Here is a 144179-nt window from a genome sequence, read left to right on the forward strand (position 1 = left end):
AATGACAATAAAAGATATATTATATTATTATTATTATCTAAGCAGAGTATTGCTACATCATTTGCTGCATCAAGACTATCAGTCATAGTCATACAGTGCTTAAACAGACCTTTTATCCCAACTCATCTTGGCTAGTCCCATTTGCCCAAGTTTAGCCCATATCACTTGAGGTAGCAGAAACAGACAGCATGACTCCACTTTCTTATCCATGTACCTGTGCAAAGTATCTTAAATATTTTGTTGCTTTTGCCTCAAATATTTTACCCTTTCCTCTGGCAGCTTATTTCATGTATCCACTACTCTCCATGTGCAAAGGTTGGCCCTCAGATTCCTATCCAATATTTCTTCTCATACCTTAAACCTATGCCTTCCAGTTCTTGATTCACCAAGCCAGGGAATAGACTGCATATGCCCCTCATGGCTTTATACACCTTTATACGGTCACCCATATCTCCCACTCTCCAAGATATAAACTAGTCTGCCCAACTTCTCCCCATAACTCAATCCTCTGAGTCATGGCAGTATCCTCGTAAATCATTCCTGCATTCATTCCAGTTTAATGGTATCTTTCCTGTAGCGGAGTTGACCAAAACTGAACACAATACTGCGCGTGCAGCCTCCTGTACAATTACAACGCAGCATCCCGATTTCTGATGAAAGGTCTCGACACGAAACATCACCTATTAGTAATCTCCAGAGATGCTGCCTGACCTGCTGAGTTACTCCAGCATTTTGTATCCCAACTTGTATACTCAGTGCCCTAACTGATGAAGAACAGCATGCCAAAAGTTTTCTTTACCATTGTGTCTACCTGTGACAGAATGCTGAAGAAAGTTCCAGTGAACTATGTACTTATAATTTGTACCTGTACTTGGCACTTGCAATGCTCCCCCCCACCCCCTTTCTGAGCCAGGTTGCTACCAGGGTCTGAAAAAGGGTCATGACCCAAAACGTCACCTATTCCTTTTCTCCAGAGATGCTGTCTGACCCGCTGAGTTGCTCCAGCTTTTTGTGTCTATCCTTGCTATCTGATTGCTACACTAAGTAAAGCTGGATTCATCTAAAACCCTTTCTCGATATCCTAATTTGTACAGAGTCCCAGTCACCAAACACCTCTCTACATACTAACCTACGTTGGATCCCAATAGACAAAGTTTCAATCTCAAAATTCTCAGTCTCTTTCAAAATTCCACTAAAGTCTGGTCACTAGAATAGAATAGAATGCCTTTTATTGTCATTCAAACAGACAAGGTTTGAACAAAATTTCATTCCTACAGTCATGACATTACAAAAAAAAACAAGACACACAATTTACACAAACATCCATCACAGAGAATTTCCAACACCTCCTCACTGTGATGGAAGGCTTAATGGAAGTCTTAACTCTTCCCTTGTTCTTCTCCCGCGGTCCAGCAGTACATCTAACGGGACAAAAAAATTTTAAAAGACAGACGGACTGCAGTCGAGCCGCTGCCGTTAGGCGCCACCACACTCCAACTCCAGCCCTATGAAGCTTATTGACTTCTGGATTCTTGCCGTTCCCTGATCTCAATGGTTGGGGACTAGTGTCAACTGTGGCCAAAACGTCACCCATTCCTTCTCTCCAGAGTTGCTGCCTGTCCCGCTGAGTTACTCCAGCATTTTGTGTCTATCCACAGAACTTCAAACATTGAAGGCAGTGACCTTGTAAAGTTAGTGATTTCACTTCAATTTTACTTCGAACTCTCCCCAACACAACACGAATCTAAATTGGAATGTTTATTCTATGTCGTGGGTCTAATCAGGTTGAGGAATCTAGGTGAATCCGTTACAGATATTACCTGGCTGAGTGACGATCCCACTCTGCTGCCAGATGGCAGGAGATATTTTTGACAAGATTAAACACTTGTAAATGCACATTAGCTACCGTGTGGACTAGTTTCAAATAGGTTAACCTACACGAAACTTGCAAGGTGACTCTGTGACATTGCCGGTAGAGAAATTCTGCACAAAATATCTGCTCTCAATCTGCCAGAGTACAGAAATATTAAATCAAAGAAAAATAGAACAAGTATTGAACGAGGAAGACATAAGTGGAGATTTGTCATTGTGACATTTAATATTGTGTAGAAATACAACAGTGCTTTATTGTAGTATATTGTGTGAAAAAATATATTGGAGGAAACAATGACACCTGCAAACTAAGGCAAGGAGTTCGGGATATTAGGGAAGTTAACAGCAAAGGCTATGTTAGAAATTATTTTCTTCAACGCTCATTGCTCACGAGGGATGATTTCTTCCATTTACGACCTTTTTTCAGAAGGATGCAAACATGAATCTGTGGATAGACACAAAATGCTGGAGTAACTCAGCGGGACATGCAGCATCTCTGGAGAGAAGGAATAGGTGATGTTTTGGCCTGCAACATTTCGACCTGAAACATCACCCATTCCTTCCCTCCAGAGATGCCGCCTGAGTTACTCCAGCATTTTGTGTCTATCTTCGATTTAAACCGGCATCTGCAGTTCATTCCTGCACATGAATGTGTGGAATTCTTTGCCATAGAAGACTGTGGCGGCCAAGTGCCCACCTCTGCTCCCAGTGTCAGAAGGAAATGGGAAGAGAGATGAGAATTCTTACACAGATCTTGGGTAAGAACATGCCTATGGTTGCTGAGTATGGGGCAGTTTTATTTTTTTAACTTTCGTAATCATTTTATAATATTACAAAAACTCTGCAATTTTCAAAAACTTGTTTTTAGCTTTTTGGAAGCGCCTGTATGCTGAACTAGCACACACCCTCACCATCAAAGTACTGATTCTCTGCTTCATCCACTTTCCCACAGCCTCCCATATACTCTTAATCCTGGAGTGCAGTCCACTTTTGTTACTATCCTTATAATCCTTTTGATTAAAATTATATTGATCCCAGATTTAAAATAGGCATCAAAATCCTAAGAAATCGGCTAAAGTTAGCATGTATTCAAGCCTCACTCTCTGTTTAACAAAATGGTATTGAATGTTTTAAAATCAACTCCACCATACTCACTAGTATTGCTCTCCAAATGGATTGTTAATAACTCATTGAAAAACCTGTTAATTGATGGACATAAAAGTATACACAACACTGAGTCTTGATTGATTTAATGATTGACTGAAGGATCCAGCATGGAATCAGGCCATTTGGCCCATCGGGTCCATACCAACCGTCGATCGATCATCTGTTCACACCAGTTCTATGTGATCCCACTTTCTCATCCACTCCCTACACACTGAGGCCAATTGATAGAAACTAATTAACCTACAAACCGGCACGTCTTTGGGATGTGGGAGGAGATCAGAACACCCGGCGAGAACCCACATGGTCACAGGGAGAACGTGCAAACGCCGCACAAACAGCACCCAATGTCAGGATCGAACCCGGGTCTCTGGCATCATTAGGCAGCAACTTTACCAGCTGCGCCCCTGTGTCTTGATGTCTTATTTAACAACAAGGAAGATCAGAATTGGGAATAGGGAATTTAATTCTTCAAGTCTCCTTTGCAGTTACAAAAAAGTGTTGATGCTGAAATTTTGAGCAAAAACAAAGTGCTGGAGAAACAGATAACATCTGTCGAGGAATAAGGAATAAAAGTCATTTTAGGCCGAACCCTTGTTCAGACTGATTGCAGTAGTAGGGAGAAAACTGGAAAAGGAAGGTGGGGATAGAATAAAGAAGGAACTGCTGATGCCTGTTTAAACTGAAGAAAGACACAAACAGCTGGAGTAACTCAGCGAGACAGGCAGCATCTTCAGAGAAATGGGTGACGTTTCAGGTCGAGACCCTTCTTCAGACTCAAGAGGGGTCTCGATCCGAAACGTCACCCATTCCTTCTCTCCAAAGATGCTGCCTGTCCCGCTGAGTTACTCCAGCATTTTGTGTCTATCCTCGCAAGTGATAGATGGATACAGGTGTGGGGTGGGGGGGGAGGACAGATGGGCGGCAAAGGCTAAAGGTGAAAAGGAGGAAAAAGTGTGTCAGATATGGAAAGAAGAGAAGTGATGCCCCTCTCCCACTTAGGAAACCTGAACAGAAACCTCTGGAGACTTTGTGCCCCACCCAAGGTTTCCGTGTGGTTCCCGGAGGTTTTTGTTAGTCTCCCTACCTGCTTCCACTACCTGCAACCTCCGGCAACCACCTGCAACCTCCGGGAACCGCACGGAAACCTTGGGTGGGGTGCAAAGTCTCTGGAGGTTTCCGTTCAGGTTTCCTAAGTGGGACAGGGGCATAACATTTAAAGCCAGAGGGAGATGTGGGTGGAAGGGATAGAGGGGAGGGGACAAAAGGAAAAGGCGGGGATGGGAGATTCCTCTCACTTACTTCAAGTTAAAGATGTAGCCATGGGCGATCACATGGGCCCCAGCCATGCCTACCTTTTTGTTAGTAATGTTGAACATGTATTAGTTTAGCTTTTGTTTAGTTTAGAGAAACAGGCCCTTCGGCCCACCGAGTCCGCACCAACCAGCAATCCCCGCTTACTAACATTATCCTATCACACTCGGAACAATTTTACATTTTGTACCAAACCAATTAACCTACTTAACGTGTACGTCTTTGGAGTGTGGGAGGAAACCGAAGATCTTGGAGAAAACCCACGCATGTCATGAGGAGAATGTAATGTACAAACTCTGTACAGACGGATCCAGGATCGAACCTGGGTCTCTGGCGCTGTAAGGCAGTAGCTCTACTGCTGCGCCACTGTGTTCCAAACGTATCCCAGCATCAGTTCCCAACTATTTCCCTGCTCTATCGACCATCAACCAAAACATTACATTTCCAAATAATGTTGCCTCTTATTGGACCTTGAGCAGAACACAAAGTGCTGGAGTAACTCGACAGGTCAGGCAGCATCTGTAAAAGAAATGAGTGGGTGATGTTTCAGGCCAGGACCTTGTCACTGACTTGAAATGGCACATCCATTTACTCCACAGATGCTGCCTGACCTGCTGAGTTACTCCAGCACTTTGTGTTTTGCTCAAGATTGCAGCATCTGCAGTTCCTTGTGTCCCCAGGTTATTGGACCCATAAGTGTTTGCCCCCTTGTTCTGGACTCTCCAGATATGGAAGTAGACTCTCTCTGTCTCTCGAACCCTTTTTTTTTATCAGTTGGAACAAGGTAATGGGAGGGGATTGAAGCCAAGTCTGTACGACCTGCCCTTGCGGTGGTGTATCATTCAGGTGAATGTGCGGTGTTTTTCCTGAGGTGTGGTGCCCAGAAGCAGAACAAATCATTGACTAATGCGATCAAGTGGCCTGAAATAAACAGAAATGATACTACTTCCTTTCACTGTCCTTTCAAGTGAAGTGGAATTAATTTACTGCAGGAGGCAGTCAGGCTGAAACCAGCAGCAAACTGTGTCTGGTTACTGGAGTAAGGTTTCATCTGGTGTGGGCTAAACAATGGTGACTGCACGTTTACAGATGTGTTTCTTAACCCACAGTACAGAAAGGCAGACCCTCCATGTGGCAGGGTCCATGCATAAAAAGTTTACTTATTTGCCTTCATTTGTTGGTTTATTGTGTTTACATGAATGTCAGTGATTGCTGAAACTACCTAGAATAACTCATTTCAGCCCAAAGCAACAATAAAGTTCTCCAAAGATAGACACTAGACACTAGACACAAGGCCCGCATCTCTGGAAAAAATGAACAGGTGACATTTTGTGTCGAGACCCTTCTTCTCGACCTGAAACATCACCCATTCCATCTCTTCAGAGATGCTGTTTGGCCCGCTGAGTGTCTCCAGCTTTTTGTGTCTATCTTCGGTTTAAACCACCATCTGCAGTTCCTTCCTACACAAATAAAGTTCTCCACTTGAGTCTCAACTATACTCTCAGTGATTCCTGCCCCAGGTTTTCCTCAGCTCTGTTTCCAACGTGTATATTCGAGTCAAGGAGATGAATTTGTTGGTGCCTCTCTGCTCAGCTGAATCCTTTGCTCCAGCCTATGGTCTGATGCCAGAGCTTCCTTTGAAAAGATTCTTACAGCCACACTTGCCAAGTGGCTGCCCTGGGAGAGGCAAGTCCCTATTCTGCATCCCCTAAACCCGGCCTACAGCTACTGAGGAAGACAGACGTTAAACTGGGAAGGGCAACGACGAGCATGTGTAGTAGAGATAATACGAAGGGAGAGAACAAGGGGTGACAAGTGATGCAGGTGCATAATAATAAAGTGTTAAAGATTAAACAGTCATTTTAGATTACAATTCATATTAATTTTATTTTTCTCAGCATCCAAGTCAACTGGCAAGAATACAATTATTTATATTTGACTGCAGAATGGTGGGTTGAGTATCAGAATGTTGGGCATCATTTAATGTCTGTTTGTTTAGAGATACAACATGGAAACAGGCACGTCACCCCACCGACTCCGCGCCAACCAACGATCACCGTACACTATTTCTATCCTACATACTGGGGGCAATTTACAGAAGCCAATTAACCTGCAGACCAGCATGTATTTGGAATGTGGGGGGAAACCGGAGCACCCGGAGAAAACCCACGAGGGAACATACAAACTCCATACAGACAGCACCCATGGTCAGGATCGAACCCGGGTCTCTGGTGCTGTAAGGCAGCGACTCCACCTGTGCGCCACCGTGTCACCCTAATGTTACAGGAATTTTTCTCTTCAGTCTATTTGATGCTTTTAACTTCCATGATAATCCGGGGGGAAAAAATGCTCAATACCCTACGGTGCCAACCCTGAAAGCTCAATGACCAGTTGCGCTGAACAGAGGGAGAGCTGTCGTTTATCCCACAAATTGTCATCCTCAGGGAATCCCAAAGCCTTTTGCAGATGGTGAATTCCCTGTAAAGTGGAGTCAGTGATGTGATGTATTATCCATTGTTCAGCAGCATTTGTTCCCCCAAAACTATAGTGAGGAGAAATTAGTAATGATGGTGATGGGCGCTGATCCTTGCTCTTCTACGAATAATGCGCTAGGATCTCTTACTTTAAAGCCAGGTAATTTAATAGCGCAGGTGCAGCACTCCCTCAACATTTCACTTCTAAAGACAAGATTATAATAACATCTTAGCTTCAAAATCAGAGAAGCTTATTTTCAGCAGTATATCAGTTATACAGCACAAGCACAGGCCCTTTGGCCCACAATGTCCATGCTGACCTATTTGCCCATCTACATCATTCCCATTTGCCCCCCTTACCAGGATGACCCCTGTAACTCAAACCCAGTGCTGCCGACAGGCAAAACTTATGGCCAAGTTTTTACTCTAAAATCTTTACAAAGTGTCAGACTTTAAGGGTACAAGATTCAGATTCAGATTCAGATTCAATTTTAATTGTCATTGTCAGTGTACAGTACAGAGACAACGAAATGCATTTTCGTTGCGCCTCAAGATGCGCCTCAATCATGGTGACACGTGCACGGACTCAGTGTGGTGTGCTATATTACGTACTTAGCCCAATGTACCAGGGGATTGTGACTGAACTGTATGCAAAAAGAGAATTTCACCGTACTTTGGTACAAGTAACAATAAAGTGCCGTTTAACCATCGAACATTAGGACCGTAACATTCTTTGCATTGCTTATTTAAGTGCCTATCATAACGCCTTTGAATCATAGAGATAGTATCTGATTCCACCACCTCCTCTAACAGTGAGTTTCAGATATCAACACACTGAGATCTCCTTTAAACTTTCTTATGCTCACTTATATCCTATGCTCATAACTTCATAAGTGATAGAAGCAGAATTAGGCCATTCGGCCCATCAAGTCTACGCCATTCAGTCATGGCTGATCTACCACTCCCTCCTAACCCCATGCTCCTGCCTTCTTCCCATAACTTCTGACACTCGTACTAATCAAGAATCTTCCTATCTCTGCCTTAAAAATATCATTGTGACAATGAATCCCACAGATTCACCACCCTCTGACTAAAGGTCTAGCTTTTTCAAGTCTGAAGAAGGGTTTCGGCCCGAATCGTTGCCTATTTCCTTTGCTCCATAGATGCTGCACCCGCTGTATTTCTCCAGCAGTTTTGTCTACCTTCGATTTTCAGACATCTGCAGTTCCTTCTTGAATAATGTTCTGTATTTATGCTTACAATATCCTGTTGTGCTGCAGCAAGCAAGAATTTCATTGTTCCATAGATGCTGCCTCACCCGCTGCGTTTCTCCAGCATATTTGTCTACCATAGCTTTTATAAATCCGTGCCATGTCTACCCTATTTACCCTATCTATTCCTGTCATCATTTTATTTACCTCTTTCAGGTCACCCCTTGACCTTCTGCACCACAGGGATGATAAACTCAGCCTATTCAACCTATCACTATAACTATAGTTCTCTAACCCAGGCAACGTCCCAGTGAATGTCCTGTACACTCTACCCAGTGTAACCTTACCTTTATTACAGTGTGGTGGCCCAATGTGCCCACGTCGAGCTTTGTAGCATTGCAGCACCATATCCCAACTTTTAACCCCCGATCTATGCAGAAGCTTGCAATACACCACCATCACTGCCTTATCGATCTGCCATTGTCACTTTCTGCAAACTATGATTTGAGCCCCGAGCGCCCTCTGCATATTAAACATTCCTTAGCACTCTATCATTTGCTGCATATCTGACTTCCCAAAAGGCATCTCCTCACGCTTGTTGAAAATAAATTCACCTGGCATAAATTCTGCTCAGCTGAAGGCTCTAGACACCCTTCCTAATTATCCATAATACCATCAACTTTCATGTAATCTACAAACTTACTAATCACACCACCTACATTCACACAAACTCTTATTTTATCAGAAAGAATAAGGGCCCAGGCTCCAATCCCCACAGTACATAACTGGTTACATCCTTACTCTCTATTACTCTCTATCACCAGGCCAGTTTGAGGCCTTCAGAAGGGTCACGACTTGAAACGTTGCCTATTCCTTCTCTCCAGAGATGCTGCCTGACCTGCTGAGTTACTCCAGCATTTTGTGTCTGTCTTTGGGTCTAATTAACCAGTTCACCTGGATCCTAATGCCCCTGTCCCAGTTAGGAAACCTGAACAGAAACCTCTGGAGACTTTGCGCCCCACCCAAGGTTTCCGTGCGGTTCCCGGAGGTTTTTGTCAGTCTCCCTACCTGCTTCCACTACCTTCAACCTCCGGCAACCACCTGCAACCTCCGGGAACCACACGGAAACCTTGGGTGGGGCGCAAAGTCTCCGGAGGTTTCCGTTCAGGTTTCCTAAGTGGGACAGGGGCATAAGTGCCTTTACCTGCTGCACCCACATACCATATGGACCTCGTCAAATGTGTTACTCAAATGCTATTTGGACATGTACATAGCTATGACAAGTTTTGAGCGATATGGGTCAAACACAACAAAATGAGACTAGTGTAGTAATGGGACAGTTTGCTTTTTTACACTGGATTCCAGCATCTGCAGTCTCCCGTGTGCGCTCAATAGACAATAGACAATAGGTGCAGGAGTAGGCCATTCGGCCCTTCGAGCCAGCACCGCCATTCAATGTGATCATGGCTGATCATCCCCAATCAGTACCCCGTTTCTGCCTTGTCCCCATATCCCCTGACTCCGCTATCTTTAAGAGCCCTATCTAGCTTAGTTAGCAGTTGGTCGTTTCATGGGCAAACTGCTGTTTCAGGCAAAACAGTCCCCACACTGATGAAGGGTCTCGACCCAAAGCATCGCCCATTCCTTCTCTCCAGAGATGCTGCCTGTCCCGCTGAGTTACTCCAGCATTTTGTTTCTATCCCCAGTGATCTCGCTGATTGACAATTTGAAGAAGGGTCTCACCCCCAAACGTCACCCGTTCCTTCTCTCCTGACATGCTCCCTGTCCCGCTGAGTTGCTGCAGCATTTAGTGCCTATCCCCTGCCCACTTGTTGGCACCACTGTATTGCCCTTCAATGAGCTCCAAGGTCGAATCCACAGATGCCTCCACTCTGGCAACTCACCATTATACAATCTGCACTTTCCAGTTTGTTAAAGTCGATTTCCCAGTCCTCAAACCTTCATTAATGGCTGCCTGATTTAAAACTTGTTGCTCTCTGTTCCTGAACTCCCCCAAGATCTGTTTTATAAATCTTCTTCGGGCACCTGGCACTGAACAACCTAGTTAATTGCAAGAAGAGAAACATTGGCAGTGAGTAGCTGGAACGTAAACACAAGGAAAAGGGAAGCTGGAGGATAATTAAACTTCGCAATTCCCACGCACATCCAAGCAAAAAAACAAAGTGCCGAAGGAACTCAGCGGGGCAGACAGTATCTGTGGAGGGAAAGAATAGACAATATTTCAGTTCAGGACCCTTCTTCAGACTGAAGAAAGGTCCCAACCCAAAACTTTTTTGGTACACAAAAATGCTGGAGACACTCAGCGGGTGCAGCAGCATCTGTGGAGCGAAGGAAATAGGCAACGTTTCGGGTCGAGACCCTTCTTCTGTCAGCGGAAAGTCAATACATGATCACATCAGTCTGAAGAAGGATTTTGAGCCGAAACTTTGCCTATTTCCTTCGCTCCACAGATGCTGCCTCACCCGCTGAGTTTCTCCAGCATTTTTGCCTACCTTCGATTTTCCAGAATCTGCAGTTCCTAATTAACCAAAACGTTTTTTGTCTATCTATTTCCTCCCCAGATGTTGCATGATCCATTATGTTATAGACTCATAGAGTCATAGAGTGATACAGTGTGGAAACAGGCCCTTCAGCCCAACTTGCCGACACCGGCCAACATGTCCCTGCTACACTAGTCCTACCTGCCTGCTTTTGGTCCATATCCCTCCAAACCTGTCCTATCCATATACCTGTCTGACTGTTTCTTAAATATTGGGATAATCCCAGCCTCGACTACCTCCTCTGGCAGCTTGTTCCATACACCCACCACCCTTTGTGTGAAAAAGGTACCCCTCGGATTCCTATTAAATCTTTTTACCCTTCACCATGAACATATGTCCTCTGGTCCTCGATTCCCCTACTCTGCTGGGCAAGAGATTCTGTGCATCTACCTGATCTATTCCTCTCATGTTTTTATACACCTCCATAAGATCACCCCTCATCCTCCTGTGCTCCAAGGAATAGAGACCCAGCCTACTCAACCTCTCCCTATAACTCAGAACCTCTAGTCCTGGCAACATCCCCGTAAATCTTCTCTGAACCCTTTCAATGTTCCTCCAGCATTTCGGTTCTTGCTCAAGTTTCTAGATGCAGTTCCATGTTTTGGCGTTGCAGAAAGAGAACAAGATATTTGTGTTTTTTTAACACAGATATCCTGTCTCTTTCTGCAACGCCAATTATGTAAGTCTTGGCCTTTGCATTCCATCTGTGAGCCTGAAATGGTGCCTGTTTTATTTTAGTCATGGCCGACCAATATCAAAATGCTGTGGAGGCTGAACATCTGAAATTAAAACAGAATAGTGGTGGCACGATGGCGCTGTGGTAGAGTTGCTGCCTCACAGCGCCAGAGACCCGGGCTCGATCCTGACTACGGGTGCTGTCTGTACGGAGTTTTACGTTCTCCCCGTGAACACATGGGTTTCCTTCAAGAACTTCAGTTTCCTCCCACACTCCAAAGACGTACAGGTTTGTAGTTTAATTGGCTTGGTTTTAATGTAAAAACTGTCTCCAGTGTAGCATAGTATTAATGTGTGGGGATCACAGGTCGGCGTGGACTGTTTCCGTGCTGTATCTCTAAACAAAACTAAAAATTAAATTAAAAATGCTCAAAATTCTTGTAAGTTGTGGAGAAGCAGAGTTAAGTCATCATATGTTCATGTTTGGGGCATTTTGCTCTGCTGGCCCACTGCTTCCTTGTTTTGTGTGGACAAGACATGTATGGGAAGATTGACTGTTGGAAATGTACCCATAACTGAACCGCCCATAATGTTGGGCTCCTTCTTTCTTCGCTTTATTGTAATATTCAGGATACTCCAGATTCCAGAGAGCACATCTTCCCCAGGCTAATTTACCTTGCAATTTATACATGCTTCTTCCAATTCAGTTTAACAAGGTCACTCACAACACAGTGTGTAGGAAGGAATTGCAGTTGCTGGTTTAAACCGAAGATAGACCAAAATGCTGGAGTAACTCAGCTGGTCAGGCACCATCTCTGGATTGAAGGAATGGGTGATGTTTCGGGTCGAGTCTGAATAAGGGTCTCGACCCGGAACGTCACACATTCCTTCTCTCCGGGGATGCTGCCTGTCCCGCTGAGTTAAGGGCCTGTCCCACTTTCATGACCTAAATCACGACCTCTACCGAGTTTGCCCTTGACTCATACTCGCAGCCTGGTCGTCACGAGGTCGTAGGGGGTCGTGAAGCTAGTCGTAGGTACTGGTGGCATCAAGTAGGTCGGGGCGTTTTTCTAGCCTGATGAAAAATGTCCACGAGTAAAAAAGGTCGTGAATTAGGTCGTGAAAGTGGGACAGGCCCTTAACTCCAGCATTTTGTGTCTATCTTCACTCACAACACAGTCCTAGCTATGTCAATGAGATCCATGCAGATCTGGTTTGTTTATTACCTAGTATCATCATGCAGTCCATGAGCTCCCAAAATCTTGGCATTTCAACTCTCTGACCTCTCTATCCTTATCTGTAGCAGATACAGAACACACTGGTTATTTACCTGAGCTATTCCCAAACTCTCAGGTTCTGCCTCCAAAAAGCAGCAGGAAATAGATACATGGGAGCACCGCCACTTGCAGATTCCCCACCAGCTTATGCACCAACTTGACTGGAAATATAATTAATTCCATCATCATTGCTCCCTCTTCCAGGTGGAAATCTCAACGCAATAACATTGTTACTTCAGCGGAAGGGAATCGAGATGGACAATAAATGCCGGCCATGACAATATGCCCTACACCCTGGAAATGAACAAACTGTTAATTTTTAGTTCTGGTAATACTTAGTGACATTTTTTCCAAATTATATTGGCAGTTCCAACATCACTGTTCATCACAAAATGCTGGAGTAACTCACCGGGACAGGCAGCATCTCTGGAGAGAAGGAATGGGTGACGTTTCGGGTTGAGACCCTTCTTCAGACTTCTTCATCTTTCGTGTCCATCTTTCATGTTTCAAATGTTGACATCGTCCGTCCTGAAAAGGACGCAAGCTTCCGGCGACAATCAGTGGGAGCCATCACTTGTTGCAATAGATGATGGTGGCAGCAGAAGTAGTTCAGGATATTTCCGGTTTCCAGCCCCGCGACGTGGACGCTTCTGCTATGGGGTCTTCTTCAGACTGAGAGTCAGATGAGAGGGAGTCCAGAGAAATATGGAAGGGTGAGGTGTGAAAATAAGATATCAAAGGAGACAAAGTTTAAAGAGAATGTATAGATCATTGTTAGCTAGGGGAAGGTGTCAATGATCTATTCTACATTTCCCTTGAACCATTTCCGCTTTGATGTCTCGCTTTCACACCTAACATTTCCTTATCGCTGTGTTTCCCTCTCCCCTGACTCTCTGTCTGAAGAAGGGTCTCGAGCTGAAACATCACCCATTCTTTCCCTCCAGAGATGCTGCCCGTAAACCAACATCTGTAGATCCTTCCTCCACAGCACTATTCGTCATTTTGGGAATTCCATGTAAAGATCAAAGTCCCTTTGGTGCTATCAGCTCTGTTGTTATCTTGTCAACTATACTGTGATGTTGGACTCCTTGTGGACTCTGGGGAGAGAGCAGCAACTTTGAGGGAGTGAATCGTAGGTTTACAAGGTTAATTCCCGGGATGGCGGGACCGTCATATTCTGAGAGAATGGAGCAGCTGGGCTTGTACTCTCTGGAGTTTAGAAGGATGAGGGGGATCTTATTGAAACATATAAGATTGTTAAGGGTTTGGACATGCTAGAGGCAGGAAACATGTTCCCGATTTTGGGGGAGTCCAGAACTAGGGGCCACAGTTTAAGAATAAGGAGTAAGCCATTTAGAACGGAGACGAGGAAACATTTTTTCACACAGAGAGTGGTGAGTCTATGGAATTCTCTGCCTCAGAGGGCAGTGGAGGCTGGTTCTCTGGATACTTTTAAGAGAGAGCTAGATAGGGCTCTTAAAGATAGCGGAGTCAGGGGATATGGGGAGAAAGCAGGAACGGGGTACTGATTGGGGATGATCAGCCATGATCACATGGAATGGCGGTGCTGGCTCGAACGGCCGAATGGCCTACTCCTGCACCTGTTGTCTATTGTCTATTGGACATCTTAGCCCACACCTATGCAGCAAACCTACATTGAAAATCTGTATGGGATTGGCCCATGGGAGAGGAGCTCCTTCTGTATTGATTACAATAGTTGACAGGGACTGGGGTAAGTTTAGTTTAGTTTAGAGATACTGGCCCTTCACACCGACCAGCGATCCCCGCACATTAACACTACCTGACACACACTAGGGACAATTTACACGCACACCAAGCCAATTAACCTACACACCTGTACGTCTTTGGAGTGCGGGAGGAAACCGAAGATCTTGGAGAAAACCCATGAGGTCACAGGGAGAATGCACAAACTCCGTACAGACAGCACCCATAGTCGTGATCAAACCCGGGTCTCTGGCGCTGCAAGCACTGTAAGGCAGCAACTCTACCGCTGCGCCGCCGTGCCGCCCACGGCCCCCCTTAAGTATCTGAGAGCGTAATTATAAAATGATTACAATTCATTTTAGTATCCCCCCCCCCCTCTCCTCCCACAGGACTCCACAAGTTGCAGAAGACCCTTCAGCAATGTAGGCCTCACCTTCCCCTCCCCAAGCTGGCTCTACACTGCCTGAACTGTTCTCAGGCGCCAACAGTGAGGCTGGTTGTTCACCCACTGACTACAGATTCTGAGCAATGATCCTAGAATTTCTTCCCAGTGAAGTTGACTGTTTCCAACAATTGGAGTGTACATTGATCCCCCCCCCCCCCCCACCCCCTCCCTGAAGGTAGACACAAAAAGCTGGAGTAATTCAACGGGATAGCCAGCATCTCTGGCGAGAAGGAATAGGAAGGAAGGACCCATTCTCACCTGAGATGCTGCCTGTCCCGCTGAGTTACTCCAGCTTTTTGTGTCTATCTTCGGTGTAAACCAACATCTGCAGTTCCTTCCTGTACGTTTTCCCCCAGCCTCCTTACTCCTGCATATCAACAATGCTTGCCGAATATTCAACGTTTAGTCTGATAAACCCTTTGTAATATGAGTGTGCTTTTAACTATCCGTATCCCATATATCCTCAACGTCATCTGCCTTGGGTCTAACGTCTCACTTTCATCAAATGCTGGAGTAACTCAGCGGGACAGGCAGCAGCATCTCTGGAGTGAAGTAATGGTTGATGTTTCGGGTCGAGACCCTTCTTCAGTGTCTGACCCGAAACGTCTCCCATTCCTTCTCTCCAGAGATGCTGACTGAGTTACTCCAGCATTTTGCGTCTACCTTCGATTTAGTTCTTTCCTTGATCAGTTCTTTCCTACACATCTCACTTCATCTCCCTCTGTAGAAATTTAAACATAATTGTTAAAATGCTCCTTTCATTTCTTTCAAGTTCAGTCGCTTCTCTTCATCTCAAACTACTCCCATAATTTAGTTGACTCTCTTTAATCCAAATATATTTATAATGCCCTTGGTATGGTTCTTTATTTTTATTCCCAGTCTTTTATCACTGGCACTCAAATTCTTCTCAATCTCCCCGTTTCCTTACTTTCTGCATGTTTCTCACAGGGTTTAACCTGTGACTATTCCAACCCCAATTACCATAATCTCTTTATTAGGTCTCTTTTTGTCCCCTTTGGCCTCTCTTTATACCACCAGGGGGCGCCGCACGATGGCAGCCTCACCAACAGTCTGTCTGTCTTTTCGTCTATTTTTGTTATTTTCAGTGTGTTTTAATAGTTTGTGTTAATGTTCTCTGGTTTTTTTTAATGTGGGGGGTAGGGGAGGGGGTCAAGGGAAACTTTTTTTCAATTTCCTAAGGGCCTGTTCCACTTTCACGACTTAATTCAAAACCTCTGCAGAGTTTAAAGGACCTAAATAAAAAAATCAAGATCGTGGTAATCCACGAAATCCTACGACCTTCCACGACTATGTTCACGATCTCCTACGAACACCTACGAGTATGTCTACGAATTCCCACGACAATTTTGATGCCCTCCTTATGAGTAAAAAGTTGCAATTTCTTTCATCCCGACCATTTTTTTTACTCGTGGACATTTTTTATCGGGCTGGAAAAAACATCCCGACTTACCTACGGCTGGCATAACGAGCTGTTACGATATATCTACGAACTCCTACGACCTCCTACGGATTTGCTACGAACATTCTGCGAGTTTGAATCAAGGGGAAAACTCGGGAGAATTCGTGAATAACTTGTGAAAGTGGGACAGGCCCTTTACCTTGCCGGAGATGTGATTGTTTTCCGGATCATATCTCCTGTCACTCTGTGGCCTAACATCGTGGAGCTGGAGGCCTTGCTCGGGACTGACTTTGAGACCCACCGCGGGGGAGTCCAGAACCAGGGGCCACAGTTTAAAAATAAGGGGTAAGCCATTTAGAACGGAGATGAGGAAATACTTTTTCACAGAGAGTTGTGAGTCTGTGGAATTCCTTGCCTCAGAGGGCGGTGGAGGCTGGTTCTCTGGATACTTTCAAGAGAGAGCTAGATAAGGCTCTTGAAGATAGTGGAATCTGGGGATATGGGGAGAAGGCAGGAACGGGGTACTGATTGTGGATAATCAGCCATGATCACATTGAATGGCGATGCTGGATTGAAGGGCCAAATGGCCTACTCCTGCACCTATTGTCTATTGCAAATTACATTCCTCGTATATTGCAAAATATACTTGGCTAATAAAGTATGATTATGATTATGATGATTATGATTTTTCAGTGGAATCACTCCTTTGATATGGACTCTTTAATCCTGGTCAGAATATATTTGACCATTATCACACATAAACTGATAATATTCAATAGAAGATGCTGGAGTAACTCAGCGGGACAGGCAACATCTCTGGAGAGAAGGAATGGGTGATGTTTCGGGTCAAGACCCTTCTTCAGACTGCGAGTCAGGGGAGAGGGAGACACAGAGATAAGGAAGTGTAAGTGTGAGAACGAGACATCAAAGGCGATGAGGTTTCCGAAAAATGTAGGAATAGATCATTATTAGCTAGGAGAAGGTGACAACGAAGCACACAGAGATAAAATTTAATCAGGGGGATAGTCAGACTGGTCGGAGAATTAGGAAAGGGGAGGGATGGAGAGGGAGGGAAAGCAAGGGTTACTTGAAGTTAGAGGTCAATGTTCATACCACTGAGGTGTAAGCTTCCAAAGCAAAATATGAGGTGCTGTTCCTCCAATTTAGGCTGGGCCTCACTCTGACAAAGTGTCAGGCAGGCTGACAGTGTGAATATTCAAAATGTCACTGCTGTTCTCTATTTGAACTGATACTTCATTAAGACTGGGAACCTTACATGGCACTTGAAGGTGTTAATTACTTTCCTGGTGACACCATTCTATCATGGAGTTTATGGTCTCTCTTTCAGAAAGGCACAACTATCCATCGGTCTTTACCCACCCTTCACGTTGCCAAATCAAAGCTACATCAAATCAAACCCTTCCTTGGTTGGCGTGAAGCATACTCATAGCCCTGTCCCACGGTACGAGTTCATTCCAAGAGCTCTCTCCAGTTTAAAAAAAAATCAAACTCGTAGTAAGCACAGAGAATGAATGTAGCGGGCACGTCGGAGCACTGGGACGTCTTTTAGCGGCTTGTAACGCTAACGGCAGGTACTCGGGAAGACTCACTAACAGCAGGTAAGCACGGCTCGCCTGCAGTCCGTTTGTTTTTACTTTTTTGTGTTGTTTTTTTTCGTTTTGTCTAGTTAAGTTTTTGGTTTTTAGGTTGTGTTTATTTGGGGGGGGGGGTTGAAACGGAGCTTGCTGTCTCTCCCTTCGGGGGAATGCGACTTTTTTGTCGTATCCCCCTTCTCTGCCTCCGTCTGCGCTGAGGCCTAATGGCGGAGCTGGCGACCTCGAGACTCCGGAGGCAGAGCCAGTCAGGACTTGCCCTGGGCTCGCTCCCGTGACGGCGGTCCGGCTCTGGGCTGGAACGGCGCTCCCGTGAGGGGCTGTGACGCTCCCGTGAGGGCGGCCTGGCGCGGGGCTGAGACTCTCCCGTGAGGGGCTGTGGCGCTTCCGTCGGGGCGGCCCAGCCCGAGGGTGGAATGGCGCTCCCGTCGGAGCGGCCCAGCTCGAGGGTGGAATGGCGCTCCCGTCGGAGCGGCCCAGCTCGAGGGTGGAATGGTGCTCCCGTCGGAGCGGCCCAGCTCGAGGGAGGTACCGCGCTCCCGTCGGAGCGGCCCAGCTCGAGGGAGGTACCGCGCTCCCGTCGGAGCGGCCCAGCTCGAGGGAGGAACGGCACTCACATGAGGGCGATCCGGTTCGGGGCTGGAACGGTGCTCCAGTGGCTGGGACGGCGTTCTGGCGGCGGTGACCTGAGTCCGGGGTTCAGCCGCGGGCCAGCGGCTGCGTCCGCTGGACTGGAGGGTGGCAGCTTCGACCACCCCGGGCCGCGGTGTTTGAATCGGCCCGTTTGCGGGGTTCGGTGAGCCGCGGGACTGGTTGTACCATCGCCCGGTGGGGAATCGCCTCAGCGCAGAGGGAGAAGAGGAGGGAAGAGACTGCAGCCCTAAGATTTTTGCCTCCACCACAGTGAGGAGGTGTTTGGAGGACTCACTGTGGTGGATGTTAATTTGTGTTTGTTGTTGTTTATTATTGTATTATTGTATGTATGACTGCAGGCACGAAATTTCGTTCAGACCGTAAGGTCTGAATGACAATAAAGGTCATTCTATTCTATTCTAAGACTCGTGAAGATTTTTCAACATGTTGAAAAATGTCCACGAGAGCCCCGAATACCAACGAGTGGCCATTACCGTAAATCTCCGAGTTCGAATCAGGGCAAACTTGGGAGAACTCTTGGAATGAACTCGTACAGTGGGACAGGGCTTTGATTGTGGAATCACCTCCCGTCTCTCATTATTATAACTCTTCCCGTGACGGAACTCAGAAGATTGTGTCCATTTTTCGAGTAAGCTGACTCTTAGGTAGCTGACTGAATATAACCAGGACCTCATTGCTGGAGATAGACACAAAAAGATGAAGTAACTCAGCGGGTCAGACAGCATCTCTGGAGAAAAGGAATAGGTGACATTTCAGGTCGAGGCCTTTCTTCAGGCTGAGAGTTAGGGGAAAGGGAAAAGAGAGATGTGACGGTGATGTAGGAGATGCTGCCTGACCCATTGAGTTACTCCACCTTTTTGTGTCTATCTTCGGTCTACCACCCTCTACAGTTCCTTCCTACACAAACCTCATTGCTAGAGATGTTAATACAGCTACAGGTTAATTATTACCATGCGTACTGAAATACAGTGTGAAGATTTATTTTGCATTCTATCCATGTAGATCATAACACATATGAGTGCATCAGGTGGAACAAAAAAGGAAACCGAGTTCAGAATATCATGTTACAGGTACAAGGAAAGTACAGATGAAAAAGAAGTGTGAGTGCCGCAATGTGATTGATTGCAAGATCAGGGTTATATCGTTAGCATATACTATGTTTACATATTCTGTTGTGCTGCTGCAAGGAAGCATTCCATTGTTCTGTCTGGGACATATGACAATAAAACACTTGACTCTCGATACATAAGAGGTCTGTTCAAGAGTGTAATTAGAGGGGTGAAGAAGGTGTTGTTGAATCTCGTGGTACATGAATGTTGACCTCGGAAGGAACACTGACAATGATTGCTTATCCTTCTGGTGAAACAAAGGAATACTCATCCTATATTACAGAAAAGGTATTGTGTAGGAAGGAACTGCAGATGCTGGTTTACACCGAAGATAGACACAAAATGCTGGAGTAACTCAGCGGGACAGGCAGCAGCATCTCTGGATAGAAGGAATGGGAGACCTTTCTTCAGACTTGGTACATACATTACACTTAGAGACCTCAAAGGATAGCTAAGGGTCTGTCCCACTGTACGAGGTAAATCAAGAGTTCTCCCGGGTTTTCCCCTGATTCGAACTCGGAGAATGTCCGTAGCGGGTCCGTAGGAGTTCGTGGATGTCTCGTAGCGGCTCGTACGAGTAAAAAGTGACCATTTTTTTTAATCACGAGTATTTTTTTACTCGTGGACATTTTTCACAGTGTTGAAAAAAACGTCACGGGTTTACCGGATTTCCCGAGTACCTACCGTTACTCGTATGAGCCGCTACGAGACGTCTACGAACTCCTACGGACCCGCTACGGACATTCTCCAAGTTCGAATCAGGGGAAAACTCGGGAGAACTCTTGAATTACCTCGTAGAGTGGGACAGGCCCTTTACCGATATTGTAGCACTGAGTGCCAAAGAAAGGTTGCAGAAACTGGAGCTTCTTAACCTTGCTACTGCAAGAGCTGCAGTTTTGGGTCCAGCCGGCTCTTTGTTTAAGATGCAACAGGCTGGCTGAACAAATACGACCAGGATGCGAGTGAGACAGAAAGCATCCCCATGTAATCCCGTGTAGCTGTTCACTTTGATTATTTTATTCCAAAGTACTCCGAGGACTGATTTGATTGACAAGTTAGCAATTAATTAAGCGTGAAAGCACCAGTGGCTGCTTTCAAAGTGGAAGCTCTGTTTTAATTTGTGTGGATTGTGTTATTTCGAGTGCAATTAAGTAGATTGTGCAGCTGAGAGATGTTGATTTGTAGGAGACCGTCTGAATGGCAAGGCAGCAGAACATGTGCAATTTCACTTGACCTGCAGTTTAGCTGACTTTTAATTGCAATAATTATTTATTTTTCCAATTCTTTTTGTTTTAACGGAGCGTTTGGTGATCGGTGCTGTGCAGAACTCACTTCATTAGGTATTCCTTGAAATTTAGTACAAATTATTTGCAAGCAGACCCATTAAAGCTCAAAATGATTGAAACATTGTGGGGAGAAGGCAGAAGAATTCCAAAGTACTCCGAGGACTGATTTGATTGACAAATTAGGAGGGAGGGATAGATCAGCCATGATTGAATGGCGGAGTAGACTTGATGGGCCGAACGGCCTTATTCTAAATGAGTTTGGATGTGTAGGGTCAGGTGTTACATCTCCTGCGGTTGCAGGGGAATGTACCTGGGGAGAGGCTGAATTGCGTGGGAATTGATGATTGAACCAACAAGTTGCTGGTGGAGTGATCTCTGTGGAAGGCGGAAGGGGGGTGGGATGGGAAGGTGGGACATTTTAGGTGGCAGAAGTGTCTGGATGTAGATGCTGGTGGGGTGAAAGGTAAGGATAAGAGATTTGGGGGGGGGGGTGAGAGGAGTATTGTGGGACACAGAAGAAACATGGGGAGAAGACCTTTCCACAACACCAGAAGACATCTTGGACGTCCTGAAATATCTCGGGAGTAGATAAGGCGGAGTAGGAGAAAATGGGAGGGGGCTGGCATTTCATGGACGAGGCAGAGTGGGAGGAGGTGTAGTCAAGATAACTGTGAGAGTAACTGAGTTTATAGTAGATGTCAGTCGATAGTCTGTCCCCTGTGATGGAGTCAGAGATCAGGAATGGGGAGACAAGTGTCAGAGATAGTCCAGGTGCAATTGAAAGGAGAGTGGAAATCAATGGTAAAGTTGATGAAGTCAATGAGTTCTGCAAGGAACAGTCTCAATGCAGTTAGTCACAAAATACTGGAGTAACTCAGAGGGACAGGCAGCATCTCTGGAGAGAAGGAATGGGTGACGTTTTGGGTCAAGACCCATCTCCAGTCCCAACGCAGTCACCGATGTAGGGAAATGTGATTGATGTGGTAAATGTGAACTTCCAATAGGCCTCATAGTAGTCCTGTCAACAAGTCTGAAGGCCAGGGAATGAAAAAATATGTGGCAGCATAGACAGAAAATTGGCTGTAATGGAAAACAGAGAACAGTAGCGAAGAATTGTATTTTTGGTCTCAAGAGAAATGTGCAATAAAGTTCCCCTGAGCGATATTATGAGTAAAACTGCTTTTATTTATATTTATCAATAATTTTGACTTGGGTGTACAGTGCGCAATTTGCAGATAACTGAGGTGTGAAGATATTAATAGCCTTTGAGAGAGCTGGTAAAACGGCAAGATGGAAGGAAGATGATATTTAATGCTGAAAATTTAATGTATTGCATTCTGGTAGTGAGATTTAGATAGTAAGGCATTTGACAAGGTCCTGCATGGAAGGCTGGTCCAGAAGGTTCAGATACGCAGAATCCAAGGGCGAACTGGCTAATTGGATCTATAACTGGTTTGGTGATAGGAGTTGTAGTGGTGGAAAGATACTTTTCTGATTGGAGGTCCGGTGTACTACAGGGCATGGTGCTTCGACCCTTGATGTTTGTGATATATATTAACAATGCTAAGTACAAATAGTGAGTTTGCAGATGACATTGATGATGTTGTGGATGTTGTCTGAAGCCGCTGCAAGATTTAGATCAGAAGGAAAGTTGGGAGAGTGTGAAAAAATGGAATTCAAACCCAACAAGTGCTAGATGTTGCATTTTGGGAGGTCAAATATGGGTAGGACATCTGCAGTAAATGGTAGTGTACGCTGGGACCCTGGGGTATTAGGAGACATTTCTTTAGTCAGAGGGTGGTAAATCTGTGGCATTCTTTGCCACAGAAGACTGCGGAGGCCAAGTCAGAGGTATTTTTAAGGCAGAGATGGACAGATTCTTGATTAGTGCAGGTGTCAGGGGTTATGGGGAGAAGGCAGGAGAATGGGGTTAGGAGGGAGAGATAGATCAGCCATGATTGAATGGTGGAGTAAACTTGGGCCGAATGGCATAATTCTGCTCCTATCACTTATATCAAAGACATAGGTCCTTCCAAGTGAAACCAATGGTAGATTGGGGATTGAAGAAAGTGTATGGCATACTTGCATACTGCATAAGATAGACTATATAAAAGTTGAGAGGTTATGATTCAACTTTATAAAACACCAGTTAGACTGCACAGAGTATTGATTGCAATTCCACTCAGCACACTACAGCAAGGATACAGGTACGCTGCAGAGAGTATGGAGGAGATTCACCAGGATGTTGTTTCGATTGGAGAAATTGTTTTGCCTGGGGTTGTTTTCCTTGTAGCAAAGATAATTGAGTGGAGAGAGAGGTGAGGTGAGAGGAAGTAGTTTTAAAGGAGATTTGAGGGGAAAGCTATTTACACCGAGTGGTTGATATCTGTAACTCGCTGACAGAGGTGTTGGTGGCAGAGTTACTATCACTGCGTTTCGAGACAATTAAATAAGCTTGAAATAGATGGATATGGATCCAATGTAAGCAAATAGCCTTAAGGATAATGGGGAAAAAGTCAACATGGAGATTTTGGCCAAAGGTAGACACAGTATGCTGGAGTAACTCAGCGGGACAGGCAGCATCTCTGGATAGAAGGAATGGTCTCGGCCCGAAACGTCACCCATTCCTTCTCTCCAGAGATGCTGCCTGTCCTGCTAAGTTATTCCAGCAATTTGTGTCTATCTTCGGTGTAAACCAACGTCTGCAGTTCCTTCCTACACATTTCGTCAATGGATATGTTTCTGTGCTATTCTCCAAGAAAGTGAGGGGGTGATTTCAACAAGAGGGTATAATTCTAATGGGGATACAACAACAGAAAGATGGAGAGAAAGCCCTGGCCAAGCTGGCCATTCGCGAGTCACAGTGCCAGGCTGAAGAGGGCTCTGCCCGAGCCAGCTGCCTGCCCCTTTTCTGGGGTTACGTCCGCGCACTTCGGTGGTTTTAGAAAGGGACTACGAACTGTCCACAGGCGCCCTGGGGGATTTACGGGATCGTTGGGCACCGCAGGGTGTGGAATGCATCCTCAATAAGGATGGGGAAATTTAATATTTAAGAATATTTGCTTTATTTTTGTTTTATGGTGGTGGTTTTGCTTGTAGTTTTGTACTGTGTTTTTATAAATCTATATAAGTGTCATCTTGACCACTTCCTGTCTGCGCTGTATATTAATTTTAGAAAAAACGCTACAATATAGCGCTATGATTTTTGGCCATCTTTGTGTCCTCCTCTGCTGAGCAGGCCCCGAGGATTTTTCTCATCGATGAAAAATAAAAAAAGTTATGAGTGTTTAAAAAACCTTGAGATCCTCTTGCCTGTCAATCACCGCAATAAAAGTAACGCCCCTTCCGGGGTGGGGGGCAAGACTATATAACCCCGGTTGCCTGGACATGACTCAGTCACTCTGCAAGATTGCGAGGGAGATGCCACGACTCTCATTCTAAGCTGTGAATCAACTGAACTGTGAGTCTGCAATTTACTTGCAATTAATGATTTGTTAGCCCTTAATGAAAATGAAATGTTCTTTGGCCTGCCCTGTGCTTGAAACTGCAATGGCAATGGAAATGAAATGAAAATGCAATGAGCTGTTTGGCCTGCCCTTTGCTTGAAACTGCAGTGGCAATGGAAATGAAATGAAAATGCAATGAGCTGTTCGGCCTGCCCTGTGCTTGAAATTGAAATGGAAATGAAATGAAATGAGTTGTTTGGCCTGCCTGAAACCACTAATTTCGGCCTACAAGGCCCCTATTAGCCGAGAAACCAGTCCCTTTTGCCCAAAATGCCCGTATTAGCCCAGGAGGAGCATTTTGGCCCAAAAGGCCTGTGCTAGGCCAGGAAAAGTCCAGAAAAAATGCCTTCCACTGAGATTTCACTCTGATTTTTTTTTAAAGAGCCCCTTCAGCCCATCAGGCCTGTACTAGCTCAGGAGGAGTCCCTTCGGCCCATCAGTAAGTATCCCTCCCCTGCAAGTATTAAACCTCACCCCAGTATTTTTCTCCCTCCCTTCATTGGCTCCCTGTGAGAACCAGGCCAGGATAGACTTTCCTCCTTCATTGCTGTAAGTCTCTCACCTGTTTTGGGCAGAATTTCTGGCAGTTTACTGAGCTGCCAGCCCACCAGGCCTGAGTGACTGAGCTGCCAGCCCACCAGGCCTGAGTGACTGAGCTGCCAGCCCACCAGCCCTGAGTGACTGAGCTGCCAGCCCAAGAATCCATTTGGCCCACAATGTCCATACTAGCCCTCTGGAAACCAGTCCCTTCGGCACACAACACCCGTACTAGCGCTCCCGAAAGCCCCCCCACTGCCCACCAATATTGGAATTGGTGGAGAGGTGGAATATTGCATTGGGGGACCAGCCCCCCCGTGTGATCATGGGACCCAACGGGTCCCACTTAGCCTAGTAGTTGATTTAAATTACTCTTGGTTGAAAAAAAAGGGAGATGGAGGGAATGTTTTTTCATTGATCTCATTCATGGAGGAGTCAAGAACCATGGAATTGACAAGTGAAGGCGATTGCTTGAAAATGGCATGAGGGGAAATATTTTTAACAGCGAATGCTGAGGTGTCTGCGATGCACAACCTAATGTACCAGGCAGGCTACAAGTGGGAGCTGGATTAGTATCTGAAAGAAAAATGCTTACGGCTAAGGGGAGGGGTAAGGGAGTGGATCTGACTGTATTGACCTTGCATGCAGCTGGTATTGTCTCAATGTGCTGAGTGGCCACATTGTGAGCAGTAATCTGTCTGCAATTCTGCTACATACCTGTACTCTGGGCTAGTAAGAGAGAAGCAAGTCTGGCTTGTAACACGTGGCCTGATCAGGGTTTGGAAGTGAGCATTTCACGTCTAAAACATCGTTGGCATGAGGACAAGAGGAGGCTCTCCTCATTTGATGGACTTCACCTAAAAATCGGCGGCTAATCTCTTTTCATGACAGTACCCAGAGGGAATTATTTTAACAATACAAGGCACATATGTGTGAGTGTGTGTGTATATATATGCATACAGGCACACACACACACACATATATACACACACACACAATATATCTAACATAAAATAACACCCCTCCTTCACTAGATTTTAGACTTTAGAGATACAGGGCGGAAGCAGGCCATACGTCCTATCGAGTCTGTGCCGGCCAGCGATAACCCTCCACACTAGCACTATTCTAGACACTAGGGACTATTTACAATTTTACCGAAGCCAATTAACATACAAACTTGTACGTCTTTGGAGTGTGGGAGGAAATGGGAGCAGCCGAGGAAAACTCAAGCGCTCACAGGAATAACGTACAAACTCCGTACAGACAGCTCCCGTAGTCAGGATCGAAAACGAGTCTCTGGCACTGTACAACTGCGGCACTTTGCCATCCCATAGTAGTAGACAAATTACTTTTGTTGAGTTTAGTTTAGCGAAACAGCATGGGAACAGGCCCTTCAGCCCACCGAGTCTGCACTGACCATGATCTCTGCACATTAACACTACCCTACACACATTAGGGACAATTTAGCATTTATACCTGTTAACCGACATACCTGTACGTCCTTGGAGTGTTGGAGGAAACAGATCTCGGGGAAAACCCACGCAGGTCACGGGGATGACGTACAAACTCCGTCCAGACAAGCAGCCGTAGTCGGGATCGAACCCGGGTCTCTGGCGCTGTAAGGTCATATGTCTTCTATGGCAAAACCAATTTGGAGTCCAACCTGGCCACTGCATCAGGAACTTCTTACCCCATCTGTGGAAGAATCTCTGGTTTCCACATTGGCCTCATTGATCCACTAAGGCCCCATAAAACCTGAGTGGATGTAAGTCGTTCATGATCCCAAGTGAATCCCTATAAAGAATTGTGCCAGTTGTTTTCCGTGCATTTGTTATTACATTGTGAGAGCGGGACTGACTTGAATAAATTGGGACTCTGGGAGGAGGCATATTAAGACATAGTAAATTATTTTGTTCAATAAAGCACTTTATCTTACAAGCCATTCTCCACCATCTTAGACAGAAATAGTGAGAAACACTGGGCAGACATCCAACCCCATTTATTTCCACTCTCATTACTTGAATACTAAGCTGCATACTGACTCCAGGGTGAGGTCTATCAAGAGCTCCGTACACATTTAACATGATTTATTTTACCGTCATGGGCATCTCAATGAACCTGTCAAGCAGCAAGCGTGAAAAAAGTCAAGAGTGTTTAATTGTTGTTTTGTACCGAAACAGAACAATGACATTAGTACTTGAAACAGCATCACAGGAGTGTACGCACAGCACTCAATAGATCACATAATAAACTATTTTCATAAATTGAAAAAAAACAATATCAGTGTAAAACAAAACAAAAGTTCAAGGTCCCTAGTACAACAAAGGCAGTTTGAAGTTTGTAGTTGAGTTGGTGTTTGTACTGTTCAATAGTCTGATGGTTGTTGTCAAGAAGGTTTTCAGACTCTTATCTTCTTCCCTGCCCAGTCCATCACAGGAATGGAGGGATACTGATCGTGTGCATTCATTTGAGACCGAGATTAGATTATTTTGGCATCATGTTCAGTACAGAAATTGTGGGCCGAAGGGCCTGTTCTTGTGCTGTACTTTTCTATATTCTATGTTCTATGCTGTGGCATTCTAAACACACCAAAATACACCAACACTGAATTCTCCAGCTTCAGATAACTTGTTTTTTTCTTTCTGTTGTATCGGGACTGCTCATTTGTACGTACCATTTCTCTCTGATTTTGCTCTCATTTGTGTAGTCTGGCCTGCTCAGCACATGCCAGTACAGATAGTTCTGCTGTTTTGCTGACACTAATTGGATGTAATGTGAGTGATGAATTATTGAACACCATCTGCATTACCGAGGCCAAACTGGTTGCAACTCAATTTCGATCAGAAACAAGAAAACCACTCAAATCTTGCTTTGCAAATGGACATGCAAAAATAAAGTTGTCTTTTTCTAATGCACCTCAATCTGTGCGAATCGGTTAAAGCCCTGTCCCATGGTACGAGTTCATTCCAAGAGCTCTTCCGAGTTTAAAAAAAATCAAACTCGTGGTAAGCACGGAGAATGAATGTAGCGGGTACGTCGGAGCTCGGGGACATCTCTTAGCGTCTCGTAACGCTAACTGCAGGTAAGCACGGGAAGACTCGTGAAGATTTTCAACATGTTGAAAAATGTCCATGTGATCCCCGAGTACTGATGAGTGGCCATTACCGTAAATCTCCGAGTTCGAATCAGGGCAAACACGGGAGAGCTCTTGGAATGAACTTGTACCGTGGGGCAGGGGTTTAACACCATCTCCTCCTCACTGACCATCGACTCAGGTGTACCTGAGCCCGACTCTACCTACTCTCCCTACTCACCCTACTCTATATGTGACGACTGTGGGGCCAAGCATAGCTCCAGTGCCGTTTATGAAGTTGCCAACAATATCGCTGTGGTTGCCGAATCACGGATGCTAATGAGTCAGCATGCAGGAGAGAGATAGAAGACCTGGCTACATCAACAAGACCAAAGAAGGGTCTCGACACGAAACATCACCCATTCCTTCTCTGGAGATGCTGCCTGTCCCGCTGAGTTACTCTGGCATTTTGGAAGTCAGGAGACACCATGACAGTTTTTATTGGGGGAGTAGGTGGTGGAGAAAGTCAGCAACTTCCAATCCCTGGGCATTAACATCTTGGATGACCTGTGCTGGGCCGAGCGCACAGATGTACTGCGGCACGGTGGGGCAGCGGAGGAGTTGCTGCCTTACAGCACCAGAGACTCGGGTTCGACCCTGACTGTGGGCGCGGTCTGTATGGAGTTTGTACTTTCCCCACGTGACCAGCGTGGGGTTTCGCTGGGTGCGCCGGTTTCCTCCCACTCTCCAATGATGTACAGGTGTGTTGGCTAATTAGTGTGATACAAATTGTGGATAGGCCCTAGCGTATTGGATAGTGCTTCGTACGAGGTGATCGCTGGTTGGTGCAGACTCGGTAGGCCAAAGGACCTGTATCCATACTTGTATCTCTAAACTAAAATAATGTAATCATGATGAAGGTATACCAGCAATTCTACCGTCTTGGAAGTTTTATAGAGATTCAGGGTGACACCAAGTACTCTAACGAATTCTATAGGCATACTGTGGAAACTATTCTAATTGGTTGCATCATGGCCTGATACTACAATTCTAAAACCAAGGTACACAAGAGGCTGCAGAGAATGGTGGACTCAGCATGGTCCATCACAGGTACGGCCCTCCTCACCGTCAAAAGCTTCCACATCAGGCTCTGCCTCAAGAAGATGGCATTTAGCAACAAGGATCCCCCTCATCCTGGCCATGCCCTCTTCTCACCGCCACCATCGGGCATGAAATACAGAAGCCTAAGGTAATACACCACCAGGTTCAGCTTGTCTACAACTATCAGGTTCTTGAACAACCCACACACCCAAATCCTACATTGGCAACGGAACACCATGGACTACCTCTTGTACGATCATAGAGTCATAAAACCAGGCCCTTCGGCCCAATTCGTCCATGCCAACTAAGACTAGTCACAAATTTGTTTTTCTATCCTAATTGTGTTTAACGGTAATATCTTGTTTTATTATAGTCTTTTTTTCTTATAACTGTCTTCCAACATTTTTTAAACAAATACAAACAATCATTCTATTGATGTTTAAGAAGGAACTTCAGATGCTGGAAAATCGAAGGTAGACAAAAAAGCTGGAGAAACTCAGTGGGTGCAGCAGTATCAATGGAGCGAAGGAAATAGGCAACGTTTCGGGTCGAAACCCTTCTTCAGACTAATCATTCTATTGAAACTTGAGCAATGATCTTCTGTTAAACAATGTAACATACAGCCTTAAGTATTTTTTATAGCTGATTGCTATTGAAAATATCCTCAACACTGAAAAACGTGCAAGAAAAGTTTGGAACTTCCTAGCCCCTAACTCTTTTCCCACCCCACTAACACAATTGTTTATATCGCACCATTTTCTATAACGCAAAGTTTCATAGGAACACAACTGTAGCTTTATTTAGTTTAGTGATACAGTGCAGAAACAGGCCCTTCGAACCACCGAGCCCTCGCTGACCAGCGACCCCTGCACACTAGCACTACCCTACACACACTAGGGACAATTTACATTTATACCAAGCCAATTAACCTACAAACCTGTACGTATTTGGAGTGTGGGAGGAAACCGGAGCACCAGGAAAAAACCCACGCAGGTCATGGGGAGAACATACAAACTCCGTACAGACAGCATCCATAGTCAGAATCGAACCTGGTACCCTGGCGCTGTAAGGCAGCAACTCTACCGCTGCGCCACCCTGTCACTTTATATTAGAACTATCTGTAGGTCAGACTGTACACGTCACCCAGACCCCATCACTTTAATTGTTTATAATTTGTCCGTTGATTTCTCCCGTTCATTTTAATGGGGTAGCACTGTAGCAAAGTTCAGCAGTCAGCTGGAAGTTGATGCTGACCCTGGGACTACATGAGGAAGTACAGCAGCACAGCATAGTGTTCACCTGGTGTTGTTATCCACAGCTACCACTGGTTATGGCTTTATCTTCAGCCCTATTCAGACAGGCACAAAAATCTGAAGTAACTCAGCGGACCAGGCAGCATCCCTGGAGAGAAGGAATGGGTGACGTTTCTAGTCGAGACCCTTCCTCAGTCTGAGTTACTCCGCCTCTTTGTGTCTAAACCAAGCATTTGCAATTACCTCCTGCACCTATTCTGACAGACCTCAACAGAAGACCTGCTCCTATCTAATATTAAAATCCTGGGAACATTAAGATCAAACGTGGAGAAATTGGCAGTGTTGTGTTTTGAGATTTAAAAATCTTTCTCCTCTCATCATTTTTGGGGTTAAAATCCTCCCTCCTCCCCACCGAATCATCTGACCTTGTTTCACACATTCAATTTAATGAACTTATCCTTCAAATAATTGCAAGCAGACCAATTAATTAATCTGCAAGTGACCTTCTGTAATATTACCTTTAGGACTGGCACTTCCTGTAAACATGAGGCAGAGAATTGATATAATTCTGTCTCTGAAGAATTTGCTTCAAGATGTCCAGCTAACTTAGTTTCATACTTTGATTTATTAATGCTGAAGCGAAGGTGAGGTTGGTTATTGCTGAGACTCGTGTGGGACAGGATAATATTAGGATTCATTTAAGACATCACAAGAATATGAGTATAGGATATGAACAAATAAATGGTAATGCATACATCTGAGGCTTCTGCCATCTCTTTATTTGGATCAGGAATTGTGCCATTTAAAGTAAATGAATTAATAATACAAAAGCAGCCGGGGAGGAATTTGAGAAAAGTTTTGAGATTCTTTTGCTAAATTGGTTGTGCAATGCAATGCTTTCATAGATAAGTTAATGAAAGAATTTATCCTTTTGCCACTCACACAAACTGGAGGTGGCTATCATTTCTCATGTATTGCCTGCAATGATACTGCAAGCAAACAAAGTCACAATAATGTGCAAATTGTGCACCATCATGGACCTTCCTCACAGAGTAGATAAAGGAACAGTAACTCCCAACTCTGATTTTCTTCTCCTCATGTCGGTTCCCGCATTCAATGGGACCTGGCCCTAGATGATGCTTCTCCCATCAGAGTACCGTTTGGATGAGAACTCATGCTTGATCACAATGCTCCAACTAACAAAGATATAATTTCCTATTATGACACTAGAGAATACCATTGAGCATCCTCCAGCCCTGTGGTATGAATCCTGATCTCCTGGTTGCCCACAACTTTAACTCCCCTCCCATTCCCAATCAGACTTCTCCTCCATTGCCTCCTCCATTGTCAGAGTGAGGCCCAACACAAATTTTGCTTGAGTAGCTTACACTCCAGCGGTATAAACTTTGACTTCTCTAACTTCAAATAACTCTTGCTTTCCCTTTCTCTCCATCCCCTCCCCCTTCCCAGTTCTCCCACCAGTCTTACAGTCTCCATTCTATCTCTGTTCCGCCCACTCCCCTGACATCAGTCTGAAGAAGGGTCTCGACCCGAAACGTCACCCATTCCTTCTCTCCAGAGATGCTGCCTGTCCCGGTGAGTTACTCCAGCAATTTGTATCTGCGGTATGAATATTGATTTTTCTAACTGCAAGTAATCCATGCATCCCCTCTCTCTCCGTCCCTCCCCCACCCTAATCATTGCACGTTTCACTATCGTCCTGTTGAGTTTCATTGTCTTGGTGAGACCACACCTGGAGTATTGCGTAGAGTTTTGGTCTCCTAATCTGAGGAAAGACATTCTTGCCATAGAGGGAGTACAGAGAAGGTTCACCAGACTGATTCCTGGGATGGCAGGACTTTCATATGAAGAAAGACTGGATAGACTCGGCTTGTACTCGCTAGAATTTAGAAGATTGAGGGGGGATCTTATAGAAACTTACAAAATTCTTAAGGGGTTGGACAGGCTAGATGCAGGAAGATTGTTCCCGATGTTGGGGAAGTCCAGAACAAGGGGTCACAGTTTAAGGATAAGAGGAAGTCTTTTAGGACCGAGATGAGAAAAACGTTTTTCACACAGAGAGTTGTGAATCTGTGGAATTCTCTGCCACAGAAGGTAGTTGAGGCCAGTTAATTGGCTATATTTAAGAGGGAGTTAGATGTGGCCCTTGTGGCTAAAGGGATCAGGGGGTATGGAGAGAAGGCAGGTACAGGATACTGAGTTGGATGATCAGCCATGATCATATTGAATGGCGGTGCTGGCTCGAAGGGCCGAATGGCCTACTCCTGCACCTATTTTCTATGTTTCTATGTCTGTATAACTCGTTATCACCTGCCCCACAGCCAACAATGGATCGTTTCCTTAATCATCGTTACTTTTTTACATATCTTTAATTCATTTGTACTATAGCTCTCTTTATCATTGTCTATATCTCTTGGTTCCCTTTCCCCTGATTCTCAGTCTGAAGAAGGGTCTCGACCGGAAACGTCACCTATTCCTTTTCTCCAGAGATGCTGCCTGACCCGCTGAGTTACTCCAGCTTTTTTGCGTCCATTTCCAACTCTCTGCGCAATTCCAACAGTCCATTACCCCATTTATTCCCAGCAACCTATTCTCTCTCACCACCCAATGTACAAGTAACCACCCTCACTAGGAACATTTACAGAAACCAATTAATTTGCCAATATGTCTTTTGAAAGTAGAAGGAAGCTAGAGCACCACAGAGAATCGCATGCAGATTCGGAAGAACATGCAAACTCCACATGGACAGCACCAAAGGTTAGGATCAAATGATGGAGCTGTGAGGCAACAGGCTGATTCTGCACCACCGTGCTTCCACAATTTTGGACGAGAGCAAAGCCCAATAATACGTGACAAGGTCCAACAATTCTGGCAATGGGTAACTATTTGTTTGCTGAGCACTTTCAAACCGGTGAGGGCAACAAAGCTATGGGTCAGACCAAGAGGGGCGGAAGGTTTTATTGAAAACAAGCACATCTGAGGTAAAGTGGCCATCTTGTATCCCAATGAATGGGGAGGCAAAGATTGGAAGTTGGAAACAGTAATCTGAAGTAACTTCTAGTTTTTTCCCTTAAGTTAGGAGGGGGGTTGAAAGGGGATATTAAGGATGCTGGGTAGAATGCAATGGTTGAGGATGGCCTTGCCTGTGAAGGCAGCTTTGTTCCTTCAGTTTCCTTTAAACTCATGTGCCACACCGCATTTAATCAGTCATCGTATTAAATGCTTCCTCAGAGCAGTTTATCTTAATTTAGAGATACAGAGTGGAAATAATTTGTTAATTGTAGTCTCAAAAGCAGTCAGTGGAGGTTTCTAATTTTATTTTATTGCTGATGTAAGCATCCTGCTTCAGGAAGTAGTTGGCCGACCGAGTCCAAGCCAATTAACCTACACATACACCAAGCCAAATAACCTACAAACCTGTACGTCTTTGGAGTGTGGAAGGTAACCGAAGATCTCGGTGGAATGCATGTTTCCATGACTGGTAGTATGCATGAGGATGAGGGGACACTGAAGATAAAAGAGTGGAGTAACGCAGCAGGACAGGCAGCATCTCTGAAGTGATAGAGTGGGGGCTCTGCGAGTCGGCTGCCCTACCAGCAGCGTGTTCGTCATTTCTACTTTTTTTGTTTTTTTAATGTGTCCAAATATGTGTTTTAATGTCTCTTGGTGTGTCTTGTGCGGGGGGTGGTGAGGGGGAAAAGGGGGGACCCGCTTTCGGTCGCCTCCTCCACAGAGAGGCGACTTTTTCCATGTCGCCTCCCTCATGGCCTAACACCATGGATTGGTGTGGCCTTTCCTGGAGTCGGGCCCAGAGTTTCAAAAGCTGGTGCAGCATGGACATTTCATCGCGGAGCGGACGAGCCGGGATCGCCAGAAGGGAGTGCTCCGATCGCTGGCCCACGGACTGTTACAGCCTGAAGCCGCGGTCTGCGGAGCTTCTAGCCACGGGCGCGGCGTCCGAAGCCTAGTACCCCTCGCTGGGGACCCCTCCCTGGAGAAGAGATCCGACCCGCCGGCCTGTATCTTGAAGTCAACATCTTGAAGCCACGGTCTGCCGTAGAGAATCGCCAATTCGGGACTTACCGTCCCGACGAGAGGGCCTGTACATCTGGCCGCCCACAGCGGCGACTGCGGAGATTCATGGCCCCGACCACGGGGGAACAATGGAGGAGGACTGACTGTACTTTGTGCCTTCCACCACAGTGGTGGATGTTTGCGTAAAATTTTTATTGTGTATTGTGTGTTCTTTTTTCATTGTACTGCTGCTGGCAAAATTAATCTCACTGCACTTTATTGTGTATGTGATTGATTGATTGATTGGTTGATTGATTGATTGATTGATTGATTGATTGATTGATTGATTGATTGATTGATTGATTGATTGATTGATTGATTGATTGATTGATTGATTGATAAAGAATGGGTGACGTTTCGGGTCGAGACCCTTCTTCAGACAGAGTCATGGTAGTGGGAGTCTAGAGATATGGAAGAGTGAGGTGTGAAACGTGTCAGATCAAAGCAGACGCTGATCAAGGAAATGTAGAATGATTTATTGTGAGCTGAGGAGAAGGTGACAATATTTAATCAGGAGGACAGGAGAACTAATCGGAGAAATGGGATGGGGGTGGGACAGAGAGAGAGGGAAAGCAATGACTGATGCTGGTTCTCTTATTCTGTCAATGAATTGAGAGGATTTTGTGGAGATATCACATGGCAATTCTCCATGATTCTGTGGTTGATCATTTCTACAAGACCATGGAGATCATTATTCAGACTTGAGGCCGTGGATTTAAAAAAAATGTCACCTTCAATTAGTCTCAGGATGTATTGATATACTGGAGGGCGTGTAAGATGTTGTCATTAATATTTTCCTTCACTGAGGTTACATCAAATTGATCCACATTTTTCACAGTCTTGGGTGTCTTAATTATCAGAGAAGTTTTTATAGATAGCTGTACATAGACACATAGAAAATAGGTGCAGGAGTAGGCCATTCTGCCCTTCGAGCCAGCACCGCCATTCAATGTGATCATGGCTGCTCAAAACTCTTTTGAATGCATCCAGTGAATTGGCCTCCACTGCCTTCTGAGGCAGAGAATACCACAAATTCACAACCCTCTGGGTGAAAAAGTTTTTCCTCATCTCAGTTCTAAATGGCCTACCCCTTATTCTTAAACTGTGGCCCCTGGTTCTGGACTCCCCCAACATCGGGAACATGTTTCCTGCATCTAACGTGTTCAATCCCTTAATAATTTTATACGTTTCTGTGAGAAACCCTCTCATCCTTCTAAATTCCAGTGAATACAAGCCCAGTCATTCCATTCTTTCATATAACAGTCCCGCCATCCTGGGAATTAACCTCGTGAACCTCAATAGCACTCCCTCAATAGCAAGAATGTCCTTCCTCAAATTAGGAGACCAAAACTGCACCCAATACTCCAGGTGTGGTCTCTTTTGTGATGTTTAGTTTAGTTTAGAGATACAACAACGAAACAGGCCCTTTGGCTCACTGAGCCCGGGCCGATCAACAATTTTACTTCGGAGTCACTTGAGTGACTACGTGAAGAACCCGTCCAGCACGCATGCGCGACATGAGCGTTCACGCAGATGCAACAGCGACGAACGGGAGTACGGGCGCTCCCGCTACAAGCCTGAAAGAACGGGCCGTTAGGTAAGTACTTACCCACAGGTTCGATTTTACAACTTTGCTCCTCTTTGTTGCTCCAGGGGAAACTGGAGAGAGCAAAGCAGAACAGAGGGAAGCGGCCCCCGTTCGACTCCAGGGAAGGAGCGTTCCGTCAGTGGAGGGGGGAGAGGCGGCCACGGGACCGCACACGCTGCGGTCCACAGTCGGGGTACTGAGCCGATGCCCAGTCCGCTAACAGCTGTCTGACCAACAGCAGCAGACTGGAGGGAAATTCAAAAACCGGCCGGTAATCCCTGCATACTCCCGACAAGGAGACTCGCCGCCCGAGAACCGCAGATGCCGCCCGAAAACGGCAGGCAGCCTCTAGCAGCAAAGTCAGAACCAAACCTCGGGCTGGAGACAGACACGGAAGATGGAATCGGCACATCAAACTACCGCCCGAGAGCGACTCTGTGCCTTCCCCCATAATGGGAACCATTGTGGGGGGATGTTTTTATGTTAAAGCTATTTATTATTGTTATGTTTGTATTTATTTATGTGCTGCATTGGCAAAAGGAATTTCACTACATTTAGGTGTATGTGACAATAAATCAACCTTTGAACCTTTGAACCTTTGAGTAAGTGTCTGTTTTCCAGGCCTAGAGTAAGGTCATGGAGTAAAAACTCCAGCAAGACTTGCCTTGGGAGCAGGGGCAAGCTCGCCAAGGGAGCATAACACTCCCACTCCAGTGCTACAGCAATGGCCATCTCCCTCATCAGAGGGATCGATGGCGACCAGGTCTGGGCTGGTCAAGAAGAGGGGTCACTGGCTGAACAACATCGGGAGTATGCTTGAGGTACAGGATCAGGAAGAGCTGCTGGGTGTGAGATACCACTACGTGGCTACTCCACGAGCGAGATGGCTTTTTCAGTCCAAACTGACGGCCAGCTTACTAACTGTTCTTTCCAAAAAACCTCTCCAAGACAGGTAGTCATGAGGCGTTGGATTTCATCACGCCTCCCCTAAATTGCATTTACTCAAAGTACCCACCATTATTGGGGGGTACATTGAGCAGGGCATTTTAAAAACCCAAATATCTTAAATTGCATTTGATACCCCTGACATCGGCTATCATTTTTGCATGCTCATTCCAGAGGGGCAGGGTAGTATGGCAAAACACCTGACCCTACTGTTCAACACAGTATGCTCCGCAACTTCTCGAAGGAAGTCATAAAACCTGCCCTCAACCTAAAAAATTCACAGGACTGTGAGAACGCCGACCTCACAACCACAGATCCTGCTATCTGGCAAAGTTACCAAACCAAGCCTAAAAAACTGGACGAAGTGTCCAAGATATTCGGCATCAAGAGGGCAGGGCCTGAAATGAGCACCACACAAAACCAGTCAGCAGTACCTCCACGCGTCCACCAGTAGGCGTCTACTTAATGGTACTGGTGAAAGCTCGGGGCCCGCATGCCAACCCCCGTAAGCTTTTTCAGGCCAGGGTCCAGAGCGGGCCCCATGGAAAATGCGCCACCCCCCAACAACACCATCCCTACAGACAAGGAACCAGAAACCGAAGAAATGAACACACCACTAAACAACAGTGAAGGCAGATGAGTATGGTTTCAACCATCACATAAAAGGTGAAGGGTTTGTACTAACAGGGAGGGGAATCACACCTGGGTTTGGAAGCATGAAGAACTATCACACTTGGTAGTTATATACCAAAAGTATTCAAGGATAAAAATTGAATTAAGAAACTTACCACCAGTTCAGCATGCACTCCAAAGGGGTCTACCCTTCCACTAAAAATGAACATGAGGGACTAGCTAACCGGAGAAGATATACAAGGGGTCATAAAGAAGCCTAATATGAACCTTTGGTACCAAAAAAACCAAAGATGGTGAATATCGCACCATCATTGACTTAACCACTTGAATATTTTCACCAGGTATACACACTTTATGGAAACTTGTAACTGCTAACCATGGATTTCCTAGGATACTTTATGGTAGACATCGACTTAAAAGATGCATACTATTCAGTACCCATTCATAAAAGATTTTCGGAGATACCACAATTTACCTGGATGGGGTAACTATGGCAGTATAAATTATTGACAATGGCTAAATATGAGCCAAAACTGTTTCCAGATATTCAAACCAGCTCTGACACTATTAAGGCACATATCGTCATGGCATGTCTCTATGATATTAATGACAGACAAAACCATGGAAATAGCTAAATCAGCAGCATTAGCTACTAAAACCTATTTAGCCTGGGCTCTGTCATACAATCCAGATAAATCTACGTTGACACCATCCACAACTATTGACTATCTGGTATTCAATTAACTCTATCCACTCATCTATAACATTGCCATAAGGAGAGTCAGCGTATGGCACAACCTGTAACAATTAATGGTAACAATCAACCAACCATTCAACAAGTGGCTAGAGTAATTGGGAATTAGTAGTAGCATTACCAGCTACTTAACTTGAACTTTTCCATTAGAGCTAAGGTGCTAGTGTTTAAACAAAGTAACCCATACCCAGAACATGGTGGCAAATGGACTAATCTGGAGTCGTCATCACTATAGACACTGGGCATAAAACCTAGTTGGAAATATTGAGTACGTTCTATTGGTAAAAGCATATTGTTCAGTACTGCACCATTTTTGCATGTTCGTTTATAAATTAACAACATCACAGTGGTGGCATATACCAAACCATGGCAGGCAGTGACTATGGCAGGCAGTGACTAGTGGGGTACCGCAAGGCTCAGTGCTGGGACCCCAGCTATTTACAATATATATTAATGATCTGGATGAGGGAATTGAAGGCAATATCTCCAAGTTTGCGGATGACACTAAGCTGGGGAGCAGTGTTAGCTGTGAGGAGGATGCTAGGAGACTGCAAGGTGACTTGGATAAGCTGGGTGAGTGGGCAAATGTTTGGCAGATGCAGTATAATGTGGATAAATGTGAGGTTATCCATTTTGGTGGCAAAAACAGGAAAGCAGACTATTATCTAAATGGTGGCCGACTAGGAAAAGGGGAGATGCAGCAAGACCTGGGTGTCATGGTACACCAGTCATTGAAAGTAGGCACACAGGTGCAGCAGGCAGTGAAGAAAGCGAATGGTATGTTAGCTTTCATAGCAAAAGGATTTGAGTATAGGAGCAGGGAGGTTCTACTGCAATTGTACAGGGTCTTGGTGAGACCACACCTGGAGTATTGCATACAGTTTTGGTCTCCAAATCTGAGGAAGGACATTATTGCCATAGAGGGAGTGCAGAGAAGGTTCACCAGACTGATTCCTGGGATGTCAGGATTGTCTTATGAAGAAAGACTGGATAGACTTGGTTTATACTTGTCAAGTCAAACTGAAATGCAAGAAACTTGCGAGCAGAGAAATGCTACAATTGAAATCACAAGACAGTGATTAAAGTGGGCGGAACTCCAGCCTGCCGAGTTCTGCCTGGGGGTCAAAAGGGCACAGAGCACCAGAAGCCAGGGAAGGAGAGACAAGAAACTTGCGAGCAGTGAATCCAGCAGTAAATCAAAAAGACTGTCCGAAAAGACTGCCGCGAGAGCCAGAAAAGGCAAGCAGGACTGATTTTCTACAGACCCGATTGGCAGCCGGTAAGGACTGAACTCTAAATGGACTGAGTCGAAGACTGCAGCCCCAGAGACTCTGTTTAACCCTTCAAAAGCTGAGAAACTTGTCTGGCTAACGTGTTGATATTGGTGGTGTTTGTTATCCAAGTGACAGGGTTTTTCAGCTGTTAAAGACCAAAACTGATAAAGACCTAAACTGATAAAAACTAATCTGCCAAAATAAAAGAAGGAGAAAATAAAAGGTGGAAAAGAAGTGTTTGGTCTGAGTGAATCCAGTTCATCATTTCGGGGTAGATAAATCAAATCCCTTTCAAGCGGGGAAACTGCAAAAACATTAGAAGACTTAACAGTGAAAAACCACTGTGACCAGGAGATCTGGAAACAGTAGAAGACTTAACAGTGAAAAACCAGGCGGGGCCAGGATCTGGAAACCTGGAAAAGAGACAGTTAAGTCAAGATAAAACATGGCTGATGAAGTTGCTGGAAAGTCAGCTGAGCAGCTCAAGGTGGAGAGGACAACAGCAAAACGGGCATTCTCTCGTCTTGTTAACAGCATCATTAGGAACCATGAAGAAATGTCTGAAGAGGAGCTCAGGAACAATTTCAACAAACTCATGCAGGAGGCCGAAAAAGTCATGGAAGCCAATGACGATGTAGAGGCTGGACTCATTGCAGAGCTGGAGGCGGAGCTGGACGCAGATGAAGAAACTGTGTTAACTGAACAGCAAAATGCCGACCTGGCAAAGACTGCAAAGGAGTGTGAGTCGAAACTAAAAGAGGTCAAAGGGCTCATCCAGGACACTCTATGGGCAAACTTTGGAAATGTTGAGTTATCCACCTCACTACAGACAGCAGATGGTGCATGTGAACTTGCTGCTGCCACCGCACCATCAAATAGCAACCAAGAAGCATACGAATTCATGCTTAACCACCTGCAGAAACTGGTACAGACTGCAAAGGAGACGTACAGTCGGTGGAAACGTTGGGTCCCTCTGGATGAGCAAGAGAGCTTCCAGAAACACCTAAGAACACTCGAGCTTCTCGTCCCCAAGCTGGTTTCCAGGAAGGCTGACTTCATACAGGCAAGAATAAAGAAGGACGCTGAAGGATTAGCACAAGCGGCGAAAGCTTTCAATTATCCTTCACCAGCCATCAGACTGAGGCCCACGGCCCTTCCTAAGTTTACTGGAAACAAGCGTGACTTTTATAGATGGAGGAAGGATTGGGAAGCACTGCAAAAGCAAGGTGAACCCACTGGATCAAATGAGGTGAAGAAGGTTCAATTGCTGGACAGTCTGGAGGACAAAATTACAAGAGACCTCCGCCTCACAAGTTATAACACTGCAGATGATATCTTTCATGTCCTAGAGAACCGGTTTGGAAATCAAACAGCTATTGCTATTGAGATAGTGGAGGAGCTTCAGAGAATCCCACCTGTCAGAGGACATCAGCCACGTAAAATAGTGGAATTAATTCAAGCTGTGGAAAAGGCGCTTAATGACTTGAGCAATCTCGGAGACACAGGTGCCATTAAAAATCCACTAATGACAAAATCAATTGAAACAAAGCTTCCAGAAACCCTTAAGAAGGAATGGCTGGTTTATGTAGCTGACAAGAGGAATGGTGTGGCACCAGAGAAACGGTTTGACAGTCTCTTGTCATTTCTCAAAGAGCAGGAGAGCATATACGAACAGCTCGAGCAACTGAGGGACGAGGAGCCGAGTGGAAAGGAAACTCGGACTGAACCAAGACATGCCAGAACCAAGTCTACCAAGTCAGAAAATGACCACACAAGTTGTGTAGTCTGTGGTGACATAAAGCATAAAAGGAAGCTGTACTTCTGCAAGCAGTTTCGAGGGCTAAAGCTGACAGAGAAAAGAGCTGCAGTAAAGAAGTTGGGAGCATGCAAAAAGTGTCTTGAAGTCCATGATGATGGTTCATACTGCAAACCTGCATATCTGTGTAAAAATCAAATCTGCAAGGATGAACAGAATCCTGAGCATCATTTTTATCTGTGCCCCAATTATGAGATGAGGAAAAGCAGTGTGGATCAGAGAAGGAGTAAATTTGGTCCAGAGGAAGATAAAAGCAAGAAGAAATATACAGTGGACCAAGAGGAGTTTTTCAGCAAACTTCCACCAGAGTTGGCAAAACAATGCCGAGATGTGTTCTCCAACACTGCATCAAGAGCCTTCAACACTGCAAAGCATCAGCCAAGCCTCCTAAAGGAAGGTGGACTGCAAGAGCATCCAGTGATTATGATGCTTTTGGAGGTCATAGCAAATGCTGGACAAAAGGTTGGGACATTAATTGACTTGGCTTCAGATACCAACTACATAACTCACAAGGCTGCGAGTAGACTGAACCTTAGGAGTGAAGACATCACGCTTATCGTCCATGGAGTTGGGGGGATGAAGGTCCACGTAGAGACGATGCGCTACCTTCTAAAGAACCGAGTGAAGACTCCCAAGGGCACACTCAAGTCGCACCAGTTAGTTTGTTATGGATTGGACAGCATTGCAGATGTTCACAAACATGTGACACCACAGCAGCTGCAAAAGTTCTTTCCAGACGTCCCACTTGAGGAACTTGTGAGACCAAAAGAGATACATTTGCTCATAAGCCATAGAGAAGGTCAGCTAGCGCCTCAGAGGATTAGAACTGTTGGAGATCTCATTCTGTGGGATGGACCACTGGGAAAGACTGTTGGAGGTTGTCATCCTGAGCTGTTTGAGAAGCTTACCATGTCAGCCCACATGTCCAAAACACACTTCGCAAGATCAATGAGAGCAGCTGCTTTAAAGTATGAGGAGCTCACTGCCCCAGTCCCTGAGGAACTTTCACCAAACGGACAGGTCGCCGTCAAAGTCCAGAAGTCACGTACATCAACCGCCAATCGGGACTTCTTGGATTGGTGGAAGTGGGATAGCATTGGAGCAGCATGTGAGCCAAAGTGCGGGGGTTGCCGCTGTGGAAACTGCCAGCCAGGCGGAAAAGAAATGACTCTTGCTGAAGAGAGAGAGCTCGAAGTGGTATGGGAAGGCCTCACCTACGTAACAGGAGACCGTCACAGTAAAGACCCACATTGGCATGCTAGCTATCCTTGGTTGGAAGACCCAGCTTCTCTACCAAATAATAAAAGGACAGTGGAAGCCACATTTCTCAGGACGGAGAGGCAGCTATCCAGAGAACCTGAATGGAAAAGTGCCTACACAGCTCAGGTGCACGACATGGTGGACCGAAAGGCTGCAATCAAATTGTCCGAAGACATGATTGCAAACTGGAAGGGACCAGTGTGGTATGTGAGTCACCTTATTGCTCCAAACCCCCACTCTGTCACAACCCCAGTGAGACTAGTGTGGAACAGCAGCCAAAAGTGCAATGGTGTCAGCTTAAATGATTTGCTGATGAAAGGTCCAGACGTCCTCAACCAAATTCGCGCCGTCCTCCTCAGATTCAGAGGCGGAATCTATGCTGCTCTGGGAGACATAAAGAAGATGTATAACTCAGTCTGGTTGGAGGACCGTGAAGTACACTTACACAGATTCCTCTGGCGAGATTCCGAGGACGAGGAGCTGGGAGAGTATGCTACCACAAGAGTGAACATCGGAGACAAACCTGCGGGGTGCATTGCACAGTTGGCAATGCGTGAGACTGCTAATCTTCCTTCTTTTACCCACCTCAAGGATGAGCAGCAAGTACTCCAGAAAGACAGCTATGTTGACGACATCCTCACATCTCACAACAGCCTCGACCAGTTGAGAATCATCACAGCAAATGTGGAACGAATCCTAAAAGCTGGTGGGTTTGAGCTCAAGCCTTGGGTTCTGTCTGGCCAAAGTGGGAGGAAGGAGGACAGTGATGCTTTAAAGAAAAGCAAAACAAAAAGCATGATCCTACCAAACCAAATGCATGATGATGATAACAAGGCACTTGGTCTGGGCTACATTGTAGAAGAGGACATGCTCCACGTTATGGTGGGAATCAATTTCTCCAAGAGAAAGAAAAAGATGCAGCTTGGTCAAAGCCTTCTACAAGAGCAAATCAAAACTCAGACGCCAAATCCCCTAACAAGAAGAGAGCTTCTCAGCCAGGTAGCAGGGCTATATGACCCCATCGGCATAGTGGCTCCTGTTAAGCAAAAGGGAGCGATTCTAGTATGCAGAGCTTTCCAAGAAGCAAAAGAGGGAAGCTGTTCGGTCAGAGACACATGGAACATGGCACTCTCAGATGGACTCAGGGAGGATGCAATTAAGCTCTTTGAAGAGTACGAACAACTTGGAAAAGTCAAGTTCGTCAGGGCACTGACTCCCTCTTGCTCCGCAACTGAACCCTTGGGAATCACCTTTTCTGACAGAAGTGAGCACACCTACGGGGCAGTGATGTACGTGAGATGGGATTCAGACCATGGCCCAATTGTCAGACTTGTGGAATCCAAGGCCAAGTTAACTCCCTTGGACCACAGAGGAGACGCTGTTAAAGCAGAGATGTGTGGAGCAGTGTTCGCCTCACGTTTAAAGAAGTATTTGAGCTACACAGTCAAATTCAAGTGGAGAAGTGGTATCATCTTGTGGAAAGCCCTAAACAATCCAAAGTGGGAGGCCATCTCTTTGACAGGAGTCATTACAGTAAGAGAACGAGAAAATGCTCTAAAAGACATTTTTTGTGCTGCGCAATTGGGCACAACTTTCCCAAGCACCACAACAGATCGACTGGTAGCCTATAAAGACCAAGATTCTGGGCTGATGGTTTGTGGTGGCAGAGTGCAGAGCTTTGAAGAGGATAAAGTTGCTGTTCCCATCCTACCCGTTGATGCCTGGGTGTCCATGCTGCTAGCTCGGGAGGCTCACAGGGAGAGTCATGACGGAGTGGCTGGGACCTTGCTTAAAATGAGAAAAAAGGCTTGGGTCATAAAAGGAAGGAGAATTGCTCAAAAAGTTGTTGATCACTGCATAATCTGCAAGAAAGCAAAAGCAAAGAAATGTCAACAAGTAATGAGTGATCTGCCGCCTGAAAGAACTGAACCTGCTGCTCCTTTTGAGTTTACAACAGTAGACCTCTTTGGACCCTACCACGTACACGATGACGTCAAGAAGAGGGTAAAACTCAAAGTCTGGGGAGTTGTCTTACTTCCAGTAGAAGAACAAGACAAAAAGGCATCAGGTGACTAAGTTCAAACCCCCATTCAAAGTTTGACTTTAAAGCGTCGATCTCCCAAGTGGTTCCATTGGAAGATCGAGTGGGAGGTGTCAAGTCAAAATGAAATGCAAGAAACTTGCGAGCAGAGAAATGCTACAATTGAAATCACAAGACAGTGATTAAAGTGGGCGGAACTCCATCCTGCCGAGTTCTGCCTGGGGGTCAAAAGGGCACAGAGCACCAGAAGCCAGGGAAGGAGAGACAAGAAACTTGCGAGCAGTGAATCTAGCAGTAAATCAAAAAGACTGTCCGAAAAGACTGCCGCGAGAGCCAGAAAAGGCAAGCAGGACTGATTTTCTACAGACCCGATTGGCAGCCGGTAAGGACTGAACTCTAAATGGACTGAGTCGAAGACTGCAGCCCCAGAGACTCTGTTTAACCCTTCAAAAGCTGAGAAACTTATCTGGCTAACGTGTTGATATTGGTGGTGTTTGTTATCCAAGTGACAGGGTTTTTCAGCTGTTAAAGACCAAAACTGATAAAGACCTAAACTGATAAAAACTAATCTGCCAAAATAAAAGAAGGAGAAAATAAAAGGTGGAAAAGAAGTGTTTGGTCTGAGTGAATCCAGTTCATCATTTCGGGGTAGATAAATCAAATCCCTTTCAAGCGGGGAAACTGCAAAAACATTAGAAGACTTGACAATACTCTCTAGAATTTAGGAGATTGAGAGGGGATCTTATAGAAACTTATAAAATTCTTAAGGGGTTGGACAGGCTAGATGCAGGAAGATTGCTCCCGATGTTGGGGAAGTCCAGGACAAGGGGTCACAGGTTAAGGATAAGGGGGAAATCCTTTAAAACCGAGATGAGAAGAACTTTTTTCACACAGAGAGTGGTGAAACTCTGGAACTCTCTGCCACAGAGGGTAGTTGAGGCCAGTTCATTGGCTATATTTAAGAGGGAGTTAGATGTGGCCCTTGTGGCTAAAGGGATCAGGGGGTATGGAGAGAAGGCAGGTACGGGATACTGAGTTGGATGATCAGCCATGATCATATTGAATGGCGGTGCAAGCTCGAAGGGCCGAATGGCCTACTCCTGCACCTATTTTCTATGTTTCTATGTTTCTAAACCACTTGGACAGAATAAAATCGATATCATGTGACAATTTATTTAACAATTCGTAACCGTATGTCGTCAAACATATTTGACCATCAGCAACTTACCTACCAGGTGAGCTAAATGCCGTAAACAGACATATTAAACCAAAGTATTTGCTGAAATTACAAAGCAATTTGGAACACCAGATATCGATTTCCTTGTATTTCAATTGAATCACCACGTACCGATGCATGTCGCATGAAACCAAACTTTGAGGCAGCGGCAATGAATACATTCCCGCTGAACTGGGGGGGGGGGGGGGGGGATCTAATCTCTATGTTCTCCCCTTTTCTACCTCATCAGTCAGGTACTACGGCCTCATCAGTCGGGTACTACGCAAAATACAGATGGACTCTGCTTCAGGTATTTTGATAGTACCCGACTAACCTACACTGTCATGGTTCCCAGTGGTCCTCGACATAGTCATCAAAACCCTAATGATTTTCCCAGTAGCCCAGACTTATCAACTCACCCAGTTTCAGGCATAAGCCACCCATGCTACGATAAATTAAACTACTGGGTTGCAGATTTGAAAAGACCACTGCTGGGCCTGGGTTGCAGAATTGGAAAGACCACTGCTGGGCCTGGATTGTCAGACAGCACTATCGACACGATGACAGCATCCCATCGCATATCCACAAGGGAACATACTTGGCGAACATCAAGAAGTGGGAAGATACTGTTAAAATACAGGAACTACATATTCAATTACAACAAAATCTGTACTGGAGTTCCTGGCTGGTCTTCACCACAATGAAGGACTCAGCTACAGCACCATTAATACAGTCAGAAGTGCTCTGTCAGCCTACTTAACTCAGGCACCAGGACAACAGGCCATAGGGTACCACCCACTGGTGATCAAACTCTGGAGAGGCATATTCAACTCTAATCCCCCAGACCTAGGTACACCCAAATCTGGGATGTCAGTGTGATCCTGACGTACCTTAGGGGATGGTCACCTGCCAGGTCCCTCACCCTGGAACAGCCTACCCTGAAGACGGTCATGCTGATGACCTTGTCTCAGCACAAAGAGTCCAGTTCCTCCATCTACTACGATTGGACAATATGGTTATAACACCAGACCGTGTCACATTTCATTCAGGGGCTGGTCAAACAGAGCAGACCAGGGACATCAGGTCCAGTCATGGAATTCCGGGCATACCCACCTGAACCACGGTTATGTGTCATGACCCACTTATTGAACTACATCGACACAATAAGAAATCCCCGAGGGAGAGAAAAAGCCTTATGGGTCAGCCACAAGAAACCTCATGGTCGGGTGACGAGCCAAACTATCTCAAGTGGCTCAAGCAGGTACTGGGAGTTGCTGGAGTAAATACTAACGTGTACAAATCTTACTCCACCAGGGCAGCATCCACATCGGTGACTAAGAGGATGGACGTGCCTATGGACCACATCCTGGCTACAGCGGGGTGGTCTAGGGAGTATACGTTCCAAACTTTTATAACAAGCTGCTGGCAGAACCTGTATCGTTTGCAGAAAAAGTATTAGAATCTGTAAATATATAATTTAAGCCCGGGGGAGCATTTTGGTCTTGTTATTGTTAATAACACCATTATTGTTTTACAAACAGATTCATGGTTGATTACGATAACATACTTCCTCCCTCGAATGACCGGCAGCGAGTGAAGTATGAACTGTTACACGGTTTGAAATCACAGAGCTTTAAAATCTTCACGTAGTCACTCACGTTTCTCCGAAGTAAAATAGTAAGATTAAACGAGAACTTACTAGTTTGAAGTTTGATCTGTATTTTATGAGGAGTTACGATGAGGGATTACGTGCCCTCCGTTCCCACCCTCAATTATAGAGATCAACTGGTAACTTAGTTGTCCTTGTCTTTACTATGTTTATTTCAATTATTCTGTTGTTTCTGTGATTCCACACCGCTGCTTTGAAGTATGTCACGCCTGCGCACTGAGCGGGTTCTTCACGTAATCCCTCATCGTAACTCCTCATAAAATACTGATCAAACTTCAAACTGGTAAGTTCTCGTTTAATCTTACTATCATCCCATACACTGGCACTATCCTACACACTGGGGACAATTTCCAGAAGCCAATTAACATACAAACCTGTACATATTTGGTGTGTGGGAGGAAATCGGAGCACCCGGAGAAAAGGGAGAACATACAAACTCCATATGGACAGAACCCATAGTCAGGATCGAACCTGGGTCTCTGGTGCTGTAAGGCAGCAACTCTACCGCTGCACCACTGTTCCACCTTATGTGTATATTTGATGAAGCGTATTTGTCTTCCACATGTTTACTGTAAGCCCCATCCTCCCGCATACCTTAGTAAAGGAGATGACCACTCTGAGCTTGACCTCTGAGCGTGCACTTACAGAAGCATGATCTAGTACTGCAAGTTAAAGAATGTGGTTGAAGTCATCTTAACTGTGGAGTGGAGGAAACCATGGATGACCAGTTTCCCTTTCATCCCGTAGTTCAGCACCATTGCATCGGGTGGCTTAATGGGAATGGGATGCATTATTGCAGCAAGAAGGTTGTGTATGATTGTGTACGATGGCATGGCCTTGCTTGAGCACAATCTGCTGGAGGTTTGGAACTGCAGTTCACCCATCAGTTACAAACACAACTTACATATCACCGCGTAGCCAGTGCTGAATGCAATAAATCTATTAGAATAATAACAAAAACAAGAAGGATGCATGGGACAGGTATAGGCAGCTGGGATCAAGTGCATCCCTGGAGGAGTTTCGGGAGCTAAGGAGTAAACTGAAAAAGGAAATCAGAAGGGCAAAAAGGGGCCAGGAGATAGCTCTGGGAGGGGGGGGGGGTAGCATTAAGGACAATCCCAAAAGATTTTATAAATACATAAGGGGGAAAAGGGTAACTAGAGAGAGAGTGGGACCTCTCAGGAATCAAAGCGGTCACCTCTGTGTGGAGCCACAGGAGATGGGCAAGGTTCTAAATGAGTATTTCTCCTCTGTATTTACTGAGGAGAAAGACAGTAGGACGGAGGAAATTGGAGCAGTCAGGGTTACTGTTGAATAAGTACTAAAGGTACTGACATGTATGAAGGTAGACAAATCACTAGGGCCTGATCTGATATATCCGAGGACATTGCGGGAAACTAGAGAGGAAATTGCGGGAGTCATGGTTGAAATTTACGAGTCGTCCTTAAATACAGGAGAGGTGCCGGAAGAGTGGAGGGTGGCAAATGTTGTGCCTCTTTTCAAGAAGAGCTGCAGGGAAATTGCTGGGAACTATAGGCCAGTGAGCTTAACAGCTCTGGTTGGTAAGTTACTGGAGAATATTCTGAGGGACAGGTTGTACAGGCATTTGGATGGGCAAGGGCTGATTGGCGATAGTCAGCATGGTTTGGTACGTGGGATCATTAATCTGATTGATTATTTTGAAGACGTGACCAAAAAGGTTGATGAGGGCAGAGCTGTAGATGTTATGTACATGGACTTCAGTAAGGCGTTCAACAAGGTTCCACATGGTAGGCTGCTCTGGAAGGTTAGATCGCATGGGATCCAAGGAGAGATAGCTGAATGGATAGTAGATTGGTTCCATGGGAGGAAGCAGAGGGTGATGGTGGAAGGTTGTCTGTGTCAGATTGGAGGCCTGTGACTAGTGGTGTGCATCAGGGTTCGGTGCTGGGCCCGTTACTGTTTGTCATCTACATCAATGATTTGGATGAGAACATACAGGGCAAGATTTGCAAATTTGCTGATGATACAAAAGTTAGTGGTTTTGCAGATAGTGAAGATGGTTGTGAACAATTGCAGCAGGATCTGGATCGATTGGCCTCTCCCTCCCTCTCTCTCTCTCTCCCTCTCCCTCTCCCTCTCCCTCTCCCTCTCCCCTCCCCTCCCCTCCCTCTCCCTCTCCCTCTCCCTCTCCCTCTCCCTCTCCCTCTCCCTCTCCCTCTCCCTCTCCCTCTCCCTCCCCCGCTCCCTCTCCCCCTCCCCCTCTCTCTCTTTCTCCCTCTCCCTCCCTCTCTCCCTCTCCTTCGCTCCCTCTCCCCCTCTCCCTCTCCCTCTCCCCCCCTCCCTCTCCCCCTCTCCCTCTCCCTCTTACTGCCTCTCCCTCTTACTGCCTCTCTCTCTCCCTCTCTTTTCCCTCCTCTCTTTCTCCTCTCCCCCCTTCTCTCTCTATCTCTCTTCCCTCCTCTCTCTCTTAAATTCGCCTCTGCTCTAACTTTTCACTGTACCTCGGTACACGTGACAATAAGCACAACTGAACAGCCTCTCAGCATGATGGCCGTTGGAAGATTGTGCTGCCAGCTATGTTATCATTGCAAAGACTGTGACCTCCTCCTCTTCTGTATATTTTCTAACTCTGTATCTGTGTTTATTTGCCACCATTATGGTCTTGTGCTGACACTGGCATTTGGCATCAGTTCCAGACACTAATTCATGGTGACTGTCTATTTTTATGTATCAACAGCGCAATAGATATCATGCTGCAAAACGCCCCATCCATTTTCTCATTACAACTTGTTCTAATCTTGGATGTAATTCCAAAGCTGGAACATTTATAACTATGTCGGCTGTTATATTCTGCTGGCATTTTCACACTGAGAGAAAAGCCTTCAGAAGGTTAAACCACATAAAACCATCTAAATAGTTTGTTAATTGTAGCCTCAAAGGCAGTCGATGGAGGTTTCCAATTGTATTTTATTGCTGCTGTAAGCATCTTGCTTCAAGAAGTACCCATAGATGCAATCAATATATTACAATGTTGGGAAACAGAGAGAGAGGCAGAGAGGTTGTCTCATCAGTCTGAGGAAGGGTCTCGACCCGAAACGTCACCCATTCCTTCTCTCCAGAGATGCTGCTTGTCCGCTGATTTATTCCAGCATTTTGTGTCTATCTTCGGTTTAAACCAGCATCTGCAGTTCTTTCCGTAACATGGAGGGATATAGACATGGACAAATATAAAGACTCTGGCTTCTCTGAATCCAACTTTAAACAAGCTTTTGTGAGATTAATTTTGTCAGGACATAATCAGGGTAGTCCATTATTTTTTAATACCACAAAACCACATACAAAGAGACGGCCCTTACAAAGGAAATCACATCCGATAGCTCTGAAGAAGAAATGAAAAGGCTCTGATGAATCCCAGCAGGCTCTGTAAGCTGAAGAATTGAACTCAATTGTTGAAAGGATCATGAGTTTCAGGACAAATCACTGCTTGAGATAAGTGCGTTGCAGCAGTCCCCTTCCTGAAAGGCAGAGCGTAATTGGAAATTCCTTTGAGAAATGAAAGCATTGTACATATGTCTGTGAAAAATGATGGTGTCAGAATGAATATCTGTGTACTCAAAAATATATTGCCAATCCATACTGAGGAGAAAAGCATACTGTTACAGGGCAGGGGGGAATGGGAACATGTCCTTTATAGGTGTGACAATGCTGAGTGTCACAGGAGGGAGACTGGGCATGAGGGGAGTGACAGTGTTGAATGTGTTACTACTGCATTTCAACTAAATGGTCTAGACGGTTTTAAGTAGGAGCGAGATAGAGATATGAGGAAGCTGGCAATAATGTGATGTAGCAATTATAGTAATTGCATGAAGTCAGCTGGAAAGAAACGTGTGCAGTGCAAAAATTAACAAACACTATTTGGGGAGGAAGTCCTTAAATTGTGCTACAGATGTTTGAGTTGCTGCTTTGCAGCGCTGGAGACCCGAGTTCGATCCCGACTACGGATGCTGCCTGTACGGAGTTTTACATTCTCCCCCTGACCGAGAGGGAGAGAGAGAATTTGATAGTATGCTGCTAGTGGCTGGGCAGTTGGGAAGTTGAAAATTTAGTCCTAACTTGATTGGGAGGAAGTATTTTTCCCAAGGAAAGACATATAAGGAAGGAGATTTTGGAGAAGCAATGAAGATGTGACAGGTGACGGAAGGGATGACTTGACTTTTACTTCAGACAACAGGGGCAGCAAAGCCTAGTAAGTTGGCACAGTCAAGGAGTGAGTGGGGGGAGGGGGGTGGGGGGGGTCATATTGATTGAAAGATTAGGACAGACATGGGGATATTGGGCTCGGAGGAGAGGAAACATGAAACGTCATGTCTCAATCTGAAATAGAAAACCAGCGAAAATTCATCATTGAAGGAAAACCTGAAATTATACTTAGGCAGGAGATAGGGAATGAGAAAATACATCTGGGGATCCACAGTGTTTTAATTAGAAATTAATTCTGGACAATCATCATTAATTTGTTTCATAATTGAAACCATTTTTATTGAGTAAGAATGGAAATAAGTATTTTAATATCTATTCGGGTATAAAACCAAGTTTTTTTAATTGTTCATGATACATTTGGACCATTGAAGTAACTGCCCAGGGAAGGTTATGGATTTCCAAAGATATCCTTTTTCTCCAGAGATGCTGCCTGGTCTGCTGACTTAGTCCAGCACTTTGTATCTATCGTTGGTATGAACCAGCATCAGCATTTCTTTGTTTCTTCCAATGTTTAACACCCTGGTTCAGTTGAGTTCAACTGCCCACTTGGGTTTGGGAAAGATGAAGAGTAGTTGTCCTCATGCCATTGAATGAGCAGCACAACAGATGAACTGTGAGAGAGAAGACCTTCCCTTTGTCCAATTGTGCTCTTGTATTCCTGTAATGTCATACGGTCATAAATGATAGGAGCAGAAATAGGCCACTTTGCCCATCAAGTCTACTCCACCATTCAATCATGGCTGTTCTATCTCTCTCTCCCAACCCCATACTCCTGCCTTCTCCCCATAACCCCTGACACCATGCAATATGACCATACATCATTAATATTCACCAAAGATAGACACAAAAAGCTGGAGTAACTCAGCGGGACAGGCAGCATCTCTGGAGAGAAGGAATGGGTGACGTTTCGGGTCGAGACCCTTCTTCAGACTGGTTAGGGATAAGGAAAACAAGAGATATAGACGGTGATGTGGAGTGATAAAGAACAATGAATGAAAGATATGCAAAAAAGTAAAAATGATAAAGGAAACAGGCTGTTTGTAGGGTGAAAATGAGAAGCTGGTGCAACTTGGGTGGGGGAGGGATAGAGAGAGAGGGAATGCCAGGGGCTACGAAGTTAGGAAGTGTGTGTGTGTGTGTGTGTGTGTGTGTGTGTGTGTGTGTGTGTGTGTGTGTGTGTGTGTGTGTGTGTGTGTGTGTGTGTGTGTGTGTGTGTGTGTGTGTGTGTGTGTGTGTGTGTGTGTGTGTGTGTGTGTGTGTGTGTGTGTGTGTGTGTGTGTGTGTGTGTGTGTGTGAGTGATCTCAGTGACTGATCTGCCAGCCCAAGAATCCATTCAGCCCACAATGTCCATACTAGCCCTCTGGAAACCAGTCCCTTCGGCCCACAAAACCATGCTAGCGCTCCAGAAACCCCCACTCCCCACTGGCCAGCAATATTGGAATTGGTGGAGAGGTGGAATATTGCGTTGGGGGACCAGCTCTCCCACGTGAAGCTGGGACCCAACTGATCCCACTATCTATTTCTCACATTTCCCTTATACCTAACCAGTCTGAAGAAGTGTCTCAACCCGAAACGTCACCCATTCCTTCCCTCCAGAGACAATTAGGGACAATTGTGAATTTTGAAAGTATCGCCACAATCACGACCATCAATGTATGGCCATGTGTTCCGGACAGGCTGAGATGGTAAACTGAATGGTCCCCTGCACAAGTCAGGCAACCCCACACACAGTTTTCCACCATGTACCACACCCACGGTGTTCTTCACACCTCATGAGTCCCCCCCACAGGGAAAGTGGGATGCCCGGGGTAGACTTATACGCCTGGAACAAGAGGCATTTTGTTTTTCTGCCGGACAATAGGCATAATCCTTTCATTTCTCACATTTAAGTAATTCCTCCCGAGATCTAAAGCTGTTCGTGTAGTTAAGGGAGCACGGGAACTCCATCCCAGGTGGCCAAGCCTCATTCTGTGTTGCTTGTTGATCTAGAACTCCTGGGAGAATGTGCCATTCCTGTAGCAATCCAGTCTTCCAGAGTTTACAGCGCACAAAGTTTACAATCAGGCCAAAGAAATATACAGTACTTTAATCAACGTCAGCGTTTGATAAAGATCTGAAAACGTTTCCTAGATATGGTTGTGGTTTTTTTAACACATTTATCTCGCCTACATTTCTGCGACATAATGCCAGCATGATTTGGCCGGGAGGAGGAAGCAGTTAGAATACAACTCTGCAGGTGAAATTGTGCGGTGATATGTTGCTCTGGAGAAACCAACAGATCTGACAGGGAATTAGTGGGTTCTGCTAAAGGTCAGAATACAGGAGTTCCGACGTTTTTTTTTAAAATACAGCAAACCTCGATGGCAGCAGTCTGCAGAGTTTATAATGTAGTTTAGTCAGATCACATCTAATCCTTCAATAAATAGATCAGGGAAGATTGGCAACTTTCACCTTTAGACTGCTAAATCCCAGGGAATGCCAGATACACTTATCCTGCCACTTGCCATCTCACACAATGTATTACCCACAAATCAATGATGTTACAGTAAGAAAGCTGTACAAAATGTTGAGGAATGTTATAATAATAACTTTTGGGGGACGGCACGGTGGTGCAACAGTAGAGTTGCTGCCTTATGCCCCTGTTCCACTTAGGAAACCTGAACGGAAACCTCTGGAGACTTTGCGCCCCACCCAAGGTTTCTGCGCGGTTCCCGGAGGTTACCAGAGGTTTTTGTCAGTCTCCCTACCTGCTTCCACTACCTGCAACCTCCAGCAACCACCTGCAACCTCCTGGAACTGCACGGAAACCTTGGGTGGGGCGCAAAGTCTCCAGAGGTTTCCCTTCAGGTTTCCTAAGTGGGACAGGGGCACTACAGCGAATGCAGTGGCGGGGACCCAGGTTCGATCCCGACTGCGGATGCTGTCTGTACGGAGTTTGTACATTCTCCCCGTGACCTGCGTAGGTTTTCTCCGAGATCTTCGATTTCCTCCAGGTTAATTGCATTGGTAAATGTAAAAATTGTCCCTAGTGTGTGTAGGATAGTGTTAATATGCGGGGATCGCTGGTCGGCGTGGAGCCGGCGGGCCGAAGGGCCTGTTTCCGCGCTGTATCTCTAAACTAAACTAGACTAAACTAATAAACCAAAACTAAAATAATCATCCAAGGAATAGAATTTGAAAGAAAAGATTTTGGCTTTTTCTTCCTTCGCCTTTTGATTTTGTCTACTGCTTCTTTGCTACGATTTTGTATTTAAATGAAACGCAGTTTGTTCTGAATTAATTAAAGAACAATAGGAACAACGGCTTAGCTCTGAGCTGCCAGCACAGACACACTTATAGTTCGATGTGATTAAGAGCACAGACACGCTGGGGAAGAAAAGGGTGTTTCAAACATGTCCTCATCGGGCAGCCTCCAAGTAGTTACAATGTTGTTGTGATAGGTACCTGGTGTTAAGGCTAAGAACTAGACACAAAAAGCTGGAGAAACTCAGCAGGTCACGTTCACAAGTTATAGGAGTAGAATTAGGCCATTCGGCCCATCGAATCTACTACACCATTCAATCATGGCTGATCTCTGCCTCCTAATCCCATTTTCCTGCCTTCTCCCCATCACCCTTGACACCCATTCTAATCAAGAATGTATCTATCTCTGCCTTAAAAATACCCAGTGACTTGGCCTCCACAGCCCTCTGTGGCAATGAGTTCCACAGATGAACTACCCTCTGATTGAAGAAATTCCTCCTCACCGCCTTTCAAAAAGAGCGCCCTTTAATTCTGAGGCTATGACCTCTGGTCCTAGACTCTCCCACCAGTGGAAACGTCCTCTCCACATCCACTCTATCTATGCCTTTCATTATTCTGTAGGTTTCAATGAGGTTCCCCCTCAACCTTCTAAACTCCAGCGAGTAGAGGCCCAGTGCTGTCAAGTGCTATCCCCCTATTTCCTTGAATAATTCTTGTAAACCTCCTCTGTACCCTCTCCAGAGCCAGCACATCCTTCCTCAGATATGGGGCCCACATTTGCTTACAGTCAGACAGCATCTCTGGAGAAAAGGAATAGGTGACGTTTCTTCAGAAGGATCTCGACCTTCAGGTTTTATGCCTTTATGCTTTATCTTTAATCCTTCTTCACAAATTCTGCTTGAAAAAGCAATTCTGCTTGAAGATATCAACTCTTATTTCTTCATCCACAAATCCTGCCAGATTTGATGTGTACCTCCGACATTTTCTTGTTCAGATTTTTCCACGGGGCAGTGTCATGCAGTTCGCGACACATTGTGCAGTAAATCTCATCAACTTTCAGAATATTTTTGAATGAGATAGAAAACTTCATTGGGTCAAAGGAAAAAATCCCGTTGTGGTCTCGGAAGGATTAATTTCCAAATTAATTAATTCTACACAGTATAGAGAGAATCGCAAAAAAATATAATCATATTAATGATGAATTCAAAAAGATTTGTTAGACACAGAGGAGCATGGAAATAAAAAATCCTCACTGATTACCTGAATCATTTGTGTTGCTAAATCACTTCAGTGGCTGGAAAACCATCCTCTAAATCCATTCAATGCTTATTTAATTAATCTGAAAATATATACATACTGTTCATCAGCTGCAGCAGTGTCGATGAAGCCGCCATCTATCCTCAATGTCTCAGTGGTCAACTACGTTTCTGGAGCCATTCTCTTGTACGGCAGTCTCTGCCGTTCCTATATCAGGAAAGGGGGGGGAGAGAACAAAGGAGGACCCGGCGTGGGGGGGGGCGCCTTGAGGGGGGGTGAGTGGGGGGCGGGGGGCGCCTTGAGGGGGGGAGAGTGGGGGGGGGGAGGGAAGGGAGAACAAAGGAGGGCTCGGTGTGGGATACTTTGTAACTTTGCCTGTGCTCTTTATGTAGCAACTCTTTACATACCTTGGGTAATTTGCATACCGTGGGTAATTTTACTCTGATTCATCACATGTGACAATAAAGTATTCATTCATTCATTCATTCATTCATTCATTCTTTCATTCTTTCATTCAAATGGTGGGCCTGGAGCGTGCAAAGTTAGCTTGTCCCAAGTGTCTCTGAGCCCTCATAGCCAGCAGGGCATTCTGTTTCTACTTTCCCATGGCGACACCTTCCTGAGCCGTCAACCTCAAGACATCCTGACTCCTGCCTCTCAATGTCCTTGTAGTCATCTTAGAAAACGCAGTGAACTTGCACCCGAATCCTCAGCCCACAATTAAGCACCATGAAATGTAGAATTCCAAAAGTGGAAAATATCCAACAAACTGTTTGCTGGGAGGTCGGGTGAACACTTGGGAAGGTCTAAGAGATGTGGTATATAAGAGGCACAAGAGACTGCAGATGCTGTAATCTTGAGCGATAAACAAAGTGCTGGAAGAACTCAGTGGGATAGTACAATATTTGTGGAGGGAAATGGACAGACAATGTTTCGGGTCGGAACTCTTCTTCAGACTAACCTGAAATGTTGTCTATCCATTTCTTTCCACAAGGAAGGGGTTGTGTAGGGTATAAGGATGAGAAACAATTTGCCAGATTAGCCTGTCCCTGTCCCTGGCCCAGACCTGTTGCTCACTGGCCCCACCTGTGTGAATTTTGTCCAGATACAAATAGCTGAGCAAGCCGCCACCCGTCCCTATCTCACTCACACCCTCCTAACAAGGTGGCGTGGGTTTCAAGACATGATCATTCCTCAGGCAGCATACCCTGAGCTCCAGCTCTAGCAACGTTTGACAAAGGCTTCTGAACATTTTTAAACGTTACCAATTGCAGGAGCATTCAAAGATTATTCAAATCAATCTAAGCTTTCCAAAAGTGTATAAAATATTTAAAGTCATAATAGTAAGATTAAACGAGAACTTACCAGTTCGAAGTTTGATCTTTATTTTATGAGGAGTGACGTTGAGGGAATACATGAAGAACCCGCTAGTCCGCATGTGCGTCATTCTTCAAAGCAGCGGTGTGAATCACAGATACCTGTAATGACTTAAACATAGTAAGATTAGAGAAAAAGATACCAGTCAAGTTTATGATCCAGGGTGGGAGCGGAGGGCATGTATTCCCTCAACGTCACTCCTCATAAAATACAGATCAAACTTCGAACTGGTAAGTTCTCGTTTAATCTTACTATTTTACTTCGGAGTCACGTGAGGGACTCCATGAAGATTTCAAAGCTCTGTGATTCTTGCCGTGGACGAGTCCATGACACACATCTGCCTTGGTATAGGGGAGAAATATATTCGACATCCATACGGTATGTAGATGCAACAAACAAATTTGTTAACAAAAGAAATCATAAACCCCGTATATTCATGGGGACAAATTATATTACGGAACTTAAAATAGTTTTTGAAAAAGTTCCAGTTTCCTCCACTGGTTTATTATAAAATTTACGGAAAGTTCCTTCTGATAACCATCCTGCCGTCTTGAGGATCTGATCCAATGGAACATCCAACTTGTATTCTGCCGACGTAGCTGCAGCCCTGGTGGAGTGAGATTTAAAACAATTAGTTGCTTTAGTAAGTACTTGTTTTATCCATTTGGAAATGGTCTGTTTTGTTATTCGTTTATGAGGCTGTCTGTGGCTAAAGAGTAGTGCCTTTTTTGTGCCTCTGATGGTTTTGGTTTGTTTAATGTATTATTTTAGATGTGTTACCACACACAGTCGCTCATCTGCAGGGTAGTTATTGAAAATCACTTTTAGGCCTGCCGACCCCTGTCTGTTCTGTTTTACCAGTTCCTGGATGTAAAAATGTAAATTTTCCTGCGAACTGGTCATGTTATCCAGCCTCAATTTGTGTAGGGAGTGCGCCCTTTGTGCTGTGACCAATGCCATCAGCATGACCGTTTTTAAGGTCAAAGTCTGTAATGACAGGCTAGTGGCTGGAGTCCAGTTCCTTAGTAGATTCAGAACGATGCCAACGTCCCATATGTGGGAATATCTGGCCTTAGGAGGGTTAGCATTGAATATGCCCCTCATGAGCTTGGTTACCAAAGGGTGTGACCCCACAGGCTGTCGTTCCGTTTCTCTCCAGAGGTAGGTAGACAGGGCACTTTTGGCACAGTTGATGGCGCTGTACATAAGTCGTTCGTCATGGTGTAAATTTACCAGAAATTCCAATACCGGTTGAATGTTCGTAGGTTTGTGGATAATGTTCTGGTTGCAACACCTGTGCCATTTTCTGATATATACTAGGTATTGATTTTTTGTTGGGCTCCAGCGATCATGTTCATAGCTCTCGTTGTTAAGCCCAGGTGTAATAAAGGAGCTTTCAGACTCTACCAACCAAAACGTTAATGTGACGATGACAAGGATGACTTGTCCTAGTTGCTGGATTTACCAGTAGATCCGGTCTGTGTTGAATGGTGATGTGAGGTTCTAATATCATCTCCTGTACCACTGGGAACCATGGTTGGGTAGGCCAATCGGGTACTATTAAGATACCAGACGCAGAGTCTTGTCTTATCTTACTTAGTACCTGACTGATGAGGCAGAAGGGAGGGAATGCATTAAAGAACAATTTCCCCCAATGCAGCGAAACAGCATCTGTAGCTGCTGCCCCAGGATCTGGTTCCCATGATACATATTTTGGCACTTGGTGGTTAAGCCTGGATGCGAATAGATCGACATCTGGTGTTCCGTATCGTGCTGTAATTTCAGCAAATACTTTTTTGTCCAACATCCATTCGATGTTGTCATTGAATTTGCGTGACCTGGTGTCTGCCACTAAGTTTTGTCTACCTGGTAAGTAGGTAGCTGATATCCAAATTCCTCTGCGGATACACTATTGCCAGATCTTGTTTGCCAGATTGTCACATGATGTCGATTTGTTTCCACCCATGTGGTTGATGTATGCTACCACAATGGTGTTATCAATTTGTAATCTTACATGCTGGTGAGATAACCCTAAGCAATATGACTTAAGGCCGTGAAAAGCTCCCAACATTTCTAAGTAATTTATGCCCAAAGTGTGTAGCAATGATGACTCCTGTTCATTCCATCTCCCACCACAGCTGGTGATGGAATCCGTGGCACCCCATCCGAGAGCACTAGCATCCGTTTGTAGTGCGATAGACGGATTGCTGATAATGATTGGATTGGAACAATGCCTAATGTTTTCTTTCCACCATTGTAGATCTAATATGGCTTCTTTTGGTAGTTCCATAGGTCTATCAAAATGACCTCCATTGTTTTTTAGAGCTGTTATTTTTGCCCTTTGTAAATTCTGATAATATAAAGGTCCGAATTGTGCAGCTGGAAAAGCTGCTATTATCTTGCCAATCATTCTCGCCACCTGTCTAATAGATGGTTTTCTTGTGTCAATGATTTTGCTGCAATCCTCCTCGAGGGCTATTGCTTTGTCTTGTGGCAAAGTCACTGACATAAGAACTGAGTTAATGGTAAATCCCAAGAAATTCATTGTTGTGGAAGGTTTCAATTTAGATTTAATTGGATGGATAATGAATCCTAGGCTTTCAAATAATTGTATGGTGGCTGTTATTGTTAATTCTGCTTGTTTTACCCTTTTGCTCAATATAAGTATATCATCCAAATAAGCCATCACAATGTGTTTATGTTCCCGTAGGAAAGCTAAGGCTGGTTTTAATAATTTAGTAAATAACCTAGGTCCATTTGGTAGTGCTCTGTATTGCCAGAGTTGATCCATCCAATTAAATTTCAAATAACGTCTGTGGTCACCTGTTATGGGTACTGAATAGTAAGCATCTTTTAAATCAATGCTTGCCATATAGTAACCTTTGGAGATTAATAGTTTAGCAGTAGCAAAGGTTTCCATTTTGAAGTGAATATATTTTACAAAAACATTCAAATTACTCAAATCTATGATGATGCGGCAACCACCATCTTTCTTATGTTTAATAAAAATGTTGGACACGATTTCTAAAGGTTCGTGTTGGGTTTGTTCAATTATCCCTATTTTATGGAGTCTCTGCAGTTCAGCATGTGCTTTTGCTTTATCTTCGCCCTTAAGCCTGAACACTCTGTTCGGCACATGCTGGACTGGAGGATTACGTGGGTGTAAGAACTCTATCGTGTATCCCTGGATACTGCTTAGGATATAAGTATCTGATGTTAACTTATACCATGCATCCAGAAAAAAGTGTAATCTGCCACCAACACCCATGCTTTCGTTAATAAGTAAGGGACCAGACCCACCTACCTCTATGGTTACCAGTGGTCTTATTTCTTCCCTTGTCCCCGAGGACGTTGAGGCCCCGGTGTCTTGATTTGTGTTGTTGTAGATGGGTGCATCTTCCACGAGGGCCGGCCTGGGCCATGTCCTAAAAAAGACCGCTGTTGGATTGGTCTTGCCCTCGACTGTTCCCCGGAGTAGTCCTTGCGACCCATGAGTGCATAGGGGTGGTACTTCTGGGGGTGGCGTTTGGTTGCTTTTATGATTCCCAGGGCTTTGGATTCTTCGTCCAAATCTTTTACCTGTTTTGGTAGGTCCTCTCCAAACAGGTAAGTCTTTTCGGTGGTCGTTCCCGTTCTGCATAATCCTGCAAATTTTGGGTCTAGTACCGGCTGTATGCTCTTCTTTCTGATATAATTCAGTTCATATTGGGTATTGCAGAAGAGGGCATCTTTCTGGTGTTGATTCATATCTTCCTCATCCAGGGTTCGTGTGAATGCTGTTATCCCTGCGGTGAGGGTTTTAAGTACTTTTTGCAGTAAGACATCCCTTGTCCTGATGCTTGCTCCTACATGCTTCCAAATACATGCGTTCACGGTTGGGTCATTAAGGGATTTACCGTTTCCAGGTTGCAAGTAACGCCCCATGGTGTCAATTAGGGCTTGTCCCTGTAGCTGGTTCAGGGACATGTAATTAATACTTGCCGCTAACCTGGCTGGTAAATTATGCCCTGTGAGTTCTGGCTTCGCGAACTGAGCCACCATTTCAAGTAAGTTCCCACTCACCCCTTGCACTGAGTTTTCCATCAATTCCTGTTCAGGGTCAGTCCAAATCTGCCCCGCTATGCTGTCCTGGGAGGCAATAGACGCCGAATACAGCCCTGAATAAGGTACTGCAGAGGGGCTGAATGTCTGCCCAGTAGAGCCAGACCCCCTCTGGAGTATTGCCTCCATCAGCCGCTCCATTTTCGTCCAGTGCTCTCGGGCACCTGGCTCTTGCGGCTTGTCCTGGACCAGCTGCCGCTCCAACGCGGTACAGAGCTTTCGAGCGCTGACCGCTCGCGGTCGCTGGTCCCGCAGCTCAAACGCGTTCCAGTGATCTCGGTCACTGGTCGCTTGCTGCTCCTCCAATTCCTTCAGCCCCACAGGCCCTTGAGCGTAGGTGGCGTGGGGCTGTTCGAAATCCGAGTCGTCCGAAAGAAACGGCTCTGTCGGTATTACGTTTAGCCTTTCCACCCGCCGGTGGTGAGGCTAGCTCTGGCACAGGTGCTCCCGACAATGGAGACAGCCCTGCCATCTGCCGCCGCTGGCTGCCCGTTCCTGCACCGCTCTCCCCCGCCAGCTTTTTTGCAGCTTTGGTTCGTCTTCTATCCATCCTAGAGGTAAGAAAAACGTAGATCTCTTACCTGTCTTCGCTGGTTGTATACACCAGCCATTTAGGAGGAACGTCCTTCCTCCATCGAAATGACTCGTGCAATGCGTGTAGCGTAATGACGCGCAAGCGGACTAGCGGGTTCTTCATGGAGTCCCTCACGTGACTCCGAAGTAAAATTGTAATTAAATCATCGTAAGATCATAAGTGATAGGAGTCAAATTAGGCTATTCGGCCCATCAAGTCAATCGTGGCTAATCTTTCTCTCCTAACCCCATTCTCTTGCTTTCTCCCCATAACCTCTGACTACCGTAATCAAGAGTCTATCTATCTCTGCCTTAAATATATCCACTGACTTTGCCCCCACAGCATTCTGTAGCAAAGAATACCACAGATTTCTTCTCATCTCCTTCCTAAAAGAACGTCCTTTAATTCTGAGGCTATGACCTCTGGTCCAAGACTCTCCCACTAGTGGAAACATCCACTTACTGTAAGTTCTCACAAATCTGTTAAAACATTAAAATAAAATAAATCCCTTAGTTTTTAACCACTGGATTGGAATCTCAATCAAACAAACTGGTCACTAAGTGGATGCTGGACTTCTCTGGAGTAAAATCAAGGGCTGGATTTGAAGTGGATCCCATCCTTTACCTTGTTGTGACACACTGCTCCAACCACGAACTCTATGACATTGCACTGTGGCAGTAAGATGCCCCATAGCCTGACCCCTCTGCCTAACTCAATCTCCACAGCTCACAGTTTAAGAATAAAACTTGGCAAAACTTTTTCACCCAGAGAGTTGTGAATCTGTGGAATTCTCTGCCACAGAAGGCAGTGGAGGCCAGTTCACTGGATGTTTTCAAGAGAGAGTTAGATTTAGCTCTTTGGGCTAACGGAAACAAGAGATATGGAGAGAAAGCAGGAACAAGGTACTGATTCTGGATGAACTGCCTTGATCATATTGAATGGTGGTGCTAGCTCGAAGGGCCGAATGGCCTACTCCTGCACCTATTTTCTATGTTTCTATCTTTCACCACACGTGTGCAGAGACGTGCGATGTCCTACGCATGGGACAGCTGATCTTTGTCATTGTAGATTAGTTTAGTTTAGAAATACAGCACGGAAACAGGCCCTTCGGCTTACCGTGTCTGCGCCGACCAGCAATCCCCGCACATTAACACTTTCCTACACACTAGGGGCACGTTTACACACACACCAAGCCAATTAACCTACAAACCTGTACGTCTTTGGAGTGTGGGAAGAAACAGAAGATCTCGGAGAAAACCCACGTGGTCACGGGGTGAACGTATAAACTCCGTACAGACAGCACCCGTAGTCGGGATCGAACCCGGGTCATGGTGCTGCAAACACTGTAAGGCAGCAACTCTACCGCTGCACCACCTGTGGAAAACCACATGTCAATTAGCGCAACCCAAGCCTGTGCTTTCAATGGAAATGACAGCAAAATAAAAACACACCACTCTCTGTGCAAAATGGGGTTTCGTGCAGTTTGCTCTGGATTTCATTGAAATGGAACTTTACTGCATAACAAGCAAATGTTTGTAATCAGATTCATTCTGTGTTCATCATACAATATTTATAGCATTATTAAAAAAAGATGAGACTTTATCGTAGTGAAGATAATTACATTTCTGTAAAATAAGTCAACGCATGACCCTTGAGTTCCCGTAGACAATTATTTATAATGGAATCTTCTTGCTCCCTACCATAATGCCATATTGTGTTACAGTTGCAACATAATGATCAGCTATTCTTAACTGGAAGCTGCACGTGTGCTTTCCGGTTCTCAAGACCTGAAGTGGTTTGGCACGTTGAGAGTAAACCACAAGGGAGTGATCCTACATTTTCCTCATTAAATTTGGGCAATGTAGATGGAGGCTCATTGCCTCTGGCAACTGCTAACATTAGCATTTACTCTGAGAACCGAGACCCCCAAATCTGTGGATGGTCTACAAATGAGGGCTACGATGGTGGGTGGTGGAGATATGGGAGAGACGTGAAATCTGTCTAAATTAATCCCTTTGCTGGAAATTGGGATTTTATTTAGGTGGGTGAGTTACAATCCAAGGTAAGAGACAGTAACATGCTCGACAGGGCGTTTCCCAAAACCTTGTGATTTATGCCCACAGTAATATCAGAACCTTGCAAGAAACCAACCTCCCTTCCATTGACTCCATTTATACCTCACACTGCCTCGGTAAGGCCAGCAGAATAAGCAAGGACTAGTCGCACCCTAGCCACTCCCTCTTCTCCCCTCTCTCATCAAGCAAAAGGTATAGAAGTGTGAAAACGCACACCTCCAGATTCAGGAACAGTTTCTTCCCAGCTGTTATCAGGCAACTCAACCATCCTATCACAACCAGAGAGCAGTCTGGACTACTATCTACCTCATTTGGAGACCCTCGGACTATCTTTGATCAAACTTTACTGGCTCTATCTAGCACTAAACGTTATTCCCTTACCATGGTTCCGCCTGGTGGGCTGCTCTGGAAGGTTAGGTCGCATGGGATCCAACGAGAGGTAGCTGAATGGATAGCAAATTGACTCCATGGAAGGAAGCAGAGGTTGATGGTGGAAGGTTGCTTCTCAGACTGGAGGCCTGTGACTAGTGGTGTGCTTCAGGGTTCAGCGCTGGGCCCATTACTGTTTGTCATCTACATCAATGATTGGATGAGAACATACGGGGCAAGATTAGCAAGTTTGCTGATGATATGGAAGTTAGTGGTATTGCAGATAGTGAAGATGGTTGTGAAGGACAGTCTGGCAGAACAAGGGCAGGAGGGTGGTAGGAATCACAGACGGGGAGCAGTGAGAGAGGCCTCACAACTCCCGCCTCTTCAAAGTCAACAATCTTCAAAGACTGTGTTGCTGCGTGTGCCTGGGTTCAGGATATCTCATCTGAACTGCAGAAGCTTTTGGAGTGGGAAGGGAAAGATCCAGCCATCGTGCTACATCTTCTTGGTTTCTTGGTTCTCCAAAATATTCCAAATGGAATTTAAACTGGAGGTGGTGAAGGGAGGGCTTAAGCCAGAAAGGGTGATTGGGAAGAAAGAGCTACTTTAAATTTAGTTGCATCTGGTTGGGTAACAATAGTAGGGTGGAGATTATTCCATGCTTTAATTGTGCGGGGGAAGAACGAATTGCTGTACACATCTGTCTTTGTAGCTGGGATCACAAATTGGATCGAATGCCCTCGTCTGCTCCTAATTGGTTTGGGTTTGGTACATGTAGGTACCAATGACGTAGAGAACACAAGGGAAGAGGTTCTGCTCAGGGAAATTGAGCAAATTAAAAAGCAGAACTAAAAGTATAGAAAGGGTTAAGAGTTTAAGATCAGGCAACACAGGGACAAATTTGGGAAGAAGGGCAATGAATATAGAACTGAAGGTGTTATATTTGAATCCACACAAAACAAGACTGAGCTTAATACGTGGTTAGAAATTGGCAGGTACTACATTGTAGGCATCACAGTCGTGGGTGAAAGAGAATCAGAGCTGGGAGCAGAACATCCAAGGAACATCCTATCAAAAAGACAGGCAGGCGGGCAGAGGGGGTGGGGTGGCTCAATTGGTAAGGAATGAAATCCAACACTTAGCGAAAAATGATATAGGATCAGACGATGTGTAATCTTTGTGGGTAGAGTTAAGAAACTGCAAGGATAAAAAGATCCAGGTGTGAGATATACACAGGCCTCTGAATAGTAGCCAGGATTTTGGGTACAAATTACATTAGAAGGTAGAAAAGGCATGTAAGAAATGCTCCATTGATCATGGGGATTTCAATATGCATGGATTTGCTGCTGTGTAATGAACTCGATTATATTAGGGAGCTTAGAGTGAAGAAAACCCTAGCAGGTAGTGAGCATAATATCATACGCTGGGGGAACGAGGTGACCGTGGCTGACAAAGGAAGTCAAAGACAGTATCAAAGCAAAAGACAGCATGTAACATGACAAAGTTTAGCAGGAAGCTGGAGGATTGGGAAGCTTTTAAAAATCAACAGAAGGCAACAAAAAAATAGTAAGGAGATAAAAGATAAAATATGAAGGTTGGCTAGCGAATAATATAAAAGAGGATACCAAGAGTTTTTTCAGATATATAAGGCTTGAGTGGACATTGGATCCTTGGAAAATAATGCTGGAAAAGTAGTAATGGGGAACAAAGAAATGGTGGACAAACTGAATATATTTTTTTAGTCCATCTTCACAGCAGAAGACACCAGCAACCTGCCAGAAATGCAGAAGAGTCAGGGGGGCAGAATTGAGTGGAGACATTATTATTAAGGAGAAGCTGAAAGTTCTGAAGGTGGATACATTACCTGGACCAGATGGATTACATCCCAGGGTAGCTGCAGAGATTGTGGAGGCATTAATAGTCACCAGAGTCTGGAATGGTTCCAGAGGAGTGGAAAATCGCAAAAATGACTAGCGAGGTAAAAGAAAGGGAATTATAGGCCGGTTAGCCTGACTTCAGTGATTGGTAACATTTTAGAGTCCATTGTTAAGGATGAGGTTTCGGGGTACTTGGAAGTCAATGATAAAATAGGTCGAAGTCTGCATAGTTTTGTTAATTGGAGATCTTGTCTACCAAATTTGTTGGAATTCTTTGAGGAACGGTGGCGCAGTGGTAGAGCAACTGCCTTACAGCGCCAGACACCCGGGTTTGATCCTGACTACGGGTGCTGTCTGTGCGGAGTTTGTACGTTCTCCCCGTGACCGCGTGGCTTTTCTCTGAGATCTTCGGTTTCCTCTCACAAAGACGTACAGGTTTGTAGGTTGTTTAAGAAGGAACTGCAGATGCTGGAAAATCGAAGGTACACAAAAATGCTGGAGAAACTCAGCGGATGCAGCAGCATCTATGGAGCGAAGGAAATAGGCAATGTTTCGGGCCGAAACGTTGCCTATTTCCTTCGCTCCATAGATGCTGCTGCACCCACTGAGTTTCTCCAGCATTATTGTGTACCTCAGGTTTGTAGGTTGATTGGCTTGGTATAAATGTAAAAATCGTCCCAAGTGTGTGTAGAGTAGTGTTAATATACGGGTCGGTGTGGGCTCGATGGGCCGAACGGCCTGTTTCTGCGCTGTATCTCTAAACTATAAATTAAACTAAAAGTAACAAGCAGGATATTCAAAGGAGAGTCTGTGGATGTTGTATACCTGGATTTTCAGAAGACCTTTGATAATTTCAGAAGACCTTAGAGAAAAACATTTTTCACACAGAGAGTGGTGAATCTCTGGAACTCTCTGCCACAGAGGGTAGTTGAGGCCAGTTCATTGGCTATATTTAAGAGGGAGTTAGATGTGGCCCTTGTGGCTAAAGGGATCTGGTGGTATGGAGAGAAGGCAGGTACGGGATACTGAGTTGGATGATCAGCCATGATCATATTGAATGGCGGTGCAGGCTCAAAGGGCCGAATGGCCTACTCCTGCACCTATTTTCTATGTATCTATGTATCTATGTAAAATACTGCATATGAGGCTGCTAAACAAGGTAGGAACCCATGGTATTAGAGACCAGGTACTAGCATGGATAGATGATTGATTATCTGGCAGAAGGCAATGAGTGGGAATAAAGGATCAATATCAATAATGATCTGGGTGATGGAATTGATGGCTTTGTGGCTGCATTTGCAGAGGCTACGGAGATAGGTGCAGAGGCAGGTAGTGTTGAGCAAGCAGGGAGCCTGCAGAAGGACAAGGACAGGTTGGGAGAGTGTAAATACAGCACAGGAAAGTGTATGGTCAAGCACTTTGGAAGAAGGAATAATGACTTAGACGACTGTATTTTCTAAATGGTGAGAGGATTCAGTAATTGAAGGTGCAAAAGGACTTGGGAGTGCTGGTATAGGATTCTCTAAAGGTTAATTTGCACTCTGAATCAGCGGTAAGGAAGGCAAATGTAATGCTAGCGTTCATTTCGAGAGGACTAGAATATAACAGCAGGGTTGTGATGTTCAGGCTTTGTAAGGCACTGGTCAGATCATATTTGGGACTCCATATCTGAGGAAGGATGTGTTGGAATTGGATGAGGGAGGGATCTCACTGAAACCTACCAAATAATGAAAGGCCTACATAGAGCAGATGCAAGGAGGATGTTTTCAGTAGTGGGAGAGTCCAGGACCAGAGGGCACAAAAGGACGTACCTTTCGAATGGAGTTGAGGAGGAATTTCTTAGACAGAGGGTGGTGAAACAGTGGAACTCCTTCCAACAGATGGCTGAGGAGACCCAGTTATTGGGTATTTTTAATGCGGACATTGACAGGTTTTTGATTAGTAAGTGCATCCAAAGTTACGGGGAGAAGGGGATTGAGAGGGAAACAAAGATCAGCCATGATCAAATGGCAAAGCAGACTCGATGAGTCGAATGGCCTAATTCTGCTCCTCTGTTTTCTAATATTATTATCTTATGAAAAGTGGTAATTAGACAGTTTCAATTCTATTATGAATATTTATGAGCGTTAGGAATAATGTAATTAAATATGTTTGTTATGAAGTAACAGTTTAATTAAATCCAAAGCCTTGTGCAAATTGCATTTTGCCCCAGTTCTATTTTCCTGTTATTTCCATCTCTGGTCTATTTGTTTGAATTCCCTTTTTTAAGATGAAGGCAAAGATCAGAAGCAATCACAATAAAGGATTTGTACTCCATGTGACAGGTGAAATCGAGACTACATACACCTCCCAGGACTTTGATGTATTGGAAATTTCAATATGAAATATCACGAGTCAGGAACAGATTTTATTCACAACTGTAATATTGAATGTGACTTCCGGTGGCGCCATGCTGGACTAGCAGTCGCAACTTTTAGCTCCGCTACTGTAAAATCGCGATTTTTCGTGTTAAAATCGGGTCTGGAGGTCGGGACCGATTCAAAAACACATCGGAGCCCCGGGACGTCGCGCTGATGACGTCATCAGTAAGCGCTGTGATTTAAAACGGAAGATAAAGGATTTTAAATGAAAAAACCATCTTCAGCTCAGAGCCCTCAGAGAACAATCTCAAAACTGCTGAAAACACAGAAAACTGAAGAACAGACCTCTGAAGTGCATTCTGGAATGGCTACCAGGGCCAAGACTGAGTTGGCTACTAAGGAGAAAAATGAAATGGAGGAGATAAAGAACTCGGTAAGAGAACTGAGAAAGGATATTGAGGCTGGAAACTCAAAAATGATGGAAAATATTAATGTCAAATTGATGGAAAATATGTCGAACATTAATGCTGGTAATCAAAAAGTTATTGACTGCATTGGCATTATACAAAAACGAATTGAGGATGTGCATGAAGAGCTAATGGGGAGAATTAATAAAGGGGAAGAAGAATCTAAGAAGAAGTTTGAGGCTGTGCATGTAATTGTTTCTTCACAAGTAACTGCAATGAAAGACATTGTTGTTGATCAAATGGCTGAAGATATGCAGGGAATGAAGCTAGATCTAGACAGCCTCAAGAGTCAACTGGCGAAAGTCTCAGATAAATGTCTTGATCTCGAAGCACGGTCAAGACGCCAAAATTTACAAATACTGGGAATAACTGAAGGAGCAGAGGGAAATAACACCCGTGAGTTCACTGCCAACTTAATCAAAAAGGTACTCAATTTACCTGTGGAACCGGAAATTGAAGTGGCACATCGAATACCTAGATTTAAGCCAAGATCACAAGCAGATCCAGCCCACCCACAACAGATCATAGTCAAACTTCGGGACATTTCAGCACTTGAAGAACTGATGAAAAAATCAAATACGGAGTGAAGATGACGTTTGGAAACAACACTATCAAACTCCTCCGGGATTATCCCTATGAGATCGTGCAAAAGAGAAGAAAGTTCTCACAGACAAGACAGATTCTCCATGGAGTTAAAGATGTCAGATGTGGCGTTTTTTATCCGGCCAGGATGCGCATTACTTTCAAGGGAAAAGAGAAAACATTCACTAATTCGGACGCATCTTATAAATATGCCCAAGAGATTGTGGCAGAAACAGAAGATTAATCAAGGCAGCGGGACGATATGGACAATTTATTTCCTTTTATTACTTCACAGAGAACACCTGAAGATAAGGGAAGAAACACCATTCTCTAAAAGTTTAAAATGGAAGAGCATTTCCACGTGCGCCGGTCTAGACACCTTATCTCCTTTGGACGCTTTGGAATTCAATTCAAGGACATTCTTTGTTCAAAATGAAGGAAAGACTGATAAGCAACGCAGAGACGAACAGCAGAGCCGAACAGCAGAGCCGAATGTGGAAAACATCACAAGGACAAATGGCAGTTTAAGATCTTAAAACAGCTTTACAAAATATAGAGAATTAACAATAATTAACAATACTAATATAGAAATATAAATGGAAACTAACCTGAACTATATAAGGGGCAAAATGTAATAAGGTGCTAAAAAGACTGACCAGCGCGTATATAGAGATAACAAATTTTAGAATTAAAGTAGATATTACTGAATGTTTAAGTGTTATGTAGTTCGTGTGGGGAAGGGAGGAGACTCAGGCACCTGGCATAATTCCAGGAGCCTGTTTCTGGTTAACCCTTACAGCTAACAGCTTACTATTATCAAAAGTATAACTAATTATAAATAATTAGTAGATGAAAGTGTTAGATAAATAAATTTCATAGTAGCTGAACACAGATCTGATAAGTCTGAATGAAATATATATATATATATAAATATATATATAGTGTAACTGGGGGAAATATAATTGATTTTGAAATGGTATCGCCCTCCTAGGTTTAGAGTAATAAAAGGAGCGGAGCTAATTGTACAACATCAACTCCGGAAGTCGAATAGATGTCGAATCCCACAGACGCGTGGGACACGCACTACAGTGTCGAATACTTCAGACACTGTAATTTTACTTGTTCAATTTTTTTTTAAATCACAATATGTCACTACTATGTGTTTTTATTTCAAGGAAAATCGCAAAAGGGATCTACCAAAGAAGTTAGTAATATAGGAGGTATTGACAGGGTCTGAAGAAGGGTTTCGGCCCGAAACATCGCCTATTTCCTTCGCTCCATAGATGCTGCTGCACCCGCTGAGTTTCTCCAGCAATTTTGTGTACCTTCGATCTTCCAGCATCTGCAGTTCCCTCTTGAACAACAAGTTAGTAATATATACGCCCCCCAAATATCCAGAGTCCTGAGGTATGGACGCACCGTAATAAATAAGGGTATTAAAATCAGAGAAAATGCAAAATGATAAACAAAAGAAAATGGGAGGAATCACATTGTGTAGCTGGAATATAAGGGGTATTAATGAACCAATTAAAAGGGGCAAAATACTAGCTCAGTTGAAATCATATAACACGGACATTACTTTTCTACAAGAAACGCACCTTAAACATCAAGATCAGATGAGATTGAGGGCGAATTGGATAGGCCAAACATTTCACTCCTCATATACTTCGAAATCCAGAGGCACCGCAATCATTATTCGCAAAGGGATACCATTCAAATCAAAGAACATTATATCAGATAAGGAAGGGAGATATCTTATAGTTACAGGAGAGATCCATGCTACGCCAATCACCTTGGTAAACATATATGCGCCCAATTTTGATAATCATCAATTTTTTAATAAAATCCTGAATACAAACGCAGAATTTAACTACCAAAATGTTATAATTGGAGGAGACTTCAACTGTGTTTTAGATCCGTACTTAGATAAATCGATGCAAAAACAAAGAGGTAATATGAAATCTAAAACTAGTGATCTAAAATTAGAAGGAATGTCTACGAACAAATCGTTCTGGAGGTTTAACTCGCAAATTTTGAAAGACCCACAAGGGAGTATATATCTAAAAAAACAGATGGACCTATTTTTTGAGACAAACAATACACCAGATATATCGCCCACTTTATTATGGGAATCCTTCAAAGCATTTATTAGAGGAGTCATTATCTCGTATCAAGCTTTTCAAAACAAAAAGAATAAGAATGAACAAAGACAATTAGAAGAACAAATCAGATAACTAGATATAGATAATGCTAAAGATCCAACTATGGATAAACATAATAAAATTTTAATACTGAAATTTAAGCTAAATAAATTATTATCAGAGAAGGTTATAAGATTATTCCAAATTACAAAACAAGAACATTTCGTATTTGGGGATAAGCCCCATAAACTTTTGGCACGCCAACTGAAAAAACAGGAAAAAGATCATGCAATTTCAAAGATTAAATCAGATAGAAGGGAATTATTAACACTACCTAATGATATCAATAAAAGATTTGCTCAATTTTACAAGAATTTATACACATCAAAAATGCTAATAGACAATAATAAAGTTTCAGAATTTTTGGACAATTGTAACCTTCCAAAACTAGAACTGAAGGAACAAGAGGAACTGGGAGCACAAATTACATCTAAGGAAATAGAAGACACAATAAACACACTTAAGAATGGAAAAACACCAGGACCAGACGGATTCAGTAATGAATTTTATAAATGTTTTTACGACATAGTTACACCACGTCTACAGAAAATGTATATATACGCTTTTAAAGAACAAATCTTACCTGAAACACTAGCAGAATCAACGATCACATTAATACTTAAAAAAGATAAAGATATAGAAGAACCAGGCTCATATAGAGCTATTGCTTTGTTAAATACGGATCAAAAAATATTAGCGAAAACACTAGCTAGAAGACTAAGTCAATATGTTAGTAAATTAATAAATGAGGATCAAACGGGATTTATACCTAAGAGACATTCATTTAATAACCTGAGACGTCTGCTTAACATAATGCACTCTCACAAACCTCAAGAACAAGAGTTATCTATCATTTCATTGGACGCAGAAAAAGCGTTTGATCAAGTAGTATGGGATTATATGATTAAAGTATTGCAAAAATTTCAAATGGGAGAGAACTTCATCGCATGGATAAAATTATTATATAACAAACCCGCGGTTAGAATATTAACTAATAATATACTATCTACGAAATTCCAATTAACAAGGGGCAACAGACAAGGATGTTCATTATCACCGCTGTTATTCGCTCTGGTAATTGAACCTTTAGCTGAAAAAATTAGAACACACCCGGATATTTACGGTTATAATACAAAATATTCAAATAACAAAATATCCTTATATGCAGATGATGTATTACTGTATATCACAAAACCCCAAATCAGTATACCAAACATATTAAATCTAATTGAGGACTTTGGATCTTTCTCAGGATACAGAATAAACTGGAATAAAAGTGAAATTATGGCGATAAAACCGAAAGACTCAACACATCTCTTGAAATTCCCCTTTAAAATAGCCACAGAAAAATTAAAATATTTAGGAATTGAAATCACTAGAAACTATCACGCTATGTTTAATTCCAATTATAGCCCCTTACTTAAGAAACTAAATAATCTAATCAAATTCTGGAAAACGCTTCCGATGTCTTTAATAGGTCGAATAAATGCGATAAAAATGATCTTTTTACCACAAATCCTTTATTTATTTCAATTAATTCCAATATATCTTCCAAAAAAGTTTTTCAAAAAAATACTCAGGCATTACAAATGTTATATGGGATTATAAATCCCACAGAATACAAAGGGCACACCTTAGTAAACCAAAACAGATGGGTGGTCTAGCGCTCCCTAACTTTATGTACTATAATTGGGCAGTAAATATTAAAAATATGATTCACCTGCTGGACAACTCTGCCCAGCAGGTGGACTGGATTGTAATGGAGAGAGAGGACTGCTCTCCGTGTAATACAGGAGCGACTCTCCTCTCACCAATGAATCTGAATAACAAAAATTATAATAAAAATCCAATGATACATAGCACAATTAGAACTTGGAAACAAATAAAACAGAATCTAATATTAAGAAATCTATCTCTGTTAATGCCAATAGATAATAACCCGTCGTTTAAACCTTCAATTATAGATAAATCATTTACACAATGGGAAAGAATGGGAATCAAAACGCTCGGAGACTTGTATGAATTAGGAAAATTATTATCATTTCAACAATTACAACTGAAATATAATATGAAAAATAATCAATATTTTAAATATCTTCAAATCCGTGACTATCTGAAAAAATACACAAAAGACTATCATAACATGTCCCCAGACTTATTGGATGAAGCCATGAAGACAAAGGCTGAATCAGCAAATCTAATATCATACTTATACAACATTATTTTAAATATAGAAATACCTACAACCGATGGTATTAGAGGAGACTGGGAACAAGAACCAGCTATAAAAATTTCAAAAGAGAACTGGGATAAACACTTACTATATGTGCATAAATGCTCGATCAACGTACGACATACTCTAATTCAATACAAAACATTACATAGACTATATTATTCAAAAACTAAAATAAATAAACTTTTCCCCAATATCTCACCCATTTGTGATAAATGTCAGTCACAAGGAGCTACCATAGCGCACTCTTTTGTTTTTTGTATAAAAATCCAAAAATTCTGGAACGAAATATTTGAAATCTTCACAAAATTATTTAAAATCAAACTTGTACCAAAAGCAGAATGGATCATTTTTGGAATATCGGAAGGTAACCCCGAATTAAATGTGTTTCAAAAGAACTTACTTAATTACGGGCTAATGGGGAAAAAAGCTTATACTCAGATTTTGGAAAAATGCTCCAATTCCAACAATAAAAATGTGGATTTCAAACATGTTCGAAACACTACACTTGGAAGAGATGAGACTCCTCTTAGCAGGCAAAGCAGACCACTTCCAAAACACGTGGTCTGCATTTATGGAACCATTACAAGTATAAGGTGCAACAGTAGTTTAAAATATAAATGGTACCAGGATCTGGTAACGGGGGGTATACAATATATTTTTTTTTAAAACACGGTTGGTATATCCTTTTTTGCGGAGTTTTGTGTTACAATAGAGCGATTGTTTTTCCTTTTTTTTTTCTTTTCTTTCTAGGGTCTTATTTCCTTTCTTTACTTCCTTCTCTAACTTCTTCCCGAAGGGGCTTTCTTTTCCCAACACTTTCCTACACCTTCACGATTCTTGCTCACTTTCCTTACTTCTTTTATTTCTATCTTTTTTAAAGCTCGAAAAACGAAGTGGTACAACAAATGTAATAAGATATATGTGATGTGTATTATTGTAATTTACTGTACTTCTAATAAAAAACAAATAAATAAATAAATAAATAAAAGTGATATTGAATGTATCTATCTTTCTAAATGGAAAATATTTACTGTGCAAAGTTTTAAGGGCGATATTTCCTGGATGATCACGAACCATAACCAACAAAAGGCAACACGTAAAGACAACATTGGTATTGATTGTGTAATTTATTCTATGTTTAGATTCACAGAAGAATAAAAATGATCTTATGTAATTGCAGAAGCAGCAAGAAAGTGGACATTAATCAATGCACAAGATGTTTAAGTCTCACTTGTGTTGCATTGCCATGAAATGCGAATGTCTGGAAGGTAAACTGTTGAAAGAATATTGTTCAGCTTATCTGAAGAAAAGAAAGAGCTGCTGCCTCACAGCGCCAGAGACCCGGGTTCCATCCTGACTACTGATGCTGTCTGTACGGAGTTTGTACGTTCTCCCCGTGACCTGCGTGGGTTTTCTCCGAGATGTTCGGTTTTCTCCCACACTCCAAAGACGCACAGGTTTGTAGGTTAATTGGCTTGGTATAAATGTAAAATGTAAAATATAAAATTGTCCCTAGTGTGTGTGTGTAGGATAGTGTTAATGTGCAGGGATCGCTGGTCGGTGCGGACTCGGTGGGCCGAGAGGCCTGGTTTCACGCTGTATCTATAAACTAAACTAAATAAGAATGTATGTTGCCCGTGGTTTAACTGCATTCAATGACTGATGGGCACAGTTCATTGTTGTTGTCTATTTGCTTTGTATCTTACAGTATTTATAACATTCATAAAAGTGTAACTGGCCTTTAAATGGCCTAGAACGTTGACTGATTATATTTTACAATGTAAAAGCATCTACCTTTTTGTGCTACCCACAGAGGGATGTGAGAACATTGCTTCATGTTTCAATGTCTGTTACATTCAGGTGAAAGTTACGTTCTGAAGCACTCTGCAGTGGTTCACCCATGAGTAAAGACGTTAAAACATTCAAAGGTTTCAAAAGTTTCGAAGGTCTTTTATTGTCACGTGTACCAATTAAGGTAGTGATATGCAAATTACCATACAGCCATACTATAAAAAAGCAACAAGACACAACTACATAAAAGTTAACATAAACATCCACCACAGCGGATTCCCCACATTCCTCAACGTGATGGAAGGCAATAAAGTCTAAACTTCTTCCTCTTTATTCTCCCACGATTGGGGCACCCGAACCATTCGTTGGGGCGATTGCAGCTCCTGCAGCCGGCGGTCGAAACCCCCACGTCAGGAGATCGAACCCCCGCTTCGGGGCGGTTGCAGTTCCTGCGGATTGGAGCTCCCGAAGTCGGTCTCTAACCAGAGACCGTGAGCTCCACAATGTTAAGTCCGCAGGCTCCCACGGTTGGAGCTCAGAGGTCGATCCCTGGCAAAGGGGTTACGAGCTCTGCGATGGTAGGTCCGCAGGCTCCCGCGGTTGGAGATCCCGAAGTCGGTCTCCAGAAAAGGCCGCCAACTGCAACGATACGGAAAAAAATCCCATCTCCATCAAGGTAAGAGATTAGAAAAAAGTTTCCCCCAACCCCCCCCCCACCCCCCACATAAAGCAAGCTAAAGAATATTAAAAACATACATTTAACACATACTATTGAAACAACAAAGAAGGAAGGGACAGACAGACTGTTGGCGAGTCAGCCAATGCTTAAAAATATTGTTCACTGTCTAATTTTCTTTTAAAAATGTGTTCATGTTTTCTTCACCTTAGACTCACACAGGCTGAACAAACTTTTACATTTAAGTAGTTAACAAGGCCAAACGGCCTGCTTTGGTGGCTTTTTAGCTGCTGATAATATTATTATTAATTCATACACACAGCAGATGGAAATAACATTTGGGCCATTCAGAATGAAGTTTCCATGGTCATGTTCATTAACCTATTTCATGTAACTCTTTCAAATATTTTTTGTAACATTAAGGATCCCCTAGTTTCTCGTTATAGTATTTCCTGTTATTATGACCCTCTTATAATATAAAAAATACAATTTTTAGTTTAATTTAGAGGTACAGTGCGGAAACAGGCCCTTCGGCCCACCGAGTCTGTACCGACCAGCAATCCCCGCACACTAGCACTATCCTTCACTCTAGGGACAATTTGCAGTAGTCAATTAACCTGCAAATCTGAACTTCTTTGCAATATGGGAGGAAATATTGCACCCTGAGAAAACCCACGCGGTCACAGGGAGAATGCACAAACTCCTTACAGACAGCTCCTGTAGTCAGGATTGAATCTGAGTCTCTGACGCTGTATGGTAGCAACTATACCACTGCTCCATTGTATCCTCAATCCAACTTATTATGTTGCTCTGGTCTTTTGGTTACAGTCTGACGTTTCTGTCTTGCATTTAACAAGTCACCAACCAGTGGACATACAGTTCCCTAAGACATGTGTGTACTTCAGCGTGAAAGGTGAAGTCCAGTCCACTTACTCCCCTTTGGGCCTTTGATATTCTTCTTCATTTAAACTGCCCCTGGGGATGGAAGCTGACTTGCTCCTATTCCAGTTTGATATTCTTTAATTAAGGCATTAATATGAAATGTCACACTCGGGAACAGATTTTATTCATGGCTATGATTTTGAATGCATCTCAATTTCTAAATGGAAAGTGCAAATAGCGGAAAGTTTGCTGCATTTTTACAGCCCGTCTTTCCAGAACCTTTCTAAAACCACTTGGGGATCCTGGTAATTTCTTATTTATCTCTTTTAATCTTGTGCTAAATTCTCCCATATCTCCTCATAGTTAAAGCTTTATGCCAGCAATGCCACTTTAGTAAAAACTTCACAGATTTTCTTGACGTCCTTGACATCTTTCAAAAAGAAAAGTTCCCACAGTGGAAGCAATAGTTTGGATTTTCCTGGAAGTGTGTATCAACATGGTACCTACAGCTCTACGACATCAAGACAGATTACTGAGGGGAATCTGCCCCTCTTGGCTACCACTACACCACTGACCATACCTCAGTTCAGTTTAGTTTATTGTGACTTGTACCGAGGGGCAGTGAAAACTTTTGTTGCGTGCTATCCAGTCAGCGGAAAGACAATACATGATTACAATCGAGCCATTCAGTGTACATATGCATGATAAGGGAATAACGTTTAGTGCAAGATAAATCCTGTAAAGTTTGGTCAAAGATAGTCCAAGGGTCTCCACATGAGGTGGTTAGTAGTTCAGGACTGTTCTCTGGTTGCGGTACAATGGTTCAGTTGCCTGATAACAGCTGGGAAGAGACTGCCCCTGAATCTGGAGGTGTGCGTTTTCGCATGTCTACACCTTTTGCCTGATGGGAGAGGGGAGAAGAGGGAGTGGCCAGGATGCGACTAGTCCTTGATTTAGTTGCTGGCCTTGCTGAGGCAGCGTGAGGTATAAATGCAGCCTGCCCCTCCCCACTGCCCCTGGGTGCTACAAAAATGAAAGTTATTTCTTTGCTTTCATGAGAAGTAGAGTGCCAATTGAAAGTACTATATACTGCAGTGATGACAATTAAAGATACGCTGGAAGGACCACATCTCCTCGCCTGGTGCAAATCATCATTTGCAATATGAGGTGACTCAATAATGTCTTCAATAATGGATGTCTGCCGTTCAGTCTCAGTGATGGAGCTGCCAAGAAAATGCTCATTGTTTTTTTCAAATGGCATGTGTCTTGTGCAGATTTATTGATATTGCAGAAGATAGCGAGTCCCAATTGAACATCAGGTTGGTTGGCAGTGCAATTAGATGAATTGCCTGACTTTTATAAAGCTGCAGCTTCTATTGTTTACATGGACTATGTTCATGTCGTTCAACATGATTTATTTTATTGTGAAGAATGCCACAAGTGATGCTGAAATCCTTGTTAAGTTCTTCCAGAGAGAGGTGGAACGGGTCTGACGCACTGAGATTGGTACTGAAGGAACAGCCGCAGCGACCAGCAGATATTCCAGTGTTGGGGTTAGACACAAAATGCTGGAGTAACTCAGCGGGACAGGCAGCATCTCTGGAGAGAAGGAATGGGTGACGTTTCGGGTCGAGACCACTTCTTCAGACTCAGGCTCAGTCTGAAGAAAGCTCTTGACCCGGAACGTCACCCATTCCTTCTCTCCAGAGATGCTGCCTGTCCCGCTGAGTTACTCCAGCATTTTGTGTCTCTCTTTGGTGTAAACCACCAAATGCAGTTCCTTCCTACATATTCCAGTCTTGTGGCCTGTGTGATGGAATTTGCTTCATTCACAGAGAGCGATTGACAATCAAGAAATTGTCTCCAGAACATAACCTTATGCCGTCAAGGCAATAACTTTTATTGTGAAGTTTGTGAAGGTAAATGCTCTCGATTCTCACATCTCTGTTGATACAAGGAGGTGACCATCACATATTTTTACATGCAACAATGCAGTGGGTGTCCGCCGGTAACAGACTAAACAGACTGTGAACCGTGATATCAAATTGAAGCCTTTTCTCCCTCAAAGGAAATCTCCTTTGATCAAAATCCTTTGGGTTCATCAATGGCTCTCCAAGCTTGCTTGTCTGGTATTAGATAGAGGTATTAGATAAGTTCAAGCAATGAGATCGAAACATAGAAAATAGGTGCAGGAGGAGGCCATTTGGCCCTTCGAGCCTGCACCGCCATTCATTGTGATCATGGTTATTCATCTACAATCAGTAATCCGTGCCTGCCTTCTCCCCATATCCCTTGATTCTGCTAGCCCCTAGGGCTCTATTGAACTCTCTTTGAAATTCATCCAGTGAATTGGACTCCACTACCTTCTGTGGCAGAGAATCCCTCAAATTCACAACTCTCTGGGTGAATCTGTCCATTCCACCATGTATCCAATATGTTTGCATTTGCTGTACAAAAAGAAGGTATAGGATATGCTTGTCATCATTGAATGTAAGAGTCAGGAAGTCTTGATGCAGCTTGGATTAGGCCGCATTCGGAGTATTGGTCGCCCCATTACAGGAAGATGTGGAAGGTTTGCAGAGGGTTTGGACGAGGTTTACCAGAATGCTCCTTGGATTAGAGGGTTTGCACTATAGGGAGGTCGGATAGGCTTGGATTCTTTTCTCTGGAAAATCTGGAGATTGAGGGGAGACTTGATAGAAGTGGTTGGAAAGTTACTTAACAATATTCTGAGGGATACGATATACATGCATTTAGATGGACAAGGACTGATCAGGGATAGTCAGCACAGTTTTGTATGCGGGAGGCCGTATCTCACAAACCTGATTGAGTTTTTTGAAGATGTGACCAAAATTGTTGATGAGGGCAGATCTGTAGACGTACATGGATTTCAATAAGGCATTCGGCAAGGTTCTGCATGATAGGCTGCTCTGGAAGGTTAGATTGCATGGGATCCATTCAGAGATAGCTGAATGGATAGACAATTGGCTTCATGGAAGGAAGCAGAGGATGATGGTGGAAGGTTGCTTCTCGGACTGGAGGCCTGTGACTAGTGGTGTGCCTCAGGGTTTGGTGCTGGGCCCATAGCTGTTTGTCATCTATATCAATGATTTGGATGAGCATATATAACATGATTAGCAAGTTTGCAGATGACACTAAAATGGGTGGTGTTGTAGATAGTGAAGAAGGTTGCCAAATATTACAGCAGGATCTTGATCGGTTGGGCAGGTGGGCTGAAAAATGGTTAATGGAATTAAATACAAAGAAATGTGAGGTGTTACATTTTGGGAAGTCTAACATAGGCAGGACTTACACAGTGAATAGTAGGGTTCTGGAGAGTGTTGCCCAGTGTAGGGGAATCGAGAACCAGAGGACATGGGTTTAAGGTGAAGGGAGAAAGATTTAATAGGAAACTGAGGGGGAACTATAAAGGGTGGTGGGTGTGTGGAACAATTGTCGGAGGAGGTAGTTGAGGCAGGTACCATCTGAATGTTTAATAAACATTTAGACAGGTACAGAGATAGGGTAGGTTTACAGGGAAGATAGACACAAAATGCTGGAGTAATTCAGCAGTTTCAGGCAGCATCTCTGGAGAAAAGGAATAGGTGACATTTCGGGTCAAGACCATTCTTCAGACTGAGAGTCAGGGGAGAGGGAAACTAGAGATATGAAAAGGGACAAAGAACAAATAAATGAAAGGTATGAAAATAGCAAATCAATTCCACCAAAGATGATCAAAGAAAGGTGGAGCCCACAAAGGTCCATTGTTGGCTGTGGAAAAGGTGATAACGAGTGGTTACAAACAGTAAAAGCCAGCAGGACAACAGTGAAACTAGTATGATGACTAGGGTGGGGGGAGGGGTGGAGAGAAAGGGAATGCATGGGTTACTTGAAATTAGAAAAATCAATATCATACCACTTGGTTGTAAGCTGCCCAAGCGAAATATGAGATGCTGTTCTTCCAATTTGCATTTGGCCTCACTCTCACAATGGTGGAGGCCCAGGACAGAAAGGTCTGTATGGGAATGGGACGGGGAGTTAATGTGTTTGACAATCGGGAGATCGGGTAGACCAAGGGGGACTGAGCGCAGGCGTTCAGCGAAAACAATCGGCGAGCCTGCACCGACATTACTGGAATAGTGGATACACTAGATGAGGTTGGAGGATGTGCAAGTGAATTTCTGCCTCACCTGAAACGACTGTCAGGGTCCCTGGACAGAGTCAAGGGGGGAGGTGTATGGATAGGTGTTGCATCTCCTGCGGTTGCAGGGGAAAGTACCTGGGGAGGTGATGGTTTGGGTGAGAAGTGACGAGTTGACCAGGGAGTTTCATCTTCGGTGTAAACTAGCAGCTGCAGTTCCTTCTATATGTTAGGTTTAGATGAGTATGGGCCAAAAGCAGGCAGGATAGACTAGTTTAGTTGGGGCATGTTGTCAGTGTGGGAAAGTTGGACCAAAGGGCCTGTTTCCACACTCTATGCCTCTATGACTAAGTATATAGAATTATCAGAGACATAGATAGGGTAGACAGTCAGACCGTTTTCCTAGATTCGAAAAGTCCAACACAAGAGGGCACAGCTATAAGGTGAAAGGTGGAAAATATAATGGAGATGTGCTGGACAATTATTTTACACAGAGTGTGGTGGGGCCTGGAACGCATTGTCAGGTGATGGTGGAGGCTGATACAATAATGTTGTTTAAGAAGCTCTTAGATAGGCACATGGATTTGCAGGGAATGTAGGGACATGGATCACTTCCAGGCAGATGAGATCAGTTTGGATAGGCTTCAAGTCCAGCACAAACATTGTGGGCCAACAGGCCCGTTCCTGCGCTGTATTGTTCTATGTCTGTGTTTATGTCTGAAAGCATTTGGAGGCCCTGGTGTATGAAACAAAGGGTTGGCATGCAGAGTCGAGTATAGGAGCAAAGAGGTCCTTCTGCAGTTGTACAGAGCCCTAGTGAGACCACACCTGGAGTATCGTGTGCAGTTTTGGTCCCCTAATTTGAGGAAGGACGTTCTTGCTATTGAGGGAGTGCAGCGTAGGTTTACAAGGTTAATTCCCGGGATGGCGGGACTATCATAAGCTGAGAGAATAGAGCGGCTGGGCTTGTACACTCTGGAGTTTAGAAGGATGAGAGGGTTTCTTATTGAAACATATAAGATTGTTAAAGGTTTGGACACGCTAGAGGCAGGAAACATGTTCTCGATGTTGTGGTAGTCCAGAACCAGGGGCCACAGTTTAAGAATAAGGGGTAAGCCATTTAGAACAGAGACGAGGAAACACTTTTTCTCACAGAGTGTTGTGAGTCTGTGGAATTCTCTGCCTCAGAGGGCGGTGGAGGCAGGTTCTCTGGATACTTTCAAGAGAGAGCTAGATAGTGCTCTTAAAGATAGCGGAGTCAAGGGAAATGGGGAGAAGGCAGGAACGGGGTACTGATTGGGGATGATCAGCCATGATCACATTGAATGGCGGTGCTGGCTCAAAGGGCCGAATGGCCTACTCCTGCACCTATTGTCTGTTGTCTATTCATGAAGGTTGACCTTTACTGGTCGTGTTAGGGTTTATAAATGTGGGGATGTTTGGATGCAACTTCACAGGTGTGGCTGAGACCATACCTTGAAAGGTGTGTAGTTTTGCTTTACTTTTAAGTGTATTTGCATTTAAGGCACCACCTTCACTTTGCTGAAAAGGTTTTTTAGGTTGTTTTCTGGAATGAAGAATTTGAGAGAGGTTGAACAGTTGGATAACTACTGGCTATGTCTTGAAGAAAGTATATTATTGACATTTTATACAATTCTGCAGGAGGTGGCTGTAGTAACTGGGAGGACGACAAGAGAATGGTTCACCTACTATGGATATCAAGAACTAGGAGGCATCGATTTATAATTAGAGTTGTCCATTTTAGACAGAGATGATGAATTTCTTCTCTCAAAGGGTCATGACTTTATAGAAGTCTCCATCCCAGTAAGATTTGGATACATTGAGTGAGTCCGTCAGAGCATTTGGACTACAAAGAAATCAAGCATGAGGAGAGGAGATTGGATAAGCTACGACTTTATTGAATAGCAGAAAAGGATCGAAGGGCCTATTCTGAAGGTTCAAGATTTAAAAAATAAGTTTCAAGTCTCGAAAGAGGTATTCTGATCTCACATCTGGTGAGATCAGAAAAGGCATCACACTCACTCAACAATGCTAAATAATATCAACCCATCTACAGTAAAATCAATCACCCCAAAATATGAAGAAACATTTCCCTTTGAATCTGCTCTAGAAAGCAAAGCAATAGATTCATGATCCATTTACAGTTTTCATTTCCAGACACTAAGATCGAACTGTTTCCAAAGTCAGAGGATACGTTGTTGAAGATATCAAATGATAAGCCCTATTTTGCCTTTTGTCAACACAGAATATTCAAAACTCATTTAACTTCCAGTCAAAACCTGACTACTAGTTCACGCTATTATTTTTACAAAAGTGGATTTTCAGCATAAGGTACAAAGAAGATTCATGAGGATGTTGTCAGGACTCGAGGGTCTGAGCTATAGGAAGAGGTTGAGTCGGTTGGATCTCTATTCCTTGGAGCGCTGGAGGATGAGGAGTAATCCTCTAGAGGTGTATGAAATCATGAGAGGAATAGATCAGGTAGATGCGCAGTCTCTTGCCCAGAGAAGGTGAATCGAGGACCAGAGGACATAAGTTTAAGGTGAAGGGGAAAAGATTTAATAGAAATCTGAGGGGTAACCTTTTCACATGAAGGTTGGTGGGCGTATGGAACAAGCTGCCAGAGGAGGTAGTTGAGGCTAGGACTATCCCAACGTTTAAGAAGCTGCTAGACAAGTAAATGGATAGGACAGGATTGGAAAGATACGGACCAAAGGCAGGCAGGTATGACCAGTGTAGATGGTACATGTTGGCCGGTGTGGGCAAGTTGGGCCGACGGGCTTGTTTCCACACTATATCACTCTGTGACTCTATGACTCTACGGACACAATTCAAACAAGGCACTAAAACAGACGGAGCAATGAATAGAAAGACACTTCTAGATTTTTATCTGACATTCAATCCTAGATCAAAGAGTTTCTGTCAACACAGTAGACACAAAAAAATCTCTTTAGGAGCCGGTGAATGATTCATTTTGTAACTGCATTAAAACAAGAGTGAAAAAGCTTGATCTTGTTATCATGTTTTTGTTAAAATGACGTGCTGCTATCTGCATTTAAAAATTAATTTTTGTGAAAAATAAAACACTCCCCAACTTCACCAGTGAGATAGGGTCTACATTTTAAATAGAAAAAATTTACGTCAAAAGTGTCTTCTCAAATGTGAACTTCCAACAGAAGTAATCTTTATGACTTTTAATTGTTAAACGCATTAAATGGGACGAGTTCAAATTATTCGACTAAATTACACTCCAAGTCAAGTCAATAGAGTTTATTGTCATGTGTCCCAGATAGGACAATGAAATTCTTGCTTGCTGCAGCACAACAGAATATTGTAAGCATAAATACAGAACAGTTCAGTGTGTCTATACAGCATAGACCATATATATACACATAAATAAACAGATAAAGTGCAAGAGTTTGTTTGTTGGCGAGTTTAATAGCCTAATGGCTGTGGGGAAGAAGCTGTTCATGAACCTGGATGTAACAGATCTCAGGCTCCTGTACCTTCTACCTGATGGTAGCGGAGAGATGAGTGTGTGGCCAGGATAGTGTGGGTCCTTTATGATGCTGGCTGCCTTTTCGAGGTTGAAAGACTTGCCATTAGTTTAGGAGGGTATTAAGCCAATTCCGTATATCAGCAACGTTAAGAAACATTGTCTTATTCTACATCTGTTGCAGCTCACATTTCCCTACTCCTTTAGGTAGACACAAAATGGACGATAATGGAATGGAATGGAATGCTATTTATTGTCATTCAAACTAGGTTTGAACGAAATTTCATTTCTACAGTTTTTTACATTACAAAAAAACCCAAGACTGAACCCAGTTTACACAAACATCCATCACAGTGAATCTCCAACACCTCCTCACTGTGACGGATGGCAAAGTCGTTATCTCTTCCCTTTGTTCTTCTCCCGCGGTCCAGCAGTCCAACTGCAGCGTCGAGGCGAACTGGGGGTCCGATGTTAAAGCCCCCGGTGGGCGATGGTAAGTCCTGTGGCCGTTTAAGCCGCGCCGGGCGTTGTTAGGCCCCGGCTACGTGTCCTTTGAACCCCGCGATTCCAGCGGGAGAAGCTGCCATTGCGGGAGCTCGGCAAAGCGGCCTCCCACCAGGGACCTGCGAGCTCCGATGTTACTGTCCACCGGGCTTGCGGCTGGAGCCTCCGAACCTCAAAGTCGGGTCGCAGCCGTGCGCCACCACAGTTCTTACCGCTCTGAAGACGGCCAGCACTGCGATGTCAGTTCCGCAGGCTCCGCGACTGGAGCCCTCAGGTTAGTCCCGGTCGGAAGCCGCCGCCGGCTCCTCGATGTTATGCCCAACGACATCCGAGACCCGACAGGGAATAGTCGGGTCCCCGCACAGGGAAGAGATTAAACAGTTTCCCCCACAGCCCCCCCCACCACCCCCACATATACCCAGCTAAATAAAATAATAAAAACTAGCTCAAGACATACATTTAACAAGACAAAAATAAAAAAAAGACAGACGACTGTAGTCGAGCCGCTGCCGTTAGGCGCCGCGACTTAGTTTAGAGATGCAGAGCGGAAAGAGGCCCTTCGGCCCACCGAGTTTGCACCAACCAGCGTTTCCCGCACATTAACACTATCCTACACACACTAGGGCCAATTTAACTTATTCCAAATCTAATTAACCTCCAAGCCGGTACGTATTTGGTGTGCGGGAGGAAACCGAAGATCTCGGAGAAAACCCACGGTCATGGGGAGAATGAACTAACTCCATACAGGCAGAACCGATAGTCGGGATCTAACCCGGGTCTCCTGCGCTGCAAGCACTGTAAGGCAGCAACTCTACCGCAGGGCCACCGTACCGCTCTGTCTGAGGTATTCTGACCTTCAATGCATTGATCAATGTGTTCTCCAACATATTGGTAGCAGAGAAAGATGGCAGGTTGGAGCGACTGACAGACACTGATGAGGCATGATCTCCAAGCCCAGCGGATGGGGGTATCTCTCCCCAAGGCAGCAAGCCCTGCCACCAGCACCTCACTGAATACTGAACACTTTATTGTCACATGTGACAAGTCACGGTGAAATTCTTTGCTTGCATGCCCAAGGTATGCAAATAGTCGCCACATGAGCGTCGACAAAGTTACAAAGTATCGGCGCCAGATACACCTTAGTTCTGCCCTCTCCCCCTCCCTCCTCCCCGGTCCCTCACAGCAGTCCCCCCCATGCCGGGTCCTTCATTGTTCCTCCCCCCAGCAGCGGCGTCCTCACTCCCACGTGGTCCCTCCACGGCCATCGGTCGGCGCCCTCATCGACCGCCGTACCGACCTCTCTACTATCACCACCGTGTTCTTTCCGTAGCGCAGACCCAGGCACCAGCCACGGGCTCCACAGACCCAGGCTCCATTGACTCCGTCGAATCGCTGGACTCTGGCCCCAGCTTCTCCGAGATCTTTTGGGAGGAGTCTTGCACATGGCTCTTGCACATGGCTCTTGCACACCCAGGGCGTGAGGTTCCTGTTACATTGATGGTGTTGATCCTCTATCAGTGCCCCCCATGTCCCAGGCATCACTTCCTCCGAGCTGCAATCCTTCTGCTGCTCCCCTCGCTCATCCTCAGTTGTGATACCTGTGACCAGCAAACTGTCGCTGGGACGGTAATTGATTCAAAACCAACTGCTGGAGGAACTCAGAGGCCAGAGAGCATCTGCGGAGGGAAATGGACAGGAAATGTTCTGGGTCGGGACCTTTCTTCACGCTGAAGGGTCTCAACACATGGCATCGTCTGTCCATTTTCCCCCTGTCTATGCTGCTTGGTCTGGTGAGTTCTTCAAGCTTTTTTGCTCGATATTCCAGCATCTGCAGTGCCTTGTGTCTGAATTGCGACTGGCATTTTCAAATAACAACTTACAGTAAATTTAGATGATGCCATAATTATAGCAAGGCAGCCCACTGCACTTCACAGGTACATCGTGAAACCAAGAAAATGATCCCACCCCATTAATGAATTAATTTAGGAAAATTAGTTCAAAACATGTCAAAGATGTAGGTTTCAGGGAATGTGTAGGAAGGAACTGCAGATTCTGGTTTAAACCGAAGATACTCACAAAATGCTGGAGTAACTCAGCGGGACAGGCAGCATCTCTGGAGAGAAGGAATGTCACCCATTCCTGTCTCGCTGAGTAAGGGCCTGTCTGAATTTCACGACCTAATTCACTTTTTACTCGTGGACATTTTTCATCATGTTGAAAAAACGCCCTTTCCTACTCGATGCCACAACCTACCTACGACTAGCATCATGACCTACCTATGACCTCCTACGACCTCATGACAACCATGCTGCGAGTATGAGTCAAGGGCAAACTCGGCAGAGGTCATGAATTAGGTTGTGAAAGTGGGACAGGCCCTTTACTGTAGCATTTTGTGTCTATCTTAGGTTTCAAGGAATACGTTCAAGGAAAAGAGAGCTAAAGAATTGCAGCATTTAATGCCTCAGCTGGTAAAGGCATGGCCATCAGTGTGGGTGTGGCTAGATTCATAAATGGTCCTTAGGCCTGAATAGAGCAGGAGTACACAAAGCAAGTTAAGATTGCAGTAAGAAGAGCAAATGAGGACCCAGAGGGATCTGAATACCAAGACGCGATTTTCAAAGTCAAGGCATTAATTGAACAGATTAATATCAGATGCCAATACAGGTTAGCAAGTCCAGGGAGTGATGGTGAACTTGTCTTGCTGTGAACTAGGACCAGGACAGCAGAATGAGAAAGGCTAGCCGGAAGTCTTGTGTAATGGTGGTCAGAAACAAGAGCGTTTCAGCAGCAGATGAACTGTGGCAGGGGCTGAGTTTGACTTTGTTATCTAAGTGAGAACATAGATATGACCACCAAATCTGGGATCACATATAACAGGAACATTATCTGGGAAGAACTGGTGGTCACGGAAATCTTTCTGGGCTGGAACCGAAAACTCTAGTCTCTTCTACCAAAGATGCCTTCCCTCACAGTGGGAAACGTTGATTCTGTTGTGTGGGGATGTTCATGTTAAATTCTATCGAGTATTAACCATATAACCATATAACAATTACAGCACGGAAACAGGCCATCTCGGCCCTACAAGTCCGTGCCGAACAATTATTTTCCCTTAGTCCCACCTGCCTGCACTCATACCATAACCCTCCATTCCCTTCTCATCCATATGCCTATCCAATTTATTTTTAAATGATACCAACGAACCTGCCGCCACCACTTCCACTGGAAGCTCATTCCACACCGCTACCACTCTCTGAGTAAAGAAGTTCCCCCTCATGTTACCCCTAAACTTCTGTCCCTTAATTCTGAAGTCATGTCCTCTTGTTTGAATCTTCCCTATTCTCAAAGGGAAAAGCTTGATCACATCAACTCTGTCTATCCCTCTCATCATTTTAAAGACCTCTATCAAGTCCCCCCTTAACCTTCTGCGCTCCAGAGAATAAAAACCTAACTTATTCAACCTATCTCTGTAACTTAGTTGTTGAAACCCAGGCAACAATTGTGTTATTTTTATTCGTATGGTTGTATGTTAACTCAAATCTCACTGTACCAATTGTTGCATGTGATAATAAATGTAACTTGAACGTGAACTTGACCTTGAAATATTTAGTTGGAAGAAATTCTTGATCATCTAGTGGGGCAGCACGATGGCACAGCAGTAGAGTTTATGCCTTAAAGTGCATGCAGCACCGGAGATCTGCATTTCAATCCCGACAACTGGTGCCTCATTTGTACGCATGGGTTTTCTCCGAGATCTTCGGTTTCCTCCCACACTCCAAAGACGCACAGGTATGTAGGTAAAATAGCTTGGTATCAGTGTAAATTGTCCCTAGTGTGTGTAGGATAGTGTTAATGTGTGGGGATCGCTGGTCGGCGCGGACTCGGTGGGCCGAAGGGCCTGTTTCCACGCTGTATCTCTAAACTACATTAAACTAAACTAGAACTGGACCTATATCTAACTGTGTCGGAAGGAACTGCAGTTGCTAGTTTAAACCGAAGATGGACTCTAAAAGCTGGAGTAACTCAGGCAGCTCAGGCAGGAGTAACTCAGGTGATGTCACCCATTCCTTCTCTCCAGAGATGCTGCCTGTCCCGCTGAGTTACACCAGCTTTTTATATATACCTTACTGTATTTATCTTACTATTTATCTGAATGCAAACATGCATGTACCTATTTACATTTATTTAGGTATCAGCATCAACCTGAAGATATGTACTAACAGATCTGATCCTCTATCCATATCAGATAATAACCGAATCGCACAATATTCAGGTGTCATTCAGCAGGTCAGGACTCCCAGAATCCGCTGAAGTCTTTGACACTGTTAATACTGGCAAGTATACCCTGCCTTTATTAGAACTGGAAGTTTTTGCTATGATCAATGCTGCCTGTCATTACTATGACGTATAGATATTTATGGGAGAAGATGAAGTGTAGCCACACTCAGCAATGGGAACATACTCTCTTCTTGTGCCTAATGGCAAGCATCAATCACTTTGCAGGCAGACATGACTCCTTTTACACATGTTTGACAGCAGGAACCTGCGCTACATCGGCATCGGACAAGTCAATCACTCACCCCTGCCCCCCCCACCCTTCTCTTCCCCCCCATCCCCCCTCTGTTCCTCTTCCCCTGTGCACCACATGGATTTACACTTATTTCCCCACACCCCCTCCCCTTCCACCTACATTCCTTCCTCTAGCTTCACAATTCACACCTTCTGTCTTTTCATCTCTAGCCTTTGTCTGACCGTCTGCATATGAAAATCCCCCTTCACCTGTATCCACCTATTACTTGCCATGCTTTGTTCTGCTCTCCTCTCATCCAGCTTTCTCCCCACCCCCCCCCCCTCCTCCCCCCATAACCTATCTGAAGAAGGCTCTCAACCCAAAGCATCACCTATCCATGTTCACCAGCGATGCTGCCTGACCCGTTGAGTTACTCCAGCATTTGTGTCTTTTTTGGTACCCAAACATGGTTCCAAGTTTGTTCAACTGAAATCAAATGAATCGTTTTCTTCTGAAGAATCCTGTGCAGTGGAAAGTTAATTGCATCTGTGTAGAATTCTTTAGCACCATCAGGGGAAGAAAACTATTGCACATTTAAGATATATTCTAAGATGCATCCTAATTTGGAGACATAATAAGATTAGTTTTATCTGTGTTTTACTCAATTTTCAAGGATTTTGCCTTTGCAACTGGATCCTAATTTCTAGGCAACGAGCTGTTCTTCAGCTATTTAAATAGTGTTTCTAGTGTATTTTGTGAAGAATAATACATTTTAACTAGTTAATATATCATTCATTAAATCAAAACAATGGAGTTGCTCAGCTGGTCAGAAGACATCCCCGGAGAGAGAACATCATTGACAGAATGATCAATGACCTTTAAACCAAATGTTTTGCGGAAAGATCATCCACCTGAACCATTGACTCCAGGTTTAGCTTTATTATCATCACATGTACTGAGGTACAGTCAAAAGCTTCGCTTTGCATGCTATCCAAATAGATCAGATATACCATAGAAACATAGAAACATAGAAAATAGGTGTAGGAGTAGGCCATTCGGCCCTTCGAGCCTGCTGATCATCCAACTCAGTATCCCAATATAGCCAATGAACTAGCCTCAACTATGTTCTGTGGCAGAGAATTCTACAGATTCACCACTCTCTGTGTGAAAAACAGGATTTTCTCCTAAAAGACTTCCTTCTTATCCTTAAACTGTGACCCCTTGTTCTGGACTTCCCCAACATCGGGAATAATCTTCCTGCATCTAGCCTGTCCAACCCCTTAAGAATTTTGTAAGTTTGCCCATAGATACAATCATTTCAAACTGAAGTGCTTTAGATAGAGCAAATGAGAAGATGCAGAACGCAGACAATAGTTCGCAGCATCATAGTGCTTCATAGCACACAGTTCCTTGGACAAAGTCCAATATCCTAATTTGGGTGAAGATGGTGCTAGCTCTATTTCTCTCAGTACTGCCTGACTTTAGTTTAGTTTAGTTTAGAGATACAGCGCAGAAACAGGCTCTTCAGCCCACCGAGTCATCAACGATCCCCGCACATTAACTCTATCCTACACACACTCAGGATAATTTACATTTACACCAAGCCAATTATGTCAGTGGATGTGGAGAGGATGTTTCCACTGGTGGGAGAGTCTAGGCCCAGAGGTCATAGCCTCAGAATTAAAGGGCGCTCTTTTGGATAGGAGGTGAGGAGGAACTTCTTTAGTCAAAGGGTAGTTCATCTGTGGAACTCATTGCCACAGAGGGCTGTGGAGTCCAAGTCAGTGGATATTTTTAAGGCAGAGATAGACAAATTCTTGATTAGAATGGGTGTCAAGGGTTGTGGGGAGAAGGCAGGAAAATGGGATTGGGAGGCAGGGATCAGCCATGATTGAATGGTGGAGTAGACTCAATGGGCCGAATTGCCAAATTCTACTCCTATAACTTGTGAACTTGTGAATTAGCCTGCAAACCTGTACGTCTTTGGAGTGTGGGAGGAAACGAAAGATCTCAGAGAAAACCCATGCATGCCACAGGGAGAATATATAAACTCCGTACATATGACACCCGAGGTCAGGATTGAACCAGGGTCTCTGGCTGGAAGTGCTGCAAGGCAGCAACTCTACCGCTGAGCCACCATGCTGAATATTTCTAACATCTGCTTTTATTTTACATTTCTGACATCTTCAGTATTTTGCTTCTATAATGTATCTGTGATCTCTTTACAAAGCAACACCAAAGTAGAATGAAATGCAAATGTTAATTTCAAGATGAAACCCCGTATCTTTATAGCTTTATTACACTACCAAAGCGGATTGCCTAAAGAAAAACAGCAGAAATACATTAATAAAATATATCCTGTCTACCATTGTCCAAATACCATTGGATTTGACCGGAGGAGGGAAAGTGGGGGTCCATAGTCATTAATGGCAGCCTGGCTGGCAAATGTTGCAAACAAATAAGGGAAGGAATTTTAGTTTGATTACAGTTAAAGGTGAATGTTAAATGTATTAAACACCTATATGTATCAGCACAAGCCTTTAATATTCTTATTCTTTTCTGGAGGCGAACCATCTTGTCTACCCCTTGTCCTAGGTGCGTGTCGGTCCCCCCCCCCCTCCCCCAGAAAGCAGAGGGCAACCAAATATAATCAGGGAAAAGCTTACGATAAATAGTAATGAGGAGGGAGTGGGGGCCTGGAAAACGGTAGTCATTGAAGAGACGAACGGCATGTGAGGTGTCTTGGACATAGGTAGGGGGGCTAGGATGGAATCGAGAAATGTGGAAATTAATTCAATGGGACAGGAGCAGGCAGGAACACTGGGAGTTCTGCTTATGGATTTTGGGGAGAAGATAAAACCGGGCCGTGCGGGGTTAAGTCTGAAGAAGGATCGCGACCCTTCTATCCAGAGATGCTGCCTGTCCCGCTGAGTTACTCCAGAATTTTGTGTCTATAATCAGGGGAAAAGCAGGTATAGACCTGAATTCTGATCAACGGACTGGAACGCAGAACGGTGGCATTTGGTGTCAAAGTGAAGACGTGATGTACCAATAATTCATCTTTCCACCTAAATATTCCTGTTGGTAGAATTGTTTGTCCTGCTTCTCCTGTCTCCCAGCTATCTTCCACACCACCGACCCTCCTCCCCCCCTCCCACAATCAGTCTGAAGAGATGCTTTACTCCATCTCAGTCACCCAGTCGAGCCCAAGACCCTTGTGAGTGGACTCTGTGCCAGATACTTCAGAGTTATGGGAACTGCTGGGTATGCCCAGTAGGTGTCCTGGCAAAGCATGACAAATGAGGACTGTAAATAGAGTACATCAGCTTATAACCACACTGTGTTTCTCACCGCAAACAGCATTTCCCTCACCTCAGCTGTTGCTATAAATGTTATAGGTTTATTCATAGATGTTGCTTGAGGTGTGATATAAATGATTAATAAAAAGGCTTTCTTGCTTGCAAATATGCTTTTTCATTTCTCAACTACAATAACAAATCATGCAAAATTTATTGCTGGTACATCAGTTGCGTAAAATATTACAAAAATGCAGTTTGTAAGAATAGGAGTTAATTTACAATGAATGTTAGTATTTGAGGTGTGAGTGCGGCCTGCAAAGACAATGCTTGAGTTTTGCTACTGTTCTCCTTGGAAAAGGTGATGATGTAGTCCCAGGGACAAAGGTAAGTCATGGAAGGGCAGTGGGTCATTTGCAGGTGATATCAAGCCACCCTTCTTATCAAGTATAAGATAAGGGGAGAAGATAAAACCGGACCGTGCGGGGTTAAATCTGAAGAAGGATCGCGACCCTTCTATCCAGAGATGCTGCCTGTCCCGCTGAGTTACTCCAGAATTGTGTGTCTATAATCAGGGAAAAAGCAGGTATGAAAAGAGAGAAGCCAACTTGGTGGGAAGGAATAGGATAGGTGATCTACTCCACTCATCTCACTAACTTTGAGCTTCTTAAATAGTATTGCCAGGTCTCTGGCATTACAGGTCAAGACACTTGGAAGAATCTTAAGAAAGGACTGTCACTGCCATAAATGGGTTAACTTATGACGAGCGTTTGTCGGCACTGGGCCTGTATTCGCTGGAGTTTAGAGGAATGAGGGGGGACCTAATTGAAACGTACCGAATAGTGAAACGCCTGGATAAAGTGAATGTAGAGAGGATGTTTCCACTCGTGGGAGTGTCTAGGACTAGAGGTCAAGACCTCAGAATTAACAGACGTTCCTTTAGGAAGGAGATGAGAAGGAATTTATTTGGTCAGAGGGTGGTGAATCTGTGGAATTCTTTGTCACAGAAGGCTGTGGAGGTCAAGTCAATGGATATTTTTTAAAACAGAGATAGATAGATTCTTGATTAGTACAGGTGTCAAGGGCTATGGGGAGAAGGCAGGAGAATGGGGTTAGGAGGGAGAGATAGATAAGCCATGATTAAATGGTGTAGTAGAATTGATGGGCCAAATGGCCTAGTTCTGCTCTTATTACACATAATCTTATGACCACTGGTAAATATGAAGCCAAGTGGCAAAAGGGAGTCCAAACCATATAAAGACGTCATCCCATTCTCCTTTCACAAGCCGGGCCAGGCACCAGTGCTTGTTCATTTAAGTGTGACACTGAGCTTGGCACTTGCCCTAATAAGACTTCTCTGACAATAAAGAAAATAAAAAACTCGTCCAGCAAACTAGTTGGGTATCCCAATTGCAGACGTTGTAGACAATTGAAAACAAAGCACATCAGAAGAGCAGGCAGTGAGATAGTCATCCTCAAGAATATTCCCTTGCTACCTAGTCCACAAAATGAGGAAAAAGGAGTTGGAGCAAGTACTGAAACAGAGTCCATGTTCACCAAAGTAAAACCCAATGTAAGTGGGCACCTGCAGAAGACAAGGCAGCATGGAGAGGAAGTTGTAGTAATGAAATATTCCAACCACTCCTGAGCCCTTGCACCAACCACGCCCTGAGACTGGGTCTTGAAGATGGCCCCAAACTGGCGATGTTGTATACTCAATTAGTGTACTACTGCTATACATTTCTCACAAATACATTGACTGCTATACATTTACTGCTATACATTTTTAACAAATTACAAGACTGGTTCCAGCCAAATTGCTGTACAGAACGCCACAGGAGATTCTTCTTCCCTGTGGCTATCAAACTGTACAACTCCGCCCCCTTCTGTCGTGGGGTAGACTGACTCTCCTTCCCCCCCCCCCCCCCCAACTCCCCAATCTTTGCACATCCCCACTCCTTTCCACTCGTCACTATAATTTCATGTATTTTGTGTTTTATGACTGTTGGCAGATCAATTTCCCTCCTGGAATAAGTAAAATTCTATCGTATCATATCGTATTTGGACTGGGATGATTATCTAATATGTATCTAATGCCCCTGTCCCACTTAGGAAACCTGAACGGAAACCTCTGGAGACTTTGCGCCCCACCCAAGGTTCCCGTGCGGTTCCTGGAGGTTCCCGGAGGTTTTTGTCAGTCTCCCTACCTGCTTCCACTACCTGCAACCTCCGGAAATAACCTGCAATCTCCGGGAATCGCACGGAAACCTTGCCTTTGGAATACCTTTTGAAAAACCTGTCAAAATCACCAATTTTTCATTATCGCTGTCATAAAGCATAATAAACAATATTTTTGAAGATATGATGGAATCTATTGAAATGTTTAATGAATATGATGTCTGATAATCTGCTATTTTAAAAATTACTTTAAATAATTGTAAAAACCCGAAAGTTAAAATCTTATGAGAAAATAGAAAAATGTGAAAGTCGAAATAGCTCAATGTTCATGACCATAATGGTTACTTTTTTAAACATCGTCCAAGGATAGCTAATTGCCCCCAGTTAACTGACACGTGATAGGAAATAATGAAATTTTAATCCTATGAGCTTCCAAATCTCCTGGTACATTATTTAAACCCAACTACAAAGTAAGAGAGATGGGAAAGAGTGTGAGGATGTTTTTGAATACATTTTGCTTAAAAATAAACTTCCCTGGCAGTGAAGCAGAGAACAGCTCAGTTTTTGCTCAGAACCTCCTGTGAGAGAGGACACTGTCAGGGGATAATAAGTTTGTCTGTGGCGCCAACTAACCCACCTGGCAACTCGTCTCTTTGCAATCTGGCTCTCTGGAGCAATCTGACAAGGAACACTTGAACTTAGAAACATGGAAACATAGAAAATAAGTGCAGGGGAGGCCATTCGGCCCTTCGAGCCAGCACCGCCATTCATTGTGATCATGGCTGATCGTCCCCTGTCAATAACCCGTGCCTGCCTTCTCCCCATATCCCTTGACTCCACTAGCCCCTAGAGCTCTATCCAACTCCCTCTTAAAACCATCCAGTGATTTGGCCTCCACTGCCCTCTGTGGCAGGGAATTCCACAAATTCACAACTCTCTGGGTGAAAAAGTTTTGTCTCACCACAGGCTTAAATGGCCTCCCCTTTATTCTAAGACGGTGGCCCCTGGTTCTGAACTCGCCCAACATTTTTCCTGCATCTAGCTTGTCCAGTCCTTTTATAATTTTATATGTTTCTATAAGATACCCCCTCATCCTTCTAAACTGCATTGAATACAAGCCTAATCTTTTCAATCTTTCCTCATATGACGGTCCCGCCATCCCAGGTATCAATCTTGTGAACCTACACTGCATTGCCTCAATCACAAGGATGTCCTTTCTCAAATTACGAGACCAAATCTGTACACAATACTCCAGATGTGGTCTTACCAGAGCCCTATTCAACTGCAGAAGAACCTCATTACTCCTATACTCAAATCCATTGTTAAACTTGTTCAACAATGGACTGCACCATTTCAACTCTTTTATTTTAATGTTTCCTTTTCAAAAGAAAATCTCTATCTGTTCTGGCAGCAGATCAAATCTGCTTTGTGTTATAAGTGAAACCCATATCAAGGGGGAATTGAGAGAAAGCAAATGAAACGTTTCATTTTCCAGCATATATTAGTTTTGACAATGTGACGAAGATTTATATCAGCAGCTCTTTTTGTGCACTGAGTCTTTCGCCCCCCCACCACCCCTATCTCCGCCATTAGCTGCCAGCTTGGATATTGTTTCACTATCTGCCGGAGCCTTTCAACTCACACAACGCAGACCTTCAGTCGTTCTGCTCTCCATGTAAATTGGTCCTGACTGTATTTCAGTGGAAAATAAAACTTGCTTAACATCCAAGTCAATTATATACCAATATTATATAATGTGCTCCGTAATTCTTGTATGTTGGGTTGTCGACTCTGGTGTATAGTCTTTGTCAGGCCTTTGATAAAAATCTGCGGTAAAAAAAAAAAAAATCTGCCACAGAAGGCTGTGGAGGCCACGTCAATGGCAGAGATAGATAGATTCTAGACTAGTTGGGGCGTCAGAGGTTATGGGGAGAAGGCGAGAGAATGGGGTTAGGATGGAGAGACAGATCAGCCATGATTGAATGGCGGAGTAGACTTGATGGGCCGAATCACTTACGACCTTATGAAAAAGAAGTGCGTTTTCCGGTCAGGAGTACAAACACCTAATATCTTCCCACCGCAGGTAACTGCGACATGAGCCCTGTGATGTAGTCGTTTTCAATGACTAATAATCAACCGCTTGCCAGGAAAATGAGGTTATGAGATTTTGAACTGCTGTTGGTATGATGGGCCAAACCGTTTTGGGAATAAGTAAGTTTGCAATACCACGTAGCTCAACATAATTCTACATGTGCACACATCAAGTCAAAGTACTGGCTTTCAATTAAAATGCAAACTTCACCAACAATTGCTCTGAAAAGGAATGCATTTTGAAGTCTCAATGTTTGTGCATCAATTCTCTGTCGCAGCCTGGTCACAAACAGATGGAGTTATCATTGCTATCCCACCTAAAATGACAGGAATGAGACTTAAAACTGGCTGTGGTGTCCACTTCTTCCCCCATCTACCATGTTCCCCACCAGGGGCATGGATCTTAGAGCGCTCTCAATCCTCCATTCCCTTCTCATCCACCATCTCCCATGCAGCTGCTTCTCAAGAGATCTGCTGAAGTGATGATGCTCCTGGTGTCACTGGGAATAATCTTCAATAGAGCTTTCTGGTGGCCTCCTACCCCCCTGTGATATCTTCCGAACTTACAGAGGCTTCCTCTTTCAGGTGCAACAGCAGAAGCAGAAGCCCCATCTGCTCTTTGATGTGCACCACCATTTTGTGGGAAAGCTGGGGAATTATGCAGAGTGATCTGCCCATCATTTAACCTGAAGATAGACACAAAACGCTAGAGTAACTCAGCAGGACAGGCAGCATCTCTGGAGAGAAGGGATGGGTGACATTTCGGGTGGAGACCATTCTTCAGACCCAACTCGAAACGTCACTAATTCCTTCTCTCCAGAGAGGCTGCCTGTCCCGCTGAGTTACTCCAGCATTTTGAGTCTATCTTGGGTTTAAACCAGCATCTGCAGTTCCTTCACACGGGATAGAAAGGGTGAGAATGCATGAGGCAGGATCCAGAAAAAAGCTACGAGAATAGTTTGTGGGCTGAGGGACTATGATAGCAGGAATTGATTAGAGGCTGAGAATGTTTCTTTTGGTTTATATGATTGTGTAACATCCCTCAGGAATTCATCTCTGCAAAATATTCGAGTACATTATAATGAGGCCAGCTGAGCACATTGAATCCCAAGTCAGCTTATGATTTGACCTAATATCAAACACACAAATACAAGATGCTTTACTGCATAGAATCTTCTCACAACTTCAGGATGTTCCATTGCACATGTAGCCTCTGAAGCATCTACTGTTGCAAATTGGTCACCAATCTATGATGAGAGGATCCTACCATCAACAAAAAGTAAATGATGGTAATGATGTGTGATAATGATACAGGTTGCAGGGTATGGAATTGACACCATGGAGAATTTCCTTGCTCGTCTATAAAAGATCAGGTGATCAATTTCAGAAGTGAAATCCTAGAAAACCAGGATTATTTCAAAAGTTTGAAAAAAAAATCTATCTAATGCATGTGGCTAGATTTTTTCACCGAATTTCTTACACTCACACTGATTTTATCAAACACTAGACTAAATGGAACCCGTTGGGTCCCAGCATCACACGGGAGGGCTGGTCCCCCAACGCAATATTCCACCTCTCCACCAATTCCAATATTGGTGGCCAGTTGGGGGGGGGCTGAAGGGACTGGTTTCCAGAGGGTTAGTATAGACATTGTGGGCCGAATGGATTCTTGGGCTGGCGGCTCAGTAACTCAAGCCTGTTGTGCTGGCAGCTCATTCACTCATGGCTTGTGGGCTGGCAGTTGACTCAAGGCTATTCCTTGAAATTCCATTTCAAGCTGGGTGCAAGGCTACCAAATTCAAGTGCAGTTTCTTACCACTTCAAGCAGGGTGCAAGGCCACAAAAGACAGCGAGTCGTGACCTCTCCCTCCTCCATCTTGCGGAGACTGAGCCACGCCCACACTTCTGGATTTTATAGTCCCTCCCCCCTCCCATCAGAAGGGGCGTGATTGACAGGAGAGAGCATCTCAACATTTTTTAAACGCTAATAACTCTTTTATTTTTCATCGATGGGAAAAATCCTCGGCACCTGATGAACTGAGTAAGATGGCCAAAAATCACAGCCGTACGTGGTAGCGTTTTATCTAAAATCAATATAAAGTGCAAACAGGAAGCGGTCAAGATTAGACTTTTAATTATATAGAACGCAAGGCAAGTTTAATTCGGCAAAGCAACTTTAATTAGGCAAGGCAACTTTAATTAGGCAAGGCAACTTTAATTTGGCATGGCAACTTTAATTAGGCAAGGCAACTTTAATTAGGCAACACAGCTTTAGCATTTCCAAACCAAAGGCAACACAGCTTTAGCATTTCCAAACCAAAGGCAACACAGCTTTAGCATTTCCAAACCAAACGCAACACAGCTTTAGCATTTCCAAACTATATTTTCAAACCACATTAAGGGCACTGGCAGGTCAGTAAAACCACTCACAGTTTAGTAAACATGTGTTCAGTGTTATTCACAGCTCAGACTGAGAGACGTGACCCTCTCGCTCCCCCATCTTGCAGAGGCTGACTGAGGCACTCAACACTTCCGGGTTTTATAGTCCCTCCGGAAGGGGCGTGGCCTTCAGGAGAGAGAATCTCAACATTTTTTAAACACTAATAACTCTTTTATATTTCATCGACGGGAAAAATCCTCTTGTCCTGCGCAACGATGGGGGACCTTGAGTAAGATGGCCAAAAATCACAGCCGTCAGTGGCAGCGTTTTTTCTAAAATCAATATACAGAACAACAGGAAGTGGTCAAGATCAGACTTTTAGTAATATAGATGTTGAACAAAGTTTTCATCTTTATATACACTGTGATAAGGGCCACTGTATTCCTCATTGTGTGTTGTTCTCTTATACATACTCTTTGCTCTGCCCTTTGTACACTTTTGACAGGGATGAGTCTGAGTGGACTTTCGGCAGAGCACGTGTAAAGAGCAATGAATAGAGGTTTCCTTCCACATTCTATAAGCAAGTCATTGTTGCAAAGTTAGGAGCTGTGGATGATTTATTAATCGCACCCATCAGAACTGGCTCAGTGTGCTAGGCAGCAGAACCAGGAGAGGGCTGAAGATGAGATCAGTGGGAACAATATGCCTGAGCTTCTTCAGTCTGAGTTGCTCCATGGGTACTTCATGCCACAACTTCTGCCTCATGGCTTACCACCAGCAACTGGAGCAGAGCTGGGGCATATTTGGTCACTTTCTGTGACACTTAGGAAATAAGTTGGCAGAATATCATCTCCATGAGTGGCAAGGAGAGAAAGCAATAATTTCCAGGAGCAATGCCAATGTTGCAAAAAGCTTCGCAGCCCAGATAAGGAGTAAGAGAGGCTGACAAGATGCCAGACTCTTGTCATCCAACTCTTGTCATTCAGACTCCAGTCTGAAGAAGGGTCTCGACCCGAAACATCGCCCATTCCTTCTCTCTAGAGATGCTGCCTCACCCGCTGAGTTGCTCCAGCATTTTGCGCCTACCTTCAATTTAAACCAGCATCTGCAGTTCTTTCTTACGCAAGATGGTTGTCCATTGACTAATTCCAGGGAAAGAAAAAAAATACATTTTAAGTTTCCCACACAAACAATGAAGCATTTTTGAAGTGTAGCCAATATGCGCATGGCAGATCTCGGCAATCAGGAAAGTAATCTGTTTTATCCAATGTGGGTAAATAATGTATAGGAAGGAACTGCAGATGCTGGTTTACACCAAAGATAGACACAAAATGCTGGAGTAACTTCGTGGGACAGGCAACATCTCTGGAGAGAAGGAATGGGTGACGTTTCGGGTCAAGACCCTTCTTCAGCCTTCTAGACCCACTCCCATCCAGAGAAGCTGCCTATCCTGCTGAGATTCCGCAGCAGTTTGTGTCTATCTTCAGTGTAAACCAGCATCTGCTGTTCCGTCCTACCTAATAGTTCAGTTGGTGGCAGACCAATATGTTACAATGCTTCAGCAAAACCTCCCTGCTTTTAAGCTTTAAGCTTCACTTGATCAACCCCAGGTTCACCAAGGTTTTCTACTCCTTTTAGAACAGATTCCTTTTTCCATACATGCTTCCTATCCACGTTCATTATCACATATTTCTTGACATTAAACTTCATCTGTTCATCCACCGGACTGTTTGGGAAGGAACTGCAGATGCTGGTTTATACCGAAGATAGACGCAAAATGCTGGAGTAACTCAGCAGGACAGACAGCATCTCCAGAGAGTAGGAATGGGTGACGTTTCAGGTCAGACTGAAGAAGGGTCTCGACCCGAAATGTTACCAATGTTACTCCAGAATTTTGTGTCTACCACCAGACTATTTACAACCTGCTACAATCAAACAATATCTTTGCAAATCAAAACACTCTGTTGTATCTTCTGCAAATTTAGATATTGGGGCTTGCATGCCAAATCTAGGTCATTAAGAAAAATTACAGGATATTGAAAGGCCTCGATGGAATAGATGTGGTGAGGATGTTTCCAATAGTGGGAGAGTCTAGGACCAGAGGGCTCATCCTCAGAATAAAAGGATGTGCCTTTAGAATGGATATGAGGAGGAATTTCTTTAGCCAGAGAGTGGTGAATCTGTGGTTTTCATTGCCACAGACGACAGTGGAGGCCAAGTCATTGGGTAATGTTAAAGCGGAAATTGATAGGTTCTTGATTAGTAAGGGTGTTTAAGGTTACTGAGATATGGTAGGAGAATGGGGTTGAGAGGGTTATGTTTAACAAAAAGGGCAGAATCATTCATGAGGTAATGGAGTTGAAAAATGGAGGTTAGAATAGATCATCTGTGGTTGAATGGTGGAAAAGACTCAATGGGCCAAATGGCCTAATTCTGCTCCTATCATTCTATCATTCAGGTAACTGCCAATCCTATCCTGGATTAACATTCCAGGTGGTCATGGTGATCCAACCAACTTTAATCCAACCAACTAATCTACTTCTGCTTTCAATTTTGATTGTATCCTGTGATCCGCCATCTCTTGTGTCACAATTACTTTGGATGGATCCTCTTCCCTTTTGGAAACAGATGCAAATTATTCATTAAGCACTTTGACTGTGTCCTCAGCATCCGTGCACAATGTCCAGTGTATGTCCTCATGAGGCCTCATTCCTCTATGTACTGATCTTTGTTAACTCAAGTGCATTATGAACACTGATCAAAATCTTATTGCAATTGAAAGAAATAAAAATCCATTAACTTCAGTTAAACTGCAGAAACTTCTAAACTTGGTGAATTACAATCATCGTCACATTGTCTATTTTACAGCATTACGCTTCCATGATTTAAAAACTAATTTGTAACATTATTTTGTATCATTATTCTTCTAGTTATACCCAGTGAATTTGCTGTTAATGACAGCAAGGTGTCGTTTTTTTAAACCCTGTTGGGTAGAGGCATTCTATGGTTCTCCCTGAATGTAGTGCATTGTATGTGCTTATTCCAGCAACATCATGAAAGCAGAATGCTGCTTAGATCACGAACAAAGCTGGAAAAGTCGACTGTATAAGTTATGCGCAATAGTGTTTTACATTGGGCATAAATGTGTTTGGTGCTCAGAATGACATCTGAATTATTCAGCATTGTTATTGAGGTAACATGCTATGGCTGAGGCCAAGGAAGCCATCGCCTGTTATTAATTAAACAAGCAGGAGGCAAAATTGTTTGGTTTCATGCAAAGAATATATTTAGACTGTGATTTCTTTTGTTGTGAACTGTAAGTAACCAGTTCCCTCCTTTATGCCTAAGGCATAGGAATATCATTCTCCAGTCCCCGTTCCTTCTGATTTTATTTGCTCATTATCTTCCACAGTTTGGTTGACTTTGAGCGGCTTGCAATTGGCACAGTGTTTTTCAGCTTCCAGCTTCCCCTCATTGCCGAGGGGAAGCTGGAAGGACTGTAGAGGTCTCCAAGGTGACCTCCCTCCAAGCTGCAACACCACCACCGTTGCTTCTCCGCATTCTAATAACCACCATCACTCCTGACAGTGCATTTATTAGCAAACCAAGTGACAAGTGACTGGTTGAAGTAAATACTTTCCCCACCACCATTACTTCAGGCCCTTTATGCAAGCTGTTACGGGCGGGCAGTGGCATCGTCAACAAGGGACAGTGTTCCCATACAGAAGAGTAATTGCAACAAACCACAGCTCATCACCGATATCACTTTCCCTCCCACACAAGCAGAGTGTTAAGGGCCTGTCCCACTTACGTGTCCTTGGCATGCAAATTACGCGACCTCATGGTCGCGTTGAGGTGCACGGGCATCGTGTGGCCTCGCGGGGCCGGTCCCACTGAGAAGCGCGGAGGGGTATGTAGTTGTGCGCGACATTGCGCGGGGCTCCAAAATTTTTGTGGTGAACGAAAACTTCGCGCGCCAACGGCCTGTCGTGTAACTGACGGCCAAAGTGGGACAGGCCCAAGACCTTGGTGCGACGCAACATCTCACCTTCAACAGCAGCAGAAGCAGGCAAACGATCGCCGAACTCGGCCTGGGGCCGTTGCGGTCCGGATCCGCCGCCACTTCTACTCCCAGAGCGGGGCCAAGAAAATTGAAGATAGACACAAAATGCAGGAGTAACTCAGCGGGACCGGCAGCATCTCTGGAGAGAAGCAATGGGTGACACTTCTTTTCAGACTGAAGAAGAGTCTCGACATGAAACGTCACCCATTGCTTCTCTCCAGAGATGCTGCCGGTCCCGCGGAGTTACTCCAACTTTGTGTCCATCTTCAAATGACGTCACGCGCTGCAGATGGCTGTGCGGGCGCATGTAATCGCGCCCGACCTTCGCAGGATCATCTCGGCTCAACGCGACCACGAGGTCACGTAATTTGAGTGCCAAGGACACGTAAGCCCTTTTGGATACAATGGTGCAAAGGATCACAGAACGGAACTAGAAACGGAAAACTCCCAATTTGCTTCTCTCTGCCATTTGCCTTTTCTGAATTTGTGCCATGTTGAGTCCCTCCCATACTGGTATTTAAGATAGCTACTGTTAGGGTTCTAATCCGTAGATTAGATTTATCATTTATTCGGAATCAATGGCTCAGTATATTTCTGAAGGAGGGAACTGCAGATGCTGGTTTATATCCAAGATAGACACAAAATGCTGGAGTAACTTAGTGGGACCGGCAGCGTCTCTGGATGGAAGGAATGAGTGTCATTTTGGATTGAGATCCGTTTTCAGTCTGCAGAAGGGTCTCGATCCAGAATGGCACCTATTCCTTCTATCCAATGATGCAGCCTGTCCCGCTGAGTTACTCCAGCATTTTGTGTCTGGCTGGGAATACTTGTTTCTCATTTGTCTCTCCTTATTCTATCCTTAAGTCCCCTTTGTTTCTAGTGGAGTCCTTGAACACTCATCCCTTCCAGTCCTGCACCAGCCTGTTCAAGATTCCTGTGTCAGCTTTTGTTTCTTCGTTCCTTCATTATGAGCCAAGAATATTACTTTGAGATGAGCCTGAGAAAGCTTTTCCAGTGCTTTGGACCCAATCTAATTCTCAGGGTGAGGGGAGCCTGGGATTGTCTTACTGTGTTGAATGTTACTCTGAGACCAGGAGCAAGATTGTTCAGTGAGAGGGAGGCAGGCAAAACTCGTGAATATCCTCTTCCTGAAAGCTTTGAGATATCTTCCAATCCTTGAGTTAGCTATAGTCTGTAAATATTTTATGGGTTGTGAATATTAGTATTATGGCCTTTGAGATGTGGAAGGAGCAGCACTTTCTGAGCTGCTGCTGTCTTTCCGGTGAAGATACTTACAAAGTATCGTTAGAGAGTTCCAGGAATTAGAGCTAGTGGCAATTAAGGGATGGAGATAGATATATTTCCCAGTCAGGATGGTGTGCAACTTAGAGAGGGATAATTGGCAAGTTTGCCTTGCCTGCCTGCCTGCTGAGCTCTAATTGTTGCAGTTTCCCTGAGCAGAATAACCGGGTCAAATAACTATACACACAAGGAATGGGGAGAATCCTAACCAAATCACTTTACATACAAGTGTATTTCATTAGGTCGGTAAAAATGAATGCAGTACTGAGTGCATTTTTTTCTTTAGTGAGGGATTATTATTTACACGACTTTCTTTAATTATAGGAAGTATATGATATCATAAAAGGAGTATCAGATCATTTCATCTATGAGCTAGCCTTTCATGCTGTTGTTATCTTCAGTTCTTCACTGAAGCTGCACAAATCTGTGGCAACTGGTGTAATAAGCACAAGGATAGGCCTGGGGACTGATTATGGTTTGTGAGAGAAGCTAATGCAAGTTGCTGTGGATGTTCATTAGGGCTAAGAGTTTGGATGCATGTTCAATGGCCAGATTACTATCAACCTTCCATCGACAATTTGAATTGGAGATGTTAACAGAAGCTAATGGCTGACAGAAAGTCTGACAGCACACACTGCAGTGTAAAGTAAACCCTGATCTACATGGGCTTGCGAGATTCCAGAAGAGTCACGTTGGCTAATTAGCCCCGGCAGTTGCTTTTCACAGTTCCTGTAGATTTGGGAACCTGTCGTTCTGAGCCTCCTCCTGGATTAGCAACGTATTATTCACACTCGTGCATCAGTTTGATGCATTTCACGGACAGTTATGATGAATTGCATTGATCATCCTAGACGGAAGAAGTTAAAGCGGACAACCAGCCTTTATTTGTTGCAGTGTTGCCTTATATAATATATGTGATTTGCATATCCACTGCTGTTGATATTTCTAATATATATTTTTCGTTTGGACTTGCTTCATCTACAGCTGTCATTGTGTTGAAGATGTATTAAATCCATGTTTTGTTTTGCACACAAAGCATGGCATTCGTTGGAAAATGATGACAAGCATTAGATTTATGAAAGTGAATGGTTGCCAAAGTGAGGGCTTCTGAAACAAAAAAAAAAGTATGACGCCTGTTAAAATCTCTGATATTCATTGCCTACCTTGCGATGGGTAGTGATGAGGTCTAACTTTGAGAATCTGAATTATACATTATCATTTTAATGCCCTTCATCTTCCATTCATCGTGCTAAACCAAGCAGTGTTCTGCCAAGGAAGTGAAAATTATGGAAAGTCTACGACCACTTTTGATCTTAAAAAGCCAATGGTAAAATTACTGGCCACGACTCTTATTCAGATAGTGGAAGATATATTAAATCAATGTGTAGGAAAGAACTACAAATGCTGATTTAAACCGAAGATAGACACAAAATGCTGGAGTAACTCTGCGGGACAGGCAGCATCTCTGGAGAGAAGGAATGGGTGACGTTTTGGTCTGAAGAAGGGTCTCGACCCGAAACGTCACCCATTCCATCTCTCCAGAAATGCTGCCTGTCCCGCTGAGTTACTCCAGCATTTTGTGACTATTAAATCAATGTTTTGAGTTAATGTTAATGAGAAGGGTCCCAACCCAAAACCTCGCGTATCCATGTTCTCCAGAGACGCAGCCCTACTCGCTGAGTTACTCCAGCACTTTGTGTCTTTTTTTTGTAAACCAGCAAATTGAGTGTTTTTTGTCTCCAAAATTACTGGGTCCGCCTCACCGACAGAGTATTCAATAGTGGGCTTTTCAAAGAAAATATCTATATTACTAAAGCTAAGATCTTGACCGCTTTTGACATACTGTTTTGTGATTTTCGAGAGAACACCGCCACTTATGGCTGTCATTTTTGGCCACCTCACTCAGAGTCCCCCTCCGCCGCCAGACTGGACTGGAGGATTTTTCCCATCGATCAAAAATCAGAGAGATATTAATGTTTTAAAATGTTTTGCCATTCTCTCCGCTGCCCCCGCTGGCGGCAGGGGGGAGGGACTATAAAACCCAGAAGTGTCGTGGCTCACTCAGTCTCTGCCAGACGGAGGAAGCGAGAGGGTCACGGCTCTCTGAGCTGCGAATAACACTGAACACACGTCTACTCCACGGTGAGTCCCCTCGATGTGGCTTTCAGCAAATGTGTTTTGTTGTTTGCAAAGTGTTTGCCCAATTGGCTTTTTAAAGGGCTTTCAGCAAATGTGTTTTGTTGGCTTGCAAAGTGTTTTTGCCCAATTGGCTTGGCTTTTAAAGGGCTTGCTTGCAACAGTTTTCAGATGGATAAAGTGGATAAACATTATATTAGATCAGGACTGTGTTTAATTTCAAAATTGGCCCTCTATCTGTGAGTTTCGCTTAGTTGCAAGATGGCGCCGATGACGTCATTTCCGGTTAGCGGCAAGAGGAGAGAGTGACGTAAAGATGGCGCCAAGTGCAGACGCCGTTGAATAATTCAGGAGAGCTGACTGCTCGGTCTCTGGTGAGTGCGTTTGTTGGACATTATAAAAGCACGTTATTGCTTCAGCACCAGCAGCCTCTACAGGGGGCTTTAAACATTCGTTTTACACACTGTATATTCACCACATTCTGAAGTTACTTGGCATTATAGTATTGGGTGAGTGTGTGTGAGTGAATGAGTGTGTGTGTGTGTGTGTGTGTGTGTGTGTGTGTGTGTGTGTGTGTGTGTGTGTGTGTGTGTGTGTGTGTGTGTGTGTGTGTGTGTGTGTGTGTTTGTGTGTGTGTGTGTGTGTGTGTGTGTGTGTGTGTGTGTGTGTGTGTGTGAATGAGTCTGTGTGTGTGTCATTCAGTCCACCCTCTCCCCCTTCTCTCTCACAGTCTGTCACCTGTTTTGGGCAGAATATCTGGCAGTTTCTCATCTGCCAGCCTGTCAGGTCCAAGTGACTGTACTGCCAGGCCTCAGTAACTGAGCTGCCAGCTCAATAATCCATTTGGCCCACAATGTTTATACTAGCCCTCTGGAAACCAGTATATTGGGCCCACAACACCCATACTAGCACAACAGAAAACCCCCGCCCCCCCCCCCCCCCCCCCACTGGCCAGCAATATTGGGAATTGGTGGAGAAGTGGAATATTGCGTTGGGTGACCAGCCCTCCCGTGTGATGCTGGGCCCACTTAGACTAGTACCATATAGATTATAGATTTAGGGGGAAAATAGAAAACTTACTTTGAAAATGAATTAAAATTAGAAAAAAAAAAAATTTTATATGGAAGATAGACACAAAACTGGAGAAACTCAGTGGGTCAGGCAGCATCTCTGGAGAAAAGGAATAGGTGATGTTTCGAGTCTACAGACTGAGATCAGGGGAGAGGGAAATAAGAGATATGAACAGTTACATAGAACAAATTAATGAAAGATATGTAAAAGGACAAATCAAAACCTGCAACGATAATTGAATGGTGGAGCCCACAATGGTCCATTGTTGGCTGTGGGATAGGTGATACAAACAGTGAAACTCAGCAAGACAACTGTGAAACTGGTACAATGACTTGGGTGGGGGAGGGACAGAGAGAGAAGGGATGCAAGGGTTACTTGAAGTTAGAGAAATCAATATTCATACCACTCCTTTGTAATTTGTCCAAGCAAAATATGAACTGCTGTTCCTGCAATTTGCATTTGGCCTCACTCTGACAGGACAGAAAGGTCAATGTGAGAATGGGAGGGGGAGTTAAAGTGTTTGGCAACCAGGAGATCACATAGGCCTAGGTGGACTGAGGAAGGTGTTCAGCGAAATGATCGTCCAGTCTACGCTTGGTCTCGCCGATATACAGGAGGCCACACCTGGAACAGTGGATGAGATTGGAGGAGGTGCAAGTGAACCTCTGCTTCATCTGAAAGGACTGTCGGGGTCCTTGGACAGAGTCGAGGGAGGAGGTATAGCTTGTTTATAGAGCCCAAGATTTTTCACATGAAGATGGTCAAACACAATCATTTAGGAGAAATGTTGGCAGGTGAGTAAAACTTGGTCAAAATGGAACATTTGATAGAGCATCTTGAAATAAAAGAGTTGTTGAAAACCAGAGAAATTTTGGCATGAATTAAAAAGCTTCGGGCTTGGGCACCAGTGGTAAAGGGATTGAGTACAGGAGTGATTGAAGGGCCATATTGTGACCAGTATAGATTTTAATGGAATGTAGGATTAGAGGAGATTATGGTGATATAGAAAGGTGAAACCATGGAACAATTTAAAAAGAAGGATGGGAATATGAATGTGATTGTCCCTTTACTGTGAACCAGTGTGGGTTAGAGAGTGGCAGATGTGGAGGTCCTGCAGTGTGTTAATGCCCCTGTCCCACAGGAAACCTGAACGGAAACCTCTGGAGAATTTGCGCCCCACCCAAGGTTTCCGTGCGGTTCCCGGAGGTTGCAGGTGGTTGCCGGAGGTTGCAGGTAGTGGAAGCAGGCAGGGAGACTGACAAAAAACCTCCGGGAACCTCCGGGAACCGCATGGAAACCTTGGGTGGGTCGCAAAGTCTCCAGAGGTTTCCGTTCAGGTTTCCTAAGTGGGACAGGGGCATTACAGTAAGGGCAGTAGAATGATGGAGAACGGCCAAGAATGCATTGGAGTAGTCAAGTCTGGAAATAACAAAGCCAAGAGTTTCAGTAGCAGATGGGCTAAAGCGGGTTCAGAGTTGAACAATGTTAAAGAAGCGAAGATCTGATTTCCAAAATCCAACTGAGTATCAAATATGATTCCAAGATTTTGACAGGTTTGCTCCCTCTTCAGACACTGGCCACGGAGGAAGAAATGTCTGGCGGCCAAGGTACTGAATTTGGGAACATTAAGTACATCTGAAGTGCACTCACTGTTGCAAAGAAGATCAGATGGAGAGAAAAACACAATTGTTTGAATGTAGCTCAGTGGGCTGTACCAATACCAATACTTGCAGAGGGATTTTTATAGTAAGGGGAATGGACTAAAAGTGGTAGAATTCAATGCCAGTAAGTGTGCATTTTGGAAAAAATAACTGCAGTGGATAATTATATCCTAAATGGAAGTTAGCTCAGTGGAGAGGCAGAGGGACCTGTTCTTACAGGTTGACAGGATATTAAAAGTAGCATTTACTGTAATGTTGAGAAGCCTGTTAAAGTAGATAATGAAATCCTAGCTTTCATCGCAAGAATGTAGAATGTCAAATCCAAGTGGGAATGTAAGCCTACTTAATACCTTCCGAATACCTGTCTATTTCCAGCACTGGACTACATGCTATAATAGGCAGATGGAGGCTGTAAAGAGGGCAGTGGGCAGATTTTTCAGGATGTACCTGCTGGGTGATAATGCTATTCTGCATTAAGACTTGAATAACTGGGGTTGTTTCATTGGAATAATGAATGAATGAATGAATGAATGAATGAATGAATGAATGAATGAATGAATGAATCAATCAATCAATCAATCAATCAATCAATCAATCAATCAATCAATCAATGAATCAATCAATCAATGATCAGTCTAGTTTATTGTCATGTGTACCGAGGTACAGTGAAAAGCTTTTGTTGCATGCTATCCAGTCAGCAGAAAGACAATACATGGTTACAACTGAGCCATTTACAGTGTATACATACATGATAAGGGAATATCATAGTTAAAGTAACAAATGTTGCTGTAGGAATAGAGATTAAAGAGTGTGGGGCGATTGAAATATGTGTTTGTAAGATCTGCTTCTGTAGCTAGCACGCAAATGGTCGATCTTGGAATCATCTTTCACCACACAATGATACTTAAAGGGCCTGTCCCACGAGCATGCGACTCCATGCGGCAAGCGCGATCTAAAGGGCCTGTCCCACGAGCATGCGACTCCATGCTGCAAGCGCGACCAAACCAGAAGCGGGGGCCGCGCGGATGTCGAGTGAGTGACATGAAGTTCGAGCGAAGTTCGCGCGTGACGTACAGCGTCGAGGCGGCTGGCCGTTGCTGCGCGGAATTTTTGAACACGGTCAGTTTTTCGGAGACCAACTCCATACGGCTCCGGCGATCGAAGTGGGACCGGCCCCGCGATGCCGTACGGCTCAAGCGACCACGTTAGGTCGCGCTTGCCGCATGGGCGCATGCTCGTGGGACAGGCCCTTTAGGTCACGCTTGCCGCATGGAGTCGCATGCTCGTGGGACAGGCCCTTGATTGCCACATGCGACAAGTCAGTGATATTCTTTGTTCGCCTGCACAAGGTATGCAAAGAGTCATCATATAAAGGGCACTGACAAAGTAACAAAGTATTCCATTCTACACAATCCGTAACTCTAAATATGGAGTACAGCTCCTTATTATGTATGGAACATTGGCTCTTCTTCCTCGATCAAAATGCTGCCTGGCCTGCTGAGAATACCCAGCATTTTTTTTACCTTTATTTCATCTTTCCAGCAGATTTTGTTTGTGTACAGAACATGAAGTGGCTCAGTGGGAATGTTTAAAATTGGGAATGGATGGGAAAGGAGAGATTGAGGCAAACAGTTTCCAATAATCAAAGGGTCAAGATGAGAGGTGATAGACAGGAGAGCTGGAAAGTGTTCAAATTAAATCTCATTCTTCAAGGACTTGTGAGACTGTGGCGTTAATTTGTTGGTCAAGTAGTTTAGAGTATAATTTAGATTAGAGATACAGTGTGGAAATAGGCCCTTTTGACCACCAGATCTGTGCCAAACAACGATCATCCGTATACTAGTTGTATATTATTCCACTTTTGCATGTTACACACTAGGGATGATTTACAGAAACCAAGTAACCTACCTACACATCTTCTTCCCAGCTGTTATCAGGCAACTGAATCATCCTACCACAATTAGAGAGCAGTCCTGAACTACTATCTACCTCATTGGTGACCCTCGAACTATCGTTGATCAGACTTTGCTGGCTTTACCTTGCACTAAATGCTATTCCTTTATCATGTATCTATACATTGTAAATGTAATCATGTACTGTATTTCCACTGACTGGTTAGTTTAGTTTAGTTTAGTTTAGTTTAGTTTAGTTTAGTTTAGTTTAGTTTAGTTTAGTTTAGTTTAGTTTAGTTTAGTTTAGTTTAGAGATACTGCGCGGAAACAGGCCCTTCAGCCCACCAGGTCCGCGCCGACCAACGATCCCCGCATATTAACACTATCCTACATCCACTAGGGACAATTTTTACATTTGACCAAGCCAATTAACCTACATACCTGTACATCTTTGTAGTGTAGGAGGAAACCAAAGATCTCGGAGAAAACCCACGTAAAGAACTCACGGGGAGAACATACAAACTCCGTACAGACAAGCACCCGTATTCGGTATAGAACCCGGTTCTCTAGCGTTGCATTCGCTATAAGGCAGCAACTCTACCGCTGCGCCACTGTGCCACCCTAGCATGCAACAAAAACTTTTTATGTACCTTGGTACACCTGACAATATACAAAACTGGAATATGAGAGGTAACCGGAGCACCCGGAGAAAACTCACGCGTTCACAAGGCAGAACGTTCAAACTCTGTAAAGACAGCACCCGCAGTCAGGATCGAATCCGGCTCTCTAGCGCTGTAAGGCAGGAACTCAACCGCTATGCCACCATGACACTCTGGCAAGGCCAGGCAACATGGAGGTAGTGGAAAGGTACCTGGACGTGGCGTCGAAGGACGAGAAGCCGAAGCGAAGAAGTGGAAGCCAAATAACTGAATGGAAACTATGCCGAAAAGCCAACTAACCAAAAGCATACAACGGCAAAAAGCCAAATAACCGAAAGGTCACGTCACCGAAAAGCCAGCTAACCGAACGGGCGCAACGCCAAAAAGCCAAATAACGGACAAGACCCACACACGGGGTGATTCACCCCGACACCCAAACCGGGTGATTCACCCTTCCCCCCCCCCCCCCCCCCCCAGCCACGGGGACAGACGGCCCGGGGCACTGGCAGCCATTGTAAATCGCTTTTAAAACATGGGGGGGACATAAATTCCCTTGCGGGCGGATGACAAGTGTGCATCTCCTCCCACAAGGGGGAGAGGAAATTTTATCTCCTCCCACTCCCCTCCCCCTTGACAACAAGAAGCACATTTTATTTATTGTTCAAACACAGTAATACCGTCTGGTTGCCTGTGTAATGCACGCAACAATCTCCCATGCACAAAATACCAGATAATCTGTATTACTTCAGTTTATTTGCAGTTCATTTGTCTTTTTTTTAACTTTGCGCATTTAACAGTGCCATTTTGGCATCACCCTGAATCACCCGGTGTGGGTGTTGGGGTCCAGTGGTGGTGCATAGCGGTCAGTGACTCTGGGTGGGTGTAGGGATCAGACTGTCCCCAACTCTGCTGCAGCTGACGGGGACGTTGCTGGGTTTTCATCCCCGTGTGTCCGCGGCCCCGTGTGTGTGTGCACTGCCGACCCACAGCCCGTCACAGTGCGGCTGCATGGGTGAGACGAGGCGGAGGGTGGCCGTGGCCGGGGGGAGAGTGGGGGCTGTCCTGAGGGATGCGCTCCTTCAGCCACTTACACCTTAGTGCTCTGGTTCAGAGTGTCCAGTCACACTCCCCCCGGGCAGTCTTGTGTGGGAAAATGATCCCCACCCCCGGCTCCCCGGCCAGTGACGTGATGGACGTGGGCATCTGGACCAATCACTGACTAGTCCCGCCCCCCGGCGACGTCATATCCGTTATTTGGCTTTTCGGCGTTGTGTCTGTCCGGTGAGTTGGCGTTTCGGCGTTGTGCCCTTTCAGTTGTTTGGCTTTTAGATGTCCCGCCCTTTCGGTAATTTGGCTTTTCGCCATTGCGTCCGTTCGGTTAGTTGGCTTTTCGTCGTTGCGCACTTTTGGTTATTTAGCTTTTCGGAGTCATTTCCATTCGGTTATTTGGCTTCCATTTCTTCGCCTCTCGTCCTTCTGCTGCTGAGCGGCAAGCACCGGCTGTCAGCAGGGGGCGGTAGCGCAACCGTGTCCCTGCCTAATAGGCCATTCTCACGTTACGAGCTGACGCAAGAGGTAACCCGAGTGAAGGGATCGTGGTTGAGCACGATATAACAAGTGAAAGATCAAGACGTTAACCGAGTTCCCACGGGTAGACGGCAGTTTCCCGTTTACTTGTCATTTCTGCGATGTTCCCAGTTCGTCTCCCGAGTTACTCTTGAGCCAATCCTGATTGAAGGTTTGTTTTAATAAGCAACAGTGTTGTGTTTTAATAAGCAACAGTGTTAAAGAAGACCTCTCCATCCTGTGGCTTTGTTTTAAAGATAGAATTCAGAGCGGCCGCATCTAGTGATGTGACCTACAAAGGGAAAATGCGCACCATCCAGTGCCAGAGCAGTTATACTTATGATTTGTTTGAAACACACAGGTTTGATATGTTTTAATTGAATTTACTGCCATGTCTACACACTGCGGGGAGACGGGAGATTAAATCTTTGAATGTGGACGGATGTGCACATCAGATTGTTGTGAGACGGAGCTCAAGGTTCGCCTCCTGAGTTGCTTTGGTGCCCAGGAGTGAGTTGAGATGGAGAGAGGTTGGGGGGGGGGGGGGGGGGGGGGGCGTCATTAATCTGTCTGGGGTGACATGGCTCTTGGGTTAGGTTAGGTTCATTATCTGCGGGGTGATCTTAGTGCGGGAGACAAGTGTAGGAGAGGTGTACTGAATGTGTGGGCAGAACTTTGGAAGTGATTGCCCACCAGTCTCAAAACCCGCTGTGTCTCCCTGTCCCTGGGATAGCTGGGGGCGATCAAACAGCACAATACCCCCCTCCCCCTCCAACTCCAGAGGAATCCGCTCCCCGATGGGCCGCTACGGTGACAAGTGGCAGTTCGCCCACAGCCCGAGCTGCGCCCCCTCATCCGCCACCCCAAGAACAAGTCGTACCTTGCACACCATCAGCTTCTGCCCCTACGGGGAGCGTGTTCCTCTGGAGTTGGAGCGGGGCTGGGCTGGAGTTGCTGCTGGCTGTGGGTCTCTGGGATCTCCGTGCTTGCAGTGGGCCTGGGGGTCGGTGTCCCATTGGTCCTGACGTCTCCGGCCACCCCCCTGGACAGGAGCTGAGACTGGGAACTGTACCGTCCTTGCCCCCTCCCTCTGCAACTGCAAACAACCCCACTCTCCTGCTCACCTGCAAGGGCGGTACAGTTCCCGGTCTCAGCTCTTGTACAGGGGGGTGGCCGGAGACGTCAGGACCAACAGGAACCCGCTCCCCGATGGGCCGCTACGGCGACAAGTGGCAGTTCGCCCACATCCTGAGCAGTGCCCCCTCATCCGCAACCCGGGTTCCTCTGGAGTTGGAGCGGGGCTGGGCTGGAGTTGCTGTTGGCTGTGGGTCTCTGGGTTCTCCGTGCTTGCAGTGGGCCTGGTGGGCCTGGTGGGCCTGGGGGTCGGTGTCCCATTGGTCCTGACGTCTCCGGTGACTGGCACGGACCTGCTGGCATCACCGACGTGAAGACAGTGCAAAGCCCCCGCGCCAGTGCAATGGGCGGGGAGCTGGAGAGGGGAGGGAAGGGGTCACACACATGGCCGGGAAGCAGAGGGGTGCAGGTAGGGGTGGTGACAGATGGGGTCAACAATGAGTGGAGAAAGACAGAAACACCGACGTGCAAAGGAGACCTACAACAGTGCATGATCTCTCTCGCGTGGCAGGTGACTGTCACTGGGAAACTGAAGGGAGCGACAATCTGCTGCTGCCTGCCCGCTGAGTTAAAGAGTTCCCACGGTAGACTCACGATACACTAAGGTAAACGCACGGGCCACTACGTTCTTAAATCGAGTTAAAATATTTCAATTATTAACCACAAGAGTAAAATTAACTCGTGGAAAATTTCAAACATGTTTGATTTTTTGCAAGAGTAGACAAGTTACACGAGAACCTGCCGTTAGCGCCACGATGCACTACGTTGCGTCCACGAATGCCGTACGTTAATCGTACGTTATTACCACGAGGTTTAACTCGGTATACCTCTTGTGTCAGCTCGTAACGTGAGAATGGCCTTTTAGCTTTCCAACCATCTCAGTGTGGACAGCTGGGGACACACTCCGCTACACCCTGCTACTATAAATGGACAACACAAAGTAACCGCGGCAAAAGATGTTTCCAAATTTCCGTCCACATTGCACAATATAAAAACGATGTAATGACAAAGCAGGTAAAGCATGTGAGAATTATTGGCGTCTTAGAGAATAAAGACCACACAGATTGATTAGGTTCTGACTGTTTTCCCTTTGTCCCGTTCTCAAGGTTCAATCTGGCTGAGAATTACACCGTGATTAAGATCCACAATAAATTGATTTTAAGTCATCTCAGGTTGATACCTAGGACAGGAAATTGCCAATAAATCAGCATGGTTCTCACAAATGACACGACCGATTCTTTAGAGACATATTGCTGTACTAGGTGAAGGGGTGTTCACCCTCTCTATTCATCTTCAATTAATCTACACACAGTCTTTGTTATAATGTCATTGGGCCCAGTAAACTCCTGACATTCTGCAATCTGCTGAATTCCTGAGCATTCTGTACCCACGTCAGACTTTTATTTTAGTTATTTAGCCTCACACTTTCTGCCTGTAAATATAGACAGCAACCTAGAATAGATCCTCCGAACATCTTACAGAGACATGGGCAGCTGAATGCTGTATCAATGAGAGTGATGGATGTCACAATGTTTCTTCTTTAAGTCGGAATTCCATGGTGTTTAACGGGCTCAACTCTCTCTGTTTTTTAGTTTAGTTTCGAGATACAGCGCAGAAACAGACCCTTCGGCCCATCGAGACCGCACCGACCTGCGATCTCCGCCAATTAACACCAGGGACAATTTACACCAGGGACAACACACACCAGGCCATTTAACCAACAAACCTGTACGTCTTTGGAGTGTGGGAGGAAACCTAATATCTCGGAGAAAACCCACGCGGTCACAGGGAGAACGTACAAACTCTGTACAGACAGCATCTGTAGTCGGGATCGAACCCGGGTCTCCAGCACTACTAGCGCTGTAAGGCAGCAACTCTACCGCTGCACCACCGTGCTGCCCATGCCTCTGTATCTGCACCACCGTGCCTCTGTATCTAACACTCTGTTAATCTAGCAGGGCCTGTTTCCATAGTTGGGTGTTTGTGGCTCCATTAAGATGAGGACAGTGTGGATACCAATCAGAAAACCAAGATTTATTAAAGACAAATGAAATGATGGGAATTTGAAATAAATATCAAAAATGCTGGTTGCATTCAGCAATATAAGCAGCATCAATTTTTCAAATGCAAGACCCGTTGTCAGAAATCTGTTTTGCTTCCAAATTAGCTGCCAAACCTGGTGTGCTTCCAGCATAATTTTTTAATTTCTGTGAAAGGACAAATGAGTTATTTCAAACCCACAGATATCCACCCATGGAGGGTGAGTTGACCTCCCCAAGTCACTTTGCCCTTTGATTTAGCAATGTTACAACATTTTGAGATTTTAAAAATCAAGTCTGCAATTTATCCCATCAGATAAAGCATAAAAATAAGTTTAATTTGACACCTAATTCACTTTCATATCTTCAGTATTAAAAAAGTTAAGGCAATTTTCATACTCGGAAATTAGCATCTTGTTCCCTATTGATTTTCCATTGACTTAACAGAAAAGTTGTGATCAAGGACAGTCAAATGGCCATAACTTTATTAAAAATTAAGAGAACTGAAATAAATTTTCAGTTATTATAGATTGAAGCATTCTGAAACAAATATTAAACAATCTTACTTGGATGACCTGAAATTAAAGCATATAATTAGTTAGTTACCCAATTGTAGCTAATTCCAAAATTCAATTACTAGATCTAAACATCTATCCATTTCTTAAGAAAAGATTAACATTTTTAAATAGCCTAAGTGTCCAAAGAACATTCACACAAGAATTCACAATAAAACATGATTTTTAAATCTCATTGACATTAATTTAGAGGCCATATGGAATTACATTTCTTTATTTATATAGCACATTTTTAGTCAACTTGCATTGACCCCAAAGTGCTTCACATAATTACATCCACACACACAGGCAAAGGTGGGTGAAGTGTCTTGCCCAAGGACACACACAGGCAAAGGTGGGTGAAGTGTCTTGCCCAAGGACACAACGACAGTATGCACTCCAAGCGGGATTCGAACCAGCTACCTTCCGGTTGCCAGCCGAACACTTAGCCCATTGTGCCATCTGTCGTCAAGGGATTTAGTGTTCAATTGCTGTAAATCAGCTTGCGAGTGGGTTTTTCTGTGATTGCGATGGCGAGGAACGTTGTCATTGCGGTGGATTTGAACCCCATATGCGGCATGAAAGATACTGCGGGTTTGAATGGGCCCCCAAGTCAGCTACTCGCAACTTAAAATTTTGAATAAAGAGATCTTAAGAAGCCCTTTTTAATGTAAAAATAAACAACCTACCTTGCCTTGTCCTCTACATGAGATCAGTCCCGTTGTCGGGGTTCGCGGCTTTAGAGGATGCTTTTTAATCTACTATAACAATTAAATAACCCATGTAGTTTAAAAATACCTGCAGCGAATGGATTTCGCAGCGATTTATCGTCAGCAACTAAGTAGGCTGAACAACATCGATTTCAACAGCCTAGAGAAAACGGCGTTTTAAACCCGCCCCCCCCTCAAAGGCGCCAAAGTCACGCCCATGGGCAGCGGCAGAACTGCAGCGCCGCTGAAGGTAAGTTTTGCAACATACCTATTTGACTTACATAGAATAAAAAGCAATGGACAAAGCTCACAGCAGCCCAGTCAATGTCTGGGTAACAATCATCACTTAACCATTTGAGGATGTAACAAGTAGAATGGATAAGGGCGTGCCAGTGGATGTGGTGTATCTGGACTTTCAAAAAGTCTTTGACAAGGTCCCACACAAGAGATTAGCGTGAATAATTAGAGCACAGTATTGGCCTTAGGCTATTGACATGGATAGATAATTGGTTGGCAGACTGGAAGCAAAGAGTAGGAATTAACGGGTCCTTTTCAGAATGGCAGGCAGTGACTAGTGGGTGCCGCAAGGTTCGGTGCTGGGACTCCAGCTATTTACAATATATAACACTGTTATTTATTTACATACATAACTGATATTTATTTATATATATAACACTGATATATATTGACATATATAACACACCGATGCAATTATAAAGAAGGCACATCAACGCCTCTACTTCCTGAGAAGATTACAGAGAGTCGGTATGTCAAGAAGGATTCTCTACAGGTGCACAGTGGAGAGCATTCTGACTGGCTGCATCGTGGCTTGGTTCGGCAACTTGAATGTCCAGGAGCGGAAAAGACTGCAAAAGGTTGTGACCACTGCCCAGTCCATCACCGGCTCTGACCTCCCCACCATCGAAGGGATCTGTCGCAGTCGCTGCCTCAACAAGGCGGCGAACATCATTAAAGACCCACACCATCCTGGCTACACACTCATCTCACCATTGCCATCAGGAAGAAGGTACAGGAGGTACAGCTTCGTCCCTACAGTCATCAAGCTATTAAACATGACAACAAATAATCTCTGAACTATAACAGACTATTATTATTATTGCACTATATTTGTTTATTTATTGAGTATGCGTGAATGTGTATATACACACTGAACTTTGTTTTTCTCCCGATGTGTACTATGTTTGAATGTTCTGTTGTGCTGCAGCAAGCAAGAATTTCATTGTCCTATCTGGGACATATGACAATAAAACACTCTTGACTCTTGATATTAACGATTTAGACGAGGGAATTAAATGTGACATCTCCAAGTTTGCGGCTGACACAAAGCTGGGTGGCAGTGTGAGCTGCGATGAGGATGCTATGATGCTGCAGGGTGACTGATAGGTTGGGTGAGTGGGCAGATGCATGGCAGATGCAGTATAATGTGGATAAATGTGAGGTTACCAACTTTGATGGCAAGAACAGGAAGGCAGATTATTATCTGAATGGTGTCAGATTAGGGGAAGGGGGGAGGCAACGAGACCTGGGTGTCCTTGTACATCAGTCACTGAAACTAAGCATGCAGGTTCAGCAGGCAGTGAAGAAAGTTAATGGCATGTTGGCCTTCATTGCGTGAGGATTTGAGTTTAGGAGCAAGGAGGTCCTTCTGCAGTTGTACAGGGCCCTGGTGAGACCGCACCTGGAGTATTGTGTGCAATTTTGGTATCCTAATTTGAGGAAGGGCATTATTGCTATTGAAGGAGTGCAGCAGGTTAATTCCCGGGATGGTGGGACTGACATATGTTGAAAGATTGGGTCGACTGGAATTTAAAAGGATGAGATGGGATCTTATAGAAACATATAAAATTCTTAAAGGATTGGACAGGCTAGATGCAGGAAAAATGTTCCCCATGTTAGGGGAGTCCAGAACCAGTGGTCACAGTTTAAAGATAAGGGGTAGGCCATTTAGGACTGAGATGAGGAAAACCTCTTCGCCCAGTGAGTTGTAAATCTGTGGAATTCTCTACCTTTTAGTCTTTTTTTATGTGGGGGGAGGGGGAAACTGTTTTCTTAGTCACTTCCTGGTCGAGGATGCGACTATTCTCCGAGCCGCAACTTCGCCGCCTCCTCACGGCCAACCATCTGGATTGGCGTGGTCTTTCCTGCCGGAGACTGGCCAGAGCCTCAGCTTCAACAGCGGCGCAGCAATGGATTCCACCGCGGAGCGAGTGGTGCCTTACCGGCGTTGCCGTCTTGGATCAAACCATTCTGCTGCTAACGAGAAATGTATTGATTTCATCAAACTGTCGGTCTGCCAGACTTACGTAGCATGTTTCTTGCAGTGTAGAAGAATATGTATCTTCTAAGCAGGAGGAATTCCAACACTGCATTGCCATGTGTCTGTGTATTGCAATGTTGTCACATCTTTAGAGAACACGTTCTTCAGCACAAAACCTCCACACATATACAGAGATTTTCTTGTCGGCCTCAGGGCTCCTGTACTCCCTGACAGATATATGGAGACATTAGTCCCTTAGTAGAGTAGACACAGTTAGTTTCTCCTGTAATTCATCCCTGGTCAATTGTGGACACTGCTGGTGCATGTTATTTTCAAAGGTAAGAATTTTGGACTCCGAGTACAAAGTGCCGATTAGTTTAGTTTAGTTTAGCGATACAGTGCGGAAACAGGCCCTTCGGCCCACCCAGTCTGTGTCGACCAGTGATAACTTCGTACACCAGCACTATCCTACACATCAGGGACAATTTACAATCTTTACTGAAGCCAATTAACCTACAAACATGTAGGTTTTGGGAGTGTGGGAGGTGACCAGAGCACCCAGGGAAAGCCCACACAGTCACAGGGAGAACGTACAAGCTCTGCGCAGACAGCACCTGTAGTCAGGATGGAGCACGTGGCGCCCTCTGGCGCTGTGAGGCAGCAACTCTCCCGCTAGCTATGGACACTAATGGGATCCCAAGCATTCATCCTTTCTTGGAATATCTGAATCCGACCCTGCTTATTCTGGATTGTATTGGAATCCTGGTGTTTCTGTGTAGATTCATGACACCCACATCCTTGCTTAATATTTCATATGTCCTTGGGCTTTGGGCCGAATCGTCAATTATTCCCCCACACAGATGCTGCCAGTACTGCCGACAGATTAATTGTTTGTTGCTCCAGATTTCAGCATCAGCAATCTTTGGTGACTCTCTAACTACGTCTGATGCCGGGTCTAATGACCCAGTTGTGATTTCCAAGCCCACCAAGCCAGCTGGAGGTTTTAAATTCAGTCAATTAAATAAACCCAGAATAGGAAAAAAACACACACACACACAAAGTAGGTCCAGTAAAGAAGGAACCGCCAGCGTGTTAGAAAAGCTCATAAGGTTAACTCATGGCCTTCAGGGAAGGCAATCAAGCATCCTTACCCAGACTATTTTGTATGTAAATCCAGAGCAACAGCAATCTGGTTTACTCTTGAAGAATGGCCATTTGGCTCAGTGTGTCCTTCCTTCAGAGTGCAGTCAGGGTGCCGCTAAACGCTGGCCCTCGCTGGCATGGCCTGAGGCTCAACTAATGAATTAAAGGGATGGATAAGCATTTTTCAAAAGCTAGTATTTACATTTTTAAAAAAGGTTCCTCAGCCTTTAATTAAAAACAAGGATTATTGCCTTTGGTAAAAAAATTAAATCAAGGAATTTCACACACAGCCGTCAAACATTGGCCTGGTGGTTTTCACGGATGTAGACTGTTTTCCTCATGATGCTTGGAGTCAGTCATGGACCTCAAGATTCAAGATTCAAGAGAGTTTACTGTCATGTGTCCCTGATAGGACAATGAAATTCTTGCTTTGCTTCAACACAACAGAACATAGTAGGCATTGACTACAAAACAGATCAGTGTGTCCATATACCATTATATACGTATATACACACATGAATAAATAGACTGATAAGGTGCAAATAACAGATAATGGGCTATTAATGTTCAGTTTTGTCCGAGCCAAGTTTAATAGCCTGATGGCTGTGGGGAAGTAGCTATTCCTGAACCTGGTCGTTGCAGTCTTCAGGCTCCTGTACCTTCTACCTGAAGGTAGCGGGGAGATGAGTGTGTGGCCAGGATGGTATGGGTCCTTGATGATACTGTTAGCCTTTTTGAGGCAGCGACTGCGATAGATCACCTCGATGGAAGGGAGGTCAGAGCCGATGATGGACTGGGCGGTGTTTACTACTTTTTGTAGTCTTTTCCTCTCCAGGGCGCTCAAGTTGCCGAACCAAGCCACGATGCAACCGGTCAGCATGCTCTCTACTGTGCACCTGTAGAAGTTAGAGAGAGTCCTCCTTCTCCAGACGCTTCATCCACACGGCAACCAATGGCGACTGGTTCCACTGAAATATTGCATTGAGTTTTCCCGGCCATCCCCTGTTTTGGAGGTCCTTCCACGGTGCTTTGATTCAAAATAAAACTCAGCGCTGCCTGAAAACCTGGCGGCATTATTCCAACCACTGCACCTTCACCCCCATTTAATGCAAAAGGCATCAGTCAGTTTTACATCAGTGGGTCTGAAGAAGGGTCTCGACCCCCGAAACGTCACCCATTCCTTCTCACCAGAGATGCTCCCTGTCCAGTTGAGTTACAGTTGAGTTGAGTTGGGACGACAGATGGCACAATGGGCTAAGTGTTCGGCTGGCGACCGGAAGGTAGCCGGTTCGAATCCCGCTTGGAGTGCATACTGTCGTTGTGTCCTTGGGCAAGACACTTCACCCACCTCTGCCTGTGTGTGAATGTGTGTGAATGTGTGTGAGTGATTGGTGGTGGTCGGAGGGGCCGTAGGCGCAGATTGGCAGCCACGCTTCCGTCAGTCTGCTCCAGGGCAGCTGTGGCTACAGAAGTAGCTTACCACCACTGAGTGTGACTGAGGAGTGAATGAATAATGCGATGTAAAGCGCCTTGAGTATTAGAAAGACGCTATATAAATCCCATCCATTATTATTATTATTACTCCAGCATTTTGTGTCTATCTCCAGTTACATTTGACATCTGGGTTGTATTCTCAGAGCACAGGAGCAGTAGTTTGAGTAGTTTGTGATTGAGGCAGTGCAGCGTAGGTTCACGAGATTGATCCCTGGGATGGTGGGACTGTCATATGAGGAAAGATTGAAAAGACTAGGCTTGTATTCACTGGAGTTTAGAAGGATGAGGGGTGAAACATATAAAATTATAAAAGGACTGGACAAGCTAGATGCAGGGAAAAATGTTCCCAATGTTGGGGGAGTCCAGAACCAGGTGCCACTGTCTTAGAATAAAGGGGAGGTCATTTAAGACTGAGGTGAGAAAAAAACTTTTTCACCCAGAGAGTTGTGAATTTATGGAATTCCCTGCCACAGAGGGCAGTGGAGGCCAAATAATTGGATGGATTTAAGAGAGAGTTAGATAGAGCTCTAGGGGCTAGTGGAATCAAGGGATATGGGGAGAAGGCAGGCACGGGTTATTGATCGGGGACGATCAGCCATGATCACAATGAATGGCGGTGCTGGCTCAAAGTGCCGAATGGCCACCTCCTGCACCTATTTTCTATGTTTCTATGTTTCTATGTAGTCGTTGGGCAATCCTGGCACTGCCCACACCAGTGCTACTTATTACAGGAAACCTAATCCACCAGGTGCCAAGGGGTGCTGGAGGTGGAGGGTAGGGTGGGGGCTTCATTTTTCTTTAAATGTGCTTGTTCCCTTTAGGTCCCCCCTCCACCCCTCTTCTCTGCCTCGTCACCCATTTTCCCAATGACTCCTTCGGTTCTTTTCATTGAACCCCAAGCCCTGACCTCCAGAGAACTCCTGCTCCACCAACCAAAGCAGGTTGTAACCTTTAGCCTCTCAGCCTTCCCAATCAATGTCAACCCCAGCCATTGAAAACTATCCCCTCTCTGGTTAAAGGACTCCTTCTAATTGTGGCGAAATCAATATCCCCCATTTAATACTATACTTGAAAGTCAAAATACTCCTGCTTCTTTGAGTTCCCGTTCCTCCAAAATAATTAGTAATTAGCCAATTATTAAATAATTGCTCTGATTATTTGCAAATTCAACTCTCTTTCAGGCTGAAAGTGTCTCTATATTACTTTTTTTGTTGCGAGTTTGATCATCTTAATGTGCAATTGTCAAAGATAAATGTACAATTATCAATAAGTGTAATTATCTGATAATTTTAATAAGCACCCTTAGCAACCAGCGTCAGAAGAATTAATGATTTTAAGAAAAGGAAAGTCTCTAAGATTCAAGGAGAAGCAACTGCTAAGAGTGGCAGAAAGGTTACTGTCTGGAATGAGCCAATTAATCAGATAGTATTTTTTGTCTTTTCAAAAATTATACAAACTAAAATATTGTGTGCCCTTAAATCAAGGAGGAATTAGCTTCTGTGAAGATAAAATGAAGATGTTTAATTTAGCTTTAAGTTCCCTGAACAAAGGGAAACTGGTTCATATCCAAAGTACAGACAGCTAGTCTAGGGAAGCTGCTCTACGCCTCTGTCTTCCCCTTTTCAATTCTCTTTGTTCAGTTGGAATCTGTAATTAAAGGACTGAGACAAGGGAGGCTGGAGGAAGAAGCACTCAGGGTGAGACGGAAAGATTTCGTGCAAAACAGTGTGCTGAGGAACAAGACGATGCCATCTGGAGACTAGATAACGTCGCCATAAATCAAAGTTAAAGGGCAGCGGAGTGACAAGCTCCATCGTAATTGAGAAAGTTAGATTTATTTTTAAGTATCCCTCATTCCTGGAAACCTCACATCATCTTAAATATCGTGTGTAGGAAGGAACTGCAGATGCTGGTTTACACCGAAGATAGACACAAAAAGCAGGAGTAACTCAGCGGGACAGGCAGCATCTCTGGAGAGAAGGAATGGGTGGTGTTTTGGGTCGAGACCCTTCTTCAGACTCGTCAGGGAAACAAGAGATATAGACGATAATGTAGAGAGATAAAGAACAATGAATGAAAGATATGCAAAAATGTAATGATGATAAAGGAAATAGGCCATTCTTAGCTGTTTGTTGAGTGAAATCGAGAAGCTGGTGCGACTTGGATGGGGAGGGGGAGAGAGAGAGAGAGGGGGAATGCCGCGGTTACTTGAAGTTAGAGAAATCAATATTCATACCACTGGCCTGTAAGCTGCCCAAGCAAAATATGAGATGCTGTTCCTCCAATTTGCATTAAGCCTCACTCTGACAATGGAGGAGACCTAGGGCAGAAAGGTCAGTGTGGGAACGGGAAGGAGAATTAAAGTGTTTAATATCGTGTGTTGTTCTGTTTAATAGAGAGATTAAATGAGAACTTACCAGTTTGAAGTTTGATCTTTATTTTATGAGCAGTTGCGATGAGGGATTACGTGAAGAAGCCCGCCAGACCGCATGCGCGTCAATCTTCAAAGTAGCTGTATGAACCCACAGAATAGTTGCTGACCTAAGCTATAGAGAGATTGAAGGATAGAACTACCGAATGATCTTTATGAGAACAGGGTTGGGAGTGGAGGGCACGTAATCCCTCATCGCAACTTCTCATAAAATAAAGATCAAACTTCAAACGGGTAAATTCTCGTTTAATCTCTCTATTTTATTTTCGAAGTCACATGAGTGACTACGTGAAGATTTCAAAGCTCTGTGGTTTCATGCTGTGACAATCTGTGTGTGAAAACACTAAAACAGATAAACTATTAATGGCAGGAAAACATGAAGTTTTAACATCACGATGCTAACTTGCATACATGGCCATTGCTCTAAACTGGCCTGTAGCCCCAATAGACTGTCGAGTTAGACAATAACTTATGCAACAATGTGCATAATTCCATCTGGAAACATCCAGACATATTCCACTAAATTTTATAATTTATTAAACTGCATTATGTAAACCTCATGCTCAATGATGAAAAAGAAGTAATTGTATTGGCTGCTAATGAGTCATCAGCAATATCTTTAGAATATTGAAAGAAAAGAACTATCTTTCATATCATAGGCAATGGCAACTCAGTGCACTTGTATACCTAATGACATCCCTGATCTCTGCTGTGGTGGGTATGCTGTCAACCTCAAATGCACACAATCCTGCTCATTTGCTTATGAGATTATTTCTATAACAAGCTGCCCTAATGTCAGTATGACGTGGAGACTAGCAAGGGTGTGTTCTTGCTGAGATCAGCTGCTGAGAGCATAATCATCTAAAGATACTGGTCCCATTAGGAAACAATTTTTGGGCATATTTGCATAACAAGTTATAACTGATATGCCTCGTACATTACAATGAGTGTGGCCTATTAGAGTGGTTAATGAAAGACACCCTGTATAACGTTGTAGAATAGTGACTGAAAACGAATCATTTATGTCCCACATATGGTGTTACCGAAATAATAAGGCAGCACAAGCAAAGTCAATTGTGCTGTCCCATAAAGTTTCTCTAGGTTCAAACTGGAAGCCACACAACCTCTGTTACTTCCGTATAGAATTGGCCCACATATGTTATTCACAAGCTTCTCATAATCATGCAGAGCTAGCTGGCCGAGAAGACAGGCTGTCCCAGCCGTCACATGTGAAAGAGTAAATAAGAGTTGCTTCAGCCGTCTACCATGGCGTGACTGAATAGACAAACTGGTACTGTTAAATTTCATGTTGCCTTAAAAGTAATATAGCCAAAGAATCTACTGACAACGCATCAGATATATCATATGCAATTATGCATAATACCCAAATTCGGTGATATCATGCCCTTAATCTGAGAAGGGCAGCATAGGCTTTCACCACTAGCTTAGTTATAAAACAGCAGAAACTGTGCCTATGTGTGTAGATATGACAGAGTATGCAACTACAAGATTGATTCTCTGAGTAGTTGCAGACACCCAATCATCTATCTTAAACTGGGTAAGTGAACCCACAATTTGATTAGCCTAATGCTAACCCGATTAGGCCTGCACCATATTTCTGTAATCTCGAGAAAATACCCCTCTAGTCTTTGGTCAGACCACACATCCTCGGATGAGTTGTCACTGAATGTACTTGGAACCGCTGTTCCTCCGTAGATCCTACGGACGGAATTATGTGGGGCTCCCCTACCCGCGGAAGATGCATATCTAGCTATTCCTACATAGAGCTGAACCACTGCTCTTAGATGTGAGAAACGAGTTCCCTGTCAACTCTTGACTTAGAGCCACGGTGAATATGTAGCCTATCCATTCAGAGTGGAGATTAGTATAATGCAAAGCTGAATCAAGAATTACCTCGCAGTCTGACTGAGACCACATGTCTAAATCTCCGGAGTGCATAACACAATCTGTTCGACGCACCACTCAATCAGGAATACTGGGATTGAGAACCTATGGATATTATGAATACATTGTTGATTCACAACATGAACCTGCAGGTCAGATAAAGTTATGATATATACCAGACGAGCTTCCTGCTGGTTACTACTTGTCCCAGAGAAAATGGCAATGAAGATTCCAATGAACCAGCAACTCTTCTATTGACCAGTCTGATAACCTCTCATAGATGATGAAGTACTGCTTCTCTGGTCACTATGGCTCGTATAGCCAGCCAGTTTCACGATGGTCTACCCTGATCAAGGGTAACCAAACTGTTCCTACTTGGAACTTACAGAGGTTACTGTGTAAGGCACTTTGCCCATGTCTCTACATCAACCTGGTCTTATCCCAGAGACAGTAAAATGACTAGACAACCCATGCTGGTAGCAAACCCAAGCTAGGTCGACAGGCTGCTCCATTTTGGAGTTTATGGAGGTAAATAATGAGACCTACTTACCAGCGTCTCTAACCCTAGGTCGCTTACCTTTGTTGGAGCTTCTGCAAAGTTCCATTTGCAGACTCTGTCCATCATGTTTGTCATTTCTGTTAGATAGCTGATGCCGCTGGCCAACTTCTCTTGTAGTGGCTAGTCCGTCCCTGACGGAGCAGCAATGTTGGAGGCAAAAGCACACCGCTTTCCCTCATGTGATTGTTGTACATCATGCAATAAAGCATGGGATCCCGGTACATAGACATGTTCAGGTCATGTTTGGAGTTAGTCCGTACTGACCTTTGACACTCTCTTAGAGTGGGAGTGAAAGTTGCACCGTGAACCAGGTGTTGCCATATCCGTATGCCTCGAACCATCTGTGCATGCTTCTATAATACCGAGCATATTACGCGACGCCATCTCCGATAGTCTTTCGGGTAGAAGGAAAATGCGAACCTTGAAACCAGGGCAGCTTCAGGCATATGACTTGAACTGCCTGTGTATGCTTCCGTAATTACGGGGCATAATATATATAGCTTCATCTTCATACTTCGTACATCCGAATGGGAGGACTTATGCAAACCTGAACCAGGAGCTGCCTCAGGCATGTGTGCATATACTTTAGCACCATATCCTCACTACGTTCAACCAAGTGGGAGGAAATTGCAACCCTGAACCAGGCGTTGTTTCAGGCATATGTGCATATACTTTAGCACCATCTCCATCATTCCGTTCATTTGAGTGGGAAGAAAATTTGCAACCCTGAACCAGGAGCTGCTGGCTGACATGCCTTCATAATGACGGAGCATTTCTTGTGTTATCATTTTTCATCAGATGTTCGTAATTGAGACAATCCCAATCATGTCCGACATAGATGTCCCAAGACTTGGATGTGATTTTGCTCCGACTTGGGGTTGTCAGGCTGCTCCCTTCAGCAGCCGAACCGGGACTAGCTGGAACGATATTATGGAACGATCTGCCTCTCCACATTAAACAGGCCTCTTCTCTGTCTGTTTTTAAATCACTTCTTAAAACCCATCTCTTCTCCGTGGCCTTTGATACCCAGTAAGATGTCGACTTTATTTACTTGATTTAATTTCTTATTTTGATTGCTTTTATTGCGTGGCTATTATTTTTACTCATGTTTTATGTCTTTTAATTTATTGTTGTATTCCATATGTAATTTTTGCGCCTCATGTGAGCTGTTATGTTGTCTGTTTATGATGTCTTGTTTATTCTTCTGTACAGCACTTTGGTCAACATTGGTTGTTTTAAAGTGCTTAACAAATAAAGTTGGATTGGATTGGATAGCTGTGCAGATTGATGCTCTGTTGGTATCATCAGGCTGCACGAGCTAGTGACTCCGAGTCCTGCTCCCTTCTGCTCCAACGGAGTATTACAGGGAAGGACTGGAGCGCCTCTGGCCCCCATACGCCAGACAGAGTGGGAGAAATGCTGCAACCCTGCCAGGTGTTTGTCATAGGCAATGACATTACATGACAGAAAGAACCTTGTCGCTATTACCTCAGAGATTTAAGCACTTTATTGATATGCATAAAGTTACCATGATGCCACCAGGTGTAGCTCCCACAGGTGACTGACAGGCCCAGCTGAAACAAGGCTTCCCAAGCCAGGGGCTCTGGACTGCCATGGCAGGTCCAATTCCACTACACCTTTTATTGGTGGAAGTGATAATAAATATTCCTTGTAATTTATCTTTTTTTAAACATAACTAAATTGGCATGATAATACATATTTATGATATTGCCAAGAATAAAACATATTATAAACCAAAGGATACCAGCACAATGGTGCAGCTGGTAGCGCTGATGCCAGAGACCTGGGTTCACAGCACCAGACCTGGCTTTGATCCTGACCACAGATAGATCTGTGTGGAATGTGCAGCTCATAAAATGCTATCAGCTATGATAGTCACAAACGTGACCCTGTGGCAATTGTAATAAATGCCAACTGTATTATAGCCGTCCAATTAAAAAAATACACTATAAGTGCTATAACATAGCTGTAGCAGCAACTCAGTTACATTTAGTTTGGTGCTACAGCAGGCTGAACTTACCTGCTGCTAGAAATCTCCTGCAGTAACAGTCCCGCAATTTATGAAAGTAAGCTCCTGAATTTGTAACTCTGGCTGCCTGCTCCCGAATGGAGCTGTGATGTTGGCAGCCTCTATTATAAGGGCCGTCTGCTGAAAACTAACGTCTACGCCGTAAACCCAGCTAACTGGGTCGTCCCCTGGCGAGCAGACTGGCGGCAAACAGCCGCATGAACCCTACTACTTGAGCCGCTTGCTCACGTTGGAGACTGCGGCAAAAATAACCCTACACTAGCTCCAGTGGACCGGCTTCTTTTTTGGGGGCCCGCTAAAGAACGGCCCAAAGAAAACTGACTTACCTTGCAGAGCAGTGCGGGAACTCCTCTGACTTAGCGCCATGCGCTAGACGTGATGATGCGCATGCGGTCTGGCGGGCTTCTTCACGTAATCACTCAAGTGACTTTGAAATAAAATGTTTGTTACTGAGGCTTCTTGTAATGTAATATTATGTTGCTACTCTATGAGGAACCAGACATCGGGCAGCATGCTGGAAGCACCAGACTTAGATGTATCTGAAATCCTTTACTGAGATCCCTGATGTGAGGAAATTTGCACAAACCTAAGGGACAAGTGACAGGAAAATGATATGAAAGAAGTGTTTAGTACATTGCAGGAGCAAGTATTTACTCCTGAGCAGCAAAAGCTAGACGTATGTTATAGGACAACCATGATAACCAAACAAAGCTAAAGCCAACATCAGGCTAAAACGAAGGACTTAAGCAAATTGGAAAAAAATATGGAGAGGAAGAAGGGTTTCGGCCCGAAACGTTGCCTATTTCCTTCGCTCCATAGATGCTGCAGCACCCGCTGAGTTTCTCCAGAACTTTTGTCTAGAATGAAATGATACAATGGGAGTACAACAAGGCGTGAAAAAAAACAAAATATTCAAGTTTCATCAAGATAACAAAATTTACAAATACATTAAGAAAAGTTCAAGTTCAAGTTCACATTCATTGTCACATGCACCAATTAAGGTAATTGAGTTACCATGCAACCACACAATCAAAAAGAACATAATGCACAATAGAATTTAACACAAACATCCATCACAGTGGAATCCACATTCTTCACTGGGATGGAAGGCAATAACGTTCAGTCAATCTTCCTCCTTTGTTCACCCGTGGTCGGTGCTATGAACCCTCTGCAGTCGCCGCTATAGATGGCCCGATGTACAAGCCCTCTCGTCGGGATGATCGAAACTCCGACGTCGGGATGGATCGGCCACTTTCTTACCGGAGACCGAGGCTTCACGATGTTATAGGTTGCAGGCCGCCGGTCAGAGCACTTCTTCTGGCGATCCCCGGCAAGGGATCGCCCCACTACGCGATGTTAAAGTCTGCGCTGCGCCTGCTGCTGAAACTCTGGGCCGGTCTCCGAGAAAGGTCGCACCAATCCAGTTGTTAGGCCGCGAGGGGGCGAAGATGCGACACAGAGAAAAGTCGCATCCCCGTCGAGGTAAGTAACTGCGTTCAGTCGCCAAAGCTTTTTGAATCTCACCCCCGTCCCATCCACCTGTATTCCTTCCTCTGGCTTCACATTTTAAGCCTCTTCTAAACTTCTCTCCTTATCTCACACTTTTTGTCTTTTCATCTCTGTCTTTGCCCAACCATCTCACAATTAAAAATACCCTCACCTGTATTTACCTATCACTTGTCAAGTTTCCTCCGGCCCCCACCTCTAACATAGAAACATAGAAACATAGAAAATGATGCAGGAAGAGGCCATTCAGCCCTTCGAGCCAGCACTGCCATTCATTGTGATCATGGCTAATCGTCTCCCCAGTTCCCTTGACTCCATTAGCCCCTAGAGCTATATCTAACTCTCTCTTAAATCCACCCAGTGATTTGGCCTCCACTGCCCTCTGTGGCAGGGAATTCTCTTGCAGCTTTCTCCCCTCCCCCCACTTCCTATTACAATCAGTCTGAAGAATGTTTCCGATCTGAAAAATTGCCTAAGATGGACACAAAAATCTGGAGTAACTCAGCGGGTCAGGCAGCATCTCTAGAGAGAAGGAATGGGTGATGTTTGGGGTCGAGACACTTCTTCAGACTGAGAGTCAGGGGAGAGGGAAACAAAAGATATGGAAGGGCGGGGTGTGAAAACGACAGATCAAAGCAGACAATGGTCGAGGCAATGTAGCTGGGGAGCAGGAGAAATCACAGAGGGTGAGCAGCGAGAGAGGGTGTTGTGGAACCTTTGTTGGAGAGAGGAGGAGAACTTTTGAAAGTAGGCATATCTTGAGGAGATATCGCAGTGGAGACCCTAAATATGGATTCATTGTGCTCAGATGCGAGTGATACTGCAATCGATACTGCACTATACAAGCCTTGTTATCAGCCTGTATAGTGAGGAAGAGGACATATATGAACAACATGAGGGGAACAAAAGTAATTCAAAGAAAGGAACAATTCAGAATGCTAGTTGGGTGATATTATTTATTGCATGGCTAATTGAATACAGAAGCAGAGAGGTTGTGTTTTGGTTATATGGGGCATTGGGAAGGCCACATATGGAGTATTGTACACAGTATTAGTCTTCTTTGTTGAGGAAAGATGTAAATGCATTGAAGTAGATCATGGGAGGTTTACTGGACTAACACCTCCAGTCTGAAAATAGTTGTATGAGGAAAGATTAGACAGTCTTTAGATTAGATTAGATTAGATTCAACTTTATTGTCATTGCACAAATACAGGTACAGGTACAACAAAATGCAGTTTAGCATCTAATCAGAGTGCAAAGTAGTAAAATACTGGTTAAAACAATATGTACAATGTGGGTAAATTAATCTAGTACATAGGCAAATAAATATATACAGATAAAAGGGTATAAAAGATAGCTAGCGTCGGGCCTGTGAGTTCAGCAGGGTAATGGTATTTTGGAAGAAGCTGTTCCTCAGCCTGCTGATGCGAGACCTGAGGCTCCTATACCGGAAGGATGGGAGGAGGGCAAATAGTCCATGGTTGGGGTGTGAGGGGTACTTAATGATTTTCCCAGCCTGTCTCAGACACCATGTGTGGTGGAGGGCAGCCATGGCAGGGAGCGGGGCACCGATGATGTGATGAGCGGTTTTCACCACCTGAGGTGGCTATGAAGAGGATGGTTCCTCTGTGGGAGAATCTGAAACTAGGGACCATTGCTAAAAATAAAGAATCACCATTTAAAATAGATACGGGCGGCACGGTGGTGCAGCGTTAGAGACAGTGCCTTACCACGCCAGAGGCCCGGGTTCGATCCTGACCACGGGTGCTTGTCTTGTGAACAGTTTGTACGTTCTCCCCATAACCTGCGTGGGTTTTCTCTGACATCTTCAGTTTCCACGCACACTTCAAAGTCGTACAGTTTCTGGGCTTGGTATAAATGGATAAATGTAAAATTGTCCCTTGTGTATTACTGTGCGAGGATCGCTGGTTGATGCAGACTCGGCGGGCCGAAGGGCCTGTTTCCCCACTGTATCTCTAAAAACTAAACACTAATAAAATAAATATGAAGCAAAACTTTTATTCTCTAAAGAAACCGAAGTCTTTGGAGCTGTGGTAAACATAAACTTTTGAATATTTTTTATGTCGAGGTAGTAGATTTTTGAAGTGAAAGGCTACTAAGCGTAGGTGGGAATTTAGAGATGAGGTTATAATCAGATCAGCTGCCTCTTGCTTCTCATTTATATTCAAGATTCAAGAGAGTTTATTGTCATGTCCCAGGTAGGACAATTAAATTCTTGCTTTGCTTCAGCACATAAGAATATAGTAGGCATAAATAAATACAGAACAGATCAGTGTCCATATACCATTGAATATATATATATACACATAAATAATCAGATAAAGTGCAATGGGCTATTAATGTTCAGAGCTTTGTTTGAGTTGAGTAGCTATTCCTGAACCTGGATGTTGCAGATTTCAGGCTCCTGTACCTTCTACCTGAGGGCAGTGGGGAGATGAGTGAGTGGCCAGGATGGTGTGGATCCTTGATGATGCTGGCAGCCTTTTTGAGGCAGCAACTGCGATAGATCCCTTCGATGGTAGGGAGGTCAGAGCCGATGATGGACTAGGCAATGCTTACAACATTTTGCAGTCTTTCCCGCTCCTGGGCGCTCACGTTGCTGAACCAAGCCACGATGCAACCGTTGAGTATGCTCTCTACTGTGCACCTGTAGAAGTTCGAGAGACACTTCCTATTTGACATACCAACTCTCCGTAATCTTCTCAGGAAGTAGAGCCGCTGATGTCCTTTCTTAATAATTGCATCAGTGTTCTCCGACCAGGAGAGATCTTCAGAGATATGCACACCCAGGAATTTGAAGCTCTTGACCCTTTACACCATCGACCCGTTGATATAAACGGGACTGTGGGTCCCCATCCTATCCCTTCCAAAGTTCACAATCAATTCCTTGGTTTTGCTGGTGTTGAGAGCCAGGTTATTGTGCTGGCACCATTTGGTCAGTCGGTCAATCTCACTTCTATACTCTGACTCATCTCCATCAGTGATAGGTTCCACAACAGTGGTGTCGTCAGCAAACTTGATGATGGAGTTCGCACTATGACTGGCTACGCAGTCATGAGTATAGAGTGAGTACAGCAGGGGCTGAGCACGCAGCCATATGACTTGCTGGAGAAGGAGGCGAGCTGCAGAATCATCTAAGTTATTAATTGGTAGAGTTGTGTGGAGGAGTGCTATGGCCTTCCTTTTGTGATGTTCATGCCTCTTGATTTGTTTTAGTTTTGAAACAGTCCCTTCGGCCTACCGAGTCCATGCAGACCTGCGATCCCCGCACACTAACACAATCTTACGCACACTAGGGACAATTTATAGTTATATCAGCCAATAAACCTACTAGCCTGTACGTCTTTGGAGTGTGGGAGAAAAGTAAAGACCTTGGAGAAAACCCACGCAGGTCACGGGGAGAACGTGCAAACTACGTACAGACAAACACCCGTGGTCAGGATGGAACCCGGGTCTCTGGCGCTGTCAGGCAGCAACTCTACCGCTGCGCCTTTACCTTAAGCCACAACTCTCGATTTCCATACGTAACAAGTGTCTCTAAATTGGCATGACCGTTCAATATTTTATGATGCCGTAGATATGTGGAGCTTTTTCATCAACTGAAACAGCAACCACACTTCAGAAACATAGTAACATATAAATTAGGTGCAGGAGTAGGCCATTCGGCCCTTCGAGCCAGCACCGCCATTCAATATGATCATGGCTGATCATCCAACTCAGTATCCTGTACCTGCCTTCTCTCCATACCCCCTGATCCCTTTAGCCACAAGGGCCACATCTAACTCCCTCTTAAATATAGCCAATGAACTGGCCTCAACTACCTGCTGTAGCAGAGAATTCCAGAGATTCACCACTGTGTGAAAAATGTTTTTCTCATCTCGGTCCTAAAAGATTTCCCCCTTATCCTTAAACTGTGACCCCTTGTTCTGGACTTCCCCAATATCGGGAACAATCTTCCTGCATCTAGCCTGTCCAACCCCTTAAGAATTTTGTAAGTTTCTCTAAGATCCCCCCTCAGTCTTCTAAATCCTAGCGAGTACAAGCCGAGTCTATCCAGTCTTTCTTCATATGAAAGTCCTGACATCCCAGGAATCAGTCTGGTGAACCTTCTCTGTACTCCCTCTATGGCAAGAATGTCTTTTCTCAGATTAGGAGACCAAATCTGTACGCAATACTCCAGGTGTGGTCTCACCAAGACCCTGTTTAGTTCATTTCCTCTCATTACAATTGCAATTCAATAAGGGCAGCACAGTGGCACAGCAGTGCAGGTGCTGCCTCACAGCGCCAGGGACCCGGGTTCAATCCTGACGACGGAGTTTCTGTCAGTCAATCCTGTCTGTAAGGAGTTTCTACGTTCTCCCCATGACCGCGTGGATTTTCTCCAGGTGCTCCGGTTTCCTCCCACACTCCAAAGTGGTACAGTTTTGTAGGTTAATAGGTTTCTCTAAATTGTTAATAGTGTGTCCTGTGCCCACGCCGTATTACTGAACTGAACTAAACTCTGAGGATCACTTTTACACAATGATTTGGCACTAACTTCGGAGAAGAGATTGTCAGATCACGATGCAGCTTTCAAAAAGAGGCTGCTCCGTCGGCAGGTGTCAATTGTCATCAGCGATGACACTCTTCACTATAAAAATATCTGGAAATGTTAAAGTGCCACGCAATTCTGGTTTCATGAAAAGTCTACATATGCGGGTAAAGCAGTCCACAACATCCCCCTTAATGGCCTTACTTAGATGTACTTCTGTCCTCATTTAAAGGCGGACTTGCATTTATCATTTCAATGATGTGATGCAATGGACTCTTCACTCGCCTGGATTTTCTCGAGCAATACTCGAGCTAAACACCGCTCAGTAAAAAGCAGGCCATTTGATCGCATGTGATCGCCACACGCTGGTTGCAGATTGTACAGCCGTTAACTTGCCTAAGGTGCTCAGACAGCACCGACCAAACCCATAACCACTACCACCTACAACAGTAGTCACACTTAATCCATGCAGCCAAGGACATGGTAGAACCCACATGAAATCTGCCATTCCAGATGAAAGATTTTAAACAGTTTCATGTTTTTTTTTTTAGCTTCTCTGCCTCCTGGGCTCAGGGGAATATACTCCATCGTGCATTCAATACTTTTATGTTTTTCCCCATTAGAATGAACAAGCCACTGACAAAGAATAACTTAGAATTATGTGATTTTAGGAAGTGTAATTTTGTCAGTGGTACTCAGTCAATCATGATACCGACGTCATAATGACCCTTAATATACCATTTAGCCAGTGTAAATGTCAAAGTTCATTAATGCAGCATTGAAAGAGCTATTTCTGTGCAAAATTGCTTTTGGAAATGACGACAATTGAAAAAAAAAGAGTTAATGTGGTGCTAAATAATGGAATCAAACAGATGCCAAGTACACAACATTCACAACTAGATCGTTACGTCTGTAAATAAGTATAGGCTAAGCTCTCTAGTTCTCTCCCACCCAAGTCACACCAGCTTCTCGTTTCCACCCAATAAACAGCTAACAATGGCCTGTTCCCTTTATCATCGTTACTTTTTTGCAGATCTTTCATTCATTGGTTTTTATCTCTCTACATCATCGCCTATATCTCTAATTTCCCTTATTCCTAACCAGTCTGAAGAAGGGTCTCGACCCGAAATGTCACCCATTCCTTCTCTCCAGAGATGCTGCCTGTCCCGCTGAGTTACTCCAGTTTTCTTGTGTCTATCATAAAGGGCCTGTCCCACCAGCATGCGACTGCATGCGTCTAGCGCGACCAAACGTGGTCGCTTGAGGCGTAAGGGCCGGTTCCACTTCGATTGGCGGAGGCGTACAGAGTTGTGCGGGGCTAGTCCCAACATCGCGCGGGGCACCGAAAATCTTGCACTGTCCGAAAATCCCGCGCAACAACGGCCCGCAGCCGCATTGAGGCCGTGCACAGCGCCTCGACGGGCGTACGCAGCATCTTGACGTCGTACGCAGCATCTTGACGTCGTACGCAGTGTCTTGATGGCGTACGCCCTAGCGCGTGGCATTGCGTGATGACGTCACCGCCCGACGCCGTGCGACATCCAAATTCAGTCGGCCCAACTCCTGCCCAGCTGATTGGTGAGTATGATGTCGGACCAGCCCTGCACAACTCCATACGCCTCCGCGGTTCTAATTGGGACCGGCCCTGCGAGGCCCTACGCCTCCAGCGAACACGTTTGGTCGAGCTAGATGCATGCCCCTTAAGGGCCTGTCCCACCTGGGCGTGATTTGTGCGTCATTTACATGACATAATTTACGCGTCACGGCGCGCGTAACGCGCGCTTGGTGTGCATTACGTGCGTATGGCGTGTGGTGAGACGTGATGGCATAGGCAATGACGTGTGGTAGCGCGCAGCGCCCCAGGATTTTGGAATTCTCAAAATCCTCACGGCCACCTGCGTGATGCGCAAATGATGCCCAAGTGGGACAGGCCCTTTAGGCTAAGCTATGTTGGATGAGGGTGGGTAATTGGAACTGGTAAAAGCAGGTGACAATTCAGAGCAGGACTGAAAATGTAATGGATTACGGTTACAGCAATGAAGCAAAATGTGTAGGAAGGAACTGCAGATGTTGGTTTAAACTGAAGATAGACACAAAAAACAGGACAGGCAGCATCTCTGTAGAAAAGGAATAGGTGACGTTTTGGGACGAGAGCCTTCTTCAGACTGAAAGTCAGGGGAATGGGAAGCAAGAGATATAGACAGTGATTGTAGAGAGATGTAGAAGAAATGAATGAAAGACATGCAAATGAAAGATGATGATGATCAAGGAAACAGTCCATTGTTAGCTGTGGGCTACGTGAAAATGAGTTATACAAACAATGAAACTCAACAGGACAACAGTGAAACTTGGACAATGCCTAGTGTGTGGGAGGGACGGAGAGAGAGGGGATGCAAGGGTTACTTGGAGTTAGATAAATCAATATTCATACCTCTGGGTTGCAAGCTGCCCAGGCGAAACACTGCAGGAGGTGCGGTTCCTCCAATTTGTTTTTGGCCTCACTCTGACAATGGAGGACAGAAAGTTCAGTGTGGGAATGGGAATATGAGTGGTTTTGGCTGTTTTGCTACCACGGTACAAGCTTGTGAGGGACTCAAACAGGAATTGAAAGACGGATACGGAATATAGGGGGTGAATAACACATTCAAAGACTTTGAAAAGAAAAGGAATTTTTGAAATAGGGTTGCATTTCGCTGGTACAGAGAGCAATCAAGTGTTTTCTTTAATGAGGATAGAGGTTTTTATAAAGGAGAGACAGACAGAACCGTTAGCAGTCAGTCAATGTAAGGACCGTTAAGTGCCGAGCTAGTTGGTGGAAATGTCATGAGAGCAAGTAAAGAGCCTTATTGATGAGACAAATTCAGAAAGGGTGTGAGGAAGATGGGATATGAGGCAGGGGTTTCAAACACTGCCTTTGTTTTGAAAGGCTAAACAAAGATGATGCCAGAGCTTCAAACTGCTGGCAGCTGTGGCTGAAGGTAATAGGCAGCAGAAACAGCAGAGGTAATATCCATTGTATTCATTTGTCTAATACCAGGAATTCTGACAGGCCTGGGAATGTAAGTGGGAATCCAATGAGTCCAAGGACAAAAGGAAAGTGCTGGAGTAATCCTGCAGGTCAGGCAGCCTCTCTGGAGAACAGGGATAGTTGATGTTTAGGTCAGGATCCTTCTTCAGACGATTGTAGTGGGGGAGGAGAAATCTGGAAGCAGGGCAAAGCCCGGCAGGTAGGAGGTGATACAGATGAGGAGAGGTTTTGATAGGCAGATGGTCGGACAAAGGCCAGAGATGAAAAGAGGGAAGGTGTGAGACAAAAGGATTGACGAGTTTTGAATTGTGAAGCTGGAGGAAGGAATGTAGGTGGAAGAAGAGGGAGTCCAAGCAAAGCCATCTCTGCTTATTGATGCCTCATGCCAACAGCTCTGGCCTAAGAACCTCGAGCATTGAGTCTATCGTCTATTGTCAATTGCCATACATTCACTGCATCTGTGTAAAGCCCCTGTCCCACTTTCACGACCTAATTCACGACCTCTGCTGAGTTTGCCCTTGACTCATACTCGCAGCATGGTCGCCACGAGGTCGTAGGAGGACGTAGGAGGTCGTAGTTGGGTTGTAGCAGGTCGTGATGCTAGTCGTAGGTAGTCGTAGGTTGTCGGAGGCAGTCAAAGGTAATAGCTCTGGGGTGAAAAAAAGTTCAGTAGAAAAAAAAGGTAATTTAAACAGCAGAACGTCACCTCTGTCACTCCAAGGCTTGTTCATTCATAGCTGGAGAGTTTTTTGGAGAGGAGACTTGTGTTTTAGAGATGGTACCAAAAAGGCAGCAGCACAGAGGGAGGGCACAACCCTAAAAAAACTGGCCATGCAGGTGTTGCCCACCCAGGAGGAGGAGTGGCAGGAGGTGATGCCACAAGATGTGATAGTGCAGGAGGAGGTAGCCCTGCATGAGAGACCCCTGGAGGAGGAGACCAGGGTGGTAGTATATGTCCCCACCACCACCCCATCCTTCACTGCCTCATTTGAAGGCAGCAAAGTAGCCCTTTCTCCTGTGTCTGACACAGCATCAGAGGCAGATGCCCCATTGGTGCTGAGGAAGGTTATGCCCTACACCTTCACCAGGCAGCAGGAGGGGGACCTTGAGGAATGGTTTCAGCAGAATGCCATCCTGTACGATAAGGAAAATGAGGGGTACAGGGACAGGGACAAGAATGCCATGCTTGCCATCCACTGCCCCACATGTGTGCTTAAAGTTCCATCTTTTGTCAAAGCCCAGCGCCACTCTCTTCCAGTCATCTGGTGTACTAGGACAGTCCATCACATCATCTCCATTCACTCATTGAGATCTCTTCTTGTGCTTCCTCTTCGCCCTTGCTCTTCCCCTTCTGCCTTTCTTAAAAGGCTGCAGAAGCAAAAGGGCTACTGCAAACAGCAGTAAAACGTACATGGTTGAAGCCAGTCTTCAACATAGTCGAAGGAGGTGAAGGAGGTCTTCTTCATAGTTGTGGGAGGTCTTCAACATAGTTGTGGGAGGTCTTCAACATAGTCGTGGAAGGTCTTAGGAGGTCGTTGGTTACCGCAACCTTGATTTTTTTTTTAGGTCGTTTAAGGTCGTTAGAGGTCGTGAATTAGGTCGTGAAAGTGGGACGGGGCTTTACCGTTCCTCCAGCCTCTGAAGAAGGAAAAATACCGAAAAACCACAATAAACCATGGGCGTCATGGCAGTGTAGCAGCAGAGATACTGCCTTACAGCGCCAGAGACCTGGGTTCAATCCCGACTATGAGTGCTTGTCTGTACGGAGTTTGTGCGCTCTCCCCGTGACCTTCATGGGTTTTCTCCAAGATCTTCGGTTTCTTCCCGCACTCCAAAGACGTGCAGGTATGTAGGTTAATTGGCTTGATATAAATGTAAAATTGTCCCTAGTGTGTGTAGGACAGTGTTAGTTTGCGGGGGATCGCTGGTCGGCGTGGTCCCAGTGGGCCGAAGGGCCTGTTTCTGCGCTGTATCTCTAACCTAAACCAAACTAAACACCTTACATGATCTCAGGATGCCCCAAGATGCTCTGTAACATGATGTACTTCTTCCAATGTAATTTATACACAGCAAGTCCCACGAATAGCAACGTGAATGGAAGAAGCTGTACAAGGCGCTGGTGAAGCTGCTGTTGGGAGTGTTCAGTTTTAGCCAGCCTGCTATAGAAAATATGTCGTTAAGCTGGAAAGAGTGCAGAGAAGATTTACAAGGATGTTGCCAGGATCTGGTCTAGGGTGCCTGGACTATAGGGAGAGCTATAGGGCAGGCTAGAACTGTATTCCTTGGAGCGTAGGAGGATGAGAGATGATCTTATAGAGGTGTATATGATCATGAGGGGGATAGATAGGGTAGATGCAGTCTTTTACCCAGAGTAGAGGAATCAAGAACAAAGGTTTAAGATGAGAGTGGAAAGATTTAATACAAATCAGAGAGGGTGGTGGGTATATGGAATGGGCTGCCAGAGGAGGTAGTTGAGGCAGAAACTATAACTACATTTGAAAGATATTTAGGCAGGTATATTGGTTTAGAGCCAAACACAAGCAGGTGCGACCAGTGTAGATGGGAATCTTGGTTAGCATGGGCAAGCTGGGCCGAAGGGCATGTTTCTGTGCTGTCTGACTATGACTCTGAGAAATAGGTGCAGGAATCAATCATTTAAATCCTCACATCTGCTCCACAATTCCATCATGTGAAGTTCATCCTTTACCCCTGCACAATTTTCCTGGACTAATTCCATATCCCTTGATTCTCTTCATGTCCAAAAATCTATCAATATCGATCCTGAATATACACAGCATGGAACCATGGCAATCTTCATCGGTGAAGAATTCCAAAGCTTCACTAATCTCTGGCTGAATACATCTCTTTCATCTCAGACAAGGATTTTGATGATGTGATTCCTCGTTTTCAATACCCCTACCATGGGACACATATCTTGCCAAGTGCTGTAAGAATTCTCAATTAAATCATCTTTCATTCTTCTAGTCAATAGAATACGGAGGTTTTTTTAAGAAATGCAAGTGAATGCAGACGCTGCAATTTGAAGTAAAAAACAATCAGCTGGAGGAACTCAGGAGGTTGAGCAGCATCTGTGGTGGAAAGATGATTCAGGTCGCTGCCACGTCTGGGTTGAGAGTGGAGAGGGAAGATGGCATGTATAAGATGGAGAGAGGGGAGGGGTGAGGCAGGGTGATAGGTGGACCGAGGAAGAGGGAATGGTGACGGGTAGAACGAACCAAGTGGAGGAGGATTGGAGTTGGGAGACATTGGCAGGGAATGTGGTAAGTGGAAGGCAGACACAAAAAAGCTGCAGCAACTCAGCGAGTCAGGCAGTAAGTCTGGAGATGGGTGACGTTTCAGGTCGAGACCCTTCTTCAGATTGAGAGTCAGGGGAAAGGGAAACAAGGTATATTGGACAAATGAATGGAAGATATGAAATAAACAACAATGATCAAAGAAATCTGGAGCACATGATGGCCCATTGTTGGCTGTGGGGTAGACACTGAAACTCAACAAGACAACAGTGAAACTAGTACGACGACTAGGGTGGGGGAGGGACGGAGAGAGAGGGGATGCGATGTTTACTTGAAGTTAGAGAAATCAATGTTCATACCGCTGGGTTGAAAGCTGCCCAAGTGAAATATGAGGTGTTGTTCCTCCAATTTACAGTTGACCTCACTCTGACATTGGAGGAGGCCCAGGGCAGAAAGGTCAGTATCAGAATGGGAGGGGGGTTAAATAATTTAGCAGCCAGGATATCACGTAGGCCCAGACAGACTGAGCGAAGGTGCTCAGCGAAACAATCGCCTAGTCTGCACGTGGTCTCGCCGACATATAGGAGTCCACACCTGGAACAGCGGATACAGTAGATGAGGTGTTGGAGGAGGTACAAGTGAACCACTGCCTCACCTGAAAGGACTGTTGGGGTCCATGGACAGAGTCAAGGGAGGAGGTGTA

Source organism: Amblyraja radiata, chromosome 22, assembly GCF_010909765.2.
Source record: "Amblyraja radiata isolate CabotCenter1 chromosome 22, sAmbRad1.1.pri, whole genome shotgun sequence".
Lineage (NCBI taxonomy): Eukaryota > Metazoa > Chordata > Chondrichthyes > Rajiformes > Rajidae > Amblyraja > Amblyraja radiata.